Genomic DNA, 144179 nt, shown 5'->3' on the forward strand with positions numbered 1-144179 from the left:
AAGGGACAAGTGCAAAGACCAAAATCAGTAAATAGATGTGAACCAGGTCCGGAAGAAGAAGAGGATGAGGATGAAGGTTATCCTAACTATAATTACGTACCTGCGGTCCATCATCAGCAATCCGGGTGTGAAAATTGGCGAGATGAATACGTACCTGAAGTCCAGTTTCAGCAACCTGAGGAAGGAAACGGAGAGTTACGAAGTGGAATTTTACCAGTTATCCTGCACGGTGAACCTGAAAAGGAAAGGGAAGAAATTGGTCAAGAGGGAGCAAGGGATCGTGGAACAGAGGTTGTAATGGAAAATGAGGAAATACCTCAACAAGAAGTTGATGTGATGGAGGAGGAACAACATGTAGAAAGACCTGATGAAATGGAAGATATACCTCTAAGACTGGGTGAGCATGACAGGGAAATAGGACAGGAATACAGATGGCCTAAGAGAGAAAGGAGACCAGCAAAGACATTTACTTATGATCACTTGGGTACTCCCGCATGTTATTATGTAGAGCCTTCAAACACAACAGTGTTTCAACCCATGTCATACGAGATGCAAAACTTACCTCCATGGACTTACCCAATGCAGCATTATCAACCAGCATACTTGTATGCTTACTGAAGAGACAGTGAAAATGGAAAAAAGATGTGTTTGAAGAAGGAAGATGATGCAGTTTCCAACACGTCTTTATTCACAGTTAAAATAAGTAGTGAGACATTGCATACAATCAGTAGAGCATTGAGATAAAACAACATTATCAGCAGAAATAAAATGTCTTATTTTGGGTTGAAGCAAAAGGAGAGTAATGTCGGGACGACATTTATTTTTGATGGGGAGAGTGTGGTGCCTACAAAAATATATAAAGTATATAATATATATATAAAAATATATAATTAATAATAATTAGTGTTATTAGAATATGTTGTTTCATTGAAAAAAAAAACTAAATGCCGTTAATGCATAGTGTATTATTTTGGATAATGGTGATTGGTATTCCTCGGCTAGTATGGATGATCGATTATTTGATTACTTTTGCTTTGCGACTTTCACCTGCTGGGGGAGGGCGCGCGCTGCTCAGACAATACAGAGACTCAGAAGATATTGCAGCAGCTCCGTGTCCTGTGTCTTTTATTGACTGTATATCTCCCCTAACCAGGTATGATACTAGTAAATTGTAGTGGAAATACACTTAATATAAGTCAAGGCTGTAAAAAATGGCAAGTGTCATTGTTTGAAGTGTATTCATTGTGTGTATATATATATGTTTAAAAGTTCGGTTCAAGTTTACCGCGTGTGTATCACGTGTACAACTGGTGAATGCTAAACTGATGGCAGAGACCATGCGGTCATAGAAATGTGAAAACGGAGTGAATGAATACCATATTGTTGTTTTTGAGAACTGATTTAACAATTAAGCTACAGGTGACAGTGCTTAAAGAAAAGTAATCTGTTGGTTCATAAGAGAAAGTGTAATATGTGTTCATACTAATGAACAGAGATAATTAGAGATAATTAGTTTTGCTGACATGCTACAATTCTAGAGCAAATCTAAGAAGTTTAAAAGAGTTGAAGATATAGTAATTGACACATATGTTTACAATGAGTATCACATGTGAATATTGAATGCAATATACAGTACTTAGTAGTATTAATATGCATTGTAATTCAAGTTTCTATTGAAATTATTTGTTTAATTGGTGGAAACAGTACCTGTTGAGAAGCTGTATTTGAGTAATTCTATATATTTTTTCCCATATATTGTGTTTTTCTCTAAAAGAGATATGTTGTTATATGTTTTATATGACATATGAGAATGCAGAATTATTTGCATTAATGTGAGACAATACAGAGACTCAGAAGATATTGCAGCAGCTCCGTGTCCTGTGTCTTTTATTGACTGTATATCTCCCCTAACCAGGTGGTCAGGGTGCTACACCAGCAGCTTCAGAATGGCTCGTCCCGCTGATATGCTTCTCAGACGGCGCTTGCTTCCTCCGTGATCCAGCGATGCGTGAGCTTCGCTGAAGAGATGAAAAATCAGGTGAGTCAGCCTTTTCGAGCTCCTTTTATAGGTTGGGCCACACCCGTTTCGGCGGGAAGTGGCAAGAAGGGTGCGAAGCCCTTTGTGCTCTGGTGTGCCATCCAGAGCACAAACTGTTGGCCTGTCTGGGACTTTTTATTTTCACCATCTTTCTGCTGTTTTTGCTCAGAGCATCTTGTCATACAAATCACCTGGGTCAGCACATGACATGTTGAAGAAAAAGTAGATTTTTTTGCCTGTTCTTAATTGTCTCCCTGCACTGCAGGTGAGACAATGCAGTATTTGAGCAGTAGCAGTCATGCAAGTGATGCCTTGGTCATTAATTAACAATTCACGTTGATTTGTCCACCCTTACTGTCTTCCTGTGAATGCGGAACATGAACACATAAACAAACAAAAAAAATTATCTGTTTTAAGAACAGTATAAGTGTGTCAGAGCAACGTCAGCCTGCAGGACATGCTCACAGCGATGTTACAGTTTAGAATCTTCATGCATCTGCAAGCAAATTCAAATCAATTCACTCAAGCTCAAATCACCCTTCAGAACGCCTACACTGCATATAATAACTGTGATTTGTATAGGCACACACATGTAAATGAGATTAGGTCAAATCCAGTTGCATTTTTAAATCACTGTCATTTCAGTCTTGTTGTATAAAATGTATTCACCACTTGTTCAACAAATCAGATACTAAAATTGCCTAAAAGTGACTACAATGTAATGTTTATAATCACTTTATCACTTATTTGAAGTATGCGTTTAGTGCACACTTGTTTGAGAAGCTTTAGCTTCTCAGATGCTTCCTCACATTCACTATAGTGAACTTTGAATAAGGCCTTTTGTTACTGAAGCAAAATGAGGGACAGTAAAACTTGATTAAGCCAAAAAGAGTTTGTTCTTGCCTTTCCATGTGTGGTCATGTAATGTGTGCCAGCTTCTCCATTTGTGGCACAATCTGTTCGAGTAAGAAGTAAACTTTCTTCCCCTCCTTTTGTTCTTCATTTCATGGTTGATGTTGAACCTGCATCCTTCAAGAACATCTTCAAGATCACAGAAGATGCTTTATCTAAGACTCTGTATATCCCTGCGTCATTAAGGTACATTGTGGCAAACTGAATTAAATTTTTAAATCAATGCGGATGGACAACTGTTGTGTTACCCAGAGTTCTGGAAGAGGTGTAAAACATAATTGGCACAGAATTTATCTGGTTAGTTTGGGACATAATTCAAAATGGCATAAAAAACAACAGTGTAACATCTGATTAATTGTGGCTGATTGTTAATTTCTTATAATCATAAAAAAACTAACAAACCTTATACAATTGAGTTTTATAAATATATTATTTTGAATTTATAAACATGAATTTATAAATAATTTATAATTTATGCATTAACAAACTAATTACAGCATATTGGTAAGCATTACTAATGGATGTTTACCAAACATCACAACCATCAAGAAGTCATTTAATTATGACATTAGCTGTAGAATACACTTCTTCACCATAATTAAGTGGAATATTAGAATATTCATAACTCAAAGCCACATACAGCACTTGGATCTGTTTGATTGATCTCTTGGGCAGAACCCCCAGACATTGTGTCCTGCATGACAGTTTTGATCTTGATTGATAGAATGAGTGTGATCTTGATATGCTTTAGATACTGTATGTCACCTCAATCACATGATATTTGCAAACCCAACAGCCTTGATATCATCCTACAAATGTGACTGGCAGCCGTCCATTCCAAAATATCTTGCCTAATTGTTTTCAAATGCTCAATCTCTGTATTTTTCTTCTTTTGGCTTCTTGTAATGTTAAATCATCACAAGGAGGTCAAATCTATGCCGTTGGAGTGGTGCATACGAGTCACAGTCATTCCACAGAAGCCTAGGCTGCAGATCTTTTTATGGCCCACTAAGGGAACATTCACTCTTCTTGTAGAGCTGCAATATTGAGTCACAGTCTTACTTGGCCCAGGGCACTGAATGCACTATTCTGAAATGAATAGTGAAATGAGTATATGATTTGATCACTGTCTTTACAACAGGCATGTCACGCCATATTCTCTCTAACTGTTTTAATAAACATGGTCCTTACCCTAAATAGCCACAAGACAGACCTCTCTTAGGATACTTGTGTCTTCAGCAGCTCTAATTTATTACATTTTAAAGAATAAAATCACATGAATTTATCAGACCAAAATCTTCTGCATGCAATAATATAGAACACTGTTTTAACACTTGATGGCTGTGTCAATAATTAATCATCAGTTAGGAATTTAGGGGTGCTATTTGATAGCAACCTTTCCTTTGAAAGTCATGTTTCTAGCATTTGTAAAACCGCAATTTTGTAAATTACACTTATACTCTCAATGTCAAATGCAGAAACATTAATTAATTCATGCATTCATGACATCAAGGTTAGATTATGGTAATGCTTTATAGGGTTGTTGCTCTGCGTGTTTAATAAACAAACTCCAGTTGGTCCAAAATGCAGCAGCTAAAGTTCTTTCTAGAACCAGGAATTATGACCATATTAGCCCAGTTCTGCCAACACTACAGTGGCTCCCTATTAAACATTGTATACATTTTAAAATATTGCTAATTACTTAAAAAGCCCTGAATGGTTTAGCTCCTCAGTAACTGAGCAAGGACGTCTCACATAATTGTCCTTCATGTCCGCTGCAAACTACAAAACTCTGGCCATTTGATAATATCTAGAATATCAAAATCAACTGTGGACGGCAGATCCTTTTCTTATTTAGCTCCTATATTCTGCAACAATTTACCTAGCATTGTTCGGGAGACAAGACACATTCTATCAGTTAAACAATATTAATAATATTAAGAAATTGTATTTGTAATACACCTTTCTTACACTCAAGGTGCTAAAACAGCATAAAACAACAACAATGATAATAACAACTGTAAGATTTGAACACTGTGGCCAAATTACAAATATGCTCTGGGGACAGCCCATGTACTGATTTATAAGTTAAGATAAGAACTTTAAAATCAATGCGTGATTGAACTGGAAGCCAGTGTAGCTGAGAAAGAGTGATATGACTGCAGGATGGTGTACAAGTTAAAACACCAGCAGCTGAATTTTGTACATATTGCAGCCTCTTAATCCAATTTGCAGGTAACCCTGCAAAAAGTTAATTACAATAATCAAGCATAGGCATAGAGAGAAATGGTCTTATACGTGCAATATTCCGAAGATGATAAAAAGCTACTTTAGTAACATTCTTAAATATTAGTTTTCAAAAATTACACCAAAATTCTGCACCTGCACAGAAGGGAGAATCTGGCAATCATCCACTGTAAGTTTAAAATTATTACATTTTTTACAGCAGTTGTACCTATCAATAGAACTTCAGTTTTTGAACAGTTTAATTGAAGGAAGTTCTGTTTCATCCAGGACTGTATTTGCAGCACACAAGCAGATAAAACTGAAAGTGCAGATGTAACATCAGGTTGAGTACTAATGTAAATCTGGGTATCATCTGCATAGCAATGATAACCCATGCCATGCTTTTGAATAATATGCCCAAGAGGCAACATATAAATGACAAAAAGAGTGGGACCCAATACCGACCCCTGAGTAACACCCTGCTGCAATGGTACACCAGAAAGACCACTGCACTTATATAATCTGTCCAGTAGTATAGTGTGACAAATGGTATCGAATACAGCTAACAAAACCAAAATACCACAAGCCCTAGAATCTTTTGCAACAAGGAGATCATTCATTACCCTCGAAAGGGCAGTCTTCGTACTATGTCCAGACCTAAACCCTGACTGAAAAGCTTCTAGCAGTCTGCCCGCAGAGAAATGATTGTGTAGCTGACTAACTACCACAAGCTCAAGAACCTTAGAAACGAATGGTAAGTTTGAAATAGGCCTATAATTTGACATGTCGGCAGTATCGCTACCAAATTTTTAAGAACTGGTTTAACTGCTGCTACTTTAAGTGCTGGGAAAACAATCCCTAAAACAAGTGAAGTGTTGACAATCACTTTAATATGAGGAATAATAACTGGCAGACACTTCTTCGAGACACTAGAAGAAAGTGGTTCAAATATAGAAGATGAAGAATTCATTGCTGAGACCAATTTTAAAATAAAATCAGAGGAAACAGCAGTTAAACTTTAAAACAGAGAACGAGGGGAGTTAGGATACAGGTATAATAATTCAGATGAAGCAGAGTAAGATGCCAAAGAGATAACACACAGACTTACAGTCCACTTTTTATAGTATGTAAAAAGATACCTTGAAGGACAGACTAGGACCTTTGAGCCAATCATGTTGCCCAGTGCACATCACATCATAACACATGCACATCTCATTCTAGATGCCTGGTTACTCTCAAAAACTGGCTGTCCCTGGTACACAGTTTCCCCTTAAATGTTGTTATTCAACCTAAAGCAATTACGTGCACAACTTACATAAAATAACTCAATGTCCCTATGGACTATATATACTACCTTACTCATTGTATGTTTAAAAAGATACTTAAATGAGATTAATGCAATCAATGCCAAATTAACAAAACTAAAAATTTCCATAACAGTTACATTTTGGAGGACGGTAGATATTTAAGACAAGAATTTGTGAATAACTATTACAGTGCCAAACATTCAAATGAAGAAAAGCAATGTAGTGTAACTTCAGTGACAAAGACCGCCACCTTTACCAGTGGTTCGTGGTTAATCAATTTAAGTGTACCTTGATTATACACACATATTAAGATTCAAATGTTTCCACGTTTGACAGAGACAAAGAAAATCCAGATTCTTATCCACAATAATGTCATAGATTGAAGCCACTTTATTGTTTATAGAGCGAGTGTTCAGATGCGCAAACCTAATTTCTTCAAGACGGACACCTCCAGTCAATGCAGTAGATTTATGAAGATAGGAGAGATTAGTGTAACAAACTCTGTGCGCCGTTTTGTGAGGACGATCCAAGTCCCTTTCTGACTAAACTGCGTTTACCCCAGCACTAGCTGAATAAAGACTCCGGCAATTTAACAATTCAGCTGGAAAGTATTTTACCATGTTGAGATCCAAGTGTTTGAGGTATTTCTTGCCGTAAGCTCCAGTTAAAATCACAATAAGAAATATAACTGAAAAGCAACGAAACTGCATGTTGCCAACAGGTTAAATCCAGGTAAGGAATCCAAACACAGCTGATCACGCTTTCCTGTGAGCTCAGTAGATATAGAACTCAGACATGTTCCAAGCCGACAAAACAGCTAATCATGCAATCGCAATATTCAAACAAAATGAACAGTGCAGTTTGATAAAACCGCTTAATCTGTCTATTTCTGATGAAGTGAACACCACACCGCACCAGTATCCTTTCACACCGGAAGTGTTAAATTTAGATTAAAGACCAATCTCTTTAACATGGCATACACATAACACATGATCACTTTTCTTTAATTGAAAAGATTGTTAGGCTACATAGGTCAACCGGAACCAGGAACACTTCTCATAACACCCGATGTAATTGTTACATTGTTAGAAGAATGGCATCTACATTAATATCAGTTTGTCAGATGGTCACTGCAGTACCCTGGATCAAGTCTGCCTGTATCCAGTCCAGATGGTGGATCAGCACCTAGAGATGGCCTCTACAGCCATGAATGTCAGTGGAGACCATGTCAACTAGACAAATCCTAGAGACAGATCCCCTGTGAAGACCTTATTGGTCATCGGCACAAGACTCAATCTGCTCAATCTGACATGTGTTGCAGCCTGGAATTAAACCACACAATGCTGGTTTCATCTGGCCAAAGGAGAATTGGTCCCCTGACTGAGCCTGGTTTCTCCCAAGTGTTTTTTCCCCCTCCATTTCTGTCACAGATGGAGTTTTGGTTCCTTGCCACTGTCACCTTTGGCTTGCTTAGTTGGGGACACAGTTTCTGGCAAAATTGTTGACTTGACTGTACAGACACTCTTGGAAAAAAACTGAACTGAGCTGGACGATGACATCACTGAATCAACAATGAACTGACTTGAATTGACAGTTTTCTCTAAATAATAAATTATTGATTTTTTTAAAATATAAACATATATAAAATAAAATAAAAAATGAATGCATGCCGTTATTAGTGGTAGGCATAAATGCATGGGTTGTTTTTGTTGTTGATGTTCTGAAAAAAAGAAAGAAAAAAAAAATATATATATTTAATACTCTGTATATATTTTAATACTCTGTATATATTTTAATACTGTTCTCAGACACTTGTTCCTCAAAATGTCTGAGAAAATCAATGATTTTGACACAAAACGATTATCAGAATTCATTAGCTTCTCGGATTAAAAGCAGACAGGATTATAACAAATTTATTTTTCAAAGTTTGTTACAAAAAACTTAACAGGAAAGGAAAAATGAAGGAGATCATCCCTGCTTATATATAACAGTCCACCCAAAGTCAAAAAGACACATAAATAAACACACATGCAACACGTACACACAAGCAGAGTACTTATTTTTGTATAAAAATGAGAAAGTGACTAGGCCTACTTAAAACTGATTCCATATACAGCAAAACGATGAGACTGCTTACCTGTTCATATTCCCACAATAAAAATGTCACCAATGAGTCTGAAACACTAGTTCTTCTTGTACATACAATGTAAGTCTTTGTGTATGAATGAAACCTCTAATGTAAATATTGTTAGTTGTTATGTCTTGGTTCATGAGAACTTCTTGAATGGGAAAACATTTTCTGCATTTCAAATTCACAAAGATGGAAAAGAACAGAAACCCTTAATGTATCAATCACAACTTGATTTTGTATTTCATGTTTTGAGGTTTGTAGGTCATCTTTCCTTACAGATTGTGCATGTACTGTACACCTTCTCAAGTCTGTGTGATCCTTTTGGTGCTCAGATGCACTAATAAACCCCAGATGCTTGATGTGAGGTAACCAAAAAGGTACGTCCACTGAAAATACAATTATTCACATTGGGTCCCTCTCAAAAGAAGTCTGTAGTGTCCCTGCTTTGGCCTACAGTAACATCCTCAGTCTTGAAATTATCTGTTTGTTTGCAAGTTCTTAAAGAAGTGGTCCGGCTCTGGGTGAGGCTGCCCAGGCTCCCAGTCTTTAGCTGTAATTGAGGACTTACGGTAAAGCGAGGAAACTTGACTGAGACTGCTGTCGAGAAGCAGGTCAGGATGAGGTGGTGGAGGCAGGATCCCTGGGTCAGGATCACTGGTAGAGGAGCAGAATGAGTCCGTTTTCATGGGACGATAATCACGGATGCATTCCTGCCTGGGGAAAGTCCGACTGGTCTCGTGAACCTCAGTGCTGCCATTGGAGGTGCTCCTCCAATCCCATGTGTTACTGTTGCCTGAAGAAAGACGGACTACTGGGTGATGTGGAGCACGAGTGTCTACCATGACAATGCTGCTTCTGTCTTGCTCCGAAGGGATGCGGTAGTACGGAGACTCTGAGCCGGTGCTGGAGGTGGCACAGGACGAGGCGGTCTCGGAGGACTTTGGTGTAGAGATGCTACCCGGACCGTGTTTAGACATGGCAATGACCTGCATAACCCGTGGCTGGTTGGGCAGCCGTGGAGGTTCTGGTGTGGCAGCTGGTACTGGACCTCCTTTCTCCGTCATGGACAGCCATTTAGCCCGTGTGGTGGCGCTTTTAGGTGACACTGGTGGTGGTCTGGTAGCTTCCTCTGGGATATGAACCAACTGCAGGGCACCGGGCCTCTGAGGTATCATTGCCCTGGCACCTCCTGCTTGCACGGTAAGATAAAGGGAGATCGGCATGCCCAGATCCTCTGAAGCTTCTCCCTCAACTCCGTCAACTCCCTCTGTAGTTGCTCCTTCTTCCTCTTCCTCATCCCTCAAGGTGAGACTATGCATCTCTATTGATTTCTGCTTCCATTCGGACACCAGCTGTTTAGAGCGCTGAGAGTCCATTGGCACGTGGAAGGTCATGTGACGCTGAGCAGGCTCTTCCATAGCACTGGTGTTAGCACGGGGCAGTGTGTTACTGAAGGTCACCATGGTCTCCTTTCCCATTGGGCTGCGAGGAGCCAAGAGTTCAACATCTGCACTAGCTCTCTTTAGGCTGCCCATTGATGCCTTCTCTCTATGAACCTTACGGTTCAGGCCAGCAACATGTGGTGGGGCTGATAGCTCATCATTGCTTTCAGAAGCATGAGCCTTTTGATACACAGAGTCATGTCCACGCTGTGTCAGTTCTCTTAGAGGATCTTTTTGTGGAGGAGGGGGCTGCTTCAGTGGCCTGGGGGTGGATTCTTCATTGGACTTAAAGTTCCCCACTGCATATAGTGCCTGGAGAGTAAGAAACAGTTGTTATTTAAAGGTTAATGGAAGTCCACTGATTAATCTGAGATTTCTACCTCATGAAGACAAATTAACTAGATTGCACATACATCAAATATATTTACACATTATACTCACATGTGCTTATTGAACAGTTCACATAAGAACACTGGCCAATAATAATAGAGAGTTAGTTCTTGCTTTGCTGGTATATTAGCTTTTTACGAATCTGGGAAAGTTTTCCACTGACAGGGTCATTTTTTTTTGATTCACGAAAATGTATTTAGTTTATTTTGTATTTTATTGTATTTTTACTGTAAAAATGAAACACTTTTTGTTATTCAGTGCTACAGAGCTTACGTTTTATTACTTTCACGTTTTGTCAGTTTACTTTTTTTTATTACCTATTCACTATTGTAATGTAAATTACATTTTTAGAAATAGTTTTAACCCACTTGACAGGTTAGAGACATTATTACACAAAAGCATATCAGAGGAAAGGGACTAAGCAAAAAGATGACATGGAAAGACTGAAAAGGAGCTGTGAAATTGTTCCTGATGAATCCTTGAGGATTTCTCTTCCTCTAATAGAAAATAAATCCTAAATATAGAGCTTGCAGTCGTCAGATTATAAAACACTGAAAAGAGGAAGATATATAAGTCTTGATATCCTCTGCTAACCCAAAAATCAAGCTGTCAAAGCAAAAGTAGCTTGGAGAGGCAAACTAAAAACAAAGACTCACTAGATAAATAGCGATGCCAGCCCCAATCACTAAGCCCACATAGACGTCAATCGGGTGGCTTCGATACTGGGTGATCTGGGTCAAGCTTGCCAGGGCTGCTGCTATAGCAAACGCAAACACCAGCACAGGCTTCAGCAGCTTGGTACTGTCCGATATGGTGGCATTGAAGTACATCTGAGTAGAGAAACATGAGTATCACAACAATATGACACAAATGAAACCTGGAAAAAAAGATCTTAAATGAAACTTTCCTTTTCTACTTAAAATTTGGGGTTTCACTGTTCTTCTTTGTTTTAATGAAGTTTATGTTTCACTGTAAACTGTAAAGTTTTACAGTCCTTTAAAGTCCATTAAATAAAGGTTTTAAATAGTAGTAACTAGGGCTGGTAATTTAGCGTTGGCTTTGAAGTGGCGCAGCACAGATGATTGGTGTATCAAAGTACTGCGGTGTGGCAGTTTTAGTTTATTATTTAGAGTATCATTTCATTAAAGAAATAATTTAATATTTTCATAGTAATAATAAAACAATTAAGAAAATAAATTATTAAAGTTATAATTCACCCAAGCAAAACTGACAATTCTGTCATTTACTCACATGGTTCAAAAGAGTATATGTAATAGATTTTATAAATGTACTAAATATTTCTTGCTGAACCTACTTTTAGTAATCTCTGTTTGATGCTTTGCACAACAATTACTTTAAATAATCTTTTCAGAGTAATTTCTCCAAATTTAATACGCGATTAATTAGATTAATTAATCACCACATCATGTAATTAATTAGATAAAAAAATGTTATCACTTACCAGCCCTAGTAGTAACTCAAAATGATCAAGTACAAAACTGAGGGTAGGGGGAATAAACTAGAACAATTTTCATATTAATGCTTAAGCATGGGAATTTATAAGGACATTTGATTTTTTTATGTAAGAATTAATTATTTATAACTATAACTATAACTGTAACTATATAATTATTAATTATAACTGTTTTTTTATGTTTTATTTTATCAGGCTTGTTCAAAAACATTGTTCAGGCATAATTTCCCTTCCATTCCATATGCTAAAATATGATACTTTAAAAAAAATAGAATTTAGAGCTAATTCAATAAGTAATTAAGTAAAAAAAGTGATACTTTAATCACATAATCTAAGAGTTAAATATAAAAAATTAGTCCAGAAACTTAATTTTACTTAAACGGTTAAGTTTGATATTTGAGACCCACATACTCTCATGGGGAAAGACATACAATTCCTAGTCCACTTTTCTTGACTCAATTACCTCCGTTTAATTTATTTTTACAGTTACTGCTCTGCATGCTTTTTTTAAGGTCAGCCAATTAAATTCTACAGGGTAACACTAATTTCAATTATAATTACCCCAAATACTCCAAATGCTGTTACAGCAGCTTGACTGTCTCTCTTAACTGTCCAGAGAGAATGACTTCATTAACAGTTGGAATCCCACATTGAGTTCAGTGAGGCGTTGCTAACAAAAGAAGACTAATGAACATCTCAGGCTCTATAGCTGGGAGACAACAAGTTGGCTGTGGCCTATATACCCTACACTTTTTAGGAAATCAGCAGAGGTCAGTCAGCAGTTGGCAAGATTCTGCGCTACTTAATGCTTATCCTTCTGATAACAATGCTAGCTTAGTGATCACAGTACAAGTACCAGTACAAGTATTTTGCATCAGATCATTTTTAAATCAAAGTTCCCTGAGAAAAGTAAAGAGAAATGCTTACAGAGATGTAGACGGCTGCGAAGCCAGACAGTGTGGCGTGCTGGGAGGGGAAAGTTTTCCTGATAACACAGAGACAGAAAAAAAGAGGACGGCGACTTCCGTAACACATCAAATGAATTATTCCAGAGACCAGCCAAGAGTTTTAGCATGTCAGGAAGAAATGTAAATGAGCCAAGGAAGAGATGCAGGAGGAAAGTGCTACACTTCAGTGAGCAAAACACAATTTTATATCTGTTCCATAACTTCCCAACAAACATTGGTCCGACGGCGATGTCGTGTGCCCGGCCAAAAATAGTCGCGGTAGGACGGCATGAATCGGTAGAAATATTTCCTAAAAATGCATTCAGATATGTTTGTACATGTCTATAGTTCTATGGGGTTGCATGTATAATTATTACTTTGACTTTTAGCTGCGTGTAGTTCAATATTTACCCGTGTTGTGAATCGGTTGTGAGAGGACGTCACTATTTGACGTCTTTTACACGTGCATTACACGTCCATCGTGACCCTCTATGAAATCCTTGTGGAATATGCAAAAGCTGTGCTTACACCTGGATTAATACTGCAATAATTAAAGTGCACAAAGTACCCAGCAAACATTGGTCCGACGGCGACGTCGTTGTGGACCCGCCCAAAAATAGTCGCGGTATGACGGCATAAATCGGTAGAAATATGTAACACAGAACATTTTCTAAAAATGCATTCAGATATGTTTGTACATGTCTATAGTTCTATGGGGTTGCATGTATAATTGTTACTTTGACTTTTAGCTGCGTGTAGTTCAATATTTACCCGTGTTGTGAATCGGTTGTGAGAGGACGTCACTATTTGACGTCTTTAACACGTGCATTACACGTCCATTGTGACCCTCTATGTCTATGAAATCCTTGTGGACTATGCGAAAGCTGTGCTTACACCTTGATTAATACTGCAATAATTTATTTAAGTGCACCAAGTAGTTTTTAAGAGGTTTTAAAGAGGTTGTGAATAGACGTCCACTGACGTCTTTTACACGTCTCGTCATGGTTGTGAAAAGACGTCCAAGCAAGACAGGGAAAAAAATATTTTTATACAAAGTAAATATATTTACTTTATCTTGTTTAAATAAATTATAATGACAAACTGCCCAGTGTGGTTAAGTGATTGCCATGCTACAATTTAGTCATCATTTCAACCTGTTTTATGTATTCATTGTTATTATTTTTATGGAATCTATGCGGTCTGAGTTGTATGTAATTACCAAAAACGGTCCTGCCAAGATGTACTGTAGACACAAAACATAGTAATATATTTCGTGATTTAAAAAAAAAAAGAATAAATTTTTTTTTCGTGATTTTACAAAATCCCGCAATAGGATTGATCATCTCGCGAGATCTCGGGGTCTTCCGGTTCCCGGTGAGGACTCGAAGAGTACTCGAGGAGGGAGATGTATCGATATATATTATATAAAATCTACTGTTGGGTAAGTACATTTTGTATTATTTGATTAACGTGCTTGGGTTTTACTTGTTTGACACGAAGGAACGGAGAGAAATGATGCCCACGTTGTCAACTGAAATTCACTGAGTATGGCTAAAACTCGCTAACGTTAGTAGGCTAAAAGTTACTTATTTATGTAATTTTTATTGGTACGCTTTAATTAATTACTCAGGGGACATCACAGCCCTCCTGTCTTATCAGAAATGTCCTGTTCACTTTCTCACAGTTACACACCCAGTTAAGGGTGTTTCTCTACGGCAACACATTAAAACACATCTTTTATATAATAAAAATAAATCTAATGCATGTTGATTACCTATTTCTAATGTTTCATTCATGAATCATTCGTCTTGTTCCAAGGTTTTTTATTTATTTATTTATTTTTTAGCTGTAGACCATAAAGATATTTTGGAAAATAAGTGCATGTCATTTATTTCAAATTTTTTTGTTTTATTTATTTAAAAAATAAATATATTTTCTTCCCTCAGCTGCTGTGAAGAGGTGGAGTCTCTGAGACTGATGCAGCGATGGCAGAACACCTGAAGCTCGCTCCAGGAAGAGCTGAGGGTGGAGGTTACAAGAAATGAGCCAAACAACTGTAATGTGTTTAAGGGATAGTTCACCCAAAAATGAAAATAGTCATAATTTTCTCACCCTCATGTTACGATCATAATCATTTTTCCTACAATGGCAGTTAATCGATTGTGAGATCTGCTTGGTTACAAATATTCTTCCAAATATCTTTGTGTTTATAAGACAACTGTGTAAGTCAATGACAAGATTAATAAAGACATTATAAAATTTATTTTATCACGTAAAACACGTGAACGCATTCTCAGAAATGTAATATTTGAATTCATGTCGGTTCTATATAGTTTAACATAATTTACGCTACTTTGATTTTATAAATAGCAATGATTTCAAACATATTTTATGATTAGGGTCTTCTATGTTTTATGATTTTCTTGTCACATGACAACAATGGCTCCTGCAAGGTGGTTATGCCACGTTCAAATATAATATTCTTAATATTATTTATATGATTAAAGTATTTAAAAATAAATGCAATTAATAAAAACATTAATAAACAAATACTGAGAAAATAGAAATTTTTGACAATAATAATGGACTTCAAGATTGAGTATTTCAGCTCTTTTTATTCAGTGATGACCCTAATTAAATCATATTTCTGACGAAAATGGTAGGCCTGTAAACTTATTTCAGAAATCCAAAATGGATACAAAGATTACATTGAAAAACTAATTTTTTAAATAGATTTTTATCATCTTGAAGATTCTTATTTGTCATTGACCCAGTAAAGCAAACGTGAAAACAATATCGTCAGAACATAGAAAGGTATACAGGTTTGAAACACGAGGGTGAGTAAATGACAGAATTTTCCTTTTTTGGTAAACTATCCCTTTATATAATAATTCAGTATTTTGTAATTGGTATTTTAGTTTGGTTAACAGATGCTAAACTGTTCAAAAACAATAAAATGTGCTAAATCAGAACATGCTTCTTTTTGGCATATGTCCACAAATAATGTGTTATTGTTTGTGATGTACACTTGATTAAGATGTTTTATGGACGTTCAGGTCTGATTGGACTGATCTAGAACTTTTGTCAAGATGTGTTAAACCTCAAGACATAATTGATTGCCTTTCACGATGTTACACAGTGGGTGTGTGATTATTTTATATGCAGGCTTATGTAATCCTTGTAGGGAAACACTGCAATGGGATAGAAACTTAAAACTTGAAATGTACATAAGAATATATTTTTTATCCTGTTTAGTCCACACATTGGATATGCAACACTACAGGGATAAATTGTGCATGTGGATTGCATAGAAATAAACAATACTATGTGTTTTAGCACATATATGGAAATATAATATGCAAATCATGTAACAGTCTAAACACGACAACAAAATGAATATACCCAGGCATATGTGAGAAAGCATGGTGCTGTTTTAGTATATTCACCTTGCTGACAGGATGGCATACTGGTCCCGGCCGGAGCAGATGTCCTGGGTTATGTAGGGGTTTTTATCGCAGGCCACACCCAGCATTGTGTAGTTGGGTTTGCACACTGTTAGGAAGAAGGGAGCATGATAACCAGTGGCCAGCTGGATAACGTCAGTCACCAATGCAGTGGCGCACAGCCCAAACACATGAACACCTGTGAGAGGATGGGAAACTGTTAGTGTGGAAATGTGTGAAGAGGGCCAGACTTGTTTTTGTTTATCTGTGTGACTCTTACATAGCCAACAGTCGACCATATGCTTCTACCAAAATAGAAAAACCAGTAAAAATGTCTGAAAGCTGTCAGTGTATGAATAATAAATGTAAGAAGTCAGAAGAGGTCCTAACTCCTGAGTATTAAAACTAAGAATAAGAAATCTAGTGGGTCATTTAAAGCTTTTTTTTTTTGTATGTGTACCATACAAATACGTACTATTTGCATATGTATTTTAATTATGTGCATATACTGTGAATTCTAACTTTAACCTTAAACTCCTTATTACAAATATTGAGTATGCTCAACAAATTGGTTTTAGAATATTTTTGTGTGTGTGGCTGGCATTAGCCATGTCAACTTAGGAATGTTTCTATAATCATGAAGCATATTGATTGACCATTTGTGGGATGTTTTTAAAGGGCCAGCTTAGAAATAAAATCAGTAATGCATGTGATATGAACTGAGACAGACCTAAAATTTCTTTGTAGATTTGTCATTATAAAATGTTACTGTTAAACATTTGACCCCATATATTGTTTAATTGTAAATTGTTCAACACTGAAGTATCTTTTAACATACCCACAAAGCGCACTGTTCGGCGTAAAAAGGAGTTAAAGCTACAGCCTCCTGCATTTATACTCCCTTCTGAACCAGGGCGAATCTTCAGTTTGGACTGCATGCAGTACATCAAGGCCTCACCCAGCATGATCTAAGCCAAAAACGCACAGAAGAATGAGAGCTGCCTGAAGCAACAGAAATCCAATCTGTCAAGTGTTTAATAATGCTTTAAACAAGATGTTAAAACTTGACCATGCAATTCACTGCTGCTTCAATTCTGTTACTGTCCACATTGCATCAGTGAATAGAGTAACAGGATTTTGTGTAATATTCACAGTATATAAAGAGTGAGATAAATAGGTTAGGCTGTTTATGAATAGAGTATGAACACTCACAGACGCTGCAGGGCCAGCAAAGGCCAGGCTGAGCAGCATGAGCAGAGGGATGAGCTCGTCTCCCGTTTCTACATAGGGCATGCTCAGTGTGCGGTCATGGCAACGGAACCCAACTTTGGCTGGCTGTAATACATCTGTCAACTCCAAGAAGTAAAGCGAGATCATGGAGGATGCCACTATTGGCAGCTAAAAGGTAAGAAAAAGAAGAATAGTTGGGTTATGGGAAAGGTGGCACTGGAGAGGATAATGGAAGGAGTAATCAGTCAACATTTACTGCATTCATGAATTATTCATGAAAACAGTATTATGCATACAGTGGTCCCAAAAATATTTGAACACTTAAACCAAGCTTAAAAATGCATGAATGCCTTGGAAATAACAAAATATAGCATTTGTTTGAAAGAAAAAAAAATACATGCTTCAAACTTTCTATTATCTTCTTTCAAAAAGAAAAAAAAAGAATTTGAACTATTTTAGATTTTCAAACATTAATGTACATTAACTACACCTATCGTAACTAAACATGATTTCTGTGTGAGCTTGAGAGGAACTGACTTTATACAACCAGTAAAACGTGAGACTACTTATTATAATTGTTTTAAATCCAATTTAATGACATTCAAGCAAGTGTGATGATATTCAGATATCTTAAGTGCGACTTAAGTGTCTAAATAATTACGTAAACATTAAATTAGGTCCAGTAGTAACTAGTAACATTTTCCTTTGATGTTTCATGTTTCAACTATTTTCTTGAGAGTTTTACATCAGTATTATCACATTGAATAGGAATGAAGAAGTTTAAGTCTGAATAATCCTTTTCTGAAATCCTGGTTAAACCTTTTAACCACATGTTCTTGACATCACCTACATACAGGATAATATCCACATTTCATTTTTCAGGCTCATACTGTTAAGTTTCATCACATATCATATTGTAACTCAAAGCAACATATAAATCGCATTCTATGCAGATGACTCTTCTCATAAGATAAGGCATTGATGCAGAACATGTCAAGCTATTATTTAGGCAGTTCATCGGCAGGATAAAGAAGCCTCATAGAGATTGTCAAAGTTTTTCCCACAATAACTGAAACACAGTGAGCTCATAAGTACCTCCACAAAGTAGAAACATGGCAGCAGTGTCATGCTGTCTTTGGGAGGCTTCTTCTTGGGCTTGTCTTTTGGAGACATCATTTTGGTGTTTGGTCGTGTAAAATCTAAAAGTGAGAACAGAATAAGATCCAACAGATGATATTTACTAGATGTGCATGTTATAGACCTTAATCAGGTTAGATGACATATTGAATATAACACTGATGAATACAATGTCTTTGCACTCTGTAAAGGTCTTAAACCACAATTTTCACAACTCAAGTTTTTTTTTTGACTTCTTAAAGTTATTTTCTTTTTTTTTTTGTATGGCAACGAGACATGTACTCTATGCCTCACAGTCACATTTTCATTCCTCTCAAAAACAAAATAGGGCACTAACCTGAAGGTCTATTGAAAGAAATCTGTGTCTATGCTTGTGGTATTAAATATCCTGCAACTTTTATTCAGCTCAACCTCAAATGGTCTTGGGAATATCTAAGTATTCAGATGCGCCTGGTAAATGGATCACTTGGCATGTTTGTAATTTGCTTTGCTAAGAGAGCAAATATTCTGTGGATCTGATGTGGATGGGTGGACACAAAGGCAGATACAGGGAGTGTAAAATGAATACACCCATTAAAGAGTCATTAAAGATAAAGTTACATCTTTAATATGTCTCATCACTATTTAGTTTAAATGACACATTATTACATACAAACAAATGTAATGTATAATGTTGCATTTTAAATGATTATTATAATTTTTTTGTTATATCGTTAATGTTAATGTATTGGAAAGCAAGCCATGCTGTGATAAAAGGCTCATAAACCCATATCCTCATGCATGTAATAAAATACACTGGTCTTTGGGGCTATAAATAAAAAAGACCTCTAAAGTTGGCAAGGGCAGTACTTTCAATGACACAAAATATAATCTGTTCAAGATGTTCTGTGATGTCTGAAGGGGTTCAAAAGCAGAGCTTTATTAAACATAAATCCAGTCCAACCAGAAATGTTGAGATTAATGTTTTTTGATGATATTACAACATTGTGGTGGTATTTGATGAGGTAGACTGTATAGCCAGTCAATATCAGGATTCAATACTGCTGCCTAGTATCAGATTAAAACCACTGCTGTGACTATTAGCACTGTAAATGTTCAGTTCTACATATGGCCACCTAACAGATCAGTGACTAAGCTTCCCTTACTGGAGTTACCTTGTGGAATTCAGTATTGACTTAGCATGCAAAAGCCTGAAAAGCCTCATCTCTCTCCAGACAGACAGCTAATGAAAGTTGGGTGACACATGGTGGCCCTATCAGCTTCCACGCCTCACACTGCACAAACAAAGAAGGCTCTTTTCAGGAGAGAGGGGACTATTTATCCTGCACAACTTTGTTTGTTTCTAAAGAGAGAGGGGGATAAAGAGAGGGCTGGGAATGAACAGACTCAAGTCTATGCTGTTAAAGAGTTTCTGGCTGGCAAATAAAAGGAGCTTAGCAATAAAGCAGCAATCAAGTTGGTCTGTGAGTCTCTTCAGCAATATTTCAGAGCTGGTGGGAAGTTGGTACTGAATAAATACGTATACTAAACGTAGAGAAAGGAGAGGTTTTTAAACTCCTTTAAACTTAAAATGATCCAACCTTTCCAGTGTTCCTGACTCAAAACTGGAAAAAGAAATTCGAAAGGAACTTGAAAGAGAGTCTCCAGACAAGATATTGTAAAAAGCCCACAGTGAATTGAAGGAATTGATTTATAGGTACATTAGTGGGTTGTGAAATTTGAGTAACAAATTTTTTCATTTCTCAAAGTATGAAAGCAATGTAGCTGTTTTCAACTTGGAAATCCACTTGTGATGTACTGCAGTCTTTTTATCAGCATCATTTATTTATTATTATTATTATTGTCATATGTCAGTAAATCTGATGTCCCTTCCTCAACACCAAAACAGAAATTAGCATTTTAATTAAAATAGTAAATATGATTTAGAATTTTTTTTTTCTTATTGCAAATTTATATTGTGTTTAATGTTTGCATGTTATGTACGTAGATTCAAAAATTAGTTTTTGTTATTTTTACTTCAATAATCCTGCAGGAATTTTAAATGAGCACTTTTTTCCATATAATTTCTTTTTTCTTTTTTATAATTTTTTTATCGTTCATCGATCTGAAAGTGATGTGTCGTTTTCACTATTCTCATATTCAATTCAATTCAAGTTTATTTGTACAGCGCTTTTCACGATACAAATCGTTGCAAAGCAACTTTACAGAAAGTTTCTACAAATTGTACTGTACATATAATTCTCATGTAACTAAGCTATGTTATTAAACGATTATTAAGACTTTATAATTGTCGTAATATAATAATTGTAATATAATATAATAATATTATAACTGTTTATAATTCGTCGATGCATAACTTGAGCTATGTAGTACTGTTGCTATGGTTACTTGCTTGGGTGAACGCAACTTTTGTTCATGAGCTTTTAGTTCACTCTTTAATGATTTTAGCTTTATATATATATATATATATATATATATATATATATATATATATATATACATATATAAATGTTGTTTTTGAAAATATTTCAGTTTTTGTCTTGACTCTCTGTGGAGGAGGGGGAGGGCTAAGATTCTGACCGTCTGAAGACCAAGAACCCCAACATCGCCCCCCCCCCCCCCAAGACACACACATTTCCCACACTTTAATCAGTGATCTACTGTACCAGCTGCGCCGCTGTCCACTACATGGTACTGAAACCGTGACTGAGCAGTGCTCTTAACACATGGCTACATCAGATGTACATTAGGGATGAAGACGGTCTGAATTGTGCTGAATAGAGCACACGAGATTTCACGCTACAATTATATTTTCTTTGTTTTCTAACACTAATTGTATATTTTATATCCAAGCCCTGATTAAATAGAATATTAATATTTTCGTTATTTTTTTTCTAGCAGATTTGGCATTTCAAAATGTCCTCGTGGTCAGTTACCATCTCACACTCTCTCTCCTGAAATGGTGTCATGAATTTTTCTGGGATGTCGTTCAGAGACACCCAGCCTAATGCTAAAAATAAACTTTTTTATATTTAATGTGCATTTCAGAAAATAAATCTACAAACCCGCCACAAAATCTGGATTCTGCATGTCAGGTTTCAGCATGTCTGCTGTTTAAGGGCTCCCAGGAACAGGCTCGGTCGGTCATCAGACAGACGCTGATATCTCACCTCTTTCTCGGTGATGTTGGAAATTCATCGACTCCCTCCGACCCCTTCGCCGTCGCTTGGTTCGTCTGTGGTGCTCCAGCTTTCCTCAGTGCGACTTAATCCATTTCACGCTTGTACAAAATATCTTTGTGTTCACTTCCCCTCGTCCGCTGAAGGTATGTGGACGGATAAAAGTATGAATGGAGCTGGACACTCCACTTAAAACGTAGCAAAGTCCCAGAAGTAAATGTGAGTAATTTCCTCGCAATCGGGCTACTTTCTCATGGAGATCTCAAATACAGACCTCGAGTCTCGGATGAGCAGATAGCAAACGAAACAGGAATGCAGTGACTGTGTAGGGGACCATCAACACAAAAGGCTACTAGGAAGGGGGTTTCTTGAGGGAGGGGACATATATGAGGGAGGAGGGCGGTCCACTTTTTAACACAAGCACGCGGAGAGCATCGTAACCTCTACTTATTTTCAGTCATCAAACCCGTAATGTGTAACAAAAGAGACGCGACAGATTGTACGGGAGTTCAGTTCACGACCGCAAGGGTTAATTCTCTCCTCTCTTTGTGCATGTGCATCGACTGCTCCATCGTGCTGGACGTTATCTGTACTTTTAGATATTCTTAACGGAGCAAATGTCTTGTGTGGACCCTCGTTAGACCCATAAGTATGAGGCTTATTTGTTTGGGGTGGGACTGCTTTTGGACCACGCGCTCCAATTGTGTCTAGGTATGCTTCCCGTCAGAAGCGGACAGCAGCACATGGCGCAGGCAGCACGCTCTCAGTAGTGAGAACATGTCAGCGCGTCATCGCAGACGCGCGCTCGCTTCTCGCTGCTCTTTGCTTGAGTGAATCTTGCATCCTCCTAGAATCATAGGAAGACTGTCTATGGTTATTATGTGTTTTCTGCAGCATTTTTTGGTATGTTGCTGATATCTGTTTAGGTTTATTAGGAAGATGGAACATACATAATTAAGATATGATAAAACATACTCATATCCCCATCTTATAAAAGAGCAAAATGCAAGAGCTATATATCTTTATTTAACCCTTTGGTTGTTCTTGATTCAGGTTAAAATCGTGATGTTCCCGGTCAAAAATGACCGGCATCCAACAATTGCGTATACATCTCTCATTATGCTAGATTATCACATTTTTGTAAACTTGTTTTCTTTCATTTAGGACTGGTTTTGTGTTTCTGTTTGCCTCTGATTAATCGTAGGCCTCATTTTTCTGTGAGTAGAGTAGGTACCTAATTCTTTGTGAAAAAAAGCATCTTTATGTATAATTGTCATAATATGAGATGATAAATGATTAAATTTTGCACTGTTTATCACACTACTGTTCTTTATTGTTTAATAAGGAATTTAGTTTTGAAATGCTTTTATTTTTGTACAAAATTGCAAAAGGAACATTTGTGGTGTTCCCAGTCAAAAATGAATGGCCTACATTCAGTTGCTTATAAATATCTCATTATGCTTTATTATCACCAAATATTGGTTTCAATCTTTTTGTCAACTTGTTTTCTTTTATTTAGGACTGACTTTTTGTGTTTCTATGAGCATCTGTTTAATAGTAGGCCTTATATATCTGAGAGTAGGCACCTAATTTTTGAGTAAAAATAAAACAAAAACATTTTTTTTATGAATATTTTTTTTTGTGAGATAAAAAAAATATGAAAATTTGAACTGTTTATCCTATTAGTGTGCTTTAATGTTTAATCAGGAAGTTTGGTTGGAAATGCTTTTATTTTGTAAACTAAATAAATAAATAAATGGCACAAAGTCACACTTGTGGTGTTCCACAGCCATTTTAAAGTGAATGGGGAAGAATGAATATAAGAGAAACAACTAGTGTTCAGGAGCATGTTGATTATGCTCACATTTGTAGATATGTGCTTGCAAAAATAAAGGCATTGGACCTGTGCATGTGTGTATATGCATGCATACCAAATTTGGTTTTTAGTGTTTATTTGCCAAAGACAAATATGGATGTTTGATATGATCAACAATGATGATACTTTTTTTTTTTTTTAAATACATGCATAATGTATTCATGAAAAACGATTTTTTTTCCTGTTGTCAATTTATTAACATAATAAATTATTAATGTTGTATAATGAAATTTTAATGAACAAATAAATGTACTGTAGTCGTATTAATTTAAAAAATGTTAAAATATGTCAAAATATGTAATATTTGTAAAAATTGTAACAACAGTCACAATAGTCAAAACAGATTCTCTCTTTTATGGGTTTCTTGTGATAACAAAGTGTCATTCTACATGTTCTTTACGCCACATTGGCATTAATGATAATGTATTTGTTTAAAAATAATAATAATAACAACAGAGATTTTGTGGCAAAAAAAATAAAAAAGATTCAAGAATTTCAGTTTAATAATGAGACTTAATGAGTCCCACAAAAATATATAAAATACATCAAATACATAAAATACATAAAAAAAAAAAAAAAAAAAAAAAAAAAATATATATATATATATATATATACATACATATATATATATAGACTCTAATACAAAAACAAATCTAAAACCATACTGCAAAATCTATGCTCCATTGCTCCAAATGTGCCATACCAGAGAACTGAAGCAAGGGGTAAAGAATGAAATCAGCTCCTCCCCCTATTTACCTCCTCTCCCACACTAGAAGAATAGGGGGGTCTGGTCTAAGCACTGCGCTTACTGTTAGTTTCCCAGGAGACTGTATGAGGCCTCTTGAGCAGTCCTCTATACCTCAGGACTGGGCCCAGCTGCAGAGAGTTAATACAATCATCAGTCAGCCATCCAGCCTCACTCCCCACGTCCTCTCTGGCCAATTAGTCACACACCCTATGTGGCTCGACTGCCTTCACCACATGTTTCACGCTTTCATCAATGTCATACAGACTTATTACATACTCAAAATGGATGATAAGGTGCTGCTAGACCTTGCAGCTTCTCCAAGTCACAGTATTCAAGAGCTTCTCTCTTTTAAAAAAAAAGACCTTTGTGGAGTCATCTCAGGTGAATGCTTTTGGGATCGGCTTGTATTCTGACAAGTGTCCTAATTATTGTGTCCAAATATACTGCTCTGGCCTCCCAGGTTCATTTTATAGACTAGCACTGCATGATTGTATCATAATTTATTTTTTGCCTCATATGACCATGCATAAAATAAATAAGAGCTGCTTAAATGTGTGGTAAGGGACCGGCTCATACGTCAAGGTATAAGTCCACTGGCATTTCCATTCTTTTCATGAGCATTCAGCTCTCTGCCTGTGTGTCCTGTTTTGGTGGACGCATGACATCATAGTGACACCATTGCTGATAAGATTATGGAGAGATTTTGGTTGACAGAACAAACATAACCAAATAAAACAGAATAAAAAGGACTGTAAATAGACCTACCGCATCTCTTGAATCACATGCACAAATCTGAGGAATATTATAATGCCATTTTATTACCAGGTGAAGACCCATTTACACCAAGGACGATAACTATAACAATGGCCATAATAAAGTCTTAATAATTGTTCTAATTATATGACAACAAAGACGTCCACACCACAGCTATAATGATAATAACATAAATGTATAAATATATTTATCCTTATTGTTCTTGGTATGAACATTCCTCCTTTTTTTCTCTGAGTCGTCATTTCTGTTATCGCTAAAAGAAATAAGAAAGGAATGGTGTTTCATTCACAAGCTCATTTTTAGGCAAACTCTAGGATGTTTTTGCTCTCACTACCGCAAAACAGAACTGGAGACCCCTTTTGGCAGGAGCCTGCCATCACAGCTGTGAGTCTGGCGTGGAATCCTTTTAACAAACTTGCAGAAGTGATGCAATTACATTAAAATAGTTTTTCTGGAGGAAACAATTCAGTCAATGTGATTGAAAAACCAAAACAAGTATTACATTATGTTTTTAAACATTGCTTCTAACAGAAGAGAAGTTGTGAAACTGAAAACAAAAGCTTCATGCTGCACCCATTATCATAATTTGCAATCATAATTATTTTATTTTATTTGTTTGCTGTCATTTTTGTTGAAAGTCAAACAAATGGTTTTAAATAAATAATGTGAGTATGAACTACAAGTGAACTACAGACATGAAAAGGAAACAGAAAACAGGAAAATAAGGGCCACAATTATATGAGGGTAAATTGTATGTCACTGTGTGAATGCTGAATGTTTGCATTAAGATTGTCGCCATAATTTATGGATCTACAATGATTCTTTTTATCAATCAATCAATCAATCAATCAATCAATCAATCAACTGTAGCAAATTCACTCAAAAGGGAAATGTCCATAAATAATTATAATTAAATACAATTATTTATCTTAGCTGCCAGTAGTAACTGTAGCAGAAATAGTATTATCATCAACTAATCTGTTCGTCCAGCAAACATTCAGTGTACACAACACAAAGAAATGATATTTTCGTGGCCACAGAATATCACTCTCTTACAGTACTAGTGCATTATCCAAAACATACACACACTCACGCATACATAAAAGTGGATTAATGAAACGGAGAATGCAGCTATGGAAAATGAGTCAGTTAACCACCTGAGTGAAACCATCAGCACCGTTTTACATTGGGGTCTACAGCTTATACTAAACTGTTAAGTTAAATGTATGATACTTGCTTTGACTTGGCCATTGAACAAGCGTTAACTATTCTTAGAACACTAATATGTTGCATAGGTATCAACATATAATATACACTTTAGATCATCAAAGTACGAATTCATAGATACCATGGTATAGGTGATGTTACATTTGTGGTTCTATCATAAGCACGGATAAAACAGTATACAAAACAAAAGACTCTATACAAGACAGTAATAATCCCACACAATGACCTGCGAAAATGCATTTCATTAATAGAAAGGTCTGGGTATGAATTAATGAAAAATGTATGTGTATGATTCATGTATGTATGTGACTTCCAGTGGGGTGAGGTTCGAACCATTGGGCTATTAAAGCTATGTTATCTGGCTGAGGTGTCCTGTCAGTTAAATATAACAAATAATAATGTGCCTGTTTGGGTTGAAGGTGATGTTTTTCACTCAGGCTTAGACTTCTGCTGAGTAAACATAGATCTGTGCACTGCAGGCCATCCAGCTAGAACTAGATGGATAGCTGCATGCATCTGTGTAGCAGTTGAAGAAAAATCTATGTCTCTGGATGATGGATCCAGTGTTGAAGCATCCATTCAAAGTTTGCCTTTCATTTCCCTGTACATGTGCACCATTCACAAATCTCTTAAAACTAGAATTGAAATTTCTCATTGAGACGTTATTTCTCACAGCCATCTTCTGTCTTTTCTTTTAATATTTGTATTAGTATTATTAAGATAATAGATTTGAGCTAGCAACTACAATTATTAATAATGGACCCAGATTTTTCTCTTGAAAGCACTTGGTGTCAGGCTGTGAGGGGTATGAAGCACTGACATATGGCAGCTCTCGCTCAGGTCATGTTGTGTAAACTGTAGCAGCAGGGTGGCACTACAGCTAAAGGCTATAGCATGAGGCTCACGAGAATGACAAGCAATAGTCATAGCAGAGCTACAATTATTAGATCGAAGACAAAAACTGACACAATGATCTCAGTGATGAATGACTATAGTTATGACAAATTACATTTTATACTTACATTTATTTCCTTATTATCCTTATATTGTATCATCAAAATCACAAGCTTATCATTGCGTAACATCATTATGGAATACATGATGTTTACTAAATATAATTGCTCTCATAGCTGTATATTACTGCCATTTGGGCATTACTTTGACACATTAATTTCTGATTTATAACAGTATTTCCTGACTGTAACATTAAAACATGCATGTGATGCTGCTTTGAAACTTAATTTATTGCGAAAAGCACTACACAAATAAACTTGATTTTAATTATTTTAATTGTCAGGTATAATTTAAAAAGTATTTTAGTTACTCTAATAAAGTATAGCATCCAAGTTGTTTACTAATGATCATGATATAATAATATTAACATTAAAAAATTAGCTTGATGTAACAAAATACTTGTTTTTTTGTGATTTCAACATAACAGAAGTTGTTTTCTTGAGATCCTGATGTAACAAAGTAGTTTTCTCACAATTTTGACAATGTTCTTGTATTCTCATGAGAACTTTAATTAAATCAACCTTCAATTAAACCTTGTAATAATTCACAACTCATTCTAAAGTGTTTTGATTGGTAGACACAAGCAGACACTTTTTTTCCATTTTGCCTTCTTCCCAAATCAGGTTATGTCACATGGATTCAAACTAAGAATTTAGGCTGAAACACACTTACGCTCTAAGACTAGTAAGGACTGTCAAACACTGACACTAACTTTAAAAAAAAATTTTTTTTTTATCAAAAACCCATAATGCCCAGCCAAGCATACTCAAAACACAAAACTAAAAACACAGCAACTCATAACATAACGAGGTCATTGTTCATCAGTGTCCCAGTGGAAGCTGGCTGCTCGTCTATCAGACAGTCTCCTCCTCAGACAGTTTGCTCTAAAAACTTACTTTGAAGTTCATTCTGAAAAGGAATGCGACAACACCATCATCTTGCAATAGTGGAAGAGTTTGACAGCTACAACCAATATTTCAGGCTGTTAACCTCATTTTGTAAATTTGCCATTGAATCAAGCGTAAAAGGTGGCAGTCACATATTTTACAGAAATAATAACTAACATAATAACTAGTGCAAATGAACTTAATGTTTAGTGACTTCACAAACCAATGTTGCAAACCAGTTGCTAAAAGTGAAACTGATTTCATTAATAAATATTTATTTAAAAATGCTTATTAATAATAGTAAATGCAATAACTCATTTTATCATCAGACCTCATAACATTTAGATTATATATATATATATATATGTATGTATGTATATATATATATATAGGCCTGTGACATTTGAGGATCAAACAGCTCAAACAGAATAATATTTTATCACCATTAAAACACACAAGCAAATTATATATTTATTCAAACATTATAAGTGTGGAAAAAGTACACCACAGCAAGATAAGTAATGGTTTAATTCAAATTTAAAGTTTGGTCCATGGCAGCTTATTTTGGCAAAGAACTGCCCATTCAGACAAGAAGAGTCTACCTGATTGACCTGTAAAACAATCAACCACGGTACATTTTATTTTTACATGGTCTTTTAGTACCACGTTTATCTGTAATAGATTATATCATACTAATAGTTAAAAACATAGCTATGTTGTACTAATTAGTTTTTCTCGTTTTAATTAAAACGAGGGAGGAAATTACTAAAATGTGGCCATACTTTAACTAAAATAAGAGAGCTAATTAGTACACATTGGCCACAACTGAACTAAAATGAGGGAATGGAAATGAAATAAAATGTAAATAATTTGTGGGAATTAATTCTTTGTGGCCAGGATTTCAATTATTTATTCTGTAATTTGAATTCATTTCAGACCATTTCTGTCAATGGTTGTATAGAAAACACCTCAAAAATAGCAGAAAATGTGGATAGACTCTGAATTTCTGCATGAAATTCTTTGAATATAGTTCTGCTCATGGATGTCTAGTTAACTTGTGCCTCAAGCCTCAAACCCTGGTGTTATTAACCTTCCAAACGTTTGCAAATCCAGTAATTAGTTCCTCCTCAGAAATGATAATTGTATCAACCCTTAAACTGACCATGAAGACTGATAAAAAAAATCCCTTTGTGCCTTTATTCCCAGAAGTTGCTAAAGGATTACACACTGAATCACCATCAGAGAGTGTTTCATCCATCACTGCAGCACTCCAGCAATCATTGAGAAAAGAGAAAGCGGAAAACAGCGTGGCGTGAATTCTCAGGTGAGAGGATGTCCCGTATCCCCTCATAGCCACTGCCTTTGTGAGTTTCCTGACATGTACCGTACATCACTTCCCCTTGTTGATGTCTTTGGTCAGGGTGTTGGTGGTGGTTATCGTGGTGGTGCTGGAATTAGATTCTGAGCTTGTTTGAGATTGACTGAGCCGCTGTCTGACCAGGGTCCGCTGGAGCTCGGCTCGTCTGGCCAGGGCGGCCCTGAGCTGGCCGCGAAACTCCTCAATCCTCCCTTGAAGCTCCTGCAGCTCCTCTTCCCATGGTGTTGAGAGTCCAGAAGAGGCCGGGGGTGAGAGCACCAGGCTGAGACTGGGATTAGGACCGCCGTTGGAACACAACTGGGTGGGTGGGCTTCCCACCAACCCCCGCCTGCCCCTTTCTGACCCAGTGGGCGGAGCTTGGAGTTGGTAGCTGTTGAGAGTCTCCAAGTTGAAGTGGACATGCTTGTTATGCTCTTTGTTCTCTCGACCGACCTTGCCGCTCTGATTGTTCCACTTGGTTGTAGAAGTGGAAGGGGAAGTTGAGGAGGTGGAGGGTGGAGGAGAAGAAGTGGAGGGTGGCAGGCGGTGGAGATTACAGTTCTCTGACAGACACAAGGTGGGACTGAGAGGAAAACACAGCAGCAATCAGTTTTACAAGATGCAGGGACACAGCAATTCACAAACAGACCCCACAATCAATGGAAACACAGAGCCTCTTCAATATGCCATTAATGAAACAGTATCTACTCGCTTTTACCTGGAGAGTACAATATTGATTTTTGTCCTCTGTGTTATAATTTCTTTCTTAGGGGTATTTAAAAAAAAAACACTAATTGCACACATTAGTTCAAAGTTCAAAACAATATATTTTTTTATTATACACAGTATGCAATTGATGGTGTACAGTCAGCTGGCCATGACCTCAAAATAAAGAGTGACGAGGTGATCCTGTGTCAGTCTATTATGTGACTGGCTAACTGTTCATCATACAACTTATTAACCCCATAAAGCTTACTCTATCATATTTGATATACAACCCGAATTCCGGAAAAGTTGGGACGTTTTTTAAATTTTAATAAAATGAAAACTAAAAGACTTTCAAATCACATGAGCCAATATTTTATTCACAATAGAACATAGATAACATAGCAAATGTTTAAACTGAGAAAGTTTACAATTTTATGCACAAAATGAGCTCATTTCAATTTTGATTTCTGCTACAGGTCTCAAAATAGTTGGGACGGGGCATGTTTACCATGGTGTAGCATCTCCTTTTCTTTTCAAAACAGTTTGAAGACGTCTGGGCATTGAGGCTATGAGTTGCTGGAGTTTTGCTGTTGGAATTTGGTCCCATTCTTGCCTTATATAGATTTCCAGCTGCTGAAGAGTTCGTGGTCGTCTTTGACGTATTTTTCGTTTAATGATGCGCCAAATGTTCTCTATAGGTGAAAGATCTGGACTGCAGGCAGGCCAGGTTAGCACCCGGACTCTTCTACGACGAAGCCATGCTGTTGTTATAGCTGCAGTATGTGGTTTTGCATTGTCCTGCTGAAATAAACAAGGCCTTCCCTGAAATAGACGTTGTTTGGAGGGAAGCATATGTTTCTCTAAAACCTTTATATACCTTTCAGCATTCACAGAGCCTTCCAAAACGTGCAAGCTGCCCATACCGTATGCACTTATGCACCCCCATACCATCAGAGATGCTGGCTTTTGAACTGAACGCTGATAACATGCTGGGAGGTCTCCCTCCTCTTTAGCCCGGAGGACACGGCGTCCGTGATTTCCAACAAGAATGTCAAATTTGGACTCGTCTGACCATAAAACACTATTCCACTTTGAAATAGTCCATTTTAAATGAGCCTTGGCCCACAGGACACGACGGCGCTTCTGGACCATGTTCACATATGGCTTCCTTTTTGCATGATAGAGCTTTAGTTGGCATCTGCTGATGGCACGGCGGATTGTGTTTACCGACAGTGGTTTCTGAAAGTATTCCTGGGCCCATTTAGCAATGTCATTTACACAATCATGCCGATGAGTGATGCAGTGTCGTCTGAGAGCCCGAAGACCACGGGCATCCAATAAAGGTCTCCGGCCTTGTCCCTTACGCACAGAGATTTCTCCAGTTTCTCTGAATCTTTTGATGATGTTATGCACTGTAGATGATGAGATTTGCAAAGCCTTTGCAATTTGACGTTGAGGAACATTGTTTTTAAAGTTTTCCACAATTTTTTTACGCAGTCTTTCACAGATTGGAGAGCCTCTGCCCATCTTTACTGCTGAGAGACTCTGCTTCTCTAAGACAAAGCTTTTATAGCTAATCATGTTACAGACCTGATATCAATTAACTTAATTAATCACTAGATGTTCTCCCAGCTGAATCTTTTCAAAATTGCTTGCTTTTTTAGCCATTTGTTGCCCCCGTGCCAACTTTTTTGAGACCTGTAGCAGGCATTAAATTTTAAATGAGCTAATTAAGTGGATAAAAGTGTAAAATTTCTCAGTTTAAACATTTGCTACGTTATCTATGTTCTATTGTGAATAAAATATTGGCTCATGTGATTTGAAATTCCTTTAGATTTAATTTTATTAAAATTTAAAAAACGTCCCAACTTTTCCGGAATTCGGGTTGTACAAAATTCCAAGGTCTCTAAATTTCATAATCAACATAATCAAAACTTTGCTGAGAAAAGGATTTTGCACATTTTGCACATCTATTACATGCCTTCTGTTGATTGATTGAAAGTTTTTACTCTTTTTTTAAAGTAAAAATAATTTATAGTATATTTTTAATATCATTTTACAAAAGCCCCCCTTCAGTTTGTACCCATGTCTTTTAGCTGTGAAATATGTTCAGATATTTATAAAATAAATGTAAAAAATACGTTTTATATTGTAGAGTAGTATATAGCCTGATCAAATATAATAATAAAACAACAACAACAACAAAACATACTTTTTAAACATATTTTGTCTAAAGTTTCAATAAAAATGTATATTTTTTGACTATTACTTCATGTCTTTACAGGGTTAAATGGCCGCTTAGCAAATAAATAAATAAAAATATATCTTAATGAAATTATTTAAGAATGTATTAAGGGTTAATTGAATGATATGAGAGGCACACGACTAGCACAACTACATATTATTGTAGATTGTTTGCCTGTGACGATGAACAATTATATAGATTAGTGTTCATTATACAGAAATATTTGACCAAAGCATGCCGCTAACTAGCCATCAGAATAGACCCATTCCAGAATTCCAGAGAGCCATTTAATAAATTGCAGTAATTTGACAACAACATAAGTCTAAACTTCAATGAGGAGAATTACAACATTCCATTGCACTTTTATGAAAGTTTGGTAATTTGCCAAATTATTACACAATAATCCTAACTTACCATCTGTCACTACTCTCAAACTCTGATTTCCTCTCATCATCACAACCCATATTTAATGCACGGTGGATTTTCTGTAGAAATACAAAAAGGACTCAGAACAACAGTCATATGCAGTATATACATAATCAAATACAAGATACTCCTACCACATTTAGCCTAATGACTTGTGCTTTCAGCTTCCTAACACTAGAGGGAGCAGATACACCTGTGTGTATGATGGCAACATGCTTTCTTGAATAAGATTCAAAAGAGACAAGAGTGAAAAAAGTAATTTATTTAGTTAATAGGCACTACTTTAGTGTTATCAGCCTTTATACACTGATCTGTTGATGAAGATTATTTAACCATGCTAGTCAGCTGTAGCATTTGGAGGCAGGTGCTCACCTGACTGGTGTGGAGCCAGTATTTGAATCTCTGCTGGTGGCGGAGGTGAGGCAGGATGAATCTGAAGAAAGTGTGTTCTCCCAGCAGAGTGAGTAAAGCACCTGCCACCCCCACACATAACAGCACGAACAGCCCCGAAAAATGCTGGATACCCATCTGCAGAGTCTGCACACACATGAACAACAATAAATAAAAACACACAAGAGAAGATCACTGTGTAATACTGCATAATTATTTTCAACTCCAAATCAACATATTATGATGATTTCTGATGCATCATGTGACTTTAAAGCCTGCTAAAAATTCAGCGTTGCATTACAGCAATATATTTAATTTCAAAATATATTCATATACAATACAGGTATTTTAAATTGTAGTACTATTTCTCAATATTACTGTTTTTACTGTATTTAAAAAAAATATATATACATTATTTGTTTATTATTTACTATAGATATATATATTATGCCTATTTTTTATTGGATAATAATGGAAAAAAAGCATTCTGTTATTACAGCATACCTACCTGAACAAGCAATGGGTTTGGCTCTATGACAGGCATTTTAAAGACGTTGATGACAGTTTTCTGATGTTATATATATATATATATATATATATATATATATAAATCGCCAGTTCTTTCATCTCATATTATAACAGATGTTTCAGAAGTGCTTGTATCTTACGTCTTCTTATGTGAATCTTAACGTTTAGTTCTCTCCAGGTATCATTGACCTTCCTGTGCCTGACCCAACTTTATCTTCCCCTCGGGTGTTAGAAGCCCCATCATACACAAAGTAATCCATCATTCCTTGCAATTGCTTTGATCTGGAGGGAGAATGAGTTCTGCTGGCTTGAAATAATCACAATTTTATAAAGTATTGCTGTTATAATTGAAATGAAAGTCATCCTGACTTGAAGTAAAGGGGAAAATATTCCACTTCCTGTTTCTTATATCTGTCTCAATATAAGACACTCATTGATCATCTAACATTGCAGACACTGGGACTACAGTCCCATGTTCAGTCCATCACAGTCCTGCTACCACTTCTGTGAGTGTGTTTATTCTTAACACATAACAGGATTGGCTGCAGTCCTTTAATCATGATGTCAGATTTCAAGATAGCGTTATAGAAGGGGATAGTGGTTTAATGCACATGCATGCATGCATGCTACTGGCCAGAAGAAATGCTCACTGCACTTCATGTTGGCTGCTGTGATTTCATTAAAATAATGCGGTAACTCTTTACAATAAGGTTCTATATGTTACATTTAAATTAGCATTTATTCATTCAGCAGATGCTTTTATCCAAAGCAATTTGCGCAAAAGTACAAGTGATTCAACATAGGTGGGCATTGGAATAAACACAAGAAGTGCCAGATACACAAGATTTCCATCATTCAAAATAGTAAAAGCTAGGAAGGATAATGAGGATAATGAGAGCAAGGTTTTTTTTTTTTTTTTACGTGGATGTAGTTAGATGGTATTTGTTAAGATTAAGATTTATTAATTTTGGTTAATGTTTATTTATATAAACATCAATTCATGTTTAACATTTCAATAATTTTCATGAATTTATTATTTATGTTGAACACATATGAATTATTATGTATTTGAAAACACATGAATTAACAAAGAACAAGAGTATATTCATAAATTATCATTAATCTAGGTGGACAAACTTTATATTAAGTATCTTACATATTACTAACATACACACACACTTGTATTAAAAATACCTGCATGTGAATACATTTATAACTAATTTATTTAATTACATTTGTAATGATGCTAATTGTTGGTGTAATGACCCTCGTGAAACAGAAATACACTTTAGCATACTTTACTCATAAAGGAAATAATGGAAACAATTTATAATAAGTTTTTATTTGCTAACATTAGCTAACTATATATATATATATATATATATATATATATATATATATATATATATATATATATATTAAACATACTACCACAAAAAGGTTAAAAACTACTCTTTTAGTCAAACATGTATTTGTCTTTGGCTTTAACACTGTGCACAAAATCCAAAGAAGTGCTTTAGCTGTGAACAACAAAGTAATATTAAGGAACAAATTCTGGCATTTGTTTATTCATAATTTATTTATTCATTTATTTTGAGAGCACGCCAAATGCAGCACTTAATGTTGGATTGTTGCTATTCCCAGTCTCTTTCAACCCTGCATCTTTGTATCTGGCTACAAACCAAGATGCCGTTTGAAGAATTCTGACAAATTTAATTAAGACTGAATTACACTAAGGAGATAAAATGCCGCTTTTGCATTCGAAGCGCCTGCTATAAACAGCTCTAGAATAAACATTCAAAGGGGACGACTGACTGTGAGGACTTCACGGTCGATCCTGTCTGCTTGTTTGGAGAATTTATTGCACAGCAAAGTAGTGGTTTTACAGCGTGGTGTCTGTGCTGACAGGACAGCTTGGCTCTGGAGCAAGAAAGAGGAAGAACATGAGATGAGTTCCAGCTGGCACACGGGCCGAAAACAAATGTCATTTCTTGTGCTCATGAAGTACCCCACTCATAACCACAGCTAGGTAATGAAGCCAGACTGTCCGAGACAATGTCTTACAGGAGCGCTACAACTCCTGGGAGGTTATTGATTGAGGCTTCATTGATGGAGTGCACTGGCGGCTGCTACTCACAGCCTCAGGTGTGCGTGGCATTACGGCTGACATGAAACCCTCAGGAATGAAAATGGATTGTGGTGGGCCGACGTCGCTCTGAAAGAAAGGCTATTAAACTGCAGGAGACAGTAATTCCATACAAAAGGATTTTTCAGTGGGAAAAGTGCTCAAAGAGGAACAGAAGCCGCTCACTCGCCTGTGAACAAAAACACACACGCACACATATTCTGAAACGCTCTCAAACTTTCTTTTTTGATGGCTCACCTCTGTCACAGCAAAAACCCTCTTTCCACAGGGAACCACTTTATACCACTTGTCGTGCAGTATGTCCATGTAACCTTCAGACTTGTAACGGCTGACATATTCAGACACGTTGCGAGTGAGAGGGGAGTTCTGGGGCAACCCGATCCCATAACCTGAAAGCACAAACAATAACAAAACAACAACTTTACACATACAGCTCAGCTAGACCACTGCACGCTGTGGGGTTTTGTAAAAAAAAAAAAAAAAAAAAAAAAACTCCACATTCTAATGTGAGCTGATTCTTCTATTGTTGATATGTCAGAGAACCTTGAGAAGGAACAAACATGTTATTTAGTATGTTAGTCAGCACCTAAAAATAAGTGTACTTCTTTAAAGCTTAAAAGATTATTAAAACATGATGATTTAAATTTTCTATAAAGATAATCTTTTAATTTGACATTGTTAAGAAATGTACAAAGAGGTTCAACCAAAAATTTTTAACTGCTGGGAATTTACCCTCAGGCCATCCAAGCTGTACTGTACATAACTTTGTTTCTTCCTGAGAACAGACTTAAAGAAATATACAGTAGCAGTACATCACTTGCTCACCAATGGATCCTTTGCAGTGAATGGGTGCCGTCAGAATGAGAGTCCAAATAGCTGATAAAAACAACATCACGATAATCTACAAGTAATCCATGTGACTCCAGTCCATCAATTAACATATTGTCAAATGAAATGCTTGTTTGAAATAAATTCATCAAGACGATTTTAACTTCAAACTGGTGCTTTTGGCTAAAATATGAGTCCTCTATCCATAATATCGATTTTTACAGGAAAAAAGTAATCTTGTATGAATCAGGAGAGAAATATGCACAGATCAAGCAATGTTTACAAGTGAAAACAGTCCGGAACCATTCTAAACAAATATGTTGGTGAATTTTGGTGTTAAAGGACAACATTTGATGTCTGGAGGAACACTGGAGGAAGATTAATTTTCACTGGAGGAATATTAATATTATGGATTATGGACTCGTGTTCTGTTCAGAAGCAAAAGTTTTAAATTAAAACACAAAAATCATGGATTAGTTTATTACAAACATGCATTGATTCACGTCACAAGGCATTAATTGATGGAATGGAGTTGCGGGGACTACTTGTGATCAGCTGTTTATACTATTATTCTGACGGCACCCATTTACCGCAGAGGATCCATTGGTGAGTGATGTAATGCTAAATCTCTCTAAATCTGTTCTGATAAAGAAACTCATATACATCTTGGGTGGCCTGTATATTGGATGGAGTGAATATTCAGTAAATTTGTATTTTGGGTGCACCATTCCATTATCTGCCATTATCTTTTTTAAATGTAATTTAAAGATTTGAAGTGCATTTACATGCACATTTAGCAAAATTAAGTGCACTTATTTTTTTAAACTAATGCATTAAATAATATTAACAAACTGAACTTTACTGTAACCCTTCAATACCGCTAATATTAAAAATTAACAATACGCTGACATAAATGTTTGAACATGTTCTTTTAGACAAACATATTTATCTGTCTTTGGCTAGAATATCAAAACAACTTTACACGTACAGCTGAGCTGGTCCATTGAATGCTGTGGGGTTTTGTTAAAGACCATCAACATTCTATTTTGAATTGATACCTCTATTTTTTGATTTGTCAGAGAGCCTTGGGAAAGGAACAATCATGAATCTTGGGCACTCTGTGCCAATTCTCTGTAGACAGAGCATCTGTCATTATGGCGTCTCTGCAGCCAGGCAGCCAGAGAGATACGAGTGTAACTCTGACATGCACAAATTTCATCAAAGCTCTCCCCTCACCAGCAAACCCACACATCACTCCAGGCAAGCAATCCCTCCCCTCCTTTCAGCACGTGGCACAACATCCCTTGCATCCTGATAAACTTCTGTCCTCTCCTACTGAGTTGTGCCACCATATTTTACTCAGTCTTCTACAACCAATAAATGTGTGCTGTTGAACTCTTTGAAGACGATTCCACCGACGAGCTGCTGGAATATTCTTAATGTAGTGGATCCAGGCAGTCATAAAGTGTGCTGTGTAAATGAATACAATAAGGGATTTTCAAGCAGCGTTAAAAGGACACGGTCCTCTCTGAATAGATGGTTTCTACTGAAGGGTGTTCTTTCAATTTGAGCAAAGCCTGTGAATTGAACTGATGCTTGTGGGGAAAGTCAAAAGTACCAGAATTCAGTACTAAGTCATGAGTAACAAGTTCCCCCAAAATTGGGAAAAATAATAATAATAAAAAAAAGATACCAGTTCCGTAGTAATTCAGTAGTTGATACCAGTGAAATTTCACAATTCACATGACCAATTGGGTAGCAAAAACTAATATGCTACTGAACACAATTTTTATTTTGACAACCTTAGATGCCATTTTTCACCTGCATGGTTTGATTATGCACCTAGCTATTCACAGGTTTTATAGACCCTGACAGGGCTGTCCATTTCAGGCCAGCAGACTTGATAGCGATGGTTTAGCCTTGATCATCTATCTAATAAAAAGCTGTCTCAAAGGCATAAGGGAAGCTTTTGGCAGATAGTAGGGAAAATTCCTATGGATGCAGCAGGAGATAACATCCGGATGAGAGGTGCAGACATGCCTGAATGACTGCCATGAAACCCATCTACACCCTGTAATAGCTTTCTCATTTGAAATGACATATGTCAAACTTGACTTGCTTCGATTTGGAGGGTAATTACAACAGCCTTGAGGTGAATTCATGGATGGATCTTAATGTGGGGGTGAATTCTAATAGTTTATCTGTAGAAAGTGTTAGAAAAATCCTGTGCCCTTTCAAAGAACAACTTTGGCATGGCCAGAGGTGATAGACTCCTGAAAGACAGCTACTGTATATGTCTCGGTGGCACAGGGGTCCTTACCTTCAATAGCAAACGGTTTTCCCACAGTCAGGAGTTTGCAGTCTGCATCTATGGACACCTCGTAATCCAGCAAAGCTTTATCCATGATGAAGGCATCCAGCTGAGGGGGATCTGTCCTTCAACACACAGAGGAAGATAGTCAGAGAAAAACAAAACAGACACCACCTGCCAAACTTATGCAAATTTTTATACCGACTTTAAATACTTTAAAAGTTGATTACAAGAAGCCTGAACCAAACCCAAACCCTGTAGCTATAAACTGCTTAAATCTATATTTAGTCAGATTTACTGAATAGAAAGGTTTTTTTTTGTATTTCTATGTGTGTAGTTTGCTCCAGTATTTTGTCTCTTTATAGAAGCTTACATTGCAAAGATTGTTTCTATAAAGAGGTTTATAGTCTAAGCTATCAATAGGACAGCAAAATAAATACTGTACACCCTGCTTTAGCTAATAACAGTGGCTAATAATAGTGTTCAGTGAAGACAATTACAAAATTTCTGCATGTGTTACATCATCCCAAAAAAAAAAACAAAAAAAAACAAATCAGTAACAAAACGTGGTAAAAAACATTGCGCATTTTTCTGCAAATTTTGAACTCAAGTTTGGTGAACTGTGACCTGTGGATGTGGATTTTTCCACTGTTTTGTTAGTACTGTTATTTGTGATTTATTATTTATAAAAAAAATAAAAGCCATAGAGCGTGACATCATATCCTGTTTGTTGTTTATCTCTGAAGAAATTGAATTCTCAATGTCTAGTGTGAGGCGATGCTTGCTCATCATATGACCTCCATTTTACCTCAAGTGTGACAGAAAATAAAGTGAAGGAAAATTGTTGCAGGATTAAACTAAGACTCTTATGCAACTTATTTTGGCGAGGGTGGGGGGGGGTGTACTGTCCGGATGCGTGTCCTAAAAAATCTCATCCCCAAGGATGGCTCCTATCTATGGCTGTGATCACAACTCTAAAAATGCTGACCATGCAAGGTGTCTCCTGTGAATAGAACAGAAGGATTTCTGACATGGAAGAAAACCGCTGTCAATCATCAAAGACAGGAAGTCCAAAGCAAAACACGCACTATGTGGGAGCCTGAATCTGAGGATGAATTGCTGTGTGTGTGTGCTTGCACAAGCCTGTAAGCGAAAGCTTGCCGGGGAGTTATCTGTTGTCTCAGAAGAAAACCTTTGGCCTCATTCAGCAAGTTTAGATTTGACTTGAGAGTGACTGCCTCTCTTCTCAGCTTGGAGTCTGCAGCAGTCCCTGTTCTTTCAGGGATGAATGGAAATCGAGACTACTGACAGAAAGCCTGGAGAGCAGACACTTGTTGTTGTCGACTCCGTTTGTTTAAATCGAGTGAGCTGGATGGTGTGCATAATTCCTCATGAAAGAGGAATAATATTGACTGCATCATACAAAACAGATCCACAGTGGTGTCAACAGCTCTTAAGGGTGAAAACTGATTTTTGGCCTCTTATTGTGACCCTGTTTTTTGTTGTTGTAGTATGTGCTTGCAGCCTTTACTGAGCTCTATTTCTCTTCAGGCTTATTTCAAGATGCCTATCTCCTGTTAAAGCTTAATTTGTTTTCTTCATGTCACGCTCATGCTCGAATTGAGGGGGCATGTCATCCCCTTTGTTGAAAAATAAATGACAAAAAGCATCCCCTCAGTAAAACCACAATCCCAAAATAGATATCATATTCTGATATCTAAGATATCAAAATATTATGCTAATTATGTAAAATATATGCAAATGAAATATAAACAAGTGCTTTTCATTAAAAAAAAACAAAAAAAAAACAGTTTGATCATTTCATTAGATTAACCTATTTCTTTCTCTGTGTGTGTGTGTTTTTTTTTTTTTACCGTTATCTTTTCACTGGACTTTCCACCACTGGTATGTTCAAGAGCCTGTTATCTTTTGTTTCTCTCCTGGGTCTAAACACTTACTTGAGTGTAGAGACTCCATCCGGAGTGGTGGGCTTGTTGAAGCGCTTCATGTACTCGTGCATCTCAGGAAAGCTCTTTTTCACATAGTCCTCAGCACTGCTCTCTCGAACTGTGCCGAAACGAAACCCCAGAGACGAGTGATGGAGCTTGAAAAGAGCAATGAAACATGAACTGATTGTGTGAGAAAAGTTTAAAAACATAATCCCAGCACTTAAAAAATAAAAAAGTTCAGAAAGTTCCATGGTACTACCATAGTTTTCTAAACTATTCTGTTCTTATGCACTTTCTATTCATCAAAGAATCCTGAAAAAAAATTACATTTAAAAAGAAAAGTTATTTTAAATTGCAATAATATTTTACAATATTACTGTTTTTACAGTATTTTCAAATAAATGTATAATTTTACCTGCAAATCTACAGTACTGTGAAATGTTTTAGGCACTTGTGGAAAAATGTTGTAAAGTGAGGATGCTTCAAAAATAATGTCATAATTAGAATTTATTTATCACTTAACTTCTATTGACTGAATCAAATTAGAATTTGGTGTGGCCACCCATTGTTTTTTAAACAGCTTTTGTCCTTGGTACACTTGCACATAGTTTTTTTAGGTAGCTTTGCAGGAAGGCTTCTAGGAGACATTGCCACAGTTCTTCTGGATTTAGATTGTCTCAGTTTATTTTATTTACTAAATTTTTCATGTCATCCCAGACGGAATGAATGATGGTTAGATTAGATCTTTGCTGTCATACTCCATATATATACAACAGTCTCACTTGATTATTACAATTCATGGCAAAATGAATGCTTGGAAATGTAAACTGATATTTCCTACTGCCACTCTACAGCAAAAGATAAAAAAATTCAGTAATTCAGGATGAAACGCAGTGTTTTACCTTGACATCATGAATCCCTGACACCTCCTCAAAGGTCTTCTCCCCCACCATGACAGCTGCTAGGTTGGCTGTGTAACTGGACAGAACCAGCAGGCAAAATATGGCCCAAAGGTTCATGAGGAAGCGGCCGGTCCAGCACTTCGGAGTTTTACTAGAAACGGTCCGGCCAAACAGGATGGCGTAGCAGAGGTTCAGGGCAGACGAATAAGAAAAGACCCTGATGCGGTTACGTCCATGCGGAGTCATGCCAAACGGACTGTTCCACTCGTAAAGGGTGATGAAAAGAGCAGTGATATGTAGTGCCACAAAGGTGCCCACCCACATGGACCAGTGAAGCGGCCACATGAAGGCACCGATGGGTGCAGCAGTGTCCTTGCTGCGCACCAGGATCCCGAGACTGGTGGAGAAGAAGGGGCTGGTAAAGTCTATCACTCGGCTTCGAGCGGAGTTGATGCTAAAGCTGGTGACGGCCATATCCGCCTTCCCACTGAGCAGGTCACCCACCAACCCAGTCCATCTACCTCCTTTCCATGCCCCGTACTTTCCATCGCCTACGATGTAAAGGTCATACTGGAAGTGCATGTCCTCAGCTAACTTCTCCAGCAGGTCAATGCAGTATCCATAGCAGCATTTCCGCATGTCATTTGGCAATGAACTGCTGTTGGTTTGCTCCAGCTCTCTGAACAGCTGGTTGAGGACTTCTGAGCTGTTGGTTTGAGGGTCAAGGCACAGTTGACCTGCCGGACATTGGCCCTCCTCGTCCACCTCCCGTGTGAACACAAACGGGTGCTCGACCAAGGTCACGACCCGCAATCTGCTCCCTGCCACTGGGAGTCCTGCTTGCCAGCGGCCGCCGGGCCTGATCTCTGGGCCGTCCTCCCAGTGGTGTTGGTTCATGCCTGGCCACAAGCCCTGTTCTTCCATTTCCAGATGGCTTGACTGCCAGCTTGCCACGGTCACCCAACTTGGCTGGCCCAGAGGGTCTCTCTGTAGACTCCATATATGGAAGCGCTGGGAGGTAAGGACCCTGGAGAGGGAGCGCTGCACTCGCACCGGGCCTGTCAGCCCCGTGAAAGAAGTGTTCGACAAGAACCTGAGCACAGCAATGACATGGGCATTATGAGGGGAATATATATGCATCCAGCAAAAGCAAAGACAGTGATGAGATGACAGAGCAAAAAATTCTGCTGAATCTCTAGCGAACTGAATCCTACCCCTGAGCCAAGGGAGATAACTAATGAAAACAAGTGAAAGGAAATAAAAGCAGTGTACAAAAGTGATGCTAGACAGGAAATAGAGCAAGCAGTAAAAAATAAAAAGCAATTTTAGTTATTTTAAGTTTATATACTTATTGATTATTGATGGTTTATTTTAAATGGTTTATATGGATTAAGAACGGTAATTCCAGTGATGCTGACTGCGTTAGTATCATATCAAATATGACAAAGCTAATTTTACCTTTGATAATTAACCCTATAAAGCCTACTGTTTCATATTTGACATACACATTTCTAAGGCCTCTAAATCGCCAACATGTTTAAAATTTGTATTAAAAACTTTATATATGCAATCTATTACTGCACATGCCTTCTGCACTCTGACTGATAGTTCATACTTTTCTAGTAAGGCCTTTTATTATAAATCTAAAAACATAAGGTTGTGGTATTTAATTTTTTTTTTATTATTAAATATAATAACCACATTTTGTTAGTAATATTTCAAGATAAACATTTACTAGACTGAAACGACTTATGTTTACTTTATTATCCATACATCATTTATTATTATTATTTTTTAATAATGTTAAAATGTGAGAATCAAACAGCAGGCTTTTGATTAGCGTTTATTTTATTTCTCTCAATCATCATTGTATTGGGCTCTCATTATATTGATAGGTGGTTTTTCCCACCACAATAAAAATTGCAGAGCTTTGATCTTACAACTAAGAATTTACTAAAATAAATACATTACATTTATCAAAACAAGACCAGCAAAGAGTTAAAAATGCCAGCCTTGTGTGAAAATGTTATTTGCTCTGTCAATCGCATGCTTAAACAGAGCAGCAGAAGCAGCACAGGTTTGCACTCACCGCACAGGGAATCTGCATCTCACAGGCATGCCACGTTTTGTTCAATGATCACAGAAAACAGCCTCTGATTTACAACACGTGCTTACAAATGCAGACATAAGGTGCAGTTTACCATTTTGGTGTAACTGATGTTTTAAATCCATCACTGTATGAGTGACAGAATATGTAGAATGCTAAATCCATGAAGTAACAATATGGTCATCAATAAAGAAGGATCTTGCTTCATTCTTGCTTAAAAAAAATAAAAAAGATATAGGTCCCCTTGCATATTAAATGAAAATTACATCTCTAGACGATCTTGTCTCACTGTCGTAGAAAGAAGTGCCACCACTGTCACTTAGTGCCCTCAGAAATAAAAATGTAGCGCACGGTGTGTCTGCCAAGATTTAAATAATTATTTCTTATTCAAGAGCACCAGCTATGTGTATATTCACAGCAGGAGAAAAGAATAAGAACAGAAGGAAATATAGATCACACTGAAGTTCAAGGCTTTCTTCAAAGGCATATGGACAGAAGAGAAGGATTATGACCCAAGTAACCTGAATCACACTAAATCCCTTGAACCAATATATGACCTTTGACAGCCCGTGTGTTTAACTGCTGAGCTGCCACCATATCAGTTCTGTAAACATCTATCAGAGAGTAGTAAACAAACTAATAAATAAATAGAGCATGGTTTATAGGTGAATAACCCTCTATGCTACTCTGGATATTATACTCTTGTGCTGTTCTGCATAGAACTAATAACTGTGATTTCTTACACAGCCTAGCCACTCTGCTTTTATGGCAGAATACATGCCATGAATTAGTTCAATGATCGATTTTTGTCAATAAATCAGTTTGGGATGTAAAGTAGTCAAAGGGCTGCTGGGCAATGTCTGGGTCACAGAGGGAAGGTGAAAAATCCCAAGTGAAAGAGGGCTTGTGATGTGTGGCTAAATGAGGCCGTAAATGATACGCACTCTGTGTGACCATAACCGCACACTTCCATTAAAACAGAGCAGAACAGAGAAAATGAAAGCAGAAAAAACTGATTGCCTGGATTATTAATTTCTCCTGATAGCCCTGAGTTTGACCCGTTGAGAACACTTGATCTGGTGTGAAAGCAGAAGTTAAAAGACAGGAGATAATGTGTTAGCAATTGCAACAAAGCTGATTTCCCTACTGAGATTTCTTTCTGTTTGACTGTTATTAAATGTTCAGAAAGCATTAGCACAGCAGAGGAACAACAATCTGTGTGTGTTGTGTTGTTTTCAGATTCTCACATGGAATGTGTTTAGACCTATTACTCAAGTGCTACTCATTTCTCAGAGCAAATACATTTGTTAATATGGGGTTGGGGGGTGTGGGGGGGGGGGGGTGTCTCACGCTCTGAGGTGAATATTAAAGATTATATCACTGCTCTCAATCCAGTGGAAAATCTCAGGGGTCCACTGTCACACTTTTTTTTTTTAAGTTTACTTATCTGAGCAAGACTCATATAACAGTGGCACTTTAATCTTACATCTGAAAGTGCTTTGCTCTTTTTTTACCACTAAAAAAAAATTATAATTTGTGGAAGTAAGCAGATAGGTAAGGCTTCACCCAGCCCTCGGTGATAAGAGTTCTCCAATAGTTTGCAGAGGGACTTGATCAAAATCCAAGAAAACAATCCAAGAAAACGCCTCAAGGTTACGTATGTAACCCTAGTTCCTTGAAGGAACGAGACGCTGCGTCAAGCGCTTTGGGGAACGTCCCTGACGAGACCGACTCTGAATATCGTGTGCAATCTGTCCAACGGAAGGGCGTGATGTCACGGGTGGGGTGACGTAGCGACCAGGAAGCTATAAAAGCACGTGCCGTGCAGCTGGCTTCAGCTTCGAGTAGGGAAGCAAGCGCCGGCAGGGGTGCCGGGAGTATGGCTTTGCGATGCAGCATCTCGTTCCTTCAAGGAACTAGGGTTACATACGTGACCTTGAGGCGTTCCTTTTCAGGAACTCGAGCTGCGTCAAGCGCTTTGGGGAACGATGTGCCCACGCTGCCAGACTTCCAAATCCCCGCCTAGTGTGTATCCGAAGAGCACAGCTAAAGCGAGAGAACAGAAGAGCCCGGAGTGGCTCACATATCAAGGTTGTAGAATCTGACAAATGTAGAGGGCGTGGACCACCCCGCAGCGTTGCAGATGTCCAAGAGGGACACACCTGCTGAGAAGGCCTTAGAGGCCGCCATACCCCGAGTAGAGTGAGCCTTGGCCCCCAAAGGAGGGGGAAGACCAGAGGACTCATAGGAGACGTTGATAGCCTCGACTATCCAATGACTTAGGGTCTGCTTGGTGGCAGGAGAACCCTTTTTAGGAGGACCGTAGCAAACAAGCAATTGGTCGGATTTTCTCCACAGGGCAGCTCTGTGGACGTATGCGTCTAGTGCTCGCACTGGACACATACAATTTAGCTTTTCCTGGTCTGGCTCCCGAAAGGGAGGAGGACAGAAGGCCTGCAGTACGATAGGTTGTGGTGTAACAGAGGGAACCTTCGGAACATAACCCGCTCGAGGGTATAAAAATGCTTTGGCCATACCAGGGGCAAAGTCTAGGTAGGTAGGGGCCACCGAAAGGGCCTGAAGATCTCCAACTCTCTTGAGAGAGGTGATAGCCAGTAACAGGGCAGTTTTAAGTGTCAGATATCTTGTATTGGCTCGAATATAGCTTTACAAAGAGCCTCTAGAACCACACCCAAATCCCAGGGGGGAACACGGGATCGTACTGGAGGTCTCAGCCTCAGGTCTCAGAGGAAACGTGTAACTAGGGGGTGTCTACCCACTGACTGATCATTGAAAGGGACATGGAAAGCAGCTATGGCCGCCACGTACACCTTTAAGGTGGAGTGGGTTAACCCCGCAGAGAGCCTGGCTTGTAGAAACTCCAGAACTGTACCAACTGGGCAGTTAACAGGGTCAAGCTGGCGGTCTCTGCACCATGAAGTAAAGAATTTCCACTTCAGGGCGTACAGTTTCCCCATAGAGGGAGCTCTGGATTGGAGGAGGGTCTCAACAACCTCGGTTGAGAGACCAGCTGCTAACATTTGTGCCCCCTCAGGGGCCACACCCACAGCTTCCACAACTCCGGGTGAGGGTGAATTATCGTCCCCTGCGCCTGTGAGAGTAGGTCTGTCCTGATCGGTATCTCCCATGGAGAGCCGTCGAGAAGCGAGACTAGATCTGAGAACCATACTCGGCCCGGCCAGAACGGGGCTACTAATAACAGATGGACCCCGTCCCGGCGTACTCTCGCCAGAACTCCCGGGAGCAGAGCGATAGGGGGAAATGCGTACGGACGAAGCCTCGGCCAGGTCTGTACCATAGCGTCCAGTCCCAGAGGAGCTGGATGAACTAGAGAGAACCAGAGGGGACATTGCGATGTCTCCTGAGTCGCAAAGAGGTCCACCTGGGCTGTACCAAATACTCTCCATATCTGCTTCACCACCTCGGGGTGAAGCATCCATTCCCCGGGCCTCGGCCCCTGCCTCGACAGTATGTCTGCTCCCACATTACTCTGAGCGAGAGGAGTATGCCCTGGGACCACAGAAGGATCTGGTGTGCCAGCTTGTACAAGGGGCATGAACGCAGACCCCCCTGGTGATTGATATAAGAGACCACTGATGTGTTGTCGGTGCGCACCAACACATGGTGACCTCTCAGGTCTGGGAGGAAATATTTCAATGCTCGATAGACTGCTAGCATCTCTAGGCAATTGATGTGCCATGTCAGATGGCGACCACTCCACAGACCGCGGGCAGGGTGGCCACTCATGACCGCACCACAACCAGTGAGGGACGCGTCTGTCGCTAGCGTTAAATGGCGACAAGGAGCTCCCAGCACCGGGCCCTGATTCAAGAACCAAGGTTTCTTCCACCTGTCTAAGGCACGAAGGCATCGCCGTGTGACCTTGATAGCTCGAAGTGGATTTCCACATCAACCTCCTCGGAGGAAGAGAGGTGAAGAGTTGATTCCTCACCCTGGGGGGAAGAAACCGACGAGCGTGCTTCCGAACCCAGGGTTTGGGCGCCGGATCTGGCAGATGAGGAAGGAGATAAGGACTGGCCCGTCTCCATTCCCTCTGACAGATCCACCTGCGAACCCCACGAGTGCAGCAGCCGTTCTGCCTCGGCAGAAGCGGGGCCAGCACCGCGGGGAACGCTGGTGAAGGCTCCCTCCTCGAAGAGAGCCCTCCGGGATCGAAGCATCCGCATTGGCAATCGCTCACAATGCGGACAGTCGGCCCCCTCGAGAGCCGACTCAGCGTGCTTCGATCCCAGGCAAGCCACGCACAGACTGTGTGTATCCCCACTCGTAATATAGCGAGGGCAGGGAGGAACACACAATCTATAACATGGCTTGGAATCGCCCTTTATATGTTTGGTCTTTGCTTTCACTTTAGGCATATTGAACTGTTTTAGCAATCTTTTAATGGCTAAGGGACAGACAACAATAAATAGGACCAACGGGACAGACTTTTGACATGCACACACAGAGCGCTTGCTGACAGACGCGAAGCTGAAGCCAGCTGCACGGCACATGCTGCACGGCACATATCTTCCTGGTCGCTACGTCACCCCGCCCGTGACGTCACGCCCTTCCGTTGGACAGATTGCACACAATATTCAGAGTCGGTCTCGTCAGGGACGTTCCCCAAAGCGCTTGACGCAGCTCGAGTTCCTGAAAAGGAACTCTTTGTTTTCCAGTCATATACATACACCACCATACATTTTTTTGAGGTGGACCATCAAAACTCTAATTCTTAGTACTATATATATAAATATTTTTAACCTTTTTATCACTAAGTATATATATAAAATATAAATATATTAATTTTGACCACACTGAGTTAAATGGCTTGCACCTGATGAGAAGAGAACTTGAACTGAATTGAGCTGAATAATGACACTACTATCTTCTGTAGAGCTGCTACAGAAAATATTTTTACAATAATACAGGCAGCATGAATTAATGATTCCATTAAATTTTTCATTAAGAAATTGTACCATTTATTTGTGAAAGTACCAAATCAATTTAATAATAATAATAATTCCTTCTGTGTTTTTATCCTGAATGAGAAATTGTAAATATTTAGTCTCTCAGGATCTACACAACTATCTCTGTATTCTGTGATACTAATAGAAAAGCCTCTCAGCCTCTTTCACAAACACAATGCATCAAGCTGAGAGGCAGTGGACAGCAGGTGCTGTGAGCTCTTGACAATGACCCGGACACTGGCATTGAAGATGAAGAAAGAGCCTGGCGACCTGAATGCAGAAAGGTTTGGAGGTCAGTCAGTGAAGAGGACGCAGAAGGGACACAAATGGCTTCCACATTGATTCGAATGCATCGTGTAACTGATAACTTGACGGTTTATGTAAATACACACAAGGATATGGTGATGATTAAGATGGTATATATGTATGGAAAACACCCCTGAGTCAGTTAATTGCATTTTAAAGTCTCCAGTGGCACCATCAGGAAAATAATTTTAAGATATGAGGCCATACTGTGGCCGAGACAAAATATTCCTGTAACTTAGCAATACCTGTAATACTAATATAGCCATTAGAGAGTCCTTGGAGAGTATTTACTACCTTATAATTCCCTTAATGTAAAGCATGCTTAATATTTCTGCACACACTAATGACTCAAAGTGAATTTAAAGCTTGAAATGACTGCACTGCGTGATCAGATAACAAAATTCTTGATTACAAGATAAGATAACATTTTTAAATATTGACAGTGTTGGTAAAGTTAATTTAAAACTGTAGCTGAATAAGCAACAAGATACGCATAATCTACAGCAGTTAAGCTACAATAAATCAAAACTTAATACATAGCTAGTAAGAATAAAAAAAAACATCATTTTAATAATTTACTGTTTGAATAATTAACTTTTTACAAAAATCGAATTATATACTGTATATCAAAATCTATAAAGTGAAAGTGAAGAAGAATCTTTAGAAGATTGTATGAAATTAAAAACCTTTATACTGGGTTTCACATAACAGTTATAAATTAAAAAGGAGCTCTGTATTAAATGCAAACCATTAGCAGTGACATTTTGCAGCAAAAAATGTCTGCATTTTATGTCTGCTCACTGCATCCTTAAATTGATGTGTCATGATGACAGTGCTTTAATTTTTGCTGTGTACACAATAGTGTGACCTATGATATTTGACTCTTTGAGACACATACATTTTACATCTCCAGATCCCCTGTATTTAATTGTGTTTGAAGGCCAGGGTTCCATAAGCCACACGTCACATGCAAATTCCACATTAATCAGCAATGTGAAAGATGGTAAATGGAGTGAAAAATGTGTGCTTTAATTTTCAATATGAATAGGCTGCACGCACATGTGTAACCTATGGCATTTGACTCTTTAAGACATTTAAATAAATAAGACCATGCATAGATGTTTCTTTCGCTAATGTCCTATTGTGATACAGTCTCATGCTTTATTGTAAATAACTGGGCTTGAATGCAGTGCATTCACATAAGCCACAAGTTTGTCAAAAATTTCACACTAACCAGAAATATGAAACATGATAAATGGGGGTTACCTGTGCAATATGTGTGCTTTCATTTTCAGTCTGCATAGACTGCACATATTTCTGTATGTGACATGACATTTCACTCTTAACGTGGCATAAACTTTAATAAATAAACCATACATAGTTATTTTATTCACTAATGTCCTATTCTGATACAATCTCCAGCTTTATTGTGAATTACTGGGCTAGAATGCAATGGCTTAACATAAGCGACACGCTTGTCAAAAAATTTCACACTAATCAGAAATATGAAACATGATAAATGGGGGGTACCTGTGCAGTATGTGTGCTTTCATTTTAAGTCTGCGTAGACTGCACATATTTCTGTAAACTATGACATTTTATAGTGGTATAAACTTTAATGAATAAACCATACATAGTTATTTTCTTCGCTAATGTCCTATTCTGCCACAGTCTCCGGATTTATTGTGAATAACTTTGCTTGAAGGTCATGGGATCATATAACCCGCACATGTGTCACATGAGTAAAGTTGACGGGTACTTGTGCACAATGTAGCCTATTAGTTATAATGTGACATAAACAAAATTGATGTAGCAATGATAAATGCTACATCACTGTTGTTTATGTCTCATTATAACTAAAATGGCTCGTTACTTAAAATTGTACTCTGTTTGTAAATTGCGGCACTGTTATAAAATGTAGTTAAATAATAGCATTGTAATAAGCTACTTGTAAACTACTGTTACTAGCTGTAAACTGTCATACTTGTATGCTTACCTGGCAAGGTATTGTCCAGAGGAGGGCAACTCATGTTTATTGGGCTTGTCGAAGCAGTTCACCATGTTCTGAATGAGAGCCAGGTCTGGTCTCACCATGGTCGCAGCATATACAGCCCTGCCAATGAGCTGCAGGGTATCTCTAATGTAGAAGTTCAGAGGCTTGCGATTCACTTCCCCATAAGCCAGAAGACCCGGGGGAGAGCCAATGGAGTGTAGAGAATCCAGACTAAGTGGATATCCCATGATCCAGTGCATGTGTGGCAACGTAATTCTCAACTGGTGGGCGCTGTGCAGCACTCTGGCTGTACATTCAGGGTCGGAGCCGAAAAGCACCACAGAAGACGCCGGAGCAGAAGGAGTCCTGCTGAGGAGTTGTGAGAGGAGCTTCATCACCTTGTCCTCACTCAAGTTTTCCTCCAGTCTGGACAGGTTGAGGGTCTCCCATAGGTGCCAGTGGGCTCCATTCAAGCCCAGATGGCCCCGCTGTTTAAGCTCTTCCAGCATTCCCGTGTTCCCACCTCCCGGACAAAGAATGGCCGCTCCGCCCTGCCAGCCTCCCTTTAGCAACACCGCCAACAGCAGCTCCGAGAGTCCTGAAGGGGGCGTACGTGTCATCATCTGTAAATGGAAGCGGTTCTGAAAGCAAAAAACATATACAGTTAGGTCTAGGACTGCACGATTAAACGGAATAAAACCAAAACCGGGACATGGCTATTATCAAAGTGAAATTGAATTAAACAAATATATGCAGAAGGTGTTCCAGTCTAAAGCACAGCACTCTGTTTTGTTACACACGAGCGGCTCATGATCCAGTGTTTTCAGTGTTTCAGAGCTGCTCGGTTCACAGGAAATGCTGCTCCACATGAACTCAGAGAACTCAGTTTTGGTAGAATACAATGTGCATTTATGGATGCAACATGCGCCAACCATCTTTCTACACTTGCAATGAGAAGTGCTAATAAACCAGCTGTTTTTAACAAAAGAGAAGCTTTAAGGCAGGTTTACTAAATTCCTGGCGTGCTTCTCAACGCACTTATAAATTCTGTTGTAATCATTTTAATTTATGTTTTACCTTTGCAGTTCAAATAAACCATACATGTCATATATTTCAAACAGGGCATCTTGCTTTATTAATATTTATTATGAATGTCTTAAATAACAAACTTTAACAACATCGGGGAAGATGCTTTTAGCACAGCTGGATGGTTTGAAGTGACACTAAAGGGAGTGAAGATCATTTCACTTGATTCAATTCATCCAACCTCACATCTTTTCCTTGTGTCCTTCCCTCACATCCTGAAGGGGTAGAGCTAAGACCACAGCCCTTCAGAGTTTAACTTTAACCCTATAAACACACCTCATGCAGCTAATCAGGTTTATTTGAAAACTACATGTGTGTGTTGGAGCAGGATTGGATCTAAACTCTGCAGGGCTGTGGCCATCCAGGAAATTAGTTTTGCAACCTTTCTTTAGAATCTTCTTAATCAATGGTTTGAAAAGAAATTAAACAGCCATAAATATTTAAAATCGTTATTTAACTGTAATAAAGTTGGACTGTAAAATATTTTATTATAATATTTTTAATACTCATATTTTATTTTATAGAGGAATCCTACAATAGTAATATTTTTCATTTTAATATATTAATTTAGTAATACTAATAAGAAATAAACAACTGTCAGGAGAAAGCAGGCTGGATTCAGATGCGGGTAAACTCAAGGCTTTATTCGAAACAGAGGAGAAGAGTCACGGTTCACAGGTTACACTCGCAGTGACAGGATGAGTAGCAGATGAGTCACGTTTCACAGGTTTCACTCGCAGTGACAGGATGAGTAGCAGACGAGTCACGTTTCACTCGCAGTGACAGGATGAGTAGCAGATGAGTCACGTTTCACAGAAGTACGTATAACCGCCGGACCGGAGGGATGAACAGCTGGAAGCTACTAGGAGCTCAAGGCTTGTAAGAACAAGGGCAGAGGAATCAACTAAACACACTGGAGCCTGAGGACAAGACACGACAAGGTGAGTTCAAAGAGCTGCTAGATGATCTGAGCTATTGGTATGAATAACAACAGTCTGACAATAGACAGAGAAACACAGGGAATAATAAAGGGGAAAAAATTAGAAGGACATAGAGAACAGGTGGCGAGCAATTAAGGTTAACAACGGGGAAACAAGGGAGGCGGGGAAAACACAAACAGGCAGACGCGGTGAGCTGTCAAACCATCCCAACACACACACACCCACACCAAAAAGACAGGTGATTAGCCCCGAGACCCGACAGTACCCCCCCTCCCAGGAGCGTCACCTGGCGCTCTAGGAAGGGGCCTACCTCGATGCCGCCGGAAGTCCTCAATCAACGAGCGGTCCAGAATGTCCCGGGACGGCACCCAACACCTCTCCTCTGGACCATACCCCTCCCAGTCCACAAGATACTGAAACCCCCTGCCGCGGCGCCGCTCATCGAGTAATCTCTTAACCGTATAGGTAGGAGATCCATCCACAAGACGAGGGGGTGGGGGGGTGGGGCGACTGCAAGCAGGATTAAGGGGGGAAGAGAACACAGGCTTGACCCTGGAAACATGAAACACCGGGTGAACCCGACCAAGAGTAGGAGGGAGCTTGAGCCTGATCGCCACCGGACTAACCACCTTGGTGATGCGGAAAGGCCCAATGAATCTGGGTGCCAGCTTACGAGAAGGCGCCTGGAGAGGCAGATCCTTGGTAGAGAGCCAAACCCATTGACCACACACATAGGTAGGAGGAGAGGACCGGCGACGATCAGCTGCAGCCTTGGTTCTGTCAGAGGTTTGGACCAAAATCCTCCTGACTCTCTCCCAGGTGCGACGGCAGCGCTGGACGAAAGCCAGGGCGGATGGAACTGCTGCGTCGGGTTCCTGTGATGGGAACAGAGGTGGATTATAACCAACAGCACACTCAAAAGGGGACATACCTGACGCGGCCGCAGGAAGGGTGTTATGGGCGTATTCTGCCCAGGAGAGCTGCTGACACCAGGAACTCGGATTGTTGGATGCTAGACAGCGGAGCATTCTTCCTAGATCCTGGTTGGCCCGCTCACACTGCCCATTGGTCTGAGGATGAAAACCAGATGACAGACTAGCAGAGGCCCCAATCTGTCTACAAAATTCCCTCCAGAACCGGGAGACGAACTGGGGACCCCTATCTGAAACAACATCCACCGGTAACCCGTGGAGACGGAAGACGTGATCCACCACCAGTTGGGCGGTCTCCCGGGCGGAGGGTAGCTTGGGCAGGGGAATAAAATGAACCGCTTTGGAAAAGCGATCCACCACCGTGAGAACTACAGTGTTTCCCTTCGAAGGAGGAAGCCCAGAGACGAAATCAAGGGCAATGTGTGACCAAGGACGGGAAGGGATAGGGAGAGGATGCAGTAGACCATCAGGAGGGCGATTGACAGGCTTACTTTGGGCACATGTGGGGCAGGCCAACACAAACTGTCTAACATCCGCGGCCATAGTAGGCCACCAAAAACGCTGTCGGATGGCAGACAACGTTCTCCGAATACCTGGATGGCAGACTAACCTGGATGAGTGACCCCACTCAAGGACCTCAGAGCGCAGTGCAGCCGGCACCGGCAACCTGCCCGCCGGATACTCTCCCGGCACCTGCACCCCTCGACCGGCCTCCTCAACTCGCTGCTCGATACCCCACGAAAGAGCCCCGACCACCACCCCCTCAGGAAGGATGGCCTCGGCCGCAAACTCCCCTCCCGGAGCACCGAACAGGCGAGAGAGGGCATCAGGCTTGGTGTTCTTTGATCCCGGCCGGTACGAGAGGGTGAAGTTGAATCTGGCAAAGAAGAGCACCCAGCGGGCCTGACGCGAGCTCAGCCTCTTGGCCGAACGGACGTATTCAAGGTTCTTGTGATCCGTCCAGACCAAGAAGGGCTGCGCTGACCCCTCCAACCAATGACGCCACTCACCCAAGGCCAATCGTACCGCCAGCAGCTCTCTGTTGCCGATGTCATAGTTACGTTCTGCAGGGCTGAGACGACGAGAGAAGAATGCACAAGGATGAACCTTCCCATCATGGAGGGAACGCTGAGATAGAACTGCGCCAACCCCAACGTCCGAAGCATCAACCTCGACAATGAACTGGGCCTCCGGATCTGGAACCATCAGAACAGGTGCAGAGACAAAACGGGACTTTAAAATGTCAAAGGCTACCTGCGCCTCCCGGTTCCACCTGAAGGACACCTTAGTGGAGGTTAAGGCTGTCAGCGGTGCAGCGATCTGACCAAAATTCCGGATGTAACGCCGGTAGAAGTTGGCAAAACCCAGGAAACGCTGCAGAGCCTTCCGGGAGTCAGGGGCCGGCCACTGGGCAACAGCTTCAATCTTAGCGGGATCAGGCTTGATCCCCTCCGTAGAAATAATATGGCCAAGGAACGTAACAGACTCAGCGTGGAATTCGCACTTCTCCGCCTTGACAAACAACTGGTTCTCTAGTAACCGCTGGAGAACCCGTCTGACATGCTGGGTGTGTAATTGGAGAGAAGAAGAAAAAATCAAAATATCATCCAAATACACAAAGACAAATTGATTAATCATGTCACCCAACACGCTGTTGACGAGTCCCTGGAAAACGGCTGGAGCATTGGTCAGACCAAACGGAAGAACCAAGTACTCGTAGTGTCCCGAAGGGGTGTTAAATGCCGTCTTCCACTCATCCCCCTCCCGAATGCGCACCAAGTGGTAGGCGTTGCGCAGGTCTAACTTGGTGAAGACCCGAGCTCCCTGTAATAAATCAAAAGCAGAAGACATTAAAAGTAGGGGTACCTGTTCTTGATAGTAATGTCATTCAAACCTCTGTAATCAATACAAGGCCGCAGGGAGCCGTCCTTCTTCTGAACAAAGAAAAACCCTGCACCAGTGGGAGAGGAGGAATGGCGGATGAGCCCAGCCTGAAGTGACTCATGTATGTACTTGTCCATGGCCTCTCTCTCAGGACCTGAAAGGGAATATAAACGACCCTTAGGCGGAGAAGAGCCCGGGAGGAGATCAATGGCACAGTCGTAAGGGCGATGCGGAGGTAGCGAGGTGGCCCGGGCCCTACTGAAGACCGCCCGAAGATCATGGTACTCCGCCGGAACACCAGTCAGGTCAGAGGGATCCTCCTGAGGAACACAAGACACAGAGACAGGACAAAAAGCAGCACCCAAACATGACACGTGACAAGACTGACTCCAGGCTAAAACAGAACTACTAACCCAATCAATGTGGGGATTGTGCTTGTGCAACCATGGGTGTCCCAGAATTAAAGGAGCCTTAGGGGAATCAATAATAAACAGTTCAATCTGCTCATGATGACTGCCAGCAATATGGAGGTCTATCTTAGGAGTGACGTGGGTGATGGTGGTAAGGGGACGGCCAGCTAATGACCATGCTGAAACGGGACTAACTAAAGGAACAAGTGGGATTCTCCAACGTTGAGCAGAGGCAGCATCAAGGAAGTTCCCCTCAGCCCCTGAGTCCACAAGGGCGAGTCCAGTGTGTAAACGACTCTGGAAGGAGAGTTGGAACGGCAGCTGAGTGCGTGCTGCAGGAGAGCTTGAGCTGAGAACCGTGCCCACCAGGACTCTCCGCCTCACTGGTGGGCCCTGGCTTTTAACGGACACTGAAGGGCGAAGTGGCCTCCCTTGCCGCAGTATAGACACGCCCCCGACGACAGACGCTCCTGCTTCTGCCGTGGTGTAAGCCGTAGACGACCCAACTGCATGGGCTCCTCTTCCGAGGGCTGTCGGCCGGCTGAACTGGCAGAGGAGGACTCTAGGTGGCGCCACGGGGCGGGTGTTTGCCGTTGTTGGCGGCGCCGGCTAAGACGACCCTCAATGCGGAGCGCGAGACTAATGAGCCTATACAATTCCCGCGGGAGCTCTATGGCCGCGAGTTCATCCGAAATGGCGAAATCCAACCCCTCGAGAAAACGAGCGCGCAGCGCGCTCTCATTCCAGCCGCATGCCGCAGCTAAAGTCTCGAACTGGATAGCATAGTCAGTGACGGAGCTCCTCCCCTGAGACAGTCGTGATAACTGGGCCGCCGCCTCGTCACCCTGAGCAGAGCGATCAAACAATTTGGCCATCTCTAGACTGAAATCCGCGAAAGTGGCACAACAGGGAGCCCGCGATCTCCATACGGCGATTCCCCATTCGCGGGCACGGCCCGAGAGGAGTGTAAGGACATAAGCCACCTTGGTCTCTTCATTTGCGTAACGCCGGGGCTGCAGAGAAAACACCAGCGAGCATTGGGAGAGAAACGCTTGACAGGCGTTAGGATCGCCATCGTAGACCGGCAGATTGTTGGCATGGGGTTCGGACTCGTGTGACATACTGGTGTGAGGAACGGGCCCCCGGCTCGTTGCCTCTCGCTGAAGATCGTCCACCCGTGTGAGGAGTTCGGAGACTCGGGCACTGAGAACGTCCACATCCTGCGCGGTGGTGTTGAGCTGGGTGGCATGCTGCCCTAACAACACTCCCTGTTGAACGAGAGCCGAGCGAAGCGGATCAGATCCCGCTGAATCCATAATCTGGTCAGACTGTTCTGTCAGGAGAAAGCAGGCTGGATTCAGATGCGGGTAAACTCAAGGCTTTATTCGAAACAGAGGAGAAGAGTCACGGTTCACAGGTTACACTCGCAGTGACAGGATGAGTAGCAGATGAGTCACGTTTCACAGGTTTCACTCGCAGTGACAGGATGAGTAGCAGATGAGTCACGTTTCACTTGCAGTGACAGGATGAGTAGCAGATGAGTCACGTTTCACAGAAGTACGTATAACCGCCGGACCGGAGGGATGAACAGCTGGAAGCTACTAGGAGCTCAAGGCTTGTAAGAACAAGGGCAGAGGAATCAACTAAACACACTGGAGCCTGAGGACAAGACACGACAAGGTGAGTTCAAAGAGCTGCTAGATGATCGGAGCTATTGGTATGAATAACAACAGTCTGACAATAGACAGAGAAACACAGGGAATAATAAAGGGGAAAAAATTAGAAGGACATAGAGAACAGGTGGCGAGCAATTAAGGTTAACAACGGGGAAACAAGGGAGGCGGGGAAAACACAAACAGGCAGACGCGGTGAGCTGTCAAACCATCCCAACACACACACACCCACACCAAAAAGACAGGTGATTAGCCCCGAGACCCGACAACAACAACATTATTATTATTATTATTATTTTTATAATTGTGAATAACAATTTTTGGCCCAAAAATGCAGCCCTACAAACAAGCCTAGAGCATTTTGAATTGCAAATACAATTATTTAAAGAAAAAAAAAAAAAACACAAACAATAGTGCACCAAATCTGTAGCTTATACATACACACACTGTACACTGCAAATCACAATTTATATTAAAAAGAAATAAAGAAATAAAATCGCAATTAGATAATGCAACCCTAGGCAGGTCTTCACACTAATTCATCAAAACAAAAAACAAACTCTTACGATAAAATACAGATATCTTCTGCAAATGCATATTGTATTCCCTAATGACTATACATTTGAATAAGTAAGTGGGAAGTCTTGGGAGAGTGTCTCCCGTAGATCTCCCATGACTTACATCTTCCAAAGCTGCCTTACAGGGGAGAGAGGAATATATTACTCGCTCTGAACTTTTGATGACCTCATACTCAAGAACACTGAACACAACTCTTGTTTTGATGCAATCTCAGAAACATTTGAATCACTTGAATAAAGACCAGACACTAAAACAGTGAGGAAGAGCCTCTCATCTGAAATAGCTCCTGGCCATCTTTACACAGACACTCTGCTGTTTTTGATGTGGACTGACAGAGAGGCATGCATGAATGTGCTTTGAGAGTAAAAAATCGGATGTTTGGGTGTTCTGAGGGGGATAGCGACTGTTTGAACCTAGTGGGGTGCTGCGAGTGAACAGCACGGGCTGCTGCACTGAAGAGGAGTCCCCATGCAAAGTTAAAACCTGTGTGACTAGAATAACATTACCACCAGTGGTTCTGACACGCGTCCCTGTGACTTTCACTGATACTTAAAGCACATGAATTAGCACACACACTGACGACTCCATGCGGTGCCACTGCCAAACCAGATACATTTAAAAGATAAAGATTAAAACATGCCATTCATTTGGTCTCTAAGTTCTGCTCTGCTGAAATAAAAGAATAAGGCATCAAAAAAATAGAACTGGACCAAGGGGGTCCCAGTGATGTGCTGTGTACATATGGGAGCTGAGATAAGAAGAGAGAACGGGGCAGGCTTATCTTTTATTTACCAGTAAATCCAGGTGATGCCAGGTGAATAGCAAACAACCAAACAAATAAACACCTTCTGTGTGAAGGCAAACTTTCAGCCTTGAGGCCTCTCATTGCTCAATCGATCTGAAAACAGCTGCTCCTCCAAACAATACCGGCACCCAGTAGGACTTTACCCTTCTCACGTCTAAATGGATCCACAAGCTGACAGCATCTGAGCAACATGAGCTGTTTGATTTGTTCGCTCCATCTTGGAAGTTTAGCAGGAAATGTCTATTTCCATTTCCAACTTTTCCCACACCTTGCGGGCAATTATCACAATTTGTCTTAACACCAGGGGGAAATAAATAGGTGCTGTTTTTTTACCTGACATCTCATAAATGGTCCAAATGCTGTAGAGTTACACTTAATTAATATCTAACACAGCAACATGCAGGTTTTGCAGACTAATACAAACAGTAGTTTGGCCATCAAATTATCGTGCAGGTGTGGAGGACGGACGTGCTGAATCTATCTGTCACTCTCACACAGCGACAGCAGCTGATCCATAAACAACCCTTTACTGAGCAGAGAAATTGGAAATTACTATTACTAATTACTATTCGACGGCTAAACTCTAGCAATTCCCAGTAATTTCTGCTCTGATAGTTGAAGAGTTTGAGGTACGTAAATTTGAAATTATGTTTTGTTTTATACCTTCAGCAATTAATTTTCATATTATGAAATGTACTATTTCATCAGAATTAAAGGCTAATTTTGAATGGCTATTAATGGTAAAAGATGTTTTAAAGAACCAGATGGTCTATGACAACTAGCAATAGGGGCTAACAGGGCTATGCTAACCAGCCAAATCTCGAGCCCTTTAGTCTTGTTTTCAGAAAGAGCCTGAGGGAGCTTAACACAATGAAACAGAACTCAGGTGTCAAGACGTGTTTCTAAAAGCAAAACTATTTTTAACTTGACATGCCACATCAAAAACACAACATATGTGGTGCAAAACATGACGCAACCGCCTAAAATTTCTCTCTGCATATACACAGACAAACATTTAACAAACATCAGGCACTGCACAGCCCAATGGTAAATGGTTACTTACAAGGTCAGATATTCAACAACAAAAAATAGTCTAAATATCTATAACCTTTAATTCCACGAAAACATCACAGTCAACACAAAAACAGCGACCTTGGGAGTCTGCTAAATAATGGAACATTGTTCAAATCATGCAATCTGAAGCCTGATAGTAATTGACATTGACATTTATAGGTGGCCAGGTTAACAGAAGCAGTGTTTTGATGCAGTGCTTTAATAAAGATGCATTTTAAGACCAATGCTAAAACCATGCTAAAATAAAAGTCAAATAAAATAAAATCTAAACCTTGTTGACCTCAATAATTCAACTTTTGGTAATTCTTCATCTTTTTAGTTCCACAATGTTGTGCCAAAGTGCTTTTATGACGTAAAGAAAACTGCTTATCTAGATTCTAAATTCTGCCTTACAATGTTTGAGGTAAGAAATATGACGGCAGAGAGAAATGTGAGGGAAAGATCATCAATACTGCTTCTCCTCTGTTAAGAGTGACAGTAACTTAATTAAGAAAGACCAATGTGGGAACTGGTAGAGATTTGCCAACATTTTGAATTACTTACACAGGCTTGCAAAAAACAAATGTTTAATTACGAATGAAAATGAGGCTCTCTTTAGGCCTCTGACTGACATTTGAAGAGGATCATGTGGGGATAAAGAGGTGATTTATGCAATATTTCATTATACATATAAGTTGTTTTGGGTATTATGACCTGAGGAGTGATTTATGCTCATGTATCTACACTATTTATGCAAACTAGTATATCAAAAAAAGTATTTAGCATGATTAAAAAGGGTGAGCAGCTTATATATTTGATGTCAAGAGTAGCTATCATGCTTCATAAATTGTTCATGTGGCTTGAAAGCGATGCTTAACTACTTGCACAGTCTGCCATACTGAGTGGCGTCCCCACTGTGTTTAGTTAGACACATCATTAGGCATAAGAGTGTCTTAGCAGATGTGTGACATCCCAAGTCTCAAACTGCACCCGAGGCTCACTCCAGCATCAGATAAGAAGAGAGACGGCAGCTATTCATAATCACTGCATTATCATCAAAGTGCATCATGTCTTTTTTTACACTTCTGATCTGCTGTGGTAATTAAAAACATGAAAGAAAAAAAAAGTACCCGTCAAAATATGAATCAATATCCAAGCCACTATGCATGATGACGTTTGACCCTTACCCATGATTATGTATAACTCTCTAATATTCATTCTAAATATTTACTAAAAAAGTGTCACAAACACGCCAGGTTCCACCTCCACACAATCACGGCGCACACCCTCACCTGAATACTAATCATCACGACCTGATCCGCATCACCTATCATCCACCACAGCACCTCAAAAGCCACACACACGGACCCAGTCATTGTCCGGTCACGTTCGCGACAAGATCATTCCTGCGCTAACTATTAGGACTAACTCCTCTTTACCTTCTCTCCAAGGATAACCTCCGAAGACTCTTCTTCCATCTTCTCTCCAAGGATTACCTCCAAGATCCTCCTAAAGCCCCACGGTGCGTGTGTGTGGTCCCCTCCTTCCCGGCACGGATCCCAACACCCATCCACTCCTCACTTCCCGCTCCTCTGCTTGTGTTTCCATTCAATAAATACCATCTTTCATCTGTTACTCCTCTGTCTCTGAGTGATCCATAACAGATGACCGGACCAGCACCGAGAGACACAAGCATGAGCCTCACGGATCCCTTCCAAGAATTAGTTGATGCACTCCGCCGTACACTAATGTCAGCACCTGCATCACCACCACCAGCGAGCACTTCCGCGGATCCCATCATCCCTCCTTCACCTGCCGTGCACGCCAGTACCATGGCACGGCAAGCGCCCTACTCTGGTTCGGCGGAGGAATGCAGTGGATTCTTGCTTCAGTGTTCACTGGTCCTGGAGATGCAACCGCTCTCTTACCCAATGGATCGAGCTAAGGTAGCTTTCATTATCTCCCAGTTACAAGGCAAGGCTTTACAATGGGCAGATTCTCTCTGGACCCAGAATAATCCTGTAACCCAGTCATATTCTAGCTTCATCGAACATTTCTGGGAAGTTTTCGGCAAACCTGTCTGGGACTCCTCAATAGGTGAGAGATTATACAACTTGAAACAAGGGAATATGTCTGTCAATGATTATGCCTTGCAGTTCAGAACTCTGGCGGCCTCTAGTGGGTGGAACGAACAGGCCCTTCTCACTACCTATCGCCAAGGATTGGAGCCCAGAGTGCGGTTGCATCTCGCTGCATACGAGGATACCATCGGCCTCGAGCGATTCATCCAGCTGTCCATCCGCTTCGCCACTCGTATGCAGTCATGCTTAGAAGAGCACCAGGGCCAGGCGCATTCCTCCTCTCCGCTCGGCCGACCAGAGAACGTCAGCTCCCCAGAACCAGCCAGCGAGCCCATGCTCGTGGACTCCTACCGCCTCACTATGGCGGAGCGTCAAAGACGGCTGGCCCAGAATCTCTGTCTGTACTGTGCAGCTCCGGGGCATACCATAGCTGGGTGCCCCGTTCGTCCTCCTCGTCCCATGGTGAGTGCCATCCTTCCTTCACGATATTCAATGAAACCACTCACCACTGTTGTGACACTTACTGCGGCTGATGTGTCTCTTCCAGTTTCCGCCCTCCTCGATTCTGGGTCAGCCGGCAACTTCATCTCCGGCGCCCTCTGCCGTCAATTCAGGCTCCCAACCTCGGCCACGCCGGCTGCTTACCAAATCCACACCATTACCGGCAAGCCGTTAAGCAAGAAGTATGTACGCCACTGCGTGGGCCCAATCTCCCTCCAAACTGGACTCCTTCACCACGAGGACATTCATCTGCTGGTTCTGGAGGATTCCACCGCTGACGTCATCCTAGGGGCGCCCGTGGTTGGAGCAGCATAACCCGGTGATCTCCTGGAAGACCGGAGAAATCCTGAAGTGGGGCGAAGCCTGCTTTCAATCATGTATCTCCGGCTGTCCAGTTCCCGTGGAACGTCCCCCCGAATCACTACCAGTCTACACCACCTCTATTGAAAGCCCTGTCGTCAACCAGTCCATCTCCATACCCCAGTGCTACGCCCCCTTCAGTGATGTCTTCTGCCCGAAGCAGGCCTCCAAGCTGCCTCCACACCGGCCATGGGACTGTGCTATAGATCTGCTGCCGGGTGAACCAGTGCCTAGGGGACGGATCTATCCCCTATCCGTTCCCGAGGAGAAGGCCATGGAGGATTACATCAGGGAGGCGCTGACTCAAGGATACATCCGCCCATCTACCTCCCCTGCTGCTTCGAGTTTCTTCTTCGTGGCCAAGAAGGATGGAGGTTTGCGGCCATGTATCGACTACAGAGCCCTGAACAAGATAACTCAGAAGTTTCACTATCCTCTTCCCCTCGTCCCAGCGGCCCTAGAACATCTCCGTGGTGCCACTGTATTCTCCAAGTTGGACCTCCGCAGCGCGTATAACCTCATCCGGATACGCGAGGGGGACGAGTGGAAAACTGCCTTCATCACCCCTACTGGCCACTGCGAGTACTGCGTGATGCTGTATGGGCTAGTAAACGCCCCCTCCGTATTCCAGGATTTCATGCATGAGGTGCTCCGGGATTTCCTCCATCAATTCGTCCTAGTGTACATCGATGACATCTTGATATATTCCCGGAGCCAGGCCGAACATCGACGCCACGTTGCAGAGGTCTTGCAACGCCTGAGGGACTTCCAGCTCTACCTAAAGGCAGAGAAGTGCTCATTCCATCAGCCCTCAGTGCAGTTCCTTGGCTATACCATCGACCGCAGTGGCATCCGGATGGACGAGGGGAAGGTAAGCGCCGTCCGGGATTGACCTATTCCTACCACCATCAAGGAACTACAGCGATTCCTTGGCTTCGCAAACTTCTACAGACGATTCATTCAGAACTTTAGTACCATCACCAGTCCTCTAACCAACCTCCTTCGTCAGAAGCCCAAGTCCCTGTCATGGACTCCTGCCGCCACCGAAGCCTTCCAGGCCCTGAAGCTGGCCTTTACGACCGCCCACTCCTCGTGCATCCTAACCCTGATTTACCATTCGTCGTGGAGGTGGACGCCTCTACCACCGGAGTGGGTGCGGTCCTGTCTCAGCAGCAGGGGACACCCACCCCCTTCCATCCATGTGCCTTCTTCTCCAGGAAGCTCAACCCGGCGGAGGTAAACTACGACATTGGCAACAGGGAGCTACTTGCCATCAAGCTTGCCCTGGAGGAGTGGAGACATTGGCTGGAGGGAGCCAAACACCCCTTTCAAGTTCTCACTGACCATAAAAACCTGGAATACCTTAGGGCAGCCAAGAGACTCAACCCCAGACAAGCCCGCTGGGCGCTATTCTTCACCCGCTTCCAGTTCTCCATCACTTACCGCCCTGGGGCAAAGAATGTTAAGGCCGATGCTCTGTCCAGATGTTACTCACCCGAAGAGAGGTCTGAGAACCCCGAACCCATCCTCCCAGACAAAGTTATAGTTGCCCTATCACTTGGTCTGCTGAAACCCTACCTTCAGCCGAGACTCCTACCAATGCTCCGCCGGGTTGCCCACCAGTACATCCCTAGGACACGTCGCACTCCTCTCATCCACGCCACCCATACATCACTTGGCACTGGTCACCCGGGGGTCAATGAAACCATCTCGTTGCTACGGGAACGCTTCTGGTGGCCCAACATGGCCTCGGATGTCAGAAGGTACGTGAGTGGATGTAACAGCTGCGCCATGTCCAAGAGTCCTCGCCATCTACCATCTGGCAAACTCCATCCTCTGCCCGTCCCCAACAGCCCGTGGTCACACCTGGGAGGGGATTTCATGACCGACCTCCCTCCCTCTGATAATAACACATGTATTCTGATTGTTGTGGATAGATTTTCTAAAGCATGTCGTCTTCTTCCTCTGAAGGGTCTCCCCACTGCCATGGAAACGGCAGAACTGATGTTTAACCATGTCTTCAGGTACTTCGGCATTCCAGAGGACATAGTGTCGGATCGGGGCCCCCAATTCATCTCCCGAGTATGGAAAGCAATTCACTCCCTCCTAGGTGTGGCCATCAGCCTGTCCTCCGGCTACCACCCGCAGTCCAATGGGCAGACGGAAAGGAAGGTCCAGGAGATCGGACGCTTCCTCCGTACCTTCTGTGACGGCCACCAGAACTCCTGGAACCAATTCCTGGGGTGGGCCGAGTACGCACAGAACTCCCTCCGTCAACCCACCACCGGACTCACACCCTTCCAGTGCGTACTCGGCTACCAGCCACCCCTGTTTCCCTGGTCTGGAGAGCCCTCTGACGTTCCCGCGGTCGACTATTGGTTCCGGGAGAGCGAGAGGGTCTGGGACGCGGCCCATCATCAACTACAACGGGCGCTCCGTAGACGCAGGATGGCAGCCGACCTTCGCCGTTCCGAGGCTCCCCAGTACCAACCCGGTCAGAAGGTCTGGCTGTCTACCCGGGACATCCGCCTGCGTCTACCCTGCCGCAAGCTTAGTCCCAGATTCATTGGCCCGTTCACTATCACTCAGCAGATCAATCCGGTCACCTACAAACTGCAACTTCCTCCCGAGTACCGGATTCACCCCACTTTCCATGTCTCACTCCTGAAACCTCACCATCCTTCTGTTCTTCCCTCCACAGAACCTGGCGAGACGGAAGCCCCCCCTCCTCTCCTCCTAGATGACGGCGCAGCCTACTCGGTCAAGGACATCCTAGACTCCCGGCGGCGTGGTGGGCAGCTGGAGTACCTAGTGGACTGGGAAGGATACGGTCCAGAGGAACGCTCCTGGGTCCCACGCAACGACATCTTGGACCCCTCCTTGCTGGATACCTTCCACTCAAGACACCCCAACCGACCAGCTCCCAGGGGTAGAGGACGCCCACCACGACGTCGGGGTCCCCGGCCCTCAGGAGCGGGCCCTGGGGAGGGGGGTACTGTCACAAACACGCCAGGTTCCACCTCCACACAATCACGGCGCACACCCTCACCTGAATACTAATCATCACCACCTGATCCGCATCATCTATCATCCACCACAGCACCTCAAAAGCCACACACACGCCATCCAGTCATTGTCCGGTCACGTTCGCGACAAGATCATTCCTGCGCTAACTATTAGGACTAACTCCTCTTTACCTTCACTCTAAGGATAACCTCCGAAGACTCTTCTTCCATCTTCTCTCCAAGGATTACCTCCAAGATCCTCCTAAAGCCCCACGGTGAGTGTGTGTGGTCCCCTCCTTCCTGGCACGGATCCCAACACCCATCCACTCCTCACTTCCCGCTCCTCTGCTTGTGTCCATTCAATAAATACCATCTTTCATCTGTTACTCCTCTGTCTCTGAGTGATCCGTAACAAAAAGTAGGCAAAAAGTACCTTGATGACCTTATACTAAAGTCTGCATCTGACGGGCACTTTACTGTCCCTTAAGGCCACAGGAGATGATTTGTAAACAGCAGTGAGGCAACACAACTGATGCTGTAAGTCACATAACAATGACATCAAGATAAATGTACTACATTTGGATTACATTCATACTACACACATTTATCTAGAACACACATTTTTAACATTCTTGAAGGAAGTACTTATTACAAAGTGCCTACTTTGAAGGAATGCAATTTCACATGAAGACTTATGAATACTTTTTTTTTAACGTAAATTAAGCATGGCTGATGAAAGTGATGAAGCACAAAGCATCCATACAATGTCTCCCTTCGCTGGGCATTAATTTGAGAATATCCATTCGGCTCTACTATGAAAATGTCTTATATTATACATTATAATAGGATTATTAAATAATATTATGCATAATTATATAACGTATTGTATTTTGTTTTTAGATTTTGTAAATCTGCTATAAGAAGACAAAAAAAAGATTCAGAATTATTACAATTTTATGGTAAAAGAAATATGAATTATTATTTATTTAGCTCTGGGCTGTAATAATTTAGCATTATAAGGCTAATCAATTGCTTTATGGATTTGGTATGATTAGGGATAATCAATTGCACTTAGGGCTGCAACTAACGATTATTTTGATAATCGATTAATCTGTCGATTATTTTTACGATTAATCGATTAATCGGTTTATGTACTTATATTTTAGTTTTTTCCATTTTTTCCCCAAGTAAATTATTAATAAATGGTCTTTATCATTCAGCATAGATTTAAGAGATTTTAACCATTTTGCACTGTCATATCCTCATCAAAAATATACCTGGAGTTGTTTTATTGTGTTAGTAATCCTTTGTCGAACTCTTCTGCAATCAGAACACTGACCCATACTCTAGCAAATTTCACAAGGAGATTTCAAATAATGTTTTCACCATGGCAGTCCTTAGAGCTCCTAAAATAGTTTAACATCCCAAACAAAGATTATTAAGGAATCTTTCAGAACATATTTTCACGAAGAATAAGGATAAAACAGAATAAAATTGCAGTGCATTGTATTTTATTATATACTGGGAAAAAGCTTTATAGCTTTTGCTGTGAAATTGTAAACAATCCTTCGAAAAAAGTGCCAATGGCATGAAACCTGAATGGAACTCACAATTTAAAGTAAAATCCATCAGAAGGTTGTCCAGAAAAAAAAATGGGACACACACAAAAAACCTGCTGTGTGAAAAAGATTAGTGAATAATACTTAGAAAAAAAAGTGCATTTCAAATATCTACATTTACCTCTCTCATTCAGTCATAATTAGGCTGCACGACTGAATTTTGAACTGGTAAATGACAAACTGATCACAGAACATGCTTTTACGACTAAACATTTGCAAACAACATTGTACTGGAGAATCTGCACAAATGAAAGTCTTAGGGGCCGTTCACAAATCGCGCCTAAAAACGCGTGGAAAACGCTAGGCGCGCCGCTTTCTCCTTCTTTCCAAAGCGCTCGCGCAGAAGCGCCCCTGAGGCGTCTGCCTTTGCTAAGCAACCATGACGTGCTCTCTCCTTGAAGACGCGGAAATTTCAGCAAAGGATAAATGGATTTGCAGCTCAAAAAATCGCTTGCAGTAGCTCTGCTACTAAATTTATTTCAAAATGGAAATCCATATACAACTATGATCAGCTGTTCCTTTCATCTTGACTGAGCTTTTAACGTTGTTACGGGAAAGGATGAAGCTGATTGGTTAGTTCTTGTCACATGACCCGCGGTGCGGTTGCTGCATTCTGAAAAGTTGAAATGTTTTTAACTCGATGCGGTGCGGTGTTGCAAATAACGAACTTGAGCGCGCAAAAGACGCGATATGTGAACGTCCCCTTAAACATTGCAGTAGTGCAGAGTTTACAGGTTACTCTTCTTTTTTAAAGGCTCAATGTAAAGTACTCCCACATCACGCTGAATGCTGCAGACGTAGACATCAGAGACGCTGTTCGGGAAGCACGTGACATAAAACAAGGCCAGCTATTGGCTATTCGCTACTTCTCCTGTTGTACTGGCTGAGTAAAACCTCCGGTGGCTCATTACTGCCACACTTTGGTCACCGCAGATTTGAAATATGCACGAAATGAGCCGCTTACGGCAAATAAAAGTTATTTAGCAACGAATCGATGACTAAATTAGTTGACAACTATTTTAATAATCGATTTTAATCGATTAAATCGATTCGTTGTTTCAGCTCTAATTGCACTGAGATCAGATTGCAACCAAATGCTATGTGTCAAAAGCTGTGACTAAAACTGCACTTAATTTTTTTTTTATCTGAACTGTGCATACAGTATGTGCTACAGGAATCAAATCTTTATGGTGTGATGATGAAAGGGAAACCAAAGCTGAGAAACCCAAATCTCAGCTCTTTAAGCAGCTGCGAGTGTGAGCATTTTGCCCCAAACTGTGATTGGTTTCCTCTCCAAGGGCAGAAAGTGTTTCCGTGTCTTGTTTTGTTTTTTACTGCTGCTGGTTAATTGTGTGTGTGTGTGTGTGTGTGTGTGTGAATATCACTAAATATCACTGTCCTGTGTGCACTGCTGCGCCCAGTTTGCATCTGAAGTATAATGCCATTTCTGTGTTATTAAATGTTAGCTGCCTAGACTATGACCTGTTATTAGTCTTGATAACATTTCCAAATCTTGTTTGCTCCACAGTGACCCTAATATGACACTGCGAAAATGTCCCATTCCATGAGTGAAAGGAAAGCCCATAAATTTCTCCATAGCATAGAAAACAGCACTGTAATGAGGCTTTGAAATCAAAATGTTTTTTTTTTACACTTTATAATAGGAGCGATCACTCACATTAGGCCTGGTGAATAGTGCACTCCCACTGGGCGATAAAGTAATATTTGAAAATGAAAGCCATTTGGGGAAATGTGAGTTTATGAATGAGGTGATTTACCAAATGATCCTGTCCAAATTCACCAGAACAGAATCTTAAACATCTAGCAGCGCACGCCAGAGGAATGAGTCCTCTGTGAAGGTGCTAAAAGGTGTTAAAATGCCTTTAAAATAAACTTTTGCAGAGGCTTTTCGTGCAAAGAGAAGTTACAGTTAATTGCAAAGACAGTCCTTGAGGAGCTGTGATTTACAGCTGTGCTTAAGGCCATAATGTTGACAAAGAAGGATTGTGCTCTCAGTATCTCTCAAAGGTCTTGGGTCATCTCTTGGGTCATCCTCACAAGGTTTGGTTACAAGCTTTAAAGTTGTATTTATAGAAGTATGTTGTTCTGCCTCCATGCACCAAACAGTAAAGACAATATAAAAATAACCAACTCATCTGCCCTGCACCCATCTTCCATTGTTTGGCCTAACAGGTAGCCCCGCCCCAACCTCTTGTCATTGGCTGAATCAGAAACTGACACGTTGGATACACATTTTTGAACTACTTTTGTTGTGTCTGCAAATTGAATTGGGGTAGAAAATATTTTATCCCCTTTACCAACATTTTTAAATACACATTTTACACTTTTTGGACACTGTGATGGGAAAAAAAGTACTTAGAAAATATATTTGACATTTTTAGTTCTTATCTTGATTATGTAATGACACTAAAAGTTAAAATTCAATATAACAGAACACTGACAAAAAGGGATTTAATATCATAAAGATACCTTTGGGAAAGTTATCTAAATAATTATCTAAAGACAAAATAAAAGTATAATGAAAATCTAATTATATGTTCCTGCTGCTTATCTAAAAAGTGCCTACTTAATTGATTTTTGTTGAGTCAGCCTGATAAGAAAAGGTTAACGTTAACTTTTCTGTTTAATTGTAACAAGTTTGAATGCTAATAGTGTTCTGATGGCCAGAGGAGATCTTTTCAGCAGATATAAAACGGACACAGAAATAAGTTCCTCAGATACAGTAAATCTACACATAAAGTATGCTTGGGAGCATTTTTACAAACCAACATGCTCTGAATCCTGAATTCTCACACTCTATGGAACAGTGTTCAAAAATCCTTTAAACTGTGATGTACACAAATGTACAGAGCCGTGTTAAAATTTCAGATTGCTAAGACGTTCATTAGCATTACTTCCATGAGTCGTGCGCTGCATCTCGCTCAATTAGCAAGCAAAGCACTAGGCAGTGAGAGCTGCCATCCACAGTCATCCTGAAGTGCACTGAAATCCTCTCTCTGTAGCCTGGCATATGCAGCCCGCTCGGCCCAGCCTCATCTAGATGCTTCATATGCAAAGCTGCTTTCAGAATGTTGACTGATAGCATTTGAAATGTGCAAAGGACATCACAAGTAAAGAGTAATCTTTTCAGGCTTTATGCAAAAATATCTTCACTGAAACACGTTATCTGATTCAAAGCCAGGCCGGCGGTAGGCCTGCTCCACGGTGGGCTTCAGAAAAGATCCTAATATATGATGCATGACGCGTAATGTGTTCCAGGATTAATGACATGAATAATTATCCATTAATAATTGATAAAATTTTAATTAACTTGAGGATAAATGTATGATTTAATTAACCCTTTTAATCCTGAAACCTTGCTACAGTAGATGGTACAGTATAATAAAGTGTGATATAAAAGATATAAACTGACTTTATTATTGCTAATGGTTGCAAAGCCAATTATGATGATGGCCTTTGATAAAATGAGAGGAATTAACAAAATATTGTTCCTTCTATGAATAACTTTCAATTTAAAACCACAGCTTTAGGACATCTGTTTTTAAGCTCATGTTCCAATTCCTCAGTTTTGGAGAAGAGCCGTAGCACCTATCTGTGTCATCACTGAATTTCCCTAATCCAAAGACTATTGGTGTGTGCTTTGCAGATAATGATGATTTCATGCTTGGATCAGTCATCCCTTTTCAAGTTCTGGTTGACATTTACATGGTTTCTGCTCAGAAAGAATAACATTTTGCAATCGATGTCTGAACACGACAGGCCTAAATCCTCACAGGAGGTCGGGATGCCAAAAAACAGAGTCTGTTGGTGGGTTGAAATTTATCAGGCTGAGGCGAAATGAAGGCCTCTGGTTGATGGCTTTGGGAAGAGTATATAACTCTGGAACAGGACATATGAATGTAAAGATGATCTAAAATTCTGCAAAAAAGATATTGCTCTAAGGCCGAAGGCAATGAATTCTGGAGAAGGTGTTTCATTTGGGATTGAAGGCAGATAGCAGCAGAGCTAGAGTTATCTTTTTAAGTCTTCTGGACAGAAGTATGTTCATTCCATGAGACTCTCTTAAAGTTCAATGGGCTTTGCATCCTTTTTTTACCTAGAACCCACAGATATGATTATTCATTCTGGGGAAAATAATGTGTTAAAGTTAATGCCAGGTGTGTTTGTCATCTTGTTTCACACTGAATGCTATTGCTGACGAACATGATCCAGGACAATAACTGACTGTCTGATGTAGCATATCGGAACACATTTATGTACACCTAAAATTCAAGATATTTATATATATATATATATATATATATATATAGAGAGAGAGAGAGAGAGAGAGAGAGAGAGAGATACTGTATCTGCACAACTGCACATGTGATACTGATTTTATACAAAAGTTTAATAAACAAGGAGCTAATATTGTTACATTTTAGATGCAATATTGTCTGCATTATCTATTTTTGCTCAATTTCACCAATTGAAATCTTTTCAAACAAAGCCACAGTAATAATTTCAAATTTCATTATTAAATTTTTTTGTAATCCGTTAATGCCCATTAATCTTATACCATGCCTTCTCTGAACAGTCTGAGTAAATATTCCTAAATATAATTGAAAACAATGTTATTGTTACGGATCACTCGGGAAGCTGAGGAGTAACAGAATGAAGATGTTTATTGTACACAGACACAAGCAGAGGAGCAGGTAGTGATGAGTGACAATGAGGATGGATCCGTGAAGGTAGGGTGAAGACTTCTTGGAGGAAGTCTTGGGGAACTGGGTCTTCGGAGGGAATCGCTGGAGAGAGTAGAAGAGGAGTTTGTCCTTATAGTAAGCATACAGGAATGATCTTGTCGTGAACGTGACCGGACAATGTTTGAGTGCGTGTGTGTGGCTTTTATGGTGCTGCGGTGATAGGCTGGTGATGAGGATCAGGTGGATGTAGTTTAGAACTCCGGTGAGGGTGTGCGTTGTGATTGTGTGGAGGTGGAACCTGGCGTGTTTGTAACAGTACCCCCCTCCCCACGGCCCGCTCCTGAGGGCCGGGGACCCCGACGACCTGGTGGGCGTCCTCTTCCCCTGGGAGCTGGTCGGTTGGGATGATTGGAGTGGAAGGTATCGAGTAAGGTGGGATCCAGGATGTCGTTGCGTGGGACCCAGGAGCGTTCCTCTGGACCGTAACCTTCCCAGTCCACTAGGTATTCCAGCTGCCCACCTTGCGCCGGGAGTCCAGGATGTCCTTGACTGTGTAGGCCGCGCCGTCATCTAGGAGGAGAGGGGGGGGGGGGGCTTCAGCTTCGCCAGGTTCTGTGGAGAGAGAGACAGAAGGATGGTGAGGTTAAAGGAGTGACACATGGAATGTGGGGTGAATCCGGTACTCAGGGGGAAGCTGGAGTTTGTAAGTGACCTGATTGATCTGCTGGGTGATGGTGAATGGGCCAATGAATCTGGGACTGAGCTTGCGGCAAGGTAGACGCAGGCGGATGTCCCGGGTGGACAGCCAGACCTTCTGACCGGGTTGGTAGTTAGGAGCCTCGGATCGGCGAAGGTCGGCTGTCGTCCTGCGCCTGAAGTTGGTGATGTGCCGCGTCCCAGACCCTCTCGCTCTCCCGGAACCAGTAGTCGATGGCGGGGACATCCGAGGGTTCACCTGACCAGGGGAATAGAGGTGGTTGGTAGCCGAGTATGCACTGGAAGGGAGTGAGTCCGGTGGTGGGTTGGCGGAGGGAATTATGTGCGTACTCGGCCCACCCCAGGAATTGGTTCCAGGAGTTCTGGTGGACGTGACAGAAGGGAACGGAGGAAGCATCCGATCTCCTGGACCTTCCTCTCCGTCTGCCCGTTTGATTGAGGATGATACCCGGAGGACATGCTGATAGCCACACCTAGGAGGGAATGGAAGGCTTTCCACACCCGGGAGATGAACTGGGGGCCTCGGTCCGATACGATATCTTCTGGGATGCCGAAGTACCTGAAGACATGGTTGAACAGTAATTCAGCCGTTTCCATGGCTGTAGGTAGGCCCTTTAGAGGAAGAAGATGACAGGATTTAGAAAATCTATCCAATATAACCAAAATACAGATATTGTTATCTGAAGGCGGGAGGTCAGTAATGAAGTCCACCCCTAGGTGTAACCACGGGTGATTAGGAACGGGCAGAGGATGGGGCTTGCCAGATGGTAGATGGTGAGGACTTTTGGACATGGCGCAGCTGGTACATCCACTCACGTACCTCCTGACATCCGAGGCCATGTTGGGCCACCAGAAGCGTTCCCTTAGCAGCGAGAGTGTTTCATTGACCCCCGGGTGACCAGTCCCAAGTGACGTATGAGTGGAGTGGATGAGTGGGGTGCGCCGTGTCCTGGGGATGTATAGGTGTCCCGGTGGGCAACCCGGCGGGTGTTGGTAGGAGGCTCGGCTGGAGGAAGAGTGTCAGAAGACCAATTAATCGGAGAGACAATGATATTTTCTGGGAGGATGGTTTCTGGAGTTTCAGATTTCTCTTCGAGAGCGTAGCATCTGGATAGGGCATCGGCCTTTACGTTTATCACCCCTGGGCGGTACGAGATGTTGAATTGGAAGTGAATAATAAGAATAACGCCCAGCGGGCCTGTCTGGGATTGAGTCTCTTGGCTACTCGAAGGTATTCTAGGTTCTTTTGGTCAGTGAGGACTTGAAATGGGTGTTTGGCTCCCTCTAGCCAATGCCTCCATTTCTCCAGAGCTAGTTTGATGGCTAATTCCCGATTTCCGATGTCGTAGTTTACCTCCGCCGGGTTGAGTTTCCGGGAGAAGAAGGCACATGGATGGAGGCGGCTGGGATTCCCCTGCTGCTGGGATAGGACCACTCCCACTCCGGTGGTTGAGGCGTCCACTTCCACCACGAAGGGCCGATCGGGATCAGGATGGACAAGGAGTGGGGCGGTCGTAAAGGCATGTTTAAGGGTTTGGAAGGCTTCTGTGGTGGTTGGAGTCCAGGAGAGAGACTTAGGTTTCTGGCGGAGGAGATTGGTAAGAGGACTGGAGATGGTACTCAAGTTGCGTATAAACCGTCTATAGAAATTGGCGAAGCCAAGGAACCGCTGCAATTCTTTGATGGTGGTTGGAGTGGGCCAATCCTTGACTGCGCTCACCTTCCCCTCGTCCATCCGGATGCCACTGCGATTGATGGTATAGCCAAGGAACTGCTCTGAGGGCTGATGGAAGGAACATTTTTCGGCTTTGAGGTGGAGCTGGTAGTCCCACAGGCATTGCAGGACCTCCGCAACATGGCGTTGATGTTCTGCCAGGCTCCGGGAATAGATGACGATATCATCGATATATACCAAGACGGACTTGTGGAGGAAATCCCGGAGCACCTCGTGGATGAAATCCTGGAATACGGAGGGGGCGATAACAAGCCCATACGGCATGACGCAATATTCGTAGTGACCAGTAGGGGTAATGAAGGCGGTCTTTCACTCGTCCCCCTCACGTATCCGGATGAGGTTGTATGCGCTGCGGAGGTCCAACTTGGTGAACACAGTGGCACCACGGAGATGTTCCAGGGCAGCTGGGACGAGGGGAAGTGGGTACCGGAATTTTACAGTGATGTTATTGAGTGCTCGGTAATCAATTAATGGCCTCAAGCCTCCATCCTTCTTCTCTACGAAGAAAAAGCTCGAAGCAGCAGGGGAGGTAGATGGACGAATATACCCTTGGGCCAGCGCCTCCTTGATGTATTCCTCCATGGCCTTCTCCTCGGTAATGGATAGGGGATATATCCTTCCCTTTGGCACTGGTTCACCCAGCAGCAGATCGATGGCACAGTCCCACGGCCGATGTGGAGGCAGCTTGGAGGCCCGTTAAGGGCAGAAGATGTCACTGAAGTGGGCATAGCATTGAGGAATGGTGATGGACTGATTTTCAACTGGGCTCTCAATAGACGTGGAGTAGACTGGGAGAGGTACAGGGGACGGTGTGACTGGAACTGGACAACCGGAGATGTATGATCGGAAACAGGCTTCGCCCCACTTCAGGATCTCGCCTGTCTTCCAGGAAATCACAGGGTTGTGCTGCTCCAGCCACGGGCGCCCTAGAATAATGTCAGCGGTGGATTCCTCCAGAACCAGCAGATGGATCTTCTCATGATGGAGTAGTCCAGTTTGGAGGGATATGGGGCCTACACTATGGCGCACGCACTTCCTGCTTAGCGGCCTGCCGGTGATTGTGTGGACCTGGTAGGCTGACGGCGTGGCCATGGTAGGGAGTTTGAGCTGACGGCAGAGGGCGCCGGAGATGAAGTTGCCGGCAGACCCAGAATCAACGGGGCGGAAACCGGAAGAGACATGTCAGCGGCAGTAAGTGTCACAATAGTGGTGAGTGGTTTCATTTGGTATCTTGAAGGGAGAATGGCACTCACCATAGGACGAGGAGGACGGACGGGGCACACTGCTATAGCATGCCCCGGGGCTGCATGGTAGAGGCAGAGATTCTGGGCCAGCTGTCTCTGACGCTCCGCCATAGTGAGGCGGTAGGAGTTGAGGATCATAGGCTCGCTGGCTGGTTCTGGGGGGCTGACGTTTTCTGGTCGGCAGAGTGGTGTGGAGGAATGCGACTGGCCCTGGTGCTCTTCTAAGGGCATATTCATTGATAGACATTTTTCCTTGTTTTAGATTATACAGCTTCTCACCAATGGAAGAGTCCCAAGCTGGTCTGCCGAAAACTTCACGGAAATGGTCGATGAAGCTAGAATAAGACTGGATAACTGGGTTATTTTGAGTCCAGAGAGAATCTGCCCACAGTAGTGCTTTACCTTGCAGCTGGGAAATAATAAAGGCTACCTTTGAACGGTCAGTGGAGTACAAGTGCGGTTGCATCTCCAGGACCAGCGAACATTGAAGGACGAATCCGCTGCATTCCTCCGCCGAACCAGAGTAGGATGTCGGCCTGGCCATGGGACTGGCGTGAACGGCAGGTGAGGAAGTGATGACAGGGTCGGCGGAAGTGCTCGCTGGTGTAGGAGGTGCTGGTGTTGCCATGAGTGTTCGTCGGAATGCATCAACCAGATCTTGAAAGGGGTCCGTGAGGCTCATGCTTGTGCCTGGCGGTGCTGGTCAGGTCATCTGTTACGGATCACTCGGGAAGCTGAAGAGTAACAGAATGAAGATGTTTATTGTACACAGACACAAGCAGAGGAGCAGGTAGTGATGAGTGACAATGAGGATGGATCCGTGAAGGTAGGGTGAAGACTTCTTGGAGGGACGGTGAGGCACACACACGCAAACTTGGGGAACTGGGTCTTCGGAGGGAATCACTGGAGAGAGTGGAAGAGGAGTTAGACCTTATAGTAAGCATACAGGAATGATCTTGTCGCGAACGTGACCGGATAATGTTTGAGTGCGTGTGTGTGGCTTTTATGGCGCTGCGGTGATAGGTTGGTGATGAGGATCAGGTGGATGTGATTTAGAACTCCGATGAGGGTGTGCGTTGTGATTGTGTGGAAGTGGAACCTGGCGTGTTTGTAACAGTTATGGCTTTTTTGTTGTCCAATAAATGTTTTTCTCATTTAACTTTATTTTTTTGTGAGGCAATTTCTCAGCTCAACACATTATGTAGTTAATTAGGTAAAATAATAATAATAATAATAGTTTGACAGCCTTGATTAAATTTTTTTATGTATAATGTACAAAACCAATTCCCAAAAAGTTGGGACACTACAAATGGTGAATAAAAACAGAATGCAATGATGTGCAAGTTTCAAATTTCAATATTTTATTCAGAATACAACATAGATGACATATCAAATGTTTAAACTGAGAAAATGTATCATTTTAAGGGGAAAAAGTTGCATTTAAATTTCATGGCATCAATACATTTCAAAAACGTTGGGACAAGGCCATGTTTACCACTGTGTGGCATCCCCTCTTCTTTTTATAACAGTCTGCAAAAATCTGGGGACTGAGGAGACAAGTTGCTCAAGTTTAGGAATAGAAATGTTGGAAAATGCAAGGTCTTCCCTGAAAGAGACGATGTCTGGATGGGAGAATATGTTGCTCTAGAACTTGGATATACCTTTCAGCACTGATGGTGCCTTTCCAGATGTGTAAGCTGCCCATGCCACATGCACTCATGCAACCCCATACCATCAGAGATGCAGGCTTCTGAACTGAGTGCTGATAACAACTTGGGTTGTCCATGTCCTCTTTAGTCCGGATGACATGGCGTCCCAGTTTTCCAAAAAGATCTTCACATTTTTATTTGTCTGACCACAGAACAGTTTTCCACTTTGCCACAGTCCATTTTAAATGAGCCTTGGCCCAGAGAAAATGTCTGTGCTTCTGGATCATGTTTAGATATGGCTTCTTTTTTGACCTATAGAGTTTTAGCCGGCAATGGCGAATGGCATGGTCGATTGTGTTCACCAACAATGTTTTCTGGAAGTATTCCTGAGCCCATGCTGTGTTTTCCGTTATAGTAGCATTCCTGTATGTGATGCAGTGCCGTCTAAGGGCCCTAAGATCATGGGCATCCAGTATGTGTCACGATCTCGGTGGGGTCTTAGGCTTTTATTGCCCTGGAGCACATGGCTTTTGTTTTGATGGCTTGCCAGGTGTTTCACGGTCTCCGCTGTTCTCTCCGCCCCTCTTGTTACCCCGGATTAATGTGTTCTCCCGCACCTGCACCCTGTTCTGCACTTATTATCTTCCCTTTATCATGCCCTTGTGTTTACTGTCCTGTGTCAGTCCATAAGCATAGTTTGAAGCTCTAATCTTCTCCTTGCCTACAAAGTTTTTTGACCCTGCTTTATTCATTAGCTTTTTCCCTGTCTTGTCGGTCTGGTGTCCCTGTTTTTGCCCTCTCTGTCTGCCTGGCACCTCTAGGACTCTGGGGAGTTTTTTGTCTGCGTGGTATCTCTCACTTGCTGAGGCCAGCATCCACAATACAGCCGAGTCTACTCACCTCTCTCCCGGCCTTGACGTTGGCTGTCGGCGGGCTCTTCACTTCCCCTCGCCACTGTCTGACGGATACCGGTGAAGTTTCCCCGCTGGTCTTCCTCACGGAGTGCTGGCGGTCTCGTTACTCTGATTAGTCCTCAGCATAAATAAACACTGAATTCATTCATCCGCTGTTGGATCCTGGTCTTGTTTTCACAGTATGGACTGACCAGAGAATGGATCCAGCGGGTGAGGAGTTCGTTCGGTCGGCTATTGCTCATCAAGGCGCTCTCCTCGGCCACCAAGCCAGCCAGCTCTTGTTCACCACTCAGGAGGTGGAGACCCTCACTGCCCAAATAACCGAGCTAAGTGCCTGCTTTCCCGAACTGCAAACGGCTCTGTCCTACACCACGTTGTCAGCTTCTCAGCCTCTCTCTCAGCACGAGCCCGAGCCGCACGCCAACAATCTGCCCTTATATGATGGGGATCCGAATTCATGTCAGGCGTTGCTCTCTCAATGTGCGCTGGTGTTCGCGCTACAATCACGTCGTTACGCTACTGAGTGCCTGAAGTTTGCTTATGTCATCATGCTGCTGACCGGAAAAGCTCGTGAGTAGGGGACGGCCGTTTGGGATTCTAGAGCCCACTTCTGACTAAGCTGTTTGATCGCTCGGCAAGAGGGGATGAGGCTGCATCTCTGCACTCTGGTCTGGGGCGAGTGTTCAGCAAGTCCCGGGCCACCTCGTTACCTCCTCAACGGCCATTCAATTGTGCCATTGACCTCCTCCCAGGCACTTCTCCGCCCCGGGGTTGTTTATTTTCCCTGTCAGGTACTGAACGGTCCTGATATAGGTCCACATATATTCAAGAATCCTTAAAAGCTGAGCTCATTCGCCACTCATCTTCCCCTGCTGGCGCTGGGTTCTTCTTCGTCAAGAAGAAGGATGGCTCTCTGCATCCTTGCATTGATTACAGAGGGTTAAATGACATCACTATAAAGAACAGGTACCCCTTGCCATTAATGTCATCTGTCTTTGAACTTTTGCAGGGAGCCAAGGTCTTCACTAAGTTAGACCTCCACAACGCCTATCATCTCATCCACATTCGTGAGGGCGATGAGTGGAAGACAGCCTTCAATGCCCCCACAGGACACTATTAATACCTGGTCCTTCCCTTCGGGCTTACTAACGCTCCTGCTGTCTTCCAGGGCATGGTCAATAGCGTGTTGGGAGACATGATTAATCGATTTATCTTTGTGTACCTCGACGATATTCTCATCTTATCTCCATCCCTTCAGGTACACACTCAGGTCAGGTCCACCAATGGCTGCTGGAGAACCAGCTTTTTGTCAAAGCGGAGAAGTCAGTCTCGTTATTGGGTTTTATAGTCTCAGAGGGAGAGACAAGTGGCCGGACCCCAACTCCAGCAAGGCTCTGCAGCATTTCTTGGGCTTCGCCAACTTCTACCGGTGATTCATCAGGAACTTTGGCGAGGTACCTGCACCCTTAACAGCGCTCACCTCCATCAAGGTACTGTTCACCTGGAATGCTCAGGCTCAGGAGGCCTTTGATAATTTAAAGTCCCGATTTATCTCTGCTCCTGTTCTCTCTGTTCCAGATCCTGAACAGCAATTCATTGTTGAGGTGGATGCGTCTGAGGTTGGGGTAAGCGCAGTCTTGTCCCAACGCTGCAGTAAGGATGGGAAGGTGCACCCCTGAGCATATTTTTCCCATCGCCTTAACCCCGCGGAACCAAATTATGACATTGGCAACCATGAGCTGCTGGCAGTAAGGTTGGCCCTGGGTGAATGGCATCACTGGTTGGAGGGGTCGGCGTTGCCCTTCTTGGCCTGGACGGATCACAAGAATTTAGAATATGTCCTTTCGTCCAAGAGGCTTAGTCTGCACCAGGCTTGCTGGGCACTCTTCTTTGGTCGCTTTAACTTCACCCTTTTGTACCGGCCTGGCTCGAAGAACGTTAAACCTGATACCCTATCCCGTGAGTTCGAGCGATCAAGAGAGGAGGCCCCTGTGGAGACAATTCTCCCTGAGGGGGTGATGGTAGGGGTCCTCTCCTGGGACGTCGAGCGACGGGTAGAGAAGGCCGGACAAGGGGAGTAAGTACCAGTTGAGTGTCCGGCAGGTCGGTTGTTCTTGCCGGCTGCGCTACGCCCGGAGGTCCTTCAGTGGGGTCATGAGTCTAGGATTGCCTGCCATCCAGGAGTTGGGAGATCTCTGGCTGCCATCCGCCAGCGATTCTGGTGGCCCACCATCGGCCAGGATGTCAGGCAGTTTGTATTGGCTTGCTCTGTTTGTGCCCAAAACAAGGTCTTTAATCGTCCTCCCATCGGTTTACTTCAACCCCTGCCCATTCCCTCTCGTCCCTGGTCAGAGCAAGCCAAGTTTGTATTGGCTTGCTCTGTTTGTGCCCAAACAAGGTCTTTAATCGTCCTCCCATCGGTTTACTTCAACCCCTGCCCATTCCCTCTCGTCCCTGGTCACTCATTGCTCTAGATTTTGTCTCTGGCTTGCCCCCTTCGAGAGGTTACACTGTTATTCTTACGGTGGTGGATCGCTTCTCTAAGGCAGTTCATTTTGTACCCATACCTAAACTCCCCTCTGCCAAGGAGACAGCCCAACTGGTAATTGACCACGTCTTCCGGATCCATGGTCTTCCGGAGTTCTCCGTTGCCTGGCATTCCGCAATCCTGCCTCTTGGAGCCAACAGCTCACTTGGATTGAGTATTCCCATAATACTCTTCCAGTGACATCCACAGGTTTGTCACCCTTTGAATGTTCAGTTGGTTACTAACCCCCTTTATTTCCTTCTCAGGAACCCGATGCTGCAGTGCCGTCTCCTCTAGCCTTTGTCTGGAGATGTCGTAGTGTCTGGAAGAAGGCTAGAAAGGCCCTGGTCCAGGCCTCCAGACATACTAAGGCAGCAGCTGATCGTCACCGGATTCCGGCGCCACGTTATGTCTGTGGTCAGAAGGTATGGCTGTCTACCAAGGACCTGCCTCTCAAGGCTGTCTCTCGCAAATTGGCACCCAGGTTCATTGGTCCATACCAGATCACAAAAGTCCTTAATCCAGCTGCGATACGGCTCAAGTTGCCCTCCTCTCTTGGTCGGGTGCACCCTGTTTTTCATCTATCCTGGGTCTTAGGCTTTTATTGCCCTGGAGCACATGGCTTTTTGTTTTGATGGCTCGCCAGGTGTTTCACAGTCTCCGCTGTTCTCTCCGCCCCTCTTGTTACCCCAGATTAATGTGTTCTCCCGCACCTGCACCCTGTTCTGCACTTATTATCTTCTCTTTGTCATGCCCTTGTGTTTGCTGTCCTGTGTCAGTCCGTAAGCATTGTTTGAAGCGCTAATCTTCTCCTTGCCTACCGAGTTTTTTGACCCTGTTTATTCATTTGCCTGATGGATACCGGTGAAGTTTCCCCACCGGTTTTCCTCACGGAGTGCTGGCGGTCTCGTTACTCTGATTAGTCCTCAGCATAAATAAACACTGAATTCATTCATCCTCTGTTGGATCCTGGTCTTGTTTTCACAGTATGGTTTTCCAGCCTTGACCCTTACGTACAGAGATTGTTCCAGATTCTCTGAATCTTTGGATGATATTATGCACTGTAGATGATGATAACGTTAAACTCTTAGCAATTTTTCTCTGAGAAACTCCTTTCTGATATTGCTCCCTATTTTTCACCACAGCATTGGGGGAATTGGTGATCCTCTGCCCATCTTGACTTCTGAGAGACACTGCCACTCTGAGAGGCTCTTTTTATACCCAATCATGTTGCCAAATGACCTAATAAGTTACAAATTGGTCCTCCAGCTGTTGCTTATATGTACATTTAACTTTTCCGGCCTCTTATTGCTACCTGTCCCAACTTATTTGGAATGTTTAGCTCTTATGAAATCCAAAATGTTGACAATATTTGGCATGACATTTCAAAATGTCTTACTTTCAACATTTGATATGTTATCTATATTCTATTGTGAATAAAATATACGTTTATGAGATTTGTAAAATATTCCATTCCTTTTTTACTCACAATTTGTAGTGTCCCAACTTTTTTGGAATCGGGTTTGTATATAAAATATAACATCTATAACCCTCTTGCAGACCCCTTTTAAAATCCTATTTGAAAACATCAAATAAATCCCAAACCAATATCTATATGCTAATAATGTTATAATGTCTTCTATAATTAGCAAAATAGTTGTTTGCTTTTCCTTTTTTTTTTTTTTTTTTTTACAAGAGTAAGACCCAGAAAAACAAATAACAAAACGAAAAACCCAAGAAAGAAGAAAAAGAAAACATATTATATGTAAGTATACGTTTCCTGGAACATATTTTCTAGTTTAAGGAATGTTTTCATTTACAATCCATTCAAAGAAGTTTGTTGGATTTGATGGATTTCCAGTGGAATGAATATGATGGCTAGCTAATAAAGAGTTGAAGGTGTTATATTTGTTTGCCATTATATGTAAAATCTATTTCTAAATGTAAAAGGGCATTTTAAATGCAATAGTTTTACCTGGCAAGGCTTTGCATTATCCCCATGCAGAGCATCTAAATGATGTTTTATTAACAAAGTTTGGGTGGAGCAAGTCAGATACTTAGACTAATTAACACAAGACGAGGCCACTTAAGTTAGTTAACATCAAGAGGTATACTGTAAATACAGCAGATTTACCTCTATCCTTTGACAGTTTATCTGCATCCCCTCCTCCACCCCATTTCCTCACTTCGAGTTCTACCTACACTTATACAGGGGAGTTCTCTTAGTTCGGGCCATTCCTGAGCTTGGAGCCCTTCCCCGGACAGCACGCCACATATACATTAATACTCCATCTATTTATATGTAAGTGTGAACTTGTGAAATCCTCATTAACTCATGATGAGTGCGTGATTCATTATTAATGATGGCCAATGTTCCAGTGTTTCATAATGCCAGTGGTTTTAAAGGTGAAGCTGTAAATAAATGCGGGCAGTTGACGTCTGCTCCCTTTAGTTCTCTGTGTTGTCTATATGGTGGAAAAATAATGTTGGGAATGTCAAGGCAGTGCAGGTCATGTTTTCAGATTCCCTTGAAATGGCAAACGGTAAACGGAAAAAAAAGATGAAAGTTAACAAGAATTCTGGTAGCCAAGCAATGTGCATTTAGGGGGCTGGACAACCTTGCAAGAAGGTTCAGAGAGGCACAAAAGGTAATTCAGCACAATGCCTGCAATCATCAGCAACATGGAGCCAACAGTAAGTGAGTCTGGCAGAGCTGAATAAACACTTCCATGTGGCTGTCGCTGCGTATCCCCAGTTAACACTGAGAGTATCTATGAAGACAAGCTCCATATTGCACTGTAACTGCAAAAATATTAAAAGCTTGAGGTTGACCGAGCTTCAGACACATTACAAGACTAGGAAATTATTATTTTTTTGTTATCTAAAAAAGGGCAGATATTAATGAATCTGTAGGTGAAAATTATGCTGCTTCAGAACAAAACTGTTAATTCTCAACTAGCATTAAAAACAATGAAAGCTTTGACGATTTAAAAATCATGCAACTACTCATAAAATAAATAAAACTAAAAGTGCTGTTGAAATAATATTTCCAGTGCAATGCATGTTAAACTCAATCACTAGCACTTGTACTATAATGTTGATTAACAATTAGGTTGCCTTAAAAAATTATTTTATCCAAAAAAAGCTAAAATCTGGGTTACAGATAGGAATTTACAAATCCATAAACAGCAAAATCACATTTTAATCTGGACCCTTTTCACAGACTGTGATGATGGGTTGCCATTGTTACTATCATTGCAAATCTAGAAAGGTTTTTCATATTTTCAATTAAAAAAAAATGTATGTACATCTATAACACTTTACTTTGTGTTAAATTACTGTGGCATTAAATTACAGAAAACTAACCGCTGTGTTTCTAAAACCACGGCTGAGGAAGTGACAGCAAATTGACATCTTTCTCTCGTTTGATCAACATAGTCAGTCTCTCTATATTTATTACTCTTTTGTAGAGATTATGGATTTTTTCTTTTGCTATTGCAGCACATGGGAATGCAAAAATTATATTTGTTGTATAGTTTCCGTTCACCTACAATAATGATTTCTACATTTGAGAACCCCAGAATTGTGAAAACGGTCCATTGTAGCCACAAGATTTAAGCAATATGTGTGTTACCATAAATTTGGTTTGAGAAAAATATTTGTTTTTGTCAATTAACTGGTTTTAAGTAAAGTCTTAACAGCATAGATAAACATTATAAAATATGTAAATAAGCAAATAATGTAATATTCTTTTATAAAAGGATTGTAAGGCTTGTAAAGCCTCCAAAAAACAAACACATTTATTTAATTGTTTTTGGAAGCCATCATGCCACAAATGTTGTCAAATTAACTTAACATTCTGTATACCCTTAATATTCCTTTTAGTGCAGGAGTGTATTTTTATGAATCGATGCGAGTTAAATAAGGAAAGTGAAAATCCCTCACTTACAGCTTAACTGAGGCAGAGGCATTTTTGTGTGGATGGGAGGGAGTCTTTTCTCTGATCAGGAGTGCATGTGCAGTTATTAATAAGCATGATAGCAGAGCTGCGTTTGTGTGCCTCTTGCATGATGGAAACGGTTGTCACATCTTCTTGTTATCAAGCCCAAGTCTTTTTTTTTCTATCCCTTCAAAAAAGTGGAAGATAATTGAAACATACTCAAGAGAGAGTTGGGTGAAAAAGATAAGACAAAACTAATGGAAATAAAATGTAGAGGGAGAAGAGATGGAAAATTACTTACAGAGAGACTTTGACACACAGAAGGGAACTTTGCATCAAAAGTACCCATAGTGCTAAACTGTAATACCCGCTTATGCAAATCTCTCCCCCATTCAGAATAGATGCCGTTATCACGTTCCCATGCCAAAACGAACGGACGCTGCTGTTTCTCTCTGGGTGTGCCTTCTCCATCAAAGAAATCAGAGAGGCTGTAAGATTGCAGATTGAGATACAGACCTAAGCCAGAGCCAAGCTGAGTGGATCCTTCAAAGGAAACATTTATTTTAAATGTCAGTTAGATGATCTAACTGATAAAAATCAACAGACTGTTCATTATTTTGTTATGAGCAGTGAAATGCACTATGATAAGCACAATAAACAGCTAACTAATATTCATTCTATGACAAAACAAGAATTAGCTACTCTGGAGAGGCATCGTTGGCATGAGTGCAGCTTGGTCAGTGCTGTGCTCCCCATAATGCTGCCAACAGCCAAAATAAAGACAATGAATCATTTCTGTCATGAGATGTGAACGCCAGTGAGATTCGTTCAGCGAGGCACTGTATTCAGAAGCAAAGTGAAAACTCAATCACCTTATATTGAGAGATCAGGCACCATTTCAAAGCACACCTCAGGCAGAAAGAGGGTTGAATTTTTAAAGACACACATGTTAGAGCGGAAATAAGGTATAAGGTTGGGGAAGAGTCATAAGTACCTCAGGGCGCAGTCGTACCACTTATTGGAAATAGACTTTTAGATTCAATTAAACTCTCATATCCTTGCAACAGCATCAAAAGAGAGAAAAGGTTTTTTTTTTGGTTTTTTTTTTTTAAATGTACACCAGCACAGAGACTCCAAAAAACATCCCTCAGCTTACTTGCTCAATTAGTTTTGATGGGTCAGAGCATTCTCGGATTATAGTATATGGGCATTAACCCAAAATCCAGACAGTATTAAACCACATACGCGGCTGTGTATTAAATCGTATGAATGTGCTGGGGTGCTGTAATGTTAAGCCTGGCAACACTGAGCCATCTCGGCCCCGTAAGCACAGCTTGCAGCATTCTACCTCACCTGGCTGATGCACCACACTCTTCCCGCATCCTTACTGTCACAGACCTCAGCGGCCCATCTGTGCTTATCTCAACCCTGCACATGTGGGAGATTACAGACCATCTCCGCCAGGTATTTCACACGTTATTTACACCCTCGGCCTCCATAATGGAGCGATCCAGGCTGCAGACAACCACAGCAGCAATGCTCCAATGATCAGCATTGTGCCGGCTGGGAATAGGCGGTGACTTGCATGCATGTGTGCATGGCATTGTATCTACAGAAGGAGTGTAGACCACCTCTATGACTAATAAGTGCTTGCTCGCCAGCTGCTTTTAGAAATATTTATTTTCTGCAGTGCACAGAAATGGGTAATGTTTTGTGGTTTACTTCAGCTATGCATTTTACACACTACACTGCATATGTAAAGAACAGTCAAGAAGGTTTTGTGCTCATTTTCCTTAAAATTCAATTTCAACACAATATGATGGCACTCCATTTTACAGTGTGAGTTCTGATAATGTATCTACTGTTGCATATATTTCTTTGACTAAGGGGCCATTTACACTATTATTCTACTGCAATGTTTTTCCTATGTAAAGTTAAAAGAAGTTCAACTGAAAAAAAAAAAAACGTGTACATATCACTTTTTAAATGCAAAAATACATTCTGAGACTTTTCACCATTTGTACCACTTAATTTGTCTGTGTTTGGGCTTTCCAGACAGGCTCTGTTGATGGTAAAGATTTTTTTAGCAAATCTTGCTGCAGGTTACATTGGTATGTCAGTAGGTGGAAACAAGTGACTGCCTTTATGAGTGATTCAGTGAATCATTGAATCACCATTAGATACACACTTTAGAATTATGCCAGAAAAAATAAGGTATCCATGTATTTTTTGCCTATGGTTTTATAATTACAGTGAATTTGGACATAGGCTACTACTCTGTTCACACACTGTTTTTCACCTCCTATATACTATGGAGATATGCAAATTTGGATGCACTCACTGTCTTTATGAGTGAGTCATTGAATTGTTCAGTCAAGTAATTTTTAAATCTACAAGGCATCTACAAGATAACGGTAGCTTTTCACAAATGAATGTCTTCAATTTGTGTACATTTGATCATTCTTTGTCCACTCTAAATGTTACGAACTGGAGTTTAACTGAAAATAAACATTTGGACAGTCTCTACAGCCCTCCTGAATTAAGGATTCATTAAGCTTAATAACCTTCCAGTGGTTGTCCACTGGTGAGCTAACAATGGGGGATAATTGAGAAAGGCCTTTGGATTAGAATGTGATTTCATTCAAAGGGACAAAATGAGTTTTGCATGTGCTAATCTTCCTTTTGTGGTTGGGAATATTTGCTATGGAAGGGAGACAAGTTAATGAGCAGTCAAGCATAGATGAGCAGAAGAATTTCCCTGAACGAAACAGGCCCGGCATATTTGGTCAGCAAACAAAATTAAGGCGCACTAAAAATATGGTAATCTACCCTGTATTTGATTGGCTCTGGGGCAAATTATAGTCATGGAGAATATATATTTCAAAAAAATATATTTCATCGGAATCACTCAAATTGCAATTTCAGGCAAGTGCTCGGCAAAAGACACCAGTGGATGGCTATTTCGTCTGTACAGAGAGCCAAAAGGAGACGTTATTCACCAAGGATAGAGAATATTGCTTTTGAAAAGCATTCAGACAGCATAATATCCTGGGGTTGTGTCCTATAATATATGAACATCCTTGTCCCTCATGCTGCCCAGAGAAATTTATAGCATTAAATATATCTTTTAATTTGTTAAAGTAATTTGGAAAGTTAACGACTCCACAGTGATGGCATGAGCCAAGCCTCGCTCTGTCAGGAAAAAGATGGGCACTAATGATTTCACACTTCCTGAGGGCTGTCAAAATGAAGCAATCACAAACATTTTGCTAATAATTTTTATTAATCACAGAAATGGCCTTGATTATGTTTTCGCCCTGGCTAAGAATAACACTATTTATGAAGCAGATTTAACAAGCAACCAGGCCATAAATGTATAAGACACAAAAGCCTTTGACTGACATGTTATAAGATGTAGGATAAATCATGCTGTTATGAATGAGCATCTTAAAAGATGGGTCTCTCTGCTGACCTGCTGCTCACGGCTCCTTTGTTCCTTTGTGTCCATATGCTGGCAGAGTTTGACGGGAGGAAAATCTTTTGAGGTTTCCCTGCCAGGAGAAACTGCTGCAACTGGCTACACTGCTGGAGACAGAAACAACTGGTGCGACTGGCATCCTCTCTGTTTGCTGCTTCGAATACTAACGAGACCCAGCGCGCCTCAAACCTGAGCCCTAAACAGTGTTAGGATTGTTCCACTGGAATACATCAGGACCTATGTGTCCGGCCCCTGGGCAGAACACCCGAAATACTTGCCACAGCCCTAAGTTTCTCTATATGTTCCACTGAACATATAAAATCTGCTTGGGAACAGATGGAACCATTTGAATACTATTAGGTTTCTGCCAACCAGCATCCCGAGGAAGCATCAGAAATTATAAATCTGTGTAGAATCTAGCTAATAATTTCATGTCTGGCTCTTTTATAAATGACAGAACTGGTATCATCTGGTGTATGTCAGCAGGTTCTCTTGTTCTCTTGCATCTTCAGTTACTTCCACAAACACTGCACAAAATGAGACAATATATACACATTTGCCACAGCTATCGGAGTGACTAACACACATACATACTGTTTTATGTTTTAGAGCTGTTGAGTGTGGACCTTTGTTTTATGCATTTATATATTTTTTCATATTCTGTTTGCTTTTTATGTTCACCATTTTAAATCATAATGTTTTAAAAGGAAATAGGCTTGAGAGTTGGCTGTGGAAGTAGGCATAAAAAATTATTTGAAATAATCAATTTGTTTAAATTTGGAAAAAATTTGAATGCACAAAACTAGTTCATGTTTTAAATTGGTGGTGGCTACATCACTCGATGTACATGACATTAATTTACAGTTTAGGGGGAAATTGTAGATTTCTAACCACTTTATATGTTTAAGACTAATTTGGGAACATAATATTAAAGTGGGGGGAAAACCCTGTAACAAAACACGTCCCGGTTGTCACGCGCTTTATGTTGATTATGCCTCCGTAACAAGAGCGACAGATGTAGCGGACAGTACAAGTATAAACGATGTAACAAGTAATAAAAACAACCAGTTTAAGGAAAATGTACATCGAGACCAAAAAGAAACAAGACCGACGCTGGTACAGTTTGACCATATCTTCCTTAAATTGTAAAGAGCGCTAAAGACAATGAGTTTGCTTCTCACCTGTGTCTTAAGAGGTTCGCCCTCTTCAATGATGCTGATGAAAGGTATTTCCAAAAACGAGGACATGAACTCCACTTGTACGAGCTCCTCGTGGCTCTGAGGGAACGCAAGCACAGCCGAGACTCCCTGAACAACGATATCCTGACACACGCACCTGAACATGGACTCCGGGTCTCCATTGAGCGGCTCTCGGGACAATACTTCCAAGCTTAGATTGTACGGCAAGAAGTTGTTCCCACTTTGCCGGAGGTGGACCAGGGCGCGGTTGAGGGCGCCCTGTATCCTGGACTGCTGGCGGGTCGGCAGAAGCGCACCCAAGCGCACTGTGTGTCCAATGCGTGCAAGGATGTGACAGGGCTGGGGATGCAGATGACAAGGGTAAATAAACATCTGGAGAGCGACCTGGAGCCCGACGTGAAGGTATGCCAAGATTCTGGAGAGCACTAAATTCATCCTGCTCCTTTCGCAACTGGATTGAGGTTCCGTCACAAGATGGCATCGCTCTATTCTTGTCCAGTTGTTCTTATCCTTAATGGTTTTACGCGCACACGGATGCAGCCTCAGTTACAATGCAAGTAATGAAACCATTCCGTCTACTCCAAGTGTTGAAGGCGAGGAGGTGCCGTGCGCGCAACTGAGGGAGGAGAGGAGGTGCTGTTCCGCTTGAGTTCTCCTCAGCATCACCGAGCTCGGAGGGAGGACAGTTGTGGCCACGCCAGGTTTGCTTGATCAGATTATGAAGAATTAAGCTTTCCCAAAGGTCACTTATGAAACATTAAATGGTTTCAAAGCCTTACTTATATTAAACAGTAAAGGGGCGCTCGTTCATTTTTGTTTATTAAAAAGTTTTTAAACATAATTAAATGAACAGCATTTTAGGAAGAAATATCATTAAAATGAGATTACAACTCCAGAGCACTTTTCCAGAAAAAATATTTTATTGTAGGCTACGTGAAGTGGATCTCACCCCACTGCCATGTTGACATCACATGACCAGTTGTGTTATGCAGTTAAACAAGTTAATGCTATAATAATAATAACAATAATAATAATAATAATAATTTACTTTATATTCCACTTGTCCATACTTTTCACAATAAGTACAATGGTTACAGCTACAGCAAAGTCCCATATGTATATCAGCATGAACTTCCAACAACATCCAAAAATATTAAGATTGAATCCAAGAATGTCCAATATATTGATATTAAAACAACAGATTCTTGTTAGTAAAGTACTTTCCTCCGTCCAGATGTCAGTATAGTAAAGCAAAAGCTCCCAGATTGTAGCTTTAGGTTGAGATATGTGCAAAATCCTCTATGCAGTGGCTGTCAAGCCACACACACACACACACACACACACACACACACACACACACACACACACACACACACACACACACACACACACACACACACACACACACACACACACACACACACATTTATATATATCAGTTAATGCTTTCAGTTAAGTCTTAAAAAGAGATGAAGAGGTGTCTGAGGAAGAAAATGCCTTCTGAATTCAGACGGTTTGGCATGCAGTAGTTCAAGGACAATACCCTATTCATATGTTATTTAATTAAATAATAATTCCATGGTAACATGGATGCTCTGTTCAGTAGAATTAATTTACAGTGGCCTTTGTTTGCTATAGAACAGTAATCCAAATATATTAACTTGTCACTCTGTTTGAGCGCAAGACTGAAACGCGGTGTAATAGATTACAATCCTTTAATTTAACTAGACCATTAGTTTACTTGAATGAATTTTACATTTTAGCATCCCCTTTACAGAGCATTTGAGTTTGGTACTGGCACCATAGGCATTTTTCACCACCGGGTGGTTAATATGTTGCAATAAATGAGGTTTTATTAACAAAGTTCGGGAGAAGCACATTCAGATAATTAACACAAGTGGAGAGCACTCAGCAATCAACGGTAAGAGGTATATATACAGCAGTATCACCTCAATTCATTGTATTTAGTAATTAAACAGAAAATGTATATCTGCCATGAACTTACACAATGCTTCAATAACAGGATTGGAGTCTGAAGAAAATGATGCACATATGCTTTCAGCTGAGGAGGGAATGTAGAAATGTAGAAATATGAAAAATGTGAAATTTCTTGACAAGAAACATATTAGTACCGCAATGCATGAAACTGTTTTTAAGCAATTACTTGTGCATTTTGAAAAACTTCGCACCCTCACATACATTTGCTAGTAATAATAGCTTGGATGTCAAAGATTAATTGAGGATTAGAGACTACTGACTGAGTATAAAGCATATGAACCATTTAAAAATTTCAGGCAGCATGTTCTTTGTGCAGCAGAACTTTTGACAGTTTATACTGTATATGCTATAGACATCTCATAAAAATGACAGTTTACTCTATACAGCCCATACTGCAGTATGCAGGTTATTTCAGAAACAAATCTATCATTTAATCTCTTTTCCGGTTCTTAACCACACCTCAGTCATTTTGCCTGAGCAACGTCAACCAAAAACCATTTGTGTTTCCGCTTAATAGTCGTGTACTATGATGTCTGTCTGATGTCTGACACTAACATGTAACCAGTGATGCTTGCTTGATTGTTTTTTCAGCTCCACCGCATGCAAACCCACATTTCAGAATATTTCAGAGATGCAGGTGATTTTAAGGGTAAATCAAACTTTAACAAGACACCTACAGAATTGTCCTGTCTTGACACATGGCTCTCTCCACACAGTTTTCAGCATTGTCTTTTACTCACCTTCAACCTGACTATAATAAATATATATATAAACTATATATAAAAATGTATATATGTCCTTTTGATTTTCTTCCAGACGGTTCGTATCACTGGACCCTCCCAGTGCTCAGTTGTAGTCAGTTTGATTTAATATATAAATTAATGGATTACAATTTAATCAGAAAACCAATTAAAACAAACGTTTATCTTGGAGGGATTACTCCCACATTATTTAACACATGTGAGCACCCATATAGATAATCCTCCTTAGTCTCTCCCTATGACTTCACTTGTTATTGTGACATACGCATACATTAGACATTCCTGCATTTATGCTTTTTGAGATGCAACAGTTGAGTCAATGAATTCTGAAATTGAATTTAGAGAGTTACCTAAGAAAAAGCCTCTGAGCAGAAGCTCTGCAATTACAGCATGGATAAATGTAGCATCAGTGCTGTTTCTGTCTAACCGCATGTCGCAGCACTCCAAAATCTGCCATAGTGCTCTAGAAGGACTTGTACAGGAGAGCGATGCTTTTAAATATCATCGTGCGACATCTACATTCTCACCACATCCGACATGACTAATTTCAGCACAGTCTTTTTAGTCCACCAAACAGTTCAAGAGCACACTGAATGGCTTGAACCATCAGTACATGCTGCTTGAGAGGAAGGGAGCTAATTCTGGATAATTCTATTAAAATCTGAAGTGCCATATAATCGTATATTATAAGAGAATTTGCTGAAGGCAAAGCCGTAGATTTTCCTTACTGTGCTAAAAAAGATGATGTTCTTGTCTTTCTATTCAAACCCATGACTTTGTGAAAATGTGAACATCGTAAACCTTCTCCCTCCACTGACTTGTGTTTGAGATGAAGAGTAATTTGGACTTCAAATTAGAGTCAGGATGCATGAATAATGAGCGCAGGCCAGTTCACAGTGGGAGGGTATCTATATGAAACCTCATTTCGTTTGGGCCAACACTCCATAACCCCTCTCTGTTTTATCAGACTGAGCAAACATGGTTCTGATAAAAACTAATGAGTTTCATGTGGTTAATTAACATCATATTATTAAGGTGTAAAAGTACTGTGACTGCACATTTGCTAGACCCTAAAAAGTTGAAAGAGTTTGTGAAAAACTCAACATACCATTTAGTAGTGCACTTTTTGAAAATATTGATTATACAGTAAAAAGAACAGAGAAGCACTGCAGATCTAATTTAGTTTGAAATGTAAAATGGTCATAAAATGTAAAATCATCCCTGGCCTTTTTATTCCAAAACACAAGCTGTGTTTTTTTCGTTAAAATTTAATGAGTGCCAAGATTTTATATTTCAGGAAATGTTTCCCTACATGCACTATGTAAATACAAACATCTCAGCCTGCCACTAGGTATAGGCTAGTATTGCTGAGCTAGGTTTATTTTTACCACAGTTCAGACATACAGTACTTATCAGATCAACACAAAAGAACCCCTTACTGCTTTTGTATATTTATGTATGTGTGTGTAGGCTATGTGCATGTCACAGTTTATAGCCACCAACATTTGAAATAACCTGCTCACTTCCCCACTTTTTTCACTGTAAGGGTGCTGGGAGCTGGAGGAAAGGCTAAACTGATTTACTTGCATGTACCACAAGCACAGTGTTAGAGCAGAAAACTTGGTTGAACCTACTGTATCAATGATAAGTGAATTATCACAGGGCTACTATTTAGTCATGTGTACAGGTGCTGTGTAATGTCTTCATTTGCTGACTGAGTTTGTGTCGCAAGAAATCTCAATCCTGGTTTGGTTTGGATTATTGCTGTTTGTGTTGTATGGTTTACAGTTATACTTTTTTTTATTATGAGGAAGTTAGACAGCTTAGGGAGTCATTAACTCTGTTGTTAAACCCAGTGCTTTAAGTGGGCCGGTACGCACCGGTACTCAGTACCGCCACTTCCAAATATAGCTCTTGAGCGTACCGCCACCTCTCCGTGCACCCAGAATGTGCTTTTAGTGTACCGGTACGCTCATTTGCACATCTGTTTTAATAGAGGTTTTAATCCTTTGCTGGCGCTGCAGCTTTTCAGAGCACCCTTTACAATGCTCGCTTCCTAATTCATCCCACCGAGAGCAGAGACTACATTACCCATACACCCTTGAGTTTTACAAGTGAAAAGCGCATGCGTCGCTTTTGCCGCTGTCAGTGTCAACCACTCAACATGGCCGGAGAGGGTGTGTGAAATGCGCACACTCGGCTGGGTAAAAATACAAATACAGTGAACAACACTTAATATGCTCTCCTGGCTTCAGACTCTGAGTACTAAAACAACACGGTCAGAATCAGATGACTCGCTGGCTGACACCCCACCAAGCCAGAATGATATCTCTGCAGGTCAAACGCAAGCTAATGAAGTAATGCAGTAGCTCTTTCTAAGGGTATTTTTTCAAAATCCTTTTGCACATTTTATTTACGTTCAGTAGCTCTTTCTAGCTCAAGCAAATCCACAAACTAATAAAAGGATTTATTATTTTTCATAAGGTGGTCTGTTGTATATGCTGTAAAACCCCTTCATTATAGGTGTTGTTACCTCAGGGGATGAGGGGAGTCATCAAAAAAAAAAAAAAAAAAAAAAAAAAAAAAAAAAAAAATTATATATATATATATGCTATAATAGAGTACCGGCACCTCTTTTGGGCCACTTAAAGCACTGCCTAAACCCACTGAGTTGTTGCATCTAAAGGAGTAGCCTAATTGTAAATAACCTCCATAAGTGACTTATTTGAAACATGCAGCAACTTCACATGCCAAACAACTATCGCTCCACACCAGAAACACAATTCACAAATGAATCGCTAAGCTAAGAAGGAAGTTCTATGATCAGTATAAAAATATATAGCACACAAAACTATAGATTTTAACTACACAAAACTTTACAAATACCCATCAAGCCACATAGACTAATTTATGATATTTTTATGATGCTTTTTCCCATTCTTCATTACAGTTTTATGCTTCCTTTGCTCATTCTTTGTAATTGCATGGAAAAGAACAGTTAATGCATTATTCTGTACATAATTATAATGTATTGTATATTGCATTAAGTGAGCAAACCATATGAGCTTTGAGACTATACATAAGGAGGAACAAATGGTGCTAAATGGTGAGCAAACCATATGAGTTTTGAGACTATACATGAGGATGAATAATTTTTTTGGAACCTTCTCAGTTTTATCATCCTCATTCCCTCTAATAGGGCATTCCTCAATGATCTCATCAAACTGAGAAGCAGAGTATATGTAGCTTTTGAGATGATTGGCCTGCCAAGCATTTCATTAACCCGACCTAAGTGATTAAAAGGGGCAGATCCCCTTTGTGGTTCATGCATTATTACTTGGAGACCGTCTTCATGCAACAACATCAGCTTCCCCTGCCATTCATATGATGATTTGCAGTGGTGACCTTTGCAAATTTGGAGGTGTTGAGAACGGCCAGAGCATTCATGCAGAAGAATGGCACGAGACGAGAAACACGAGTGTCTAGTCATGCCTGCTGCTCTTCTTACCTGACCTTTCCTACCCCCATCTCACGTCCTTGGCTCTTGTGAGATCACAGAGAGGTGAGGTGCTTCCTTCTAATAAATTGCTCAGAGGAAAAAAGAATCTGCTCCATGCCGCATTATACAGCCTTATACAAGTATAAACTAAAAGCAGAACAATACTATGCTTTGACAGAGCTTGACATAAGCCTTTTCATAGAGTACTGAACATGTAATGAGTGGTATAAGAGGACTGAAAGTGCCCATAATAACGGATGCTGTCTGCTTTAATGATTTTCAGGTGCGTTCAGTGTCTAGCTTTCACAGAGAGGCTGTAGTCTTGCTGGCAATATAAAGAAAACCTGAGAGCTATAAGCATCAGTCTTCCAGTCCTGAATAATAGTGGAACCTGAAAGCTTCAGTTCTTTGGAGATATTTTCAAATGTTTACCTTATGTATCCTCTCTTACTGATGCTATGAACATACTGAATCACAGGAGAAAGTGTTGATTCTTTCCATACATGACTGTAAAAAAAAAAAACCTTAACATGTTAAAACATATAGCATAACTACTTATGCTCTATCAATATGTTTATAAATAAATGCCAATAATTTATTGTTTTTTAAACAATTTTTAAATATGTAAATGTCAGGGTTATTACAGTAAACTGTATCTGAATCCATCAAAAACATTTTCATTACTTGAAATAAAATAATCTTGATCTAAAATAAAATAAATTATTTAAAAATCTTATTTTATATGATCTAATTGAAAATGCATTATTAAACATAAAGGGGAACATATTGGGAATAGTTGTGGCCTAATGGTTAGAGAGTTGGACTCCCAATCGAAGGGTTGTGAGTTCGAGTCTCGGGCCGGCAGGAATTGTGGGTGGGGGGAGTGCATGTACAGTTCTCTCTCCACCTTCAATACCACGACTTAGGTGCCCTTGAGCAAGGCATTGAACCCCCAACTGCTCCCCGGGTGCCGCAGCATAAATGGCTGCCCTCTGCTCTGGGTGTGTGTTCACAGTGTGTGTGTGTGTTATCACTGCTCTGTGTGTGTGCACTTCAGATGGGTTAAATGCAGAGCACAAATTCTGAGTATGGGTCACCATACTTGGCTGAATGTCACGTCACTTTTTCTTTTTAAAAATCGAAATTAAAAAGTATTCAAAACTATATAGGCATGCACTTTTCTAAAATGAAAAAATAAATAAATAAATAAATAAAAAAAAAATATATATATATATATGATTTTGAATTTTGAATTTAAGATTTAAATTATTAAAATGTTAAGATATTTAATACAAATATAATATCATCTACAAACTTGATTCCAAAAATGTTGGAGCACTGTACCAATAGTGAATAAAAACAGAATGCAATGATGTGGAAGTTACAAATTTCAATATTTTATTCAGAATACAACATAGATGACATATCAAATGTTTAAACTGAGAAAATGTATCATTTTAAGGGGAAAAAAAGTTGATTTTAAATTTCATGGCATCGACACATCTCAAAAAAGTTGGGACAAGGCCATGTTTAGCACTGTGTGGCATCCCCTCTTCTTTTTATAACAGTCTGCAAACGTCTGGGGACTGAGGAGACAAGTTGCTCAAGTTCAGGAATAGGAATGTTTTCCCATTCTTGTCTAATACAGGCTTCTAGTTGCTCAACTGTCTTAGGTCTTCTTTGTTGCATCTTCCTCTTTATGATGCGCGAATTGTTTTCTATGGGTGAAAGATCTGGACTGCAGGCTGGCCATTTCAGTACCCAGATCCTTCTTCTACACAGCCATGATGTTGTAATTGATGCAGTATGTGGTCTGGCATTGTCATGTTGGAAACTGCAAGGTCTTCCCCCAAAGAGACGATGTCTGGATGGGAGAATATGTTGCTCTAGAACTTGGATATATCTTTCAGAATTGATGGTGAAATGCCACATGCACTCATGCAACCCCATACCATCAGAGATGCAGGCTTCTGAAGTGAGCGCTGATAACAGCTTGGGTTGTCCATGTCCTCTTTAGTCCGGATTACATGGCGTCCCAGTTTTCCAAAAAGATCTTCACATTTTTATTTGTCTGACCACAGAACAGTTTTCCGCTTTGACAGAGTCCATTTCAAATGAGTCTTGGCCCAGAGAAAATGCCTGTGCTTCTGGATCATGTTTAGATATGGCTTCTTTTTTGACCTATAGAGTTTTAGCAGGCAACGGCGAATGGCACAGTGGATTGTGTTCACCGACAATGTTTTCTGGAAGTATTTCTGAGCCCATGTTGCGATTTCCATTACAGTAGCATTCCTGTATGTGATGCAGCGCTGTCTAAGGGCCCGAAGATTGCGGGCATCCAGTATGGTTTTCCAGCCTTGACCCTTATGCACAGAGATTTTTACAGATTCTCTGAATCTTTGGATGATATTATGCACTGAAGATGATGATAACTTCAAACTCTTTGCAAATTTTCTCTGAGAGACTCCTTTCTGATATTGCTCCACTATTTTTCGCCGCAGCATTGGGGGAATTGGTGATTGTCTGCCCTTCTTGACCTCTGAGAGACATTGCCACTCTAAGAGGCTCTTTTTATACCCAATCATGTTGTCAATTGACCTAATAAGTTGCAAATGGTCCTCCAGCTATTCCTTATATGTACATTTAACTTTTCCGGCCTCTTATTCTTATCTTATATCTTATTGCTACCTGTCCCAACTTTTTTGGAATGTGTAGCTCTTATGAAGTCCAAAATGAGCCAATATTTGGCATGACATTTCAAAATGTCTTATTTTCAACATTTGATATGTTACCTATATTCTATTGTGAATAAAATATAAGTTTATGAGATTTGTACATTATTCCATTCCTTTTTCACTCACAATTTGGGCAGTGTCCCAACTTATTTGGAATCGGGTTTGTAATTTGAAATGATGGGCCTGTGTTTAAATATATTTAATTTATTAGATTCAAATGGATACCTATCTTTTTAATTAATGCTAATTATTCTTAAATTATTCTTATAATTATTATTGTAAACTATTCCATTTGAAATGTTTTTTGTGAAACTGAATGGACTACTTCACGATATTTATTTTACAAAATACGAATCAAACATTGCCATCTCATCCTTTTAGGTCAACAGATGTAATAAACTTGGACTGCTACAGCTGATTACATTTTTTATTAATGATGTTTAAACACCAGATACATCACAAGGCTGGTATATCTGCGTCTGTAATGCCCCATCTTGATTTTTTTTCTCCCCCGCCCCAACTTATGCCTTCTGAAATCAAATTAGGAGCAACCTGATTAATCTCACCCATTATTTCTGTTTCATAATTTCATGCACTTGGAAAAAAAATACAAATACTGGAGCTGTCCCGAGAATCCATGATGCTTCATCAATGAAAGTACAAATATTAAAAAAATAGTTAAGGGTAAGTATTTCAGGATTCAGGACAATAATTAAATGAGTATAATGCGGTCACTGAGCAAAGCTGAATGAATGAATACAACCTGAACCTCAAAAATCTTCCAAATGAAAAGATTCACCAAATTACCAAAATAGCTTTATTAATGGATTCTGTTCCAAAAAAAGGAATCAGCTGTGCATTTTGCAGCATCTACTTTTATGGCGGCACTAGACTGGAAATAGGGCTCGTGAAGAATGTGTTTTATCTGAGTTGAGCTACTTTTTAACACATAAACATCTTAAGAGCTATCACTCCTCTATAGAGAGCATTTGGCTGTTTTTCTGTCAACACTCTGCTCCCCAGTGCCTAAATTCAAGTAGCACAATAATCAACTGCTTCGAAAGTCAAAAGTTTTTACATATCTCAATGGTCTAAGATGTTCCATTTGTCCTTTACATCCTAAAATATCATCACTCGCTGTACTGGATCACTAAATCTTGCCTATTCATCCAAAAAGGGAAACTCAAACGACTTGAACCAGGATGGTGAATCACTTCTCCATCAGTCATAGCCAAGTCTAACATCATAGCCAAGCTTAACTGATGGCATGGGATCAGACACATCATGAACCTGGCAAAAAAAAAACAAAAAAAATCCGGTCTCTGTGATCTTGCAGAGTAAAGTCATTTTGACCTTTCAGCGGCAAGATCAACAGAACGGAAATGTGTTAGAAGGATGGACTCTGCACTAACACCTTAAAGGAACAGCTCACAGATAAATCATTTTGTCATCGTGTTTTCACCCTCATATTGTTCCAAACCTTGACTTTATTTTCAATTACTGTAAATGGTACTGGGGCTTTCAGCATTCATTAAGGATGCAAGAACCCCCCATTCATTGTACAGTAATTGCATGGAAAGAGCAACCACAATGTTCTTCAAAATCCTTTAATCTTCTTATGTGCTACACTGAAGAAAGTCAAATATATTAGTTTTGTCAAAAATACACTACTGTTCACAAATTTGGGGTTGATTATTTTTTTTTTAATGTTTTTCAAAGAAGTCTTATATGCTCACCAAGGCTACATTTGTTTGATCAAAAATACAGTAAAAACGGTAGTACTGTGAAATATAACTCTTTTCTATTTTAATATATCTTAAAATGTTATTTATTCCTGTGATGGCAAAGCGTTTTTTTTTTTTTTACAGTGTATTTCAGTGTCATATGATCCTACAGGAAATCATTTTAATATGCTGATTTTGTGTTTGAGTAATATTTCTTCTTCTTAGTCCGTGTACCTTCTGGTCATTCAGTTTTCTACTTAAAAAGAAATAAAGAGAAATGAGAAATGGTTCGATTTTAATTTTATTTTCTAGTTTTAAGAAATTAAAAAAAATAAGCTTGATTTTTCATATTTTTGTTAATAGGTAAAAAGAAATAGATTATGCTTTATTATTTGTTTCGAATGTGTGGGTGGCCCTGAAACACCCCTTTCATCCCCATCTTCGGTCGCCCTCGGTTGAAATTGGGTCCTGGGGCACCTAGATTGGACCGAAAGGGCACTTTGGGATCTGTGATTAAAGGGGCAGGGGCTTCAGCTTTGTCATTTTTGGTCATATGAAAAAAATTTACAATTTATTTTGACAGTGTCAGTCTCTGCACCCCATCAATGAGTTCTGTCTCTTCATGGTCCATCTTTCAGTCGGTCTTGCACAGAGAGATCTGGCCTTAAACAAAACCCTGGAGATGGATTAATTAGTTTTTTATTGGTACAGACTGTTATATAAAATGTAAACTGAATATAATGTAAATGTAAATATATATAACAGCTTTGCTCCTTTCTAATGCAGTTCTTTACAGGAGGAACTGCATTGATTCTCAGTTCTGAATAGTGTGTTGTCTGGTACAGTGCTGCAAATAAAAATTTTTTTCCCCCCATTTCAGCTCAAACAGATGAACATACTGGATGGACCCAACTAACTAAAGTGTTTGTTATTGGTTCGTTGTTATCCACTGTACAATGAGTGAAGTTTCTTTTGTTTTCATGATATTCATGGGATGTCTTTTCAATGTGTGACAAAGACACTGTAAAGACATCTTTTGGATGTACCTTTGCTCAGTGGGATCAGTTACTGGAAGCCACGTCAGTATAGAGGACACTTTTAGTGTGTGTATAGAGACGCTAAAATGCTAGAAATTAAATTTAGCATTTATATACATTAAAAATTACAGTTTTATGATTTTTAATGAAATAAGAATTTTGAATAATGAAAATATTTATGCCTGCTCTATTAATCATCAGTGTCAGAACCTTGAAAGAAGAAACAGCATTTTCTGTATTTAATGTCTTGATTAAAAAAAAAAAAAAAAAAAAAACCAATGTACAAAAAGTACATTGACCAACGGACCAAACAAATGAAATTAATTTTAAGATTGGAAATGAAAAAAAGTACAGGAATGTACTTCTTTTTTTAAGAACAGGAATGACAGAATGACGCTAAACTTTAAGTAAAGTATTCTTGTATTTAAAGACTGTACTGTAGAGGTACAATACTGTGAGTCAAGAAGGACATTAGAGGAAATTTGTTGGAACAGAATTCACGCGCAGTATCAAGTGCATAGGTAACAAGCATGCACACACTTCCAAAGATAAGCATCTTAAAGTACATGAATAGATTTTCAACATTCCCTTTGATGTCACTGTATCTTTAGGGTAAACATGTTTTGCACGCCTCAGCAGGATTGTTTCAGTAAGGATTCTTAACATGCAGAAGATTTTTTCCGAGCATCATGTTTGTTATGCTTGACATTGCCCACACCACAGTCTCCCAATCCTTTGGTGATTAGGCAGTTGATATCGGCTGCTTAGCTTAACGACTTCCTGCATTTGTTTGGGACCTTAGCGGTGCAGATTTAAGCTTCTGACAGAGGTGAGGGATGGATGAAGAGATCTACAATAGCAATTCCTCAGCAGAGTGCTGCGACAGGGGATTGCACTGCCAAGGACGGTCAAATGCTCACTAACAATACCAAGGCCTTGATTTATAATGTCAAACTTACAATGTAAACCCAGAGGTTTGGTAACCTTTTTAATGGGTTTGGCTCATTAATGTCTTTATAAAGATGATTCACTTCATAGAAAATTAATCTCAGGAGATAAATAGAAATACTTTACTGTCCCAGAGGAGAAATTCATTGAAACTTTTTCTAGCAAGGTTAATTCCATCCTGCAATGTACTTAAGCATTCAATACACATAGCAACCCTACTCCTAAAAACATTTATGACAAAATCTTACTGACCCAAAAATGTTGAGAAATATATTATTATATTTTGTAACAAAGTCAATTTTGATCAATTTAATGTATCCTGCATAAGTTAATGTTTATACATAGTATTTTTAATACCTTAATACTTTTTTAAATGGTTATATTAATTCTCATTAAATTAAAACTCCTTCCTGTAGCATTTTTGAGCGGTCTCACTAAAACTAACACAGAAAACCAATATTTCTAATTATTTTATATTTTCAGAATGTGTATATTGACCCAAGTTTGAATATTGTGTTTTTCACAATGTATAGTTATCTCAGTACATTCTTAATAAACTCTAGCCCGTAGAAGATAGAATATTCTATTTCAATGTGCATTCTGAAATGTTTTTCATTTCGAGAACATTGTGTCCTTTTGTGTACTTATTACAATATACAGTACATTTGCATTACAAGTGAAACAATTGTTATCAGTAGAGAAAAATACACATGTTGTGGAGTTTTCAGGCAACACAAGTTAATTAATAATACAGAACAGCAGCGGAAGGAGGCAGACAGAGTAATTTGAGTTTAATCCCTAATGTGAGGAAATTACATTCAAGAGTTATTCTTACCTTAGTATTTCCATCCGCCTTCAACAGGAAGCTCAGAACTTACTGATATCAAGTTTTTCTTTTCTAGATGGCTGGCGTTATAATGAGCATATATTGATAGATCACATTAAAACAGTAATATTACTAAAATAATAAATCTCTTAACAACCCTTCGGTTACAGGAACCAAGAGGAACTCTTTAAGAGCAACACAGATGTCAGAGCGGCATTAAAGAATTTCCAAGCAGTTTGATATTCTTGAGGAAAGATGTAACTTTTTTTTTCTTCGATCCGAGAATAACTTTATGTGTTGACAAGCGGGTAATGGTTTTAGGTTTGACTATGACAAAATTAAATCACATCATGCTTTCATATTGTGCCAGAGGCTTTGGTTTTTGCCTCAGCTTCATATGACTTACCAAAGCAAGGATTACTGTCTCAGTTGTTGACAGTAAAATATTTCAACCAGACTTACTGTATTGTCAACTATGGATATAAACCTGATACTAGGAAGCTATCGCTAAGAACCTGATGCTATTGTTTTGCGCCTGTCAGAGTGAACAGAGAACTCAACCTGCGCTGTAAAAGCCTTGTAGGATCTTCTCAGATTACTGTGTCACAGCAAAAGATGAGAGAACAATGAATTGCAAATAAAAGATTTTCCTATAAATAAAAAAAAAGATGTGCCAATTTGCTTATCCACTCCCTGCTGGCAGAGATGTATAAACAGACATGTGGATGCTAAGCAGAAGAGGATATAGGCCTGGGAATAACTGTGTAGTTATCCATGGCACATCCACAGCAGTTTGTTGTTTCGTGCGCTGAGTGAAACAAATCACTGCATAATATTATGCAGTGGAGGATGGCAGCGGTAAATCTGAGGCTTTGAGAGAATGATGATCACACAAATGAGTGCACAAAAACTCAACAGAGCTGCGTCCTGGGGTTCTGTCTCTAAACGCCCACTGTGCCCCCATTAGCAATGAATTATAGTCAGTGTTCATTAGGGTACAGATACTTCTCTGAGGGTTGGTGGGAGCCAGTAGTCTTGCAAACTGATCATGATGTGTTTGGGAGATGCTACCTCCAGCCCTCTGCGAGCTGTAAATGTGACTCTGGTAAAATCAATTGTCTGAATTATTTCTTACTAATCCTGAGCAGGTTTCCAAGTAAAGGAAACAAGAAGATGACATGTAGATGTAGTTATTGTGTGCCTGATGATGACCTGACTTGCGTTGTCTGGTAAATACAGTTTTGGAGCTGTAATTTCAGTGTGCAGATATTATTTTTAATTTGTTCATTATTAGTTACAATGTCTAACATTTTTACCCCTTTGTCTACAAACAACTGTACAAGTCCTACAAGCTACTTAACCTAACTTGTTTACCTAGCGATACACAAATATGAATACACTGTGTTTACAGATCAGCCAGCCATTTATTCATATCTCTGCACAGCTCTCAACTCTTGACAAACTATTAGTAGTAGTAGTATTTTACTTAAATATAGTAATTTAAATACGCTTGGAATGTAGTGAAGTAAAAGTTTCCCAAAATTAAAATATTGTAAATACAGATAAGTAGCCTACAGAAAAAAAAACATTTACTGTATGTCCACCACTATTGCTTATCCTTTAAAATATATATAGCAAACTCACATTTTGTGTAAGAGTCAGATAACCTTCAGCTAAAGGGAAGAGGTCAGACAGGATAAGCAAATGCTAGTGTCCCATCACAAGATAATATATTTGAAAATAATGAGAGACAGTGCATGAAATTACACATTTATTTATAGGAGGACTCCTAGTGTCTAAATGTCATTTCATTTGAATATAGCCTAAACTAATGTGCTCTACCCATAATATAAGATGAACTGCCAGTAGTGTAAAATAGATCAAAGTTGCTGATTGTTTAATAAATCTCCTCAATGACTGGTTATGCTGCTTTTGATATTGACACTTTACAGCAGACATTTCCTGGTGCACTCCAAATCAGGCTTAGATACTCCTGATGAAGATGGTGAAATCTATCATTGAACACTGCATCAGTGTCAAGTCAATAACAGCAGTTTTGATGGTCCCAAAATCAATCACTGCAGTGCCAGTGAAGACTGGTGTTTGTATCTGCCTGAGGAATATTCACAAACTGTTACTGATGTCTCTCATCTGCTCGCGACAGTGCTGCACACATATAAGGATTGATATGAATGATGTAATTCAGTGATAGAGATAAAAGGCTCAATGATTCAATCACATGTCTTCTCCTCAGGTGATATAAAGATGTTCGGGTCCACCCAGCAAGGGGCTTACACGGCACAACTCAGTTATGCAATACATTTTGATCATCTTGCACTGTCAGACCAATGTCAGGGCATATATCATTAGCTTAATTTTCATATTCCATTGCTGCCATGTTCCTGAAGAAAATGATGAATTGCCTGAGATCTCAGTAAGGTGATTTCTATACAGCCCCTTGAGGATCAACTGAATGACAGATATAGAGGAACAAGTGTTTCTGACAGCTTATTACATTTACAAGCAGGGGTCTAATAAGGTAAACATTAGAAGACCTGCATATTCAGTGTACAGTCATGAATGCAGGGAATACCAGATGATATCCACTTAACTCATATTAGACAAAGGTCAGGTTTTTGTACTTAAAACACTCTTGTGCATATAATTTCTTAAGCATCTCATCCAAAACCTCTCTTGCTAATACCTCTCTTGCTAATTGTTTTGAAGTCTTGAGACACTGATATGCTAGGGGATAAATGGAAATAGTTTGTCTTTTTTATCCTATTGCTTATTTTACAGCATATTTGCTTGGTCATTGTCGTTGTGGGCTTTGGTCCTTTGCTGTTGTAGACTTTTAAGACCTTTGAAATAATTGAAATAATTTTGGCGAAGTAATATTAAACTGTAATGCAGTCAAGACCTACGGAATGTCTTAACGTTTCAACCAATCAGAATCGAGCATTCAGCCCTGTAATATATACACTGTATATATAGTTATATGTATTATTTAGTTAACTTTTCATTCACAATTAAATAGCCAACCTAGTAAATTTCAATAAGATGAACAAAAAAATAAAGGATAGTTGTTTCCAGGTATTATCATTGATGTTTGAAGTCAAACGAGTCCCCCTAGTGGATGAACGAAGGACACATATTAATTTCTCACTTTATACAGAAAGTACCTGATGGTAAAATATATTATTTGATGTTGGATTATTGTTATGTGGACTTTGTAATTGATTAGCAAGTCGTGTAACATTCTTAATAAAGAAGAAGCCAAAGGAGAATGTACAGCACGTCACCAAATGTCACATATGAAAGATTCAAGAAACATTTTGTCCAGCAACCCAAGTGTGGAATTATATTTAGAACAGATCAAACAGACACTTCAAAGACTTGTATTGTGTTTCTTTTTTTTTTTTTAACAAAATCCCTTAGGCTTCAGAAAAACAAATTAAATCTAGGGTGGTTCTACAAAGGGAAAACTACTCTCTTTGCTGCAACCGAAACACCAGGGTCATACATAACATGCATCATAACTATTCTATTATTTAACATTCTTTTGGATTTATCTGCAGTTTCAACATCCAAGATGCCAGTGATATTTAAGTCAGCTCTTTCTGTTCTTTTTCTTTCTTTCTTTTTTTGTAGTCTTGGAAAACAGGTCTTACCAAGTCAGCTGGATAACTTGCCCTCAAACATCTCAAAAAGCTGCATTCAGGTATATAGCACTTCAAGGATCAATCCTTCCTTCTTTTTTTTTGGACCATCTATACCAGATCACACAGAAAAATCATCAAATTCCCAACTGAATGCTGATATCTCTAGATCCAATTCCCTCCTGTTTTTTCATCTGCAATCTCAGACATGATCGCTGCATGACTCTCTGATATATCAGCCTGTGTGATTAATGAAGACTCAGCTCTGATTCCCTCTAGCAAGGATGTCCTCTATAGCCTTCAGAGGTCATACAGTCAATGCATACATGTTTCAGAGTTAACCTTCAGTGACCACATTATAACGACTGCCAGGTCTTGCCACTTTATGCTTCATAATATGGAAAATAAGGGCCACATTAATATCTTAAAGGAATGAAAATGAAAATTAGCTGAAAATGTACTCTCTCTGGCCATACAAGATGTAGATTTTTTTTCTTCATGGAAGCAGATTTGGAGAAATTCATCATAATATTGCTTGCTCACCATCTGATAAAAACATCACAATAATCCACAATAAAATACCAAATACCAATGAAAAATTAAATCCCATATATTGTCCTCTCACTTCAAAATCCACCAACACATTTGTTTAGAACTTGTTTGGACTGTTTAGGTGGTGGCCGAGAGAGCTCAAAGCACTCCAACTTAAGAAAACACATGCAAATAGATCTTCATCTAAATCTTCATCAGTTTGACAACACACGCTGTGCAAAGACTCACAACACGACCAAATACTGAAAAGAATTGCATGCATGTAGCACAGACCACAACGGAAATGTTTCATTGTTTTATCAATGTTTTATTATAGTAGCATCGGTGGTTTTGCATGTACAATTTTACCATTACTTTTTTTTTTTTTTGACAGCCTATCATTTGTGTTACCCCCAAATACCATGGTTAAACTATGGTTAGTGTAATTTGTGATTACCATGCAGGTTTAACTATTGTAGCAATGTTTATTATTATTAATATTATTATTATTATTATTATATATATACGTATTTCTCTGTAGATTTTTTTTTTTTTTTTAGATGTTTTTTCTCGGTAGATGTCTCTCGGACACCGTAGTTTTGTTATTAAATGGTACTTGATATGTCAATAGTTCTCTCTTGTTTCAGACAAGACAATTTTTCATTAATATTTTTTCAATTGTATTATAACCAGAGACAATGATTTGTTGTTAAAAACATCTTAATGATTAATTTGTTTCTTACAAACATACAGCTTTTATCTTTACAAGATGTTAATTCATGGACTGGAGCTGAGTGGATTACTTGTGATGTTTTTTTCAGCCGTTTAAACTCTCATTTTGACAGCACCAATTCACTGCAGTGGATCCATCAGTGATCCATTAGAGTCGCAATGATACATTTCTCCAAACCTTTTTGGGTTAACTATTCCTTTAAGTCACTAACATTAATTACCAAGTACAAACTTAAATCCTCTTTGATTTTAATTTAAATAATTCAATATAGCCTACATTTTAGATACTCATCCACCTTCCAAAGTAGCTACTGTATATTTTGGATGCATAACCTATTGTAAAGTGCTACCAGAAAAACAGTAAAAACAAAAGGAAAAGAGCATAACTTTTATGAGATGCATATATTTGATAAACATTGATGTATTATGATTTTAAATATAATGCATTTTCTTGCCCTTTTTTAAACCATAGCTTAAACAATTTAATAAATACTATAACATCGGATTAGATATTCTCAAGTATTAGTTAATGCGATTTTTGCACTTTATCACTGTCACTCTGGATAGAGAAGATCGGATTAGATATTCTCAACTATTAGTTAATGCGATTTTTGCACTTTATCACTGTCACTCTGGATAGAGAAGGTCTGCTAAAACATTTTGGATTTGTTCTCAAATAAATAAATGTTCCGCACATCTGAGAAATCGGCCGCCAGAGGGCAACATATATCACAAATCCAGCACTGCCATGAAAGCATAGGTGCACTGTTACCAAATCCACTTGAGCAAATATAACTCTAGTTGCAGTGCTTGACGTATCGAGGAATAATTTGTAAAGAGTTATTCGTCAGTTTTATAAATTCGATATTCGTCCCTTAGTATAACATTACAGACTATGAACATGCAAAGAGAATTGAGGAGAGTGAAAAACATGAGATAAGTATTAACGCTGGGAAGTTTATCTACTCATGTGATTGGCTGACAGTTCTTTTGTCTCTGTAGGTCCACTATAAAAGCTCCTCTAACGGTACTCTCTTGTTGTACTAGCTTGGAATACTGCGCGACATAAGGATCTACAAAACCATCTTCATTTTTACGCAATGGATTAACATTAATCTGGATATTACCATCTATAAATTCCGCCAAGTAGCCTGCATTATTTGATTATCTACTTCAAAGAGAACTTTTTTCAACTTATTGGACACATTTTTGCGCACATTGTACAACATGGCAAATACTTGCTTGCAGTTCACGGGTTTTGCGATGAGCTTTCTTGGTTGGATCGGCCTCATCATTGCCACTGCCACTAATGAATGGGTAGTCACTTGTAAATACAACATGAACACCTGTAAGAAGATGGATGAACTGGAGGCCAAAGGTTTATGGGCAGACTGTGTGATCTCAACTGCGCTGTATCACTGCATCACACTCACGCAGATTCTCGAGCTACCAGGTACGTGTGAAATAATAGTTTTTATTTCACATAATAAAATAAAAGTATAAAATAAAAGTTTTTTTTTTTTTTGGAATGAAGATGAAAAGCATTACTAAAATAATGCATGTTCATTATTTAATACATAAGCATAAAGATAAAATAACATAAAAGAGTTTATTCAATAAAATATAAATATGAAATAAAATTAGAACATGCAAATACATATAAAATGTATTTTTAAATAATTCATATAATATGTTATATAAAACAATATAGCATTTTTACAAAGTACATAAGCATTGTTTTATATATGCAAAACAACTTTTTCACCATTATTTGTGTGTGTGTGTATTGGCTACATATACTATCACTTATCTAGTTTAATCTGTTTAACTGAATTGTATTATTACTATATAATAAAAACGAGAGTAAAATGACTCTATTCTTTGTTGAAGCGTACATCCAGACGTCTCGAGCGCTAATGGTCACAGCATCGATCCTCGGATTGCCTGCTGTCGCGCTCGTGCTCATGTCCATGTCCTGTATTAACCTCGGAAGTGAACCAGAAAGCGCTAAGAACAAACGATCAGTGCTCGGAGGAACCATAATACTGCTGACTGGTAAGCCTGTATTTATATTTGTTCATATTAAGCTCATATTACACTCAGAAAAATGACACTAACATATCCTTATGCCACTTAGTATTCTGTAAACTGAAGATGAAAATATTTCTCTCACTTACATTATGATGCAACATATAACAAAAAAGGCTATAATTTAATGTTAAGCGTGTCTTTTCCTTCTCAGCTTTTTGCGGCATCATCTCCACAGTGTGGTTTCCCATCGGGGCCCATCACGAGAGGGGCTTGATGTCGTTTGGCTTCTCCCTGTATTCGGGTTGGGTGGGCACTGCACTTTGTTTGCTGGGAGGCTGTATGATCACCTGCTGTTCAGTGGACACCCCTGCTACAGACACTGACAACAATCGGTTCTACTACTCCAAACAGGGCCCCGTTCATTCCGGCCCTGCCTCCACTAACCACGCCAAAAGTGCTCACGTGTGAGCTTCGGGATTACTGCTCAGATCTGATTTCTACTCTCTCTCTCTCTCTCTTTCCTTCCACTTGTTTCAACAATGTCTCTATCTACAGTGGTGACTCTTTGGATAGTTATCTTGCAGCTGAACTCTGACCTTTTGACACGGCAGCGGGGTTTGTCACCCAGATATTACATAAATGACAGTCGCTGGTGACCTCCGATGAAGGATTCAGTGTTTAAAAGGGCTTCTACTGATTCTTCTCAGTACAATGTGCCATTTCAAGTCCTATTTTTGTAGTGAGAAATGAATTTTTGCATTTTTATATGAATACTAACAGTATTGCCATTGTTGTTTTTATTCTAAATCTTTCAGTTTATTTCAGTCTGTTTGTGCAGCTGTATTTTCATTTTGTTTAATTTCAGACCATTTCACAATAGCCACCCAAACAAAACTACCAAAATTGGACCAACGCAGTAATTACTTAGCAATATTATTTATTGTAATACTTTGTATGCAGTTTTTTTTGTTATGTTTGTTGTAATAAACAATGTTGTCCATGTGAAATAGTTTTTTCTTATATTATAGGCAATATGACATTTTTTATATATAAAACCCTCTGTCCTCTCTCCAAACTGAAGTGAACTGCTCTCAGCAGGACTGTATACTGTTGAGAACGTGTTGTTTGCTGTCAGATGCCCAGGCAGGTGTAGTGCATCATCATTAAACCTCTCATTCATTCTCACTAAAAGCACTCGAGACACACATACAACTTAGGCATCTGAGACATTTGTGTGTATCGATTTCTCTTACTCCAATGAGAAATTTGTCCCATTACGACCAATGGGAAACTCAATGGCTGGCAGACAGCGCTGATTAAGGTTAACGGTCACATTCAGCCATAAAGGCAGATTTATGCTCCGGGTGCGACGAGGCTCCGTCTTTGTTCTCTAGCCGGGATCCTTGCACTGAATGCTTCTTGTTTCACATGGAGTTTCAGTGGACATAGAGTCAAAATTGGCTGAATACTGAGGATATAAACAACATGTGAATGTTTCTGTACATCGTGTGAAAAAGAAAACATTAATTTTAACCACTACAGTATGATTTATCCTGTGTAGGGTGATGTTTAGATGTCAAATATTGCTTTTTTGTAGATCTTATACCTTCAGTCTTTGGTTAGAGGTAGTTTGGGGTGAAGTAAATTCAATGAACAATTTCATTGGAATCTACAGTATTTTTCTTTTCCAGATATTGCTGCAAATAACAGCATACAAGCAGAAAGAGAGATAGTCAAAGCAGAGATTGACCTGAACTAGAAGGAATCAGGAAGATTAAAAGTTTTTGTTAATACAGCCTTCATTCCTGTATATGTTCATAGCTTGGAGGGAAGTTGTTTAGCACTTTCTTTTTAAAGGGTCATGAAACACAAACACACATTGTTGAGATGTTAACAAATATTGTATGTTGGAGATAATATAAAGGATATTTTTTCTGAAGGGTAAACTTGATCGTTTAGTATTCTGGTGTCATGAACAAATTAGTCCATTGGCATGAAAAAGCCTTTTTATGTAAGCTTACATGTCTTAATTATTATTTTAATTATGTAAATATGACTTTAATTACCTTAAAAAAAATCTAGTTAAAAAAAAACTATAGTTTGAAATATTCCTCGTTCTTTACTGCTCAGCATACTAGATTAGCATACCACTAGCCTGTTAGCTTGCTAGCTTATTAAATCTATCATCTTTAATCGTTTAAGATCATGCAAATAATTAAATGCAAAACAATAAAATTGTATATGTTTCATATATTTAATTTAAAATATATTTAATAAAATAACCTGCTGTACAATACAACAGTCTAGTGCTAATGTGCTTACTGATAACATATAAGGTACAATTACAAAAGACTGTTCCCAAGTGTGAAACCATTTGTTAGGGGGAACCCAACTATTCATGACAACAATATTTGAAATCAATATTGAGTCAGAATCAACAGGATGTAACATTATTGTTAACTAAAGTGACTCTTTCACACACTTCTAAGAAACTTTCTAAATTTATGAGAACTGATTCATGGTGGGTTTCATGACCCTTTAATGTTCTTTGCATAATTTGAGAAAGGATATATCTGCATTTGTACAAACATGAGACAACTCCTAGTTAAAGTGCTGCAGGGGTCAATTTCTTACAAGAGAATAATCATATTCTAATGTGGAAATACAGCAATGGTGACTTACTAATTTTAGCTCGACTGTGTTTTCCTTGGAAAACTGATAGTACTAAGCTTAAAATTTTCAAAATTGTGAACTGATACCTAATACTGATTAAAATCTCACATTATGAGACTAACCTGGAACAGACCAGAAAAATATGCAGTTTCCAGAATGTTCTGAAAACACCAAAAGGCTTCTTACAGGAAATGACTGATACTTTGAGCAGTGAGACAATATAAACCTTTTGCATAAAGATTTTTGATAAGAATCTTTAACGCAAGTATTAGGATATATTAGTATTAAAGCAACTAATATGTTTGCATAAGCATAAAAGTGCATACTATTTACATGTTTTAACCATCTACCACACACTATCTAAGCATTTAACGTCTTCCTCAAATCCAGGATTAGCACCAGGATATTCTGCATCAGAAAAAGGGGAGCCCCGCAAACAAATGACGTACACTATAAGGACATCACATTTAAATCTGATTCAGGCTGATGACAGATGACACAAATGACGTCCTATGAGTGCCTCATAGGAATAACACTTATGAAGACCATCCCACAAAAGGAGTGTGCTTCAGGTTGTGTCGATGTCTGCGCCATACAGACAGACGGGTCTGAACTGTATGAATTGACCTTAACAACATGCTTTGAGATCTCCAAACCATATTGTACTACATTGACCACCATTGCAGCAATGATAATGGAACAGTACATCTCGATCTGTTCATCTCATTCCTCTGCATAGCCAGCGGCGCCCCTCCCAGTATGACCATGTTTGTTTTGTGCTCAGGTACGACCCTCGGATCGCTGTTATTCTAGGCTCAGCGCTTCACCCCACGGGAAACAGAACAGGCCTGCACCGCTTACACATGCCACCCATGTGAGGATATTTATTACTTCTGATTTCAGGTTGTGTGAGACTGCCTCAAAGCGAAAGGAAAACCAAGAGTCTCACTGATCTGATCTGCAATAAATGACTTTCATTGTTGCATGAAGCAATATTAACATATCATTACACAGTGCAACAGGAGAGCAAAACCACAAGTAGAAGGAACAATAAATAGATTCTTTAAAAAAATTTAAAAAATTATTGAAACCAGAATACATCCACTTCATACCAAAATATACAGCAGAAACAAAGATCAGATTTGCAAGGGAAGCCAATCTCCACATTTCCTGGACAAATACAGAATAAACTATGATAGCAGTAAAGATAGTTCACAAAGAACAAACACTGTACCTTTTCTCAGAGACAAATAACAAATAGTAGCTGACTTTAAAAGCAATAGTGGAAACATGTTTTTTTTTTTTTTTTTACAGACATTTTTAATAAAATATTTATGTACGTAGATTTAAATTTTACTTAATAATTCACCCACAAAAAGAAAATTGTCATTATTTACTCACCCTCATTTCACTCAAAACCTCTGTGACTTTTGCTGAGTACAAAACTGTTTTTGTCCATACAATGAAAGTCAATGGGGTCCAAAACATCATCAATGGACCCCATTTAATTCAATTGTATGGACAAAAATAAATAAATAAAAAAGATTGGAAGTTATATGAGGTTGAGTATATGATGACACTATATGTATTTTTGGGGTGAACTATCCCTTTAAAACCTTGCCCTCTTTGAGCCTATTCTTATGTGCTAACCTTTATTTAAATCAAAACTACTAAATCAAAACCCAAACATCTCCAGTTATGTTTTTAAAAATACATGCCTTCACCACTGTTCTTTAGAAGTTCTTCTGCACCCACAAAAACACCACCGGTGGTGACTAGTCTACCCTAACAGAGGGTGTACGGTGTACGGTCGGCAGGCTGCTACCCTCTTCTCTCAGAATGCTACATTTGAGATTTACATCAAGTCTTTCATCGGTCACCACATGCAGATACTCACAGTTTTACTCTGGGCCCATTTGTTCTGAACATGCTATACATTCAGCAAAATGGCACAGTGACAAAGAATCACATCATAGACCAGATGCAAGGAAAAAAACCAACCCAGGCCCCAAAATGAAGCTCTATGCACTGTGAGAACTAATGGGACTCAAAGGACACAGCCAGCAAATCATTTATGGCAACTCAATCTTTTGTTTTTTAACATTTCAACCTATTTGTCACAAACACAATTTGGGGGAGACACATTTAAAGTAATATGGCATGACATACTCAGTGCATTTTAAACACATGTGGCCTTCCAAATGTATGGATTTGAGGCCTGGTTTGGTTGCTTTGTTTTTTTTTTTTTTTTCTCGGCTGCCAGAGCTATAGCACAGATAGAGTTAGATTGGACAGATCAATTGAACGCCATGTGAATTATAAGGGAAGAGCACAGCCAGATAAAAAATCACAACACGCTCCACACCACATGCAAATTTCACTCCCTCTCTTTTCCCGTTTTTTTTTTTTTTTTGTCAACGGACACAATGACCAGCTGAGAGACACAAATCGTACTGTGGTCACACTGTCAGTATTTACACAGAGCTGCCTGCTTGCAAGGATGAACCGGAGTCACTGGCACATAGGATGAATGGATGGTCGGTGGTGACACGTGATGGCTGACAGGCACCTTCACAAGGAAAACAAGGCCCATGGATATGTCGGCATCAACAGAAATGACAAACAAACAAGCATGGCCATTTTGATGGTCATATTTAAAGCACACACTTACAGATGAAGGCACTATTGCAAGCAAAGTCCAATTACTATTTGTGACAACCTAAAATCCAAACCTCACTTGGGCTAGATGTTAGAGCAGAAGAGAACGAGGCCTTTGATTCAGTGGGGTCATTCTCAGTCACATTTTATGGCTATCATCTATCTTTGCTTCTCAAAATGAACCTTTTTGTATGCAATATTAAAATTGAGTAAGGAAAAACAGCTGCTTACTGAATTGCAAAAGTGTGCAAATCGCTTTAAGTGTTTTAAGGGCTTCACATTGCAATGTTTACTGGTTTTATTTCGACCCCACATAACGTTGGAGGGCTAATAGACTACAGGAAGTGACCTGTGAACGGACATCCTCCTGGCAGATGAAAGTCGCTCATATTGGGAAAGGCTGTGAGACTGTGATAATTAACTGGGCAGTAATAAACTACTCGCTGGGTAATACATTTCATGCTAGTTACTGTACTTTGGGTTGGGGGGGCGGGGGGACTTTCAAGTGAAACAGTAGATTATACATATTTAAGTGCTAAAGAGTTCGGTAACATGATTACATTGGGAATTAGGGATCAAACAGTTAACATTTATTTTAAAAAGAAGGAATATTTGGGCTCTTTAGGATCTGTGTGGTCACAAAAAAAAAAAATGATCGAAAGCCTTCTAAAAGTTAAATTCCATCCTATGTGTTCTCATTATTCTATCAGTGAAAAGGGGCTGCAAATTAAGGAATAGGAATCAAATAAAAACTCATTGCAGAGACATAACCTAGCCCAAGGGTTCTGCAGTTGTTGGCAGATGAGTACATTCAGATTACATTCTCATTCCAAAGGATCGTCCAAATCGTCGTCAACTACCAGTGCCTCAAAGCCCGGACTGGGTTTGCCAGCTTTGCTTTTGGCCCTGCTGTGTGAGGAGGAAGAGGAGGTCCTGTGGTTGTCTACCCTCTGCAGGCCGTCAGGCTGAGGCTCGCTCTGCTCCTGGTGTTGCTGTTTCTGGTGCCCACCTTTGCCCCCATGGGAGTCCCAGGATTCGTACGGCCCTCCGTCTCCAGAAGGGTGCAGATCATCATCTACTGCAAAGCTGTCATCCACCCCAATGTCGTAGCGCTGGTATGTGCTAGCCTGAGCCTCCTCCTCACGTGCTGTTATCTCCAGGGTGCTGCTCCACATGCCGTAGCCAAAGTAGATCAAAATACCTGCAGAAACGATTACACAGAGATAACACAAACACCGCACATATGAAACATTTAACATGAAAACATCAGTGTGATGCCTTTTTGGTGTTCAGAAATGTCAAAATAAATTCTTGTAGTGCTAAACACCAAAGAGAAAAAAAGGAACCTTGTACTGTTTCATTCTACTTTGCATTGTCTTCCAACGATTCTTAACATTAGAAGATACTTGTTATTTTAACAATGTTCCTGATCATTTCAGTCTGATCCTAACATTCATGATGGGAGCATTTCTTAAGGTCAGTTTGTAAGGTCAATGAATCACACTGCCTCTCTGTCTCTCTCACAGGTGAGTGTGAAAAGGAACCAGCAACTGTTTGATTACCAGCATTCTTCAAAATATCATCATTTATGTTCAGCATAAGAAAGCAACTCAGACAGGTTTGGAACGACATGAGGGTAAGTAAATGATGACAGAATTTTCCTTTTCGGGTGAACTATCCCTTTAACTACAACTTGATTATTTACAAAGTGGCAAAAATAAATTAATAAATTAAAAAAATCAATTAACAGACCGGAAATAATTACTCACCCACAAAGCACCATACACCAAAACGGATCCATGTGATGGTGGAGAGCTTGAGCATGAGGTAAACATTTACCAGCATGGCAGAGGCTGGGACGAAGGGAACGCAAGGAGCCATGTAGGGCAGGCGCTTGGGGTTCTCCGGCTGCTGAATGATGATGAAGACCAAGAGCATAATGACCAGAAGCAGCAGTACCAGCAGCAGCACTGCCCACCACTGGCCATCAGCGATCTGACCCGAGCCGAAGATGATGAGGGAGCAGAAGCAGAAGATGAGGATAAAGAGCAAAATGACGCAGCGGGTGACGATGCGGCCAGTGGCCATGGTGGGTCGGTCCATCTTGCCCGGCAAGCCAAGCCGAATGCGCATGGTGTAATAGCGAGGCCCCAGCAACTTCTTCAACTTCAGCAGATACACGCTATCTGTCTCATCTGACTCGATGCCTGAGGACATGTCCACTGTGCCATAGTTGGGGTGACTGGCAGTGTAGGTGGACTTGTCGGGTTTACCGATCAGCATCTCATTGTCTCCTAGAGATGGTAAGTTCTTGGCTCCACAGGCGTTTGTTGGAGCTCCTCCAAAATCATCGCCCTCGCTGATTGGCGAACAGGCTTCCTTCTCAAACTCGGCTAGAACTCCCTCCTTACGCTTTGCATTCTGCTCGGAGAGGAAGTTGACGAATCCGTGAATGTCTCCCTCGGGCTGGTAACGTAGCAGCAGCACACACACAGATACTAGCGTATAGGCTAGCAGAGTGCCAATGGACATCATCTCAATCAGGTCCCTCAGACTGACGAGCAAAGCCAAGAGAGCAGAGAGGAAGCCCGACACCACACAGGCCACTGCAGGAGTCTCTGTGTATGTGTTCACATGGGCCAGGAACCTAAAACATACAGATTGTACTCAACACCTTCAATCCTCCATTCACAAGAGGGCAGTGCATATCATTTATATATATTTATATATATTAAATGAAAAAAAAAAAACAGTTATTTGAAATCATAATGTTTCTGATCAAAAACATGTAGCCTTGGTAAAAATAAGAAACTTTTAAAATCATTAAAAAGTCTTACTGACCCCAAACTTAGTATAGTGCATGTAGTGATAGATTATGTGAAGCACAGCCGAAATTCATTTATTACAGGTACTCCACTAAAACAACTTTTTTTTTCACTTGAAATGTCATTTTTGCAGTGAGATTTAAATTTAGAAGTATTATTAGTCTTTTTTAAATACATTTTTAACATTTTTAAAGACCCTCACCTTTGAATCTGATCACAAATGGTCATATAAGATGCATTTGAGCTATTTTGAGAGATACTACTACCGAATGCACCACAATGCATCTTATCTGACCACTTTTGATAACCAATGACTAGTGTACTGATTTTAACGCCATATGTAAACAGGGTGAATCATACCAACATTAAATTTTTATCAAAGAAGTCTTACCACATACCCATACTGGCTTTGATTTAAAATGTCATGGCTCTAAGTAGCATTTCTTTTGAGGAGCTTACTTCTCCAGCAGAGAATGATATTTAAATGGCATTTTTACAACATTTAATGGAAACATGCATTATAGAGCATCACAGATCATTACTTAATCCTGTGATTTCATTTTATTTTACCTGAAGAGCAAACCATCTCCGGCCATGGCATAGATGACTCTCGGCAATGGGAAGAGAGAGCCCAACAAACTAACTGTCAGTCCTGCAATGGAGCCGATGGCCACTATGTATTTGGCAGTTTGGAAGCCATGCAGAGAAAACATTTCCATCAGCGGAGCATCTGTGTCAATTTCAGTGTAGGGGACCATCAGGGTGAGGATCACACTCACCTGTGAGAGAGACAGAGAGGCAGTGTGATTCATTGACCTTACAAACTGACCTTAAGAAATCTCCCATCATGAATGTTAGGATCAGACTGAAATGATCAGGAACATTGTTAAAATAACAAGTATCTTCTAATGTTAAGAATCGTTGGAAGACAATACAAAGTAGAATGAAACAGTACGAGGTTCCTTTTTTTTCTCTTTGGTGTTTAGCACTACAAGAATTTATTTTGACATTTCTGAACACCAAAAAGGCATCACACTGATGTTTTCATATGTTAAAATATCAAGTTTTTTATTTTTTTTTATTTAAATTTTTCTGGGTAGGAAGCACTGGGTTCTGAAAGTTATCGTCTGTTTTCATAGTACTGTACAATGGACATTTTTACGTCAAAAGATCAAGAAAACTTTGATTGCATGTGATATGACCCATATAACAAATCTCAGAAATGCTATCTTTATCTGTAACACAAACACACACATATGCACACAAACATACACACACATACAGAGAGGGAAATTAAATGCCTGGCTAAAATTAGCCACTACAAAAACAGAATGAGATCTGGAGTGGTGAACACTGCTAATTAACAAGTTTGCTCCTCATCAGACAGTCCTGTAGGTGTGAAAATGAAGAGCCATTTTAGTAAAGGCGTTTTCATTCCATCTGAAACCAAAAGAGATATCAGAAAAATTGGAGAGAGATAAAAGAATAAAAAGACAAATTAGAAGAAAAAAAGACATATATAAAACGTATTGTTCTAAGATGCAGACAAGAGGTTTGTTGGTGAATTAACACCCATTACGTTCCTATGACAACCTCCTAAAGACAGACAGCATTGAGCTTTAATAAATTCAGACATTATACATGAATAGAATAATCAATGACTGTGTGTGAACACAAAGAAAGGAACGAAGAAAAGATATGCCACATTAAGTAGATGATCTTTTTAAATAAAAACTCAGGCATGCATTATTTATATTCTTACACAGAGAAGTTGAAGTATCAACAGACTGTGAATGAAATAATCTAAACTTTACCATCCGACTCAAGTCACTTGTATCATCAGTAGTTTTAACAGAAAAGCAAAACAGCCAAAATATAGCCACATATGTGGAGAAAATAGCCCAAAATTAGTGATGGTTAATGCCATATACTCACAGAGACATAGGCAGTGAGACAGGTGACCAGAGAGGCAGTGATGGCATAGGGGATGGATGTGTTGGGACTCTTGGCTTCCTCTCCGGTGGTGGCTATAATGTCAAACCCAATAAAAGCATAGAAGCAAGTGGCTGCACCCTGCATGACCTGTAGAGCAGAGCGGTTTATTATAGTTACAAGACAATGCAATTTCCTCCTCAGTGTTTATACTGAGAGGCACTAACTGCACTAACGGATTGAACTTCAATAATTAATTTGAAATGTACTATACCCCTGACCAGCCATAAGGCAGGAATCGTCCCTCATCCCAGTTGCTACCACTGACGAAGAACAGTCCTGCAATCATTATGAATATCCACACCACCAGATTGATGACATTCAGCACGTTGTTGAACCCGACGGAATTCTTCACACCCAGAGCAACGATCACTGTGACCAGGCTGACTATAACCAGGGCCAGGATGTCTGGATACGCCTGCTCCCCTTTACCTGAGAGGTGATGAAGGGAAGCTGGTATTAATGCTGGCATTATAAATATTGTCTGAAAGTTTAAATAAACTCAAAAAGCATTGAATTTTTTAACTTATTTAGGCCTCATGTTGTCTTGAATACTTGAATAACATATACAGTGGATAAACTAGCAGATAGATGGAAAGATAAAATAATAAATAGATAGATAGATAGATAGATAGATAGATAGATAGATAGATAGATAGATAGATAGATAGATAGATAGATAGATAGATAGATAGATAGATAGATAGATAGATAGATAGATAGATAGATAGAATTAAAAACAGTGAGGACTTCAGTGAGGCCTCTTCATTTCAGAACAGCACTGCACACCATTGATATATAGAAATACAGATAAACAAACAAATAGATATCAGATGACATTAGTGAGTTTGGACAGCTGTTTTCACAACTTCACAACAGACAGTCCTCATCTGACCCCTCAATGCCGTCATGAAAAAAACATTCATTTCTAAAAATACTCTGCATTCTAGCCAGGCCTTAAGCAGAAATGACTATGACCCATAATGTGGCTGTTACGTGTGTGCAGAGAGACACACAGATGGAGGGATATTAGATTTTTGGAGAAAAGGGATTGGTAAAAGAAAAAGAAGAGAATTTTCAACAGCTGGTTAAGTAAGATTGTGTATTTCGGCATGATATGCCATGTTTTGTCAGACAAAATAGTCTATATGTGATATCTGTCTGCAAACCAAACATGCCATGCAGGAAGCAAATATTGTCCTTTTTAGAGTGCCCAATTTCAATCCTGCATCTGAAGTGTGAGGATCTACAGTAGATATATGGTGTGCCTTTTTGAGAACTCAACAAAGTTGTTGAAGGTCAAGGGTTTTTAAAGACAGCTATACTTTGATGTCAGACAAAAGTGTGTGATATTCTAAAACAACAATAAATAATTCATTTTTATTACTGTAATGAAACCAGACAATTAAACCATATTAAAACATTATCTGTAAAATATATTTTTAACAGTATACTATTCATTTATTCATGTGCAAAACATTTGAAAGATGACTGTATAATCAAATAATTGCATAATCTGCATTCAAGAAACATGGAAGCATTTCTGTCCTAATTTTAATAGCAAATGCCCAGCCTAAGAAAGCACTTATCTTTCCTCTTCAGTAATGTAAGTGGAGCAGCTGTTTCACAGTACAACAAAGCTGTGAGAAAGGTTGCTCGTTTTTTTAACAAGCTTTCCTCACATTGCATTGTCACCAGACTATTGACTGCTAAAGTTAGAGGTGCCTTTTCTTTTCTGCAGCACCATTAACTCCAGTCTATTGATAAATTAAGCCTACTGTAACTTGTGCTGTGTGTGTATGTGTCAAGATTATTAGTGTGCCATTTTCTTTCTTTGAAAACTGCAACATTCAGTGACATGAAATCAATAATTTAACTCAATTGGAAAATAGGATGGCTTTAAGAAGTATATTCTTGTGAAGTATATTCTTGTGAAATAAAAGAAGTTTTCTTTTTGCAGTATTTAAAGGATAGTTCATCTAAAAATGACATTTGCTGAAAACGTACTAACCTTCAGACCATCTAAGAGGTAGATGAGTTTGTTTGTTGGAAAAAAAAAATTTATTAGGGAGATTTAATTTTTTTTGCTGTATATTTACATGAGTTTGTTTATAACAACACTTGCTGACCAATAGATCTTCTGCAGTGAAAGGGTGCCGTCAGAAAGAGAGTTCAAATAGCTGATAAAAACACAACAATAATCCACAAGTAATCCACACAACTACAGTCCATCAATTAATGTTTCGTAAAGTGAAAAGCTGTGTAATTATAATAAAGAAATCCACCAAGATGCTTTTTAACTTCAAACTGTAGCTTCCTGGCTAAAATATAAGTCCTCTATGCATAATAACATATGGTTGTGTCGTGTGCATTACTTGTGGATTGTTGTGATGTTTTTATCAGCTGTTTGGACTCTCATTCTGACAGCACCCATTCACTGCAGAGGATCCATTGGAGATGAAATCCAAAATTTCTCCAAATCCATTTCAATGAAGAAACAAACTCATCTACATCTTGGATGGCCTGAGACTCAGACTTAGTTGATTATGTTCTAAACACAAATTTATAATAATGTTAATGCCACTCACCCAAACCGTTGAGCGTTCCTAGGTGGTTGATCATGAAGCCGCTGATGCTGTGATTGGCTAGGGAGTCGAACATGCTGCTGAGTGCACTGGCTCCTGCTGCTGTACCAATCAGATACTCCAAAATCAGATTCCATCCAATAAAAAAAGCCACAAATTCTCCCACTGTCACATAGCTGTAAGTATAGGCTGATCCTGTGGTTTTAGGCACTCGCACACCAAATTCAGCATAGCACACCCCTGTTGAGAGATGTGGAGAGTAATGATTACTGTAACACCTGTACTCCTGGAGGTTATCAATAATAGCATACAAGTCTCTAACCGGTTGATGAGATGGAATCAGTGATTTTTTTTGCTGGAGTGTCAGATCAATTCTTAAATGTCAAACTCATAGAATCGCAGTGGGCCAGATAACAGGGGGGAACTCCCTCTTTACAGGCTGAATCCCTGTAAACTCCACTAAAGTGGAAAAGATAAGGATCATCTGTTTCTACATTTACTCCAATATGTACTGTCTGACATCAGTGCTATAAAGCAGTACATATCCCTTCAAGTTGATGCAATACTTGATCAAATATATGATGGCACTTGAATTTATTCATTGAATGGAATCAGATTAAATTAAATTTCATTTAAAAAATGCCATGATAGCTTTTCCATGATAGCTTTTCAGTTTTTGGAATTCGGCTATTTGTTAACATTATCCAATGAAAATCATCAGAAAAAGAAAAGTTATTGAAATCTTATTACATTTCAATTAAAAAGTGTTTTCCCCCTTTGGAACAGATTAATCAATATTTTTTTCTTGGAATTATTTTACTTTAATTGAATGTTAGATTTTTGTAAACTTTTTGAAAGAAAGCATAAAAAAGCAAAAACTTTTTCCATGGCCTGTTTTGCAAATATTTACCAAGAGTGCCAATATTAGCGGAGGGCACTGTATATCTAATGGCTACATGGAATGATAAAGACAAATGCTATCTAAACTTTGCTTCTGTTTCCATGAGTGGAAATGTCAGCTGCAATCAGGAAAAAATATCCCTTTCATTTTTCCCTCCCTTTCATTTTTGGGTTCTTTATGTTTGTATCCACATGGGAAACTAAATGGATTTTCTCTCCAACACTATTTTGGGTGCAGCATGCTGTGCACAGCTTCAACCTGTAAACCTAATGAGCCAGTTCAGTGTGCGTCATCACTACACGTCAGGAGGCATGAAGATATACATGTGTTCACAGCCTGACTCGGGATCAGTGAATTAAAAAATGATGCTATCCACAGTACAATAACACTACCTAGGCTGTGCTTCACTGAGGGCAGGTTTACAGGAAGATGACAGACCTCTGTTCTCTGTGTTTTTCTCTTTTGTGTCTGACTGACTGGAACAGGAAGTGGGGGCTGCACTCACCTGACAGGATGGAGGCCACAGCAGCGATGATGAAAGACACAATGACCCCAGGACCTGCCATTTCCTTAGCCACCAGTCCAGATACCACATACATGCCAGTGCCGACACAGCTTCCCACTCCGAGAGACACAAGGTCCACGGTGGAGAGAACGCGGGCGAGTTTAGTGCCGTGAGCCCCAGTGCCTCCCGTGCTCTCCAGCATGGACTCCACCGGCTTCGTGCGCAGGACACGGGATTGGAAGGTAAACCAGGTGGCCCCCCACTGAATCCGCCGCGGGTCCAGTTTGGCGAAGAGCCTACTCATCTTAGAGCCTCGTTATGGATCAAAGGCCTGTAAGAAATGGGGCTGATACTCTGAGGAGGATGGAGAGACCGAAAAAGATTTGGGATTTTGGTTTTGTAGTATAGGGGGGTCACAAAGAAAGCAGCTGAGATGTTCACTGTCCTTCAGAGGAGCATCATTGCCAGATATTTCCACATTATCAGTGAGGGAGAAGGTGAAGCAATGCTGTGAACAAAATGAGATGACAACAGTGTGATCAATCATTATTCTTGGCAGTCATGCATGCATTCATACATAAACACACACACACACACACACACACACACACACACACACACACACACACAATATATGTTATGGGGTCAGTTTGATTTTGTTTTAATTAACTTTTTTTATTAATGTTAATATATATAATGTGATATATAATATTTTATTAATAATAACATTACTATCATTTTAGAATAAAACAGATAAATAATAATATAATCCTTTTCACAGTAGCAGTGAAATAGTGCTACATTTTACATTTTTATGCACAAGTCATATATCTACAACTATCTACAATATTATGTATTATACACCTGCCTAATTCATTGAATATATTCTGTTACTTTTTGTTTCCAATGAAACTATTCCTTATCATTCTGTGAATTCTCCCAAAAAAGATGCATTTGCTATTGTTCAATTCACTTTCTGAGGCGAATCAAAGGCTGTTGACTACTAAAACATTTGTGTTGTAGTAAAAGCCTCTTCATGCTATTCTAAAGGAAATGTGCTGCTGTATTCACCAGATTTACATTTACCCGCCTGATTAAATACCAATGCAAGAAGCAAGAAGCCCTTCTTATCCATCACTGATCTTTGTGAAAGAAAAGCCCATTATCTTAGACTGATAGATGAATGAATGCTTTGTATGTAAAACATGTAAACACAATATTTTGCTGCCATTGTGGGTCACAAAAAAAATACAAAAATAAATAAATAAAACATATGAATTCAGTCATGGATGTATCTGCCAGCAAAATGAGCCTGTCAGAGAAATCATCAAACAAATCCTCTTTATGCTAACAATATGAGACTAATTCAAGACAACTTTTAGATTTTAAACAGCACAGAGATGTTACATTAGTCATTCATATCTAGTCCATCTGATAAAGCAGTTCAGAAAGATTATAAAATACATATGAAAAATAAGCTTCGGTAGCTGGTACTAAAAGCAATGGCTTTTTGTAAGATTTTATGGATTTAATATCTTGAGGACCTCTTGATAGGAAAGAGCCGAAGATAACATCAAGGTCCACGCTGAACACCAATAAAAGGTGCTGATGAGTCCTGGTGTGCAGCCAAATAGGAACAGACAAAAAACAAACCCCAGCCTGTTCATTCCTGCTCTCATCTACTACATTTCCTATCTAACATCCTCTCTCCTCTGATCTTTTCTCTCTCAAACCTATTTTGTTCTACCAACTCATTTTTTACACCTCATTTTATAGTCCTTTCCTCTTCTCTTACACCACAAGCCCAGTTCCTTCCCTTTTAACTCATCAATCCTGTCACTTTGAAGGATTTTGATGGCTTCTCCCAGCTGTAATGATACTCTCTCTCCTTCATCCCATGTCTATCTGTCTGCAGAATGAAAGTAGCAAATCGCAAAGAAGTCTGTCCTTCAGAGTGACTAAAGCACATGGCTGCTGACCAAGATAATGATTTGTCTAAAGGTTTCTACCCCACAGGCCATATGGACTGGGACTGTCTGCTTTACAGTATAGCTTATAAATGACCTAAAATTATGATCGGTTGTATTGTGGTTTCTAGAAAACCAATAAACTTAGGTGAAGTCCTCCCTGTTGGTCTGCAAATGTAAAAGTAAATGTTATTTAAAGATTATATACTGTCCCATTTCACAGCAGTGTGCAGTATAAGATAAACTCCAACCTCACATAAAAAAGCAAACCAAACAGGGGGAGCCCCAGGTGGATGTCAAGTTCGCCTAAATCAGTCATGGCTATCATTTAGGAATCATGGTAATTGCAATGTGATTGCTAAGGGAGGTGATAGAAGTGGTTTGGCCATCAGCAGGCGATGTGAGAAGAATTGATTTCCATTGTGAGATCATTGTGTGGGAAAAGAGAGTGGGTGTTTCTACATCTTTTGTCAAGGGGGTCTGATTGACTGAACTGTTGCCAGTGTGCATCTGAACATCAGTATTCAATGCAAACCTGATATTGCTCATCTTAGGAATACATAAAAAACACCACAGAATTGTTTGTCTTCACTGATCAAGCTGTACAACCTAGCAAAAAATGTTTCCTTTTTCTTCGGTTTCCAATTGATGTTGATTCATCTGATAGTTTTTACAGTGACATTTTATTCAAAAATTTATATGCCATCAGTATACCCTAAATAAAACTTTGGGGCCTGGTCTATTCACATCATGATAAAAAATTCAGGACATTTTTATTTAGCTCTAACACTATTTTTATAAGCTAATGCTCAAATTCTGATCTATTTTTTTTTTTTTTTTTTACTTTCATCATATCTATTAAACCTTCAACTCAGTCAACATAACTCAAATATAACCTTTACTTTAAAACTTGTTTTACAATTTCAGAAATTCCTGACAAGCTTTCTTTCCTTCAATTTGTTTTGAATATCTGCCACAGTAGATAGCGACAGTGAGATTTTAACCCATAGTTCCAGATGAGAACATGCCACCCTAACTACACCCCTTCTATTCACACTACATAATTCTGCACTTTAATCACTCTTGCTAATAACAGGGTGAATTTACAAGTCAATTAAAATCTTCTCACCGGCATCATTTCACCTTGTGTGACACTACAGTTTCCACCCCACTATTCAAGATACAGCGATACACGGCAGAGCTTCGGCTGCAGCAGATGGTGTGTAGAAACTGCACTGCTTAAATTATGTAGAGGGATTCAGACTGCATGTATTTTTTTATTGCAAAGCCCTGCCAATATACTGTACACCTTGGCAGAAGGAAAGACGGAGAAACTGTTCAACAGGCTGTCCTCCAGACACAGCATATTTATTGTTTTAAAATACCAGGATTAGGATACCAGTCCTTGTTCGGAATTACAGACGTATCTTAAATGTAACTGAAAAACGCATTATGTATATATGTTTGAATATTATGTAAATCAAACACTTCTGAAAGCCTAACTAAAAATCATGTACTGCAGCTCTGTTTGGAGTTTAGAATAGGGATCCGCATTCAATTTGAGGATATAAATAATAATAGAAATTCAAAAATCTGGTGTTGGTAAGATATTTTTTATTTTTTTATTTTTTTTTTGTAAAGAAGTCTCATGCTCACACAGGCTGCATTTGAGCAAAAAATACAGTAAAAACTATATTTTAATATTGTAAAATATTATCACACTTAAAAAGTCTTCAGTTTTCTTTCAGAAATCACTCTAATATGCTAATTTGTTGCTCAAGAAACATTTCTTATTATCAATTTTGAAAATAGTTGTGCTGCATATGTTTTTTTTAAATTGTAATAAAAAAATTGTGGGACTTCTTTGATTAATAGAAACTTTAAACGAAGAGCATTTATTTAAACATTTGTAACATTATTAATGTTTTTAGTCCCTTTTGATAAGTTTAATGTATCCTTGAATAAAAGTATTAATGTGCAAAAAAAAAGTTTTTTTCAGTTTGACCCCAAACTGAAAAAAAGGAATACTGTTCTATACAACACAGTAAAAAATAAACCCACTTATGTAAAAGTAATGCTTTCTATAATTCCTTCAATTTTGGTACAAATAAACATATAATACAAATATGTTGAAGATCCTTAAAGCATCATCTCTCACCTCACCTAAAAAATAAAAAACAGTGTGCCAACAGAAGACTTGTTTAAATGCAGAAACTTCAAAATTTGATCATACTTGTCTTCACCCACACAGTCAGATCTTTCCTTGGGGCTGTATAGTCCAACTCCTCCATTCTTCTTGCCTTCCCTTCTCTACTGTCCCCTCCTCCTCCAGGCTGCTGCACTATTACATAAACTGGCTGCTGAGCAGAGTGAATCTCCTGGCACGCACACTAACACCATTTCTGGCCATCAGATTTATTGCTCCCCTTTCTCCCTCGGTACAACTCCCATCTCTAAGTATCAGGGCACAGTCAGAGCCAAAGTCAACCAAATATTTGACTACAGCATTCTAAAACTATTGTTTTGGTCGCATGATGTTGCTAACTGTTTGATAGAGCAACAATGTGGTATTAAAAGGAATAGTTCACCCAAAAATGAATATTTGCTAAAAAAGTACTCACCCTCAGGCCATCTAAGATGTAGATGAGTCTGTTTCTTCATCAGAACGGATCCATTATTAAGGTGTTCTAACTTTAAACTGTCGCTTCTGGCCAAAATTTGAATCCGTAATCCATAATAATGCTTCCTCCAGTGAAAGATCCACTGTTGTCCCCTCACACCAAAATCCACCAACATATTTTTTTTTAACAATTTTTTTAATGTAAAGGCTGCTTGATCTGTGCATATTTATCTTTTAATTCAGCCAACGTTTTAACTGAAGAAAGTAACAGAGGGCTTGTATTTTTAGCCGGAAGCAACAGTTTAAAATTAATATGACCTTAATGATAGATTTATTTCTTACAAAAGTGCAGCATTACACTTCATGAGACACTCATTCTGATGGCACCCATTCACCGCAGAGGATCCATTGGTGAGCAAGTGACGTAAAGCTACATTTCTTCAAATCTGTTCTGATGAAGAAATAAACTCATTCTGAGTAAATTATTGGGTGAACTATTCCTGTAATCAGTCAGAGGTCATTAATTAACAACAAACAGTGCTATAAGGCAATGGGTGATGTCTACAATAATAAAATCAATCCTAAAAATTTTTCCAGAAACTTAACACTCCAAATACTCTACTTTAAAGATTCAATTTTGGTCTTTATAATGAAATTGTGGGTTTTTATATATGTATAGTGTCTTCTCAGCTGTTCACTGCATTATGTCTCATGCTCACTATCATTAGCCATGCAGTGCTACATGCGTGGTGGTCCTAATTGACAGAAAGCCTATAATTGTATTACAGCATGTGCACAAACAATACGAGTGACATCACAATAGTGGCGGGAGCTTCATGGGAGTATGCACTAGTGTGGCTCATTGAGGAAAGAAAGCAAGTCATACCCATGAGTCAGAGTTGAAAAAGCAAATTACAAGCATGCAGCTTTTCAAAAGCCAAAGCAAAAAAATGCTTTCAAAAAAGCAACAATAAACAGCTCTTGGTTAATTAAGAGGTGTTTTATTTATTTATTTATTTTTTTTGGAAGAATTGTCGACTCATTTGGAAATTTGCCAAAGCTACACTGTAAAATGTTCACAAGTAAAAATGTGAAAAAAAAACCTGTTACTTAACTTACCATATACTGTACTGAATGGTCAGAAGTTACATTAAAACAAATATACATTTAATTAAAAAGGACATTAGGTGTAATTTTGCTGTAAAACACAGTACAAATGATTGTTTTTAGAATTAACTTTCAGAATAACTTATTCAATAGGTAAGTTACATGTTGTGTAATTAAAAGAGAGAAAGAAAAGTTACTTAGAAGTCCTAGAATGATGTATAACATTTGATTATCTTTTACTGAAACAAGAAATTAATCTTATTATTTATGTTAATGGTTATGTACATTACTGTATTTCATGTTACACTTTATGCTGGTTGAAGTGCATTATATTAGTAGGCTACTTGTAGACGCAAACATTAACATTCTTTTCTGCCTTTTGCAGAAGAATAAAATGATTCAGTATAATACACTCCCTTTATAAATACAGTGGGGTGCAGTGTAATAAAAACATAAGCGCACAGCACAACTCAAAAAATCAGAATAAATAAGCCCAACGAATATATAAAGATTGATTATCCACTAAAGCAGCAGAGACCTAATAATCTAATATAATGGAACAACAGGAAAGGCGATAATTTTCAATTCTATTTAACTGTTTAAAGACCACTCACAAGCAAAATGGCCAATCATCAAACCACTTCTAAGGAGGAGGCAAACATCAATCCCTTATTCCTAAGAAGAAAGAGATAACACCTCTTTCGAACAAGCAGGATAAAGTCTCCTTACCAACTATTTTTGTAAGTAGTAGTCTAATATAACTTGCTATTGTATAAAACAGGATGTGTGTGCTTCAGCACCATGGTCAGCGCCGCTGTATTTTACACGCCCGTTTATAAACAAAGCCGCATCCACGAGTAACCATGTCATTGGAGATTAACCTCGTTTCACTGCCTAGAGCTCCACTACAGACATATTCACAGGCGGTGTACTCAAAACAAACCAATGCTGATCTAAAACCCCTCCGTCATTAATAATGTAGATACGCCTTCGCCTCTCTATTGCATAAAAAGCATGTTATTGAAATGTAGACATTCAGTTGATAGCGATCTCACACCGCCCCTCCCGTGAAACACAACTAGATGATACTAAAACAAAATGTTTCCTTTCTTCTCGTTCTTCGTTTCTTTTCTTTTTTTTTTAACCACCAATGCAGTGGTTTGAATATAGTCACTGACGAGTCAATATCTGTTTAAAATAAAGTTAACTGCGATAGCATATTATCCCAAGAGAGTTGCTTTAAAAAGACGGATTCGTTTAAAAATAACCGTAATTAGTTCATATGTGATTCTGATTTGGGCTGAAATGGTCTAATGAGGTCTAAGGCACATCCTGACCTAGTGTCTGGGCTCAGTCAACACTTACCTTCCAGGCAGCCGCTGTCCAGCTGTGCCGACGCTGATGTACGGTGCTGCTTACAGCAGCGCGACACGGTGGCGTAGTCCAAAGCCAGCTGGATCACAAGTAGGATGCATTTCCGTTTGCGTATCATATAATTCTCATCATACCATTAGCAATGATTTAACATAACTTAACGCAGCACTGAAGGCAAAAAAAAAAAAAATCATTGCAGGGATGAAGGTCGTCGTAGGGAGGGATACTTCACTGATGCTGCCAAAAGGGACGTACGTTCATGTAGTAACGTAGGGGTTAAATTATTCAGTCACTGCCTCCACGTGATAAGCGAGCAAATTCATTATTTATCATAGCCGTCTACGTCAATGACGTTATGATATCATTGCTTGAGAACATCGAGCCCCTTTTGTGACAGGCAAAATGTATGATCCGTCATCAATCCGCCATCAAAAGCATGGTGGAAAGAGAACAGGAAGCACGCTCTCCGCATCAAATGAAAAGATGCAAAAACCGAGAGATGAAAAGTGACGTAGCTGTTGACTATTGCGTGTGTATCAAATCTGCCTAAGGACATAATGATGTAACATTTGAACTCCTGTCAGTGTTTTTCGAGGAATGCATTTCAAACTTAAAAATATTTCCATATTTTTCTACTACAAATTAGTTTTGAAATCTATACCTTGTCCCTAAATCGAGTAAATTGAATGCAAAGAGTGATGTCTGCTACAAACTATCACTGTAAAAAGTTTTTTTTTTTTTTTTATATTGTAAATAAAACAAAGATGTGAGTATTTTCCAACAGTAAATACTATTTCGTCAGGGGGAAAAAAGTTAAGTATGTATTTCACTATTATTCATATTAATGATAATCCTGTATGCGTTTATTTTATTATTTATCTCACAAAATCCTCCTTCAAAAAAATAAAATACAAAATAAAATAAAATAAATAATTATTTTAAAATTGTAAACAAAAACAGAATAAAAAGAAAAAAAAAGAAAAAAAAAAACCTTAGCCCAATAATTAAAAGAATGACATATTCTGAGTTTGTCACTCTCACAATTAAGACAACTGCAGCCAGGAAAAAAAAAAAAAAAAAAAAAAATATATATATATATATATATATATATATATATATATATATATATATATATATATTCTTGCTTATGACGTTGAAATATGAGTGTGTCGACTGTCCACATTACCTGTGTGTATTGTTTATTAGATTCAGTCTCTATTAAAAACAATGAGTTCAATTTTCATGCATGAGTCATAACATTACACCCAGAGTAATATTCAGTGGTTAGGGAATATTGTTTAGAAGCAGACATGAGTTACCCTGGAGCAGGATTTTAAACAAAACTGATCTTACTTTTGCTGTTGCTCTTTTTTTCCTGTTGAAAATGTCAAATCCCCCGCAGTTCTCCAGCCATGTGTGTGGGATGAGTCTTTCTCTACAGAGAATATTTGATGGGGGGAAAGCACTGTCTCTATCAAATCTGTGTGCTCAAACTGGCCTGAGGACCCTGACCTTGGCTCAGTGTCTCTTCCCAGCTCTCAGCCTCTGGCCCAATCTCTCTGTCTTGGTTGTCACATGTAATAAGGGCTGAGGGCATCTCAGAATTGTTTTGAGTGTAGCATTCCTCATTATGAAATACATCAGCTTGATGCAGCTTCAGAGGCTTTGTGTTTTATGCCAGTGATAATCAATGTAGAATAATTTTTCCTAATGTGTAAAGAGATCATTATTCAACAAGATTATGAAAATATAAATCAGATTAGTATATGGATTGACAGGAAATATCTTCCCTTCCTCCATCTGTTTTTGTCTGTTACAGCCTCTTCTCACATAAGTGTCAATTTCACAAAATCCATCACATCCAAATTAAATGTCAGTGCTGCCAAATAATATTCAGTCTGGTGTAATTTTAGTATCAAAATAGTTTAGTTTTTGTTATAATTTGAATATTACCAAATACTCTGAATATAATATGCTTGCATTAAATTTTTTATATTTTCTCACTTTAATTTTAAAGTTTTAGTAACCTTGCTTTTTTATGTTTTTTATTATTATTTTTATTTTATTTTTTAAAGGGGACATAACACACATTTTCTCCAATCTCATGTTAATCTTGAGTACTTATATAGTAGTATTGCATCCTTCATATCTCCGAAAAGTCTTTAGTTTTATCAGATTTATAAAAGAAAGATACTGCTTTACGATTCTCTCTTTAAACAGCCAAGCTCCTGGAGGCGTGTCATGGGCGGAGCTAAAGAGTTCCAAGCACTTAGTACATGCCAATTGTCAACAAGAGACAGAAATTGTATGCAGTTTTACTCACTTTTTGCGATTCCAGCTCATGACTGGGATATTTTATCACTCTGACTGCTCTATCTTTCAGTATCAAACGATCTGCAAATCCAGCGTCAAACTGGGCCAAAATGACAGGAACATACACATTTCAGCAAAACTCTGTTGCTGTCTTGGAATAAAAAAACTGCATCCACTGTTCCCTTAACGCTGGGTTCATTGGGAAGCTGAACAATGTTATCTTTCCCTCACATCCAAAAACACACTTCTTTGGAGACATTCTTCTGGGGGACTTTGATGGATGCACACTCTCGCACTTGCTCTCATTTTATTTGCTGTGTGCATGCACTTTTCCAGGAGAAGGGACCTTGATCACTAATGGCGCTTTTCCACTGTATGGTACGGCACAGCATGGCTCGCTTTTGGGGGGGCTGAGGCTCCAAGCGAGCCATACCGTTACCAAAATTGTGACATGTAAACCCTGCTGATCAATGATTTGCCAGAAAGAATCACCACTAGACCCACTAGATTAAATGAACACAGCCAGCGAGGATCTGTGCAGGAGTTGTGCAGCATGTTCAGAAAGAAAGGACTTGATCTTCTTTATGTTGAATAAAGCAAATCTGCAGGATCGGACAGTTTTAGCAATGTGGTCTGAGAAAGTCAGCTGATCATCAATCATAACTCCAAGGCTTCTAGCTGTTTTTGAAGGAGTTATGGTTGATGTGCATAACTTGATGGTGAAATTGTGATGAAACGATGGGTTTGCTGGAATCACAAGCAGTTCTGTCTTGGCAAGGTTGAGTTGAAGGTGATGGTCCATCATCCAGGAAGAAATGTCAGTTAGACAAGCTGAGATGTGAATAGCTACTGTCGGATCATCAGGATGGAATGAGAGGTAGAGTTGAGTGTCATCAGCATAGCAGTGGTATGAAAAGCCATGTTTCTGAATGACAGAACATAATGATGCCATGTAGACAGAGGAGTGGTCCAAGAACTGAGCGCTGAGGCACCCCAGTAGTTAGATGTTGTGACTTGGACACCTCACCTCTCCAAGATACTTTGAAAGACCTATCTGATAGGTAAGACTGAAACTATTGAAGTGGGGTTTCTGAGATGCCTTTTGCCAGTAGGGTTGATAGGAGGATCTGGTGGTTAACCGTGTCAAAAGCAGCGGACAGATCAAGCAGGATAAGTACTGAAGATTTGGATTCTGCTCTTGCTAGTCTTAGAGCTTCAATAACTGAGAGCAAGGCAGTCTCAGTTGAATGTCCACTTCTGAAGCCAGATTGGTTGCTGTCAAGGAGGTTGTTGTGTGTGAGAAATGTAGAGACTTGGTTTAACACAGCTCGTTCAAGTGTTTTTGCAATGAAAGGAAGAAGGGAAACTGGTCTGTAGTTCTCTAAAAGAGATGGGTTGAGGGTGGATTTCTTAAGTAGTGGAGTTATACGAGCCTGTCTAAATCTTGAGGGAAAAACACCAGTGTGGAGGGATGTGTTGATGATGTGAGTGAGTGCAGGTACAACTGCAGGAGAAATGGCTTGAAGGAGATGAGATGGAATAGGATCAAGCGGGCAAGTAGTAGGGTGATTAGAAAGGATGAGTTTTGCGACTTCTGCCTCAGAGAGTGAAGAGAAGGATGTAAATGAGTGTAAGTTTGCTGGTGATGAAGCTTAGAGATGAAGCAGGAGGGGGAGGAGGAGGACAAAGAAGTGAGGGAAATGTTTAAAAAAGCATGCAAGAGTTAATTTTGTTATGGTGATATGTCATTTTAGCAGTGGAGACATTAGCAGAGAAGGAAGATAGGAGTGACTGATACACATTAAGGTCAGTAGTATTTTTGGATTTGCGCCACACCCTTTCAGCAGCTCTAAGCTTAGAATGGTGCTTGCGTAGAACATCAGATAACCAAGGGGCAGAAGGGGTGTTACGGGCTGGCCTGGAAGATAAGGGGCAAATAGTGTCTAAACAAGATGTAAGAGTGGAGCAGAAAGTATCAGTAGCACTGTTAGCATTGTGGTCTATAGAGCGGCCTGAAGTGTGCATATGAAGCAGACTCGCTTCCTCTGTTAAAATCAAGGAGTCAAAGCCGAGGGTATATCCATTTTATCTTCCCTCATCCACTTGACAAAGGAAAGTTTGTGAGTGTGTGTCTAAAAGTGAACTGGAATGCAGCCTTATTCAAACCTGGTAGGAGTGTATTTGGCACAGAAATAGTACATCAGACGCACCTAATCCCTCGCACCTAAACTCTGAGCCCACGGTTTCGTGATGTAATGCCACTTTGACTGTCGGGTAGAAGTCTGCTGCGGTGCTTGCCCTAATGCGGACTTGGCAGAAGTGTACATCGAGGGGGAGCTTGTGAGCACCCTTCTGAAAGCTTAAATGATGAATGGGACAACCTACAGTCTTGTGGACTTAACGGACATGCGCAAGTGGCAGTCATTGTAAGACCAATAGTGCACATGAAGTGTGCCATTTGGGACAGGGCCCACATCGTTTTTTTAAACTTTGGTCGTTTAGCATGTAAATCCAACTCTTTAAAAATGTAAACAACTCAGAATGCATGAAATAATATTAGAACCACCCTTTAAAGGGGTCCTGTTATGATTTTTCAATTTTTAAAATTTTAGTCAGTATGTAGTATGTATGTTTGGCCATAAAAAAGATCAACAAAGTTACAAATATCAAAGTCCACTCCAAAGGAAAATTTTCCCTTTTCAAGAATTACAACGAACAGCTCATTTGGACCACATCGTTGGTTTTGGGGCATTGTAATGTTACAAAGATTTTCAATAGAATATTATTAAAATAATTCCCGGATACAGAAATTCAAATGGTTGGGGGGAGGGGAGTGGGGAGGTTGTGGTTAGAACATAGCGTACCCCCAAACTGTAACTACAGTTTGCTATTGTGTGCTGTGCATTTTACACTGTAAACCCTAATAAGTTCACAGAACTCAAAAAATATTTTGTAACAGATTTCACAAAACCATTTAAGTGATGTTTTTAAATGTTTTAAGTTTACATAAAATGTAAAATTATCTCAGTTATCTTATTAATATTGATATTTCTCAACTTATAATTAGAGAGTAATTCACTCAAAATTATCTCTATTTTTCAACTCATATAATGTGAGAAATACACTCAAATTTAGTCTTTTGTTGTCCATCCTCAACCTAACCACAGGCTCTACTCTTCACCACAACGGTAACACTAAAAAACCAACATAACAGAAACCTTGGTAAATGTTAACATAACACAGCATTTAAGTACTAACTTATGTCCCTATATGTTAATCTTGTGTAAAAACACAAAAAATAACACTTAATTTCAACATTTATTTTCCTTGTTTTCTGATGCAAAGCATGCTGGGAACTAGAAAACACAATCATTTTAAGTTCACCTTACTACAACAAAATTGTGAGTTTACATAACTTATTTAAATTAAGTCCAATGAACTTTCATTATTATTTGAGTGCAATTAACTAATTTCTTTTGATTAATTTCACTGTTCAGTTTTACTGAGGACACCTTCTACAACACGAGGGAGTACAGTGCCTGTTTCGCAAAAAGGCTTTTGTTGAAAGATAGAGCAAGGGGCGTGGCAGTACTGAAACACTGTCTAAGCTGTTCGCCAATCACAACGCACTGGGACAGCTAACCAATCACAACACATTTCGTTTTTCGGGCCTTAATCAAACCTGGAACTAATCGAGCCTTTTGTGCCAGGCTGGGGGACATGTTCTAGTACACCCCCAAAACAAAATCAAGACTTTGTAAAAGAGCATAATTGGAAACTTTTAATATATCTATTTAGTTTTATTATTTTTAATTTAATAGTTCTCCTTTATTAAGTTTATTTTAGAAAATGATAAATGTTGTCTTGGCAGCTGCACTGTAAAAATTATATATGAAATTATAATGAAATGAAATTTTAAATAAAACAAAAGGTATTTGGAGTAAATTTTATAAGAAAATAACGGGCTATTTAAATTTATGTTTCAAACTGTAATGTTTAATTCAATGTTTTACTTGCTTTTTCTTTTTAATTGTATTATTTACTAGCAATTTCTGAGTGTAGCTTGAAAATGAGATTTCAATAAACTTTTATTTAGTTTTAAGTTTTTTAAAGGTTTTAGTTATAGTTAATGATAATAACCTTGATTCAGTCATGAAGTTATTACAGTTTCTCTGTCAGAATATTTATGGTTCAAAGCGTGCCTCCTGTCATTTTGAGAGAGCTGAACTGAGCATTTCAGTTTTGCTAATTGGCATGGCTCAGGTGTCACCTTTGTTCCTGCTTCTCTTTGAGGTCCAAACTCGCCTCAGGAGCGAGACCCTGTCATCTGCTCATTATCATTAGCGGTTAGCCCTGATTGTTCAGATGGTGCTAGGCATGCCTTCACCCAGGGATTTAAATGCCAAGCCTCCTGTGATGAACAACAAGAAGAACCCTGGCTATGCGTGCAAGCTGGGGATAGGCCAATCAGGAGAAATGACCGATCTTTCAAAAGGGTGGTGGAGTCATAAGAATAGTACACATCATTTCCTAAATGAATGTAGGATGGTTATATTTTGTATTGAGTAATTTCAATAGAAACTTTAACCGTCTGGAGTCTAAGGGTATTTTTGGGGCCTGGAGAAGTTTTGTCATGCCCTGACATTTGTGCTTTTTTCAGTTTCTTATAAATATCTAAATGGCTAAAGTCTAACCTCACTGTAATCAGCACAAACTGGGCTATAATAATATGTGAGCAGCATGTATTTACATGATTGTGTTTTAGAGAAAAAAAATTGTTATGCGTGGTTAGTGAAAAACTAAAAATGTTAAATCACTTGAATAAGGCCATAAAACACATACAGAACATTGGTTCCTGGGACTTTTGAGAACTGGAGCTTGTAGCCTAGAATTTTTCTTTCTAAATTATGTGAAAATCATCTTGTTTACTTACTCGAAGAAAAAATATATTGATTTATATTTACTAAGACACTTTTTGTTTGTAAAAGTCATATGCGAGTAGGCATCATCTATCATGAATATAATTGTGATTTACACCTGAGGAGACAAAGGCCCACATAATGAGCTGCATAATGAGCCGTTCAGTCATCTGTGCCACTGAGAGGGAAGAGTTACATCATCTATCATGAATATAATTGTGATTTACACCTGAGAAGACAAAGGCCCACATAATGAGCCTTTCAGTCAGCTGTGCCACTGAGAGGGAGGTGTTACAAGAAAGAATGTGAGGACAAAATAAGTGTATATAATTTTATGTTTGTAGTTTATTTAGAATATATTTAATTATCCCACAACATAATTTAATATCCACTTGCGAGTGCACTTAAACAGTTTATTTGGAACAATCAAAGCTGACTTTCAAACTGAAACTTTTTGCATCATTAATCCAGTCACAATGACACAGTCAGCCATGAAAAAAGAGAATATAAAATACCTTATTTTAGAGTAAATAATAGTTGCAAACACTATAAAGCTGTTGCTTGAACAGATTCCCTTCTAATTTTATTAAGCCTGGGGATCTCTCTATGGAGAAAAGCCTTGTGCTGCTTCTCTCTTGGTGTCAAGAGGGAGTTTGACAAGTCTGTGATTGGATCTTTCTTTTTAATCAGTCATCCAGTGGGAGGGCCAAGCTCCTATCAGTAAAGCAGGGCACCATCTGGCGCTATAGCTTTCCAGTCTGAAGTGGGATGGGTGGCTCATAAGGAGGGCTAATTAATGGAAAGACTGTAATGGGCTGGATGTCAGAAAGTCATTGATGCCTTCTATCCTTTGATCAATACAAATTAGTCATACGTTCACTTAAAGTGCATTATGAAATGAAGAAATAAATTTAGAAATGACATTTTATAACATCTACATACTTTAAATTATTATTAAAGACAGAAGATACAACCCGACACAGTACCATCATATAACTATAAAAGTAATGAACAGTGTATTTTAAACATAAATGCATTTACTCATGTCTAATGTTTCAGGTCTATTTTCTTTAACACCTAAATTACAGTTTGTAAGAAAAAAGCTCTGAGCTGGATGAACAGAAAATTGTTTCAAAGCAGCAGCTTTTATCTGGGAAGTGGCTTTCGAAAGTGGAAATGTTTTGATGAAGGCGTTTAATTGTGCGTGGCTGATTACTGTTGACACACTGAAGGCCTCTAGGTGTACTTATGTAGCAGAATCATTACCAGAATGTAAACTTGTGCAATGAGGAAAGTCTGCTACAAAATGAACGTAAACAACTGGAATTACACAAAGAATTATTCTCTCAACCAAATCATCAGAAATGTAAATAATCACACCCTAACCACATCCACACTAACAGAACACATTTTCATGGCTAAAAATACCTTAAAAAGGCAGAGAATATGAATGTTATATAACTATAAAATACTAATTTACAGTATTTATAATTTAATAGAAGTGAATAAAATCACAATAAATGTAGCATATATTTGAATTCTGTAATATGATACATATAACAATGTTATGTGTGTATAATAATTTACCATTTTTCAGATTTTTTATTTGGTACAATTTTAAGGCAAATCTATTATTCTTGCATACCTTGGTGTTGCAGGCCTATTGCTAGGCTGACTTACATTACATGAATTGATATCGGGAATATTACCCATAATGCCTGCCAAAACAGGACCAGACTTCAAAGCCAGCAGACAGAGAAAGCTCAGGAAGCTAATTTGATCTTTTATATCTTTATTTCTCACCCATACGCCCCTATTTTTGACTCTTTGTTTTAAAAGCTTTCAATTATTTGGTGAATCCTGATGATCTCAATGTGGTTTCCATAGTAACACTCTCTGCAGTGCATGAACAGCATTGTAGTTGCTGTGGGAACAGAGGTCGACTCTCCTCAAAAAAAGATAGGGATTATATGCAAGGAACTTCAGTCCTTTTATTATAACTGACTGAGGACACATAAACACACACACACACACACACACACACACACACGTTTGGCTACAGTGGGAAAAGACAGACTGCAAAACCAAGAATCTTACTCTGTAGATACTGGATATTATATTAGGGAAAATTATCCCTATTGTGAAAGCACTGGTCATATGGATTGTCCATACCACAGCAGTAACATTTAAAAAAGGTTTGATGTAATAGCAAACTTCATTGTGACTGACACTGTAGTGGTGAGTAGGTGTAAAAAGTGTCTTGTAGAGTAAGTTTCTGTTTACACCTACACAGCTGTCCAGGCACATTTATTTGGGCTCCGGCCAGGTCTGATTCCCTCCTACAGGCCCATTCAGCTGCCTTCCACATGGCATAACCATCCCGTTCCTTCTAAGTCAACTGGACTGAATGCTCCGTGATGTTAGTGTCTAAATCCCCATCTAACTAATCCAAACCCCCATGTACATTTTTCCCCCTCTTGAATAATGCAATACCTATTAAGAATTCATTTAGCCAGACTTCATTTGTCAGACTTGTGTGTTTAATATTCATAATATTATGGCTGGGAAGATTTATTGTATAATTAAAGATGACTATCTATTGGATTGGCGATATGGAAAACCTCTTAATAATAACTCATTTTATACACAGTTTTACTCAATCATCTATGGAAAGATAATCTGAAGTATGCATAAATCTTGTTCTTTGTGCTCCACTGCAATTTTTTATATACAGGTATATATAAAATATGACTATGTGTATGTCCTCTGAAATATCAGCATATTTTTCAGTAGCCAAATTCCCCCATTAAGACAAAAGAGATACAGTAACAGCATATAAAGCCCAGCATCAGTGTATACTTGCATAATGTATTGCTTTACATTGATTTCTTTCTTTCTCTCTCTCTCTATCTTCTCTAAAAAGTTTGCACAGAATACAATGCTCACATGAAGGCCTGATTACAATGAATTAGAACTAGTATTAGTTAATTAGTATTAGTTATAACTTAAGATCTCTTTTTGCGCTGTTAATCAGTGTGTTTGTTAGTGATGTGGAGTCCACTCCAAGAGTTGATCCCTCAACTTTAAATAGCCCTAGAGTCAGGTTTGATTCCAGCAAAGCTATCAACACTCATTGTGGACTCTTGTTGTTTAAATTGCTCACTTGTTCTTGTAATTGAGTGCACTTTAAAAACAAAAACCAGGCAAGGAATTCAGACACTGATTTATTACACTTTGTTTTAGAGAGCTGGAGTTGTTGCAGAAACAACTTTGTTACATACTTTTACTTACTTTAGAAGAAAATAAATACAGACATATATAGTAACTTTACATTGTAATCGTATTTACCTATGTGCCAGTTTTGTAGTTTCATTAATGTTATATCAAAGCAATAAATATTAATTTGGTTTTCCATGGTTAACCTAATTTGTTTTAATATTCAACAATCTAATCATAAATCATAAAAACACATCAATAAATATAATGACTATGTTTCTTTTTTCTTTAGTTCTTTTCATTGTAAAATAGTATTTGAGCAAGGGTTTTTTTTCTCAAAGTTTAGATATCGGCAATAGATATAGAATGACACTGCTAGAATTGTAAAAGTAAGGAATTTAAAGCTTTGTGTCAAAAATTTAATTAATTAATTTAGTGTGTAATAACAACTGCAAACTTGTATTATATTCCTTCTCTTATTGTGACGTAAAATAAATGGAGTTGGTGGGAGTTAGAGATGACTCCAAAAAACATGGAATCAAACACCCCTAGTGCCCTATTTTAACGATCTAAACGCAAAGTGTAAAGCGCATGGCGCAGGTGCACTCAGGGTGTTTCTAAATCCACTTTTGCTATTTTAACATCGGAAAAACGGTTGGCGCTCCCGGTTGCATGGTCTAAATGGGTTGTACGGAATTTAGATAAGCGCAAAGACAGAACGCGTCTCAGAGATGAAACGGAGCTGCGCGCGTGTGCAAGCAATTAGATAGCCTAATTCTGATACATGCAATGACTATCCATTATAACATGTAGGCATCTCTCTCTCTCTCTCTCTCTCTCTCTCTCTCTCTCTCTCTCTCTCTCTCTCTATATATATATATATATATATATATATATATATATATTTGTGTGTGTGTGTGTATACTATACATGTTTGTGTGCTGCTGTGCGTCCCTTTGTTTAATAAGGAGCGTGTACGCGCGTTGTGGACCCACTTATACTAACACGCTCTTTAAATAACAAAGAAAAAACATTGCACCAGACTTTAGACCAGGTTTGAGTTGGTCTATGGCGTAGTCTATTTTCAGCTCCAGCAATGTGCCTGAACACACCTCTTTTTTAGACCAACACGCCCATGCATGGGCGCACAAATGGGTGCAAATGCATTTGCAAATTAAACGACGTGGCGTTGGACGGGAAAATGCGAACGGCGCCAGACTGAAACTAGCAAACACACTTGCACTGCGCCTTGCGTCGCATTGCGCTGGGTGTATGATAGGGCCCCTAGTGTGTTAAAGAGAGGTTTGTTTGGTTTGTAACATCTCTTACCTAGAAAATAACAGTCAAATGAAAGCTACAGTTCAAGAAATGCTAATAAAATATATTATTTAAATAAAAACAATATAAACGTTACTTGTAAACTTCAGAAATAAATT

General features: G+C 39.5%; 4 protein-coding genes across 5 annotated transcripts; 1 reads left to right on the forward strand and 3 right to left on the reverse strand.

The window, feature by feature from the left end:
• Positions 1 to 8380: 8380 nt before the first annotated feature.
• LOC132154933 (phospholipid phosphatase-related protein type 3-like) lies at positions 8381 to 22302 on the reverse strand. The gene is made up of 8 exons (XM_059563667.1): positions 21848 to 22302; positions 18636 to 18739; positions 17523 to 17708; positions 17149 to 17278; positions 16314 to 16509; positions 12848 to 12905; positions 11103 to 11276; positions 8381 to 10368 (listed from the first exon to the last, which is right to left on the reverse strand). The coding sequence occupies exons 1-8, from the start codon at positions 21873 to 21875 to the stop codon at positions 9091 to 9093; spliced, it is 2154 nt and encodes a 717-aa protein (XP_059419650.1). The 5' UTR covers positions 21876 to 22302; the 3' UTR covers positions 8381 to 9090.
• Positions 22303 to 29604: 7302 nt separating this feature from the next.
• Positions 29605 to 91283, reverse strand: LOC132154935 (glutamate receptor ionotropic, NMDA 3B-like). Its single transcript, XM_059563668.1, has 9 exons — positions 90590 to 91283; positions 51573 to 52210; positions 42173 to 43265; positions 41280 to 41425; positions 39331 to 39446; positions 36420 to 36571; positions 33491 to 33655; positions 33107 to 33177; positions 29605 to 30322 (listed from the first exon to the last, which is right to left on the reverse strand). The coding sequence occupies exons 1-9, from the start codon at positions 91040 to 91042 to the stop codon at positions 29773 to 29775; spliced, it is 3384 nt and encodes a 1127-aa protein (XP_059419651.1). The 5' UTR covers positions 91043 to 91283; the 3' UTR covers positions 29605 to 29772.
• Positions 91284 to 110090: 18807 nt separating this feature from the next.
• LOC132154936 (claudin-11-like) lies at positions 110091 to 112906 on the forward strand. The gene is made up of 3 exons (XM_059563669.1): positions 110091 to 110510; positions 110948 to 111112; positions 111300 to 112906. The coding sequence occupies exons 1-3, from the start codon at positions 110285 to 110287 to the stop codon at positions 111554 to 111556; spliced, it is 648 nt and encodes a 215-aa protein (XP_059419652.1). The 5' UTR covers positions 110091 to 110284; the 3' UTR covers positions 111557 to 112906.
• Positions 112907 to 115568: 2662 nt separating this feature from the next.
• LOC132154937 (probable cationic amino acid transporter) lies at positions 115569 to 132734 on the reverse strand. Of its 2 annotated transcripts, none has more exons than XM_059563670.1 (9): positions 132287 to 132734; positions 125228 to 125735; positions 123825 to 124061; positions 121451 to 121668; positions 121180 to 121326; positions 119815 to 120023; positions 118189 to 119066; positions 116781 to 117620; positions 115569 to 116746 (listed from the first exon to the last, which is right to left on the reverse strand). In XM_059563670.1, the coding sequence occupies exons 2-8, from the start codon at positions 125529 to 125531 to the stop codon at positions 117244 to 117246; spliced, it is 2370 nt and encodes a 789-aa protein (XP_059419653.1). In that variant the 5' UTR covers positions 125532 to 125735; positions 132287 to 132734; the 3' UTR covers positions 115569 to 116746; positions 116781 to 117243. The 2 variants fall into 2 exon arrangements, with proteins under 2 accessions (XP_059419653.1, XP_059419654.1); XM_059563671.1 differs by lacking the exon at positions 132287 to 132734 and adding an exon at positions 129428 to 129523.
• Between the last annotated feature and the right edge of the window lie 11445 nt (positions 132735 to 144179).

This window comes from Carassius carassius, chromosome 12 (assembly GCF_963082965.1).
Source record: "Carassius carassius chromosome 12, fCarCar2.1, whole genome shotgun sequence".
NCBI lineage: Eukaryota > Metazoa > Chordata > Actinopteri > Cypriniformes > Cyprinidae > Carassius > Carassius carassius.

Coding starts and splice junctions, on each gene's coding strand:
- LOC132154933 (XM_059563667.1), bottom strand. CDS start 21,875: ATGAATTTCCAACATCACCGAGAAAGAG. Junction 18,740..21,847: donor CCAACATCACCGAGAAAGAG/GTGAGATATCAG, acceptor TCTCACTTTTAG/ATTTTACACGACCAAACACC. Junction 16,510..17,148: donor CCGAACAGTGCGCTTTGTGG/GTATGTTAAAAG, acceptor ATCCTCTCACAG/GTGTTCATGTGTTTGGGCTG.
- LOC132154935 (XM_059563668.1), bottom strand. CDS start 91,042: ATGAATTTAGTGCTCTCCAGAATCTTGGCATACCTTCACGTCGGGCTC. Junction 43,266..51,572: donor TCTGGACAATACCTTGCCAG/GTAAGCATACAA, acceptor TGCTGTGCTCAG/GTTCTTGTCGAACACTTCTT. Junction 39,447..41,279: donor GATGGAGTCTCTACACTCAA/GTAAGTGTTTAG, acceptor TGTGTGTTGAAG/GACAGATCCCCCTCAGCTGG.
- LOC132154937 (XM_059563670.1), bottom strand. CDS start 125,531: ATGAGTAGGCTCTTCGCCAAACTGGACCCGCGGCGGATTCAGTGGGGG. Junction 121,669..123,824: donor AGGAACGCTCAACGGTTTGG/GTGAGTGGCATT, acceptor ATCACCTCTCAG/GTAAAGGGGAGCAGGCGTAT. Junction 121,327..121,450: donor TGCCTTATGGCTGGTCAGGG/GTATAGTACATT, acceptor TCTGCTCTACAG/GTCATGCAGGGTGCAGCCAC.
- LOC132154936 (XM_059563669.1), top strand. CDS start 110,285: ATGGCAAATACTTGCTTGCAGTTCACGGGTTTTGCGATGAGCTTTCTT. Junction 110,511..110,947: donor GCAGATTCTCGAGCTACCAG/GTACGTGTGAAA, acceptor TCTTTGTTGAAG/CGTACATCCAGACGTCTCGA. Junction 111,113..111,299: donor AACCATAATACTGCTGACTG/GTAAGCCTGTAT, acceptor TTTCCTTCTCAG/CTTTTTGCGGCATCATCTCC.